Here is a 144,179-nt window from a genome sequence, read left to right as displayed (position 1 = left end):
AGAGGCTTAAAATTAATCAGTCAGATTTACATATCAATACATTCTCAATACACAAGATGCCCACACAATAAATTTGGGGCCAAGTGATAATGGTACAAGCTGCCCACCTAGATTAGACATGTTACCCCAATTATTCTATCCCTATATGATGTTATAGCTACCTGTGGCTATTTAAAACCACATGGAATCTGAATCATCCTGTTCGTTCTCCGTGTTTGCTTCCTTCCTCTCTTCTCCTGTGTCCTGTGTCCATCTCTGCAACTCTTTGTTCTGCCACCTTTTCCCTGTCCAATCACAGGCTTCTTGTTTTATCAATATTTAAAGTGATTGGACAGGGAAAATTCTGCTACGTTTAGTATGTCAGATTCCTACAGGATGTGTTAGTGTTTCTATTGCTGCGATTAAACACTGTAATCAAAAAACAAGTTGGGGAGAAAAGTGTTTATTATACTTATACTTCCATATCACAGTTTACCTTCCAAGGAAGTCAGGGCAGGAAGCTGGAGGCAGCAGCCAAGGCAGAGGCCATGGACGAACGCCACTTACTGGCTTTCTCTAAATGGCTTGCCAACCTTGCTTATAGAACCCAGGACCACCAGCTCAGGGATGGCTCTACCAACAATGGGCTGGGTCCTCTTTCACCAACGACAAATTCAGAGAATAGCCTACAGGCTGTGTACAGCTCATCTTAGAGAGGCATTTTCTTAATTGAGGTTCCCTCCCCTGAGATGACTTTCGCTCATGTCAAATTGACATGAAACTATCCAGAACAGGGTGCCTCCTCTCTCCCGTTTTAAGGATGAGTTATCAGCTATGAGCTGTGAGACAGACCAAGTGCTTCCAAGTGCACAGCCAGTCTGTTCATTTCAGAGGATAAACATCACATCTTCCTTTTTGGTTGAAGAAGGCAAGTGCCTGACTGCACACAGCCCAAAGAAGTTAACATTGTCAATTCGACAAGTTCTAAATCACCTAAGAGACTCTGAGTATGTGTGTTGGGGGCAGGGTGCTAGATTAGGTTAATTGACACAGCAAGGCTCTCTCCAAGAACCTTGGGGCTGGGGTCTGAGGCTGAATAAAGAGAGGAGAGTGAGCTGAGCTCCATCGTTCACCTCCCTGCTTCCTGGTGGTGCACGAGATGAGATCCGCTGCAATGGACTGGACCTTCAAGCTGTGGGCCACAACAAATCTCTTCTTCCTTTATTTGTCTTGTTGGTCCCTTTGTCCCAGCCAGTGCATCTAGTTCACAAGACTCTGAGCAAATCCTTGGTTTACAGCCTGGCACTCCACTCTGGGTTTTTAAAGTGTTGTGCTCCCAAACTCAGAACTTCTCTTGGGTTCTGTGACATCAATGAAGTGATGTGGGAGAGGGTCCACCATGCCATTCTTAGGAGCCTAGACAGATCGTAGTTTGTGCCCTTTCTGACTGTTAGGTTGGGTAAGTGACTGCATTGTGGCCAGTGGGAGAGAGTAGAGGGCTACACATTGTGTTCGGGTCTGCCCCCGCCCTCCCCCTCCCCTGGCAGTCTCCATCCCTCTCCAGACCCTATGTCCGGGAAAGGGACTAGATTCACATCAGCTCTAAACTTTTTACATTATCCCAGAACTAGTGGTTAAAGAGTGAGGCGCCAAAACCCTGAGGTTTGTTCTCATTTCTTTGGCTACATTTTGAAGTCATTGAAAAAATATTACAGCTAGGTGTGGTGGCACACACCTGTAATCCCAGCACTTGGGAGGCAAGAGGCAGGAGGATTTCTGATTTCAAGGCCAGCCTGGTCTACAGAGTGAGTTCCAGGACAGCCAGGCTATACAGAGAAACCCTGTCTCAAAAAACAAAAAAACAAAAAACAAAAAACAAAAAAAAAAAATCACATTTTTATTTAATTATTGTGTAGATGTATGTCCCATGGTGCCCAAGTGGAGGCCAAAGAATCACTTCTCTACTTCTACCATGGAGATCAAACTCAGGTCATCAGGCTGGTTGGAAAGTGCTTCTACCTGTGGCCCAACCTGACAGCCCATACAGGTTTTTTGGGGTTTTTGTTTTTGTTTTGTTTTTTGTAGAAGAGTTTTTTTTCTATTATTTTAGTTCACTTTGTAGATAAGATACAATCAATCTCAGATAGTCAATGATGCCAGGATGGGGTTCATAGCAACTTGAGAATAGTAAAGAGCAAATAGAAGAAAAAGAATCCATTTCGTTAGTATGTAGATGTATTCCAGAAGGCAGAGACAGCAGTGTGGTTGTGAATCTGAGGCCAGCTTGGATATATGGTGAAAACATGTCTCAAAACATAAGATTTAAAAAAAAAAAAAAAAAAAAGCAACAAAAACAAAAAAACATTCCCAACACAATTTTGCCTTCTAGGGGAGATACGGAACATGACAGACAGAGATCTGAGTTCTACTTAAATTGTCTGGATCTTATTTCTGGCAGCATAGATTTGACATGGACAAGGGGACAATTTTAAGTCTGTATCTAGCATATAGGCCAGACCACTAGCGTATTTACTATTTCTCATTTCTAGGGCATAACATGCATATGTGGAGACCCTGCAGAGTCACATGTTTAGGAAGTATTTTTCTGCTTAGGTACATTTTCCTTTGGGAAACCATGCTGGTTAGTTTTTGTCAACTTGACACAAGCCCAAATTACTTAAGAAGAGGAAACCTCAATTGAGGAACTGCCTCCATTAGGTTGGCTGTCCACGTGTCTATGGGGAATTTTCTTGATTAATAATTGGTAGGGTCCAGTCAACTGTGGGTATTGCCACTGTGAGCAGGTGGTCTTAGCTTGTGTAAGAAAACAAACTGAGCAAGTCAGTAAAAAGCACTCCTCCCAGATCTGAGCTTCAGTTCCTAGGTCTCTCAAAGGTGGACTTTAATCTGCAAGTCAAAAAAACCCTTCCTTCCCAAAGTTACCTTTCGCCGTGGTGTTTCCCACAGCAACAGGAAAAACAACTAAGACTGTCATAAACATTAACTTAATTAGTAGCAAATATTAAAAAAATAACAGAATGGGAGCCCTTCATGTAGCAAAACTCCCTCTCAATAGGTTATGCTGAGAGATCTTTGCTAAGAAACCTCTGCCGTGATATGGTACCAGGCGAAGAGTACACATGACCCCTGTAACCCGCTCACCCGGATTTCCCCACCAGTCCACCTTCTGAGCGAAGTCCTCCCACAGTCAAACAAACTGAAGATTTTGTTCTTGATAGGAAGTCTCATTATGTAGCCCAGAGCTGCCTCTGACTTGACAGTCTTCTGGCCTCCACTTCCCACATGCTGTGTGTGCTGAGACTTCAGGCATGTGCCTCTCTAACTAGCTGATTTACATCTGAAAGCTTACCATTAGACAGTGTATAATTATATGTACCATTGACTTCAATGCAACATTTATAGTCACTGAAAAAGAAGAGTTTAGATTGGGCCCATAGGCAAGTAGTGTACCTATTACTGTTTATTGTTAGTGTGAGAAAACAACCTAGCAGGCTCAGTGTGCCTCCTCCAGATGCAGATTCTGCTGTGACCATGAGAAGTATCTGTCCTGTCCTTGTCATGTAGCGATGACCTCATTGACTGTCTATAATATAATGTCATGGTACTAGTACCAAGTTACTTTCCTAGTACACTAAAGCCAGGCTCTGTAGGAGCAAGAGTCGGTAACTGAGTCAACTCTGAGTAAATGTGTAAAGATGAGAAGAAGTCTTGAGAAAGTGTCTCAGACCCATACAAGTGGCAAAACCTTCCTTTGCATGAGGTTCAGAGAGATAGCAAAGCCTCCGTTTGGTCCCAGTGTAAACGCTGGCAGGGTGTGCGAATCCTAGTGTGGACCAAGAATTGACCAGTTTGTAGAAAAACTGGCAACTGCAGCCATCCTTCTCCAGAATTATTACAAACTGAAACTGCTCCCCTCAGAGACCTCCTACGAGCCAACTCCTGCTCCTTCCACTGAACTCCATAAACACACTGAAGGTCAGGGTTGCTGTGTGGCCGGTGCCCTCCATTAGAGCCAGCACAGCCCAGGGGAAAGGCCATGCCTCCCTCTGGCTGAGGCTGAGAGCCAGCTCCCCTCTCAAGTGCCAATCTGGCTAACATGTTTTATAGCTCAGTGGTACTCAACCTTCCTAATGATTCAATCCTTTAATACCCTCATGTTGTGGTGACTCCCAAGCATAAAATTATTTTTGTTGCTACTTCATAACTATAATTTTGCTACTGTTGTGAATCAATCTGTTTTTCTGATAGTCTCAGGCAACCTCTGTGAAAGGGTTGTTCAATTACTTTTAATTTTATCAACATTGAAAACTTATATTCATTAAAAATTAGAATATATCTAAAGCTCATTAACTCTTTCAACGATTAGTTCAATGATTAGTTTGTGTGGTTATGCCACAGTGTCTGTGCCACTACATACGAATGACGCTCAGACGGCAGCTTTGTGGAGCTGCCTTTCCTTCTCCACCCCATCACAGGTTCTAGAGATTAAACTCAGGGCTGGCCTGCCCAGAGAGTACTTTAACCCACTGGCCCTTAAAGACATTCTTGAGCTCACAAGAAACAAGATACATCAAAGGAGAAAATATTTGCAAAACTTATGTCTGATAATCTAAAATATATTCCCTCAAAGCTCAAACAAACCAAGGAAAAAATTAATTGAAAGGTTTAAACAGGCGCTGGAGAGATGGCTCAGTGGTTAAAAGCATGAACTGCTCTTCTGGAGGACCTGAGTTTGATTCACAGCACCTATTTCGGGGAGCTCACAGCGACCTGCAACTCTAGCTCCAGGGGATCAAACTTCTCTGACCTCTATGGGCACCTGCAAACTCATGTGCACATACCTATACACTGACGTACAAACATAATTTCAAAAGCAAAAATGTTTAAAAGATTTAAACTATTTAGTATATGGTTGGCAAGTAAACATGCCAAAATTGCTCACCCATTTAAACAATTTATAATAATAATAATAATAATAATAATAATAAATGATAACATTATATGTTATATATAATATGATATCATATTTATAATATGATAGTTATGTAAAATATAATTTATATGTTATTATGTAAGTTATATAACATGTTATTTATATATTATTGTACATAATTATAATTGAATTTCTTTTTATATAATTATGTGTAACAATATATAAATAATATATAATTTATAAATATAATAACATATAGATTATATAAATTTATATGTAAAATATATAATATATGGTAATATAAACATATAATATAAATGATAATAAATATATAAACAAATGTATAAAATATTTAATTATATAAAATATATTAAATATATTATATTACATATATAATTATGAAATATGTTACATATATAATTCTAAAAATAGAATAATTATATAATATGTTACATGTTATATGTTATATAATTATAACAAGTTAATATCTAATATGCTTAAATTATTTAATATATAGTTGACAAGTAAATATACCAAAACTGCTCACAACCTTTAACTCACGATGAGAGGACACGACGTATCTACTAGAGCGAATGAAACTGGAAAGATTGGCTGCACCAAATGTTGGTGAGAATATGGAGGAAGCAGGATTCCTGTTCTTAGTTCGGGATCCTATTACTACAACAAAACACCATGCCCGAAAACCAAGCTGGGGAGGAAAGGATTGATTTGGCTTACACATCCAGACCACTGCCCATCACTGGAGGATGTCAGCACAGGAACTCAGGCAGAGCTGGAACCAGGACGCAGGAGCTGATATAGAACCCACAGAGGGGTGCTGCTTACAGGCTTGCTCCCTGTGACCTGTTCAGCCTGTTTTCTTATAGAACTCAGGACCACTAGCCCAGGGTTGGTGTCACCCACAATGGGCTGGGCCTCCCCCATTGATCTCTAAATGCCTTACAGCTGGTTCTCACGGGGGAATTTTCTCAGCTGAAGCTCCTTCCTCTCTCATGACTCCTAACTTGTGTCAAGTTGACACACAAAACTAGCCAGTACACCTGTGACAACATAAATGATCCAACCAACCTGGGAAATAACTTGGTGGTTTAAATGCACAATGCAAAAGAAACACCAATCTACTTCTAGGTGTTCACTCACAATAATTTATGACTGCACGAAGACATATAAATATTCTCCCAAACTTTAACTATAATAGCTGGAAAGTAGAAACAATCTCATTACCCATTAACAGGTGAATGAATGAATTATAGCATATCCATAAATATAACATTTTGTAATAAAGAAGACTGATATGTATACTGATATATATATATATATATATAATACCAAGTGATAGATATATATTTAATTATTTAATTTATTTAATATACATTTCTTTATCCATTCACCCATTAATGGAGACCTGGGCTGTTTCCATAACTTGGCTATTATAAATTTGTAGCAGATATATAGTTATCTATACTGTGGGTGTGCTTTGATTTCTTTCTGTAGGTCTCAAGGATGGTACAGCTGGATCTAAGTTCAGGGATTTTGTTTCTTTCTTTGTTTTTCTTGTTTTTAAATGAATGTCTATAATGTTTTCCATAGCAGTCGTACTAGCTGACATTCCCACCAACAATATATAAGGGTTTCTTCCTGCCAGGTTACATCCTTACCAGCATTTTCCCTTTGTTTCATTTTGAAACATGGTCTCTCCACATAGCCTACCTGGCCTTGAACCCTGGTTCTCCTGCTTCCAGCCTCCTGAGTGGTGGAGCTACAGACATGTATCAACATGCCCACTCTCCTACTAGCTTACTCTGAGAAGAGCCAGCAGCTCGTGTAACAAAGGGTTGAGCTCCGACCAGCAGCCACAGGGGTGAGTGTAAAATCTCATCCTCCTTTTTCCCCTCTGACTCCTTACATTGACAACAAGCTTAGCTGAAACCTGAAATTCAGGGTTCTGAGAGACTCTAAGTGAAGGCACCCACATCAATTATGCCTGACCACAGCCCCAGAAATGGTAGGTGTGCAGGTTGATTTTTATTTATCCATTCCACCTAGTCTAGACTCTCCTAGGAAGATAACTTTAAGAGGAATGTCTATACCAGTAGTTCTCAACTTTTCTAAGGCTATACAATCCTTTGATACAGTTCCTCATGTGTGGCGCTCCCCAACCATAAAATGATCACACTGCTATTTCATAACTATAATTTTGCTACTGTAATGATTTAGTGTAAATATATGATATGCAGGATATCTGTATGTGACCCCCATGAAAGGGTGTTTGACTCCCAAAAGGGTTGAGACCCACAGTTGAGAACCACTGGTCTACACCTTGTTGGTCTGTGGACATGTCCTTGAGGAATCATTTTAGTTGGTGATTGACGAGAGAAGACCTAGTCCATTGTGGGTGGCATCATTCCCTAGGCAGGGTTTCCTGAATCATGAAGGAGAGGAGAAAGCTAGATGAAGAAAGTAAAACTGAGTTTACCCTCTCTTTGCTCTTGCTCTTGACTGTGGTTGTGATGTGACTGGCTGCCTGCGTTCCTGCCTTGATTTCTCCACAGAGCTGACAATAACCTGGAATTGTAAGCCAAATAACCCTTCCCAGATTCTCTTTTTGTCAGGGTATTTATTATAGCAACAGAAATGCTACTAGAACAGGGGGCATCATGCCTGTTCTTACTGTTTTAACATTGCACTCTGCCGGATGATTTGTTATGCATCAGCAGATAACTGATACACACAGCAACAACTTTCATCTTTCACACTTAGCTCTGTTGCCTCCTCTAGATGCCCTGCCCCCTCTCTGGCTTAAGGTGTTTTTTTGTTTGTTTGTTTGTTTTTGTTTTTTTTCCTTGTGCTGCCAGTTTCCAGGCCACTCTCTAATACAGTGTCCCAACTTATTTATTCTACAGAACCTATCAACTGTAATTAAAATTCACTTACTGTGTGTGAATTACCTGATAGCTGTCACCTGCCTGCCCCACTGATCTACACCTAGAATAACACAGGGCTCCAAGGCTTAATGACAAAAGCAAAGGACTGAAGGTTCTGAATTATTCACCCAGAAATATCCTGGCACTTGGTGAAACCACTCCCTCAAACCAAGAATAAGCTGTGCTGTGATAGGCACCGGGACAACCAACATGTCCTGGGGCTGTTTGTAAGCTTGAGAACAAAGCCTACTCTCACGCAGTGGGTCAGGCAAGTCGCCTGTCAGAGACCCAGAGCTGTAAGTGGCAGAAAGAAGCAGGATTCAGAGAAGGTCTGTCTGTGTTCAACGAACTCACGTTGTCAGGAACAATAAAAATTTTAAAACCACATATTAGGCAAGAGACTTTCATCAAGGAGCTTGGGGAGGAGGAGGAAACCGGTGATCTGGCCTGGGGAAGGGAAGAGGAAGGCGCTCTGGGGCCTTGGGCTGCTTAAAGAGGATGGCAGTGGGGGCAGTCAGCCAGTGAGGTGGTTATGGCAGGGAGGTCTCGCTCCATCGGGAGGAATGTGCTGCTGATGTCTTGTTCAGTGGACGGGATCACACTGCCTTCTAAACATCACCCCCAGACTAGCACTGAGTGTGGGGAAAGCAGCTGGGCGGGCCAAGCTTCGTGTTGAGTAGGTAATTAATAAAAAGACTCCTAAGTAGCCAAAGTGGTGTGATCGCACAGTCGGGTTGCTCAGCCCACACATCTATATCACACACACACACACACACACACACACACAGAGAGAGAGAGAGAGAGAGAGAGAGAGAGAGTCACAAAAGGGTCAGCAAACATGGAGAAAGAGAGTGAAAAGATTATAAACGCTGAAGGAGGAAAAAAAAATAGCCGGGTGATGGTGGTGGTGCACGCCTTTAATCTCAGCACTTAGGAGGCAGAGGCAGGTGGATCTCTGTGGGTTCAAGACCAGCCTAGGTTACAGAGCACGTTCCAGAACAGTTGGGGCTCTGCAGGAGAAGGTGGAGAATGGAGAGAAGCGCTGGGAAAGGCAGTCTCCGGGGCATGGCCATTGCCATCAGGGACCCACAGCACAGCTTGACAACCTGAACAGAACCAGCGCACACAAAGAAGACAGGCCAGCTGATGGCTCAGCAGGTGAGGATGCTTGTCATGAAGGCCTGGCAACCAGAGCATGAGCTCTGGGGTCAATGTAAAGGTCAAACAACTCTAAGAAACTGTCCTCTGGTCTCCACGTGCAAAGTATATCAATGCTTCCTCCGACTCCCATAAACCACCCACACATAATAATAATAAATATTTTTTTTAAAAAATCATGAATCATGAAGGCAGGGGGGATGGTTGGAACAGGAGAGGGTGAGAGCAAAGGAGAGAGAGAGAGAGAGTCAGAGAGAGACAGACAAAGAGAGAGAGAGAGACCAAGGGGAACTAAGAGGACAAAAAGGATGTGTGGCCAAAATGACCGGTTTTTATGGGCGTCAGAGGCTGGGGGAAGGGAAGCGACACCCCCCTCCCAACCCCCCACACACTCTCCCCCCCACTCCCCCCACCCCCCCTACTCCCCCCCACCCCACCCCCCACCCCCCTGGGCTGGAGAGGTTTAGGATAGGATGCAGGTGAGAAGGGCTGAGGGGAGCCATCTGTACTGTGTGTCTGGAGGCCAGTGGCCACTACGGTACATTCATAGACATTTGTCCTGAGTTTCTTTGGGACCTGGCAGTAAGGGAAGTTAGTGGGAGTACACATAGACACTGTATACATGTACCAAACTGGCAAGATTAAAAGTATTAACAGAAGAACCTCCCAACTATGTTGATGCATCTACCAACCCCCTACCCCAAGTCGTTTCGTAGAGGCAAGCATCTGATCTCCCATCTGACTGTGCTTCTTCAGCAGATTTCTGGGAGTTTTGCAGATCTGTGACCCTGACTTAAGATGTAATATGTAATGACAGACATTTGTAGGTGGTGGGCAGGATTGTAAGTGAGTTAAGGGCCAATCTAAGCTATTGTGGTGAATGGTAGGGTACTTGCATTTGTACAAGACTCAGAAGGAAGAGGAGGAGGAAGAGACAATGCTTTGGAGGGGTTACAAAATGTAACACACTTGACACACTTGACAAAATGGTTAGTTATCTCACTACTGCTGCCCAACTTACTCCTCCTCCTTAATCTCTTTAGCAACTTTAAGAGTTATAGATACATAGAGTCAAAAGAGGCAGAAGAGATCTGCTGCCACTACCATGACCTCAGTAACCAGTCTGAGCTTGCTTCTCTGAGAACAGGAAAAGGTAGAGCCACTAGGTCACGCTTGGAGATGAGCTTTCTGCGGCTACCTACAGACACAGGGTTTCCAAGACCAGGCAGCACAAGCAGAGAAAGACAGACCAGAAGGAGGGGCCAGCAGGTTTGTGGCTTGGTGTCAGCAATCTTGTCGCCCTGCGTTGGTACAGGCCTTGCTGTGTCTACCAGCAGTGCTCCCAGGGCCAAGCCCCTTTGATCCAGGTTTGCTGTAAGACTCTCTTGTTAATTCCTCTGGCAGCCTCTCTACTCTTGAGTTGAGGAATTTACCCCTTTGTGATGGTTATCTTGTCAGTTTGAATGGATCTGGAATCAACTAACAGACAAGTCTTTCAGCCTACCAGTGAGGGAACTTATTGGTTGTTTTCATTGAAGTGGGAGGACCACCCCCCTCTTAATACACGAAGCAATCCTCCACCCCTCCTTGCACCCCCTGCTCACGAACAGCCCAGGTACAGAGGAAGTCAGAGAAAGAAAAGAGTTTTGCCTGCTTGCTTTTTTGTCATGCAGGGAAGTTCATCTACCTCAGCTGACATCAGTACTACTCTTCATGGACATCAGAACTTAGCTGCTTTGGGCTTCCAACGTAGACTGAAGATCAGTAGCTTTCCAGGAATCTCCAGGTCACCAACATCCCACTGTGACTGCTGAGGACTCTGGCCTTAAGGACTTAGCAACTATAGGATTCTCATCCTCCACAGTATGAGGCAACCATTGCTGGACTCCCTAAAGTGCATCCTGTATGCAATCTAATAACCCCCATACACACACACACACACACACACACACATTCTGTCAGTTCTGTTCCTCTAGAGTACCTAATAATCCCTTGTGTTCAGTATTTCTCCAGGACACACCTCAAGCTATTCAAAGCAGCTGTGTTAAAAACAAAAACAATACAAAACCAAAATATGAAAGCCTAAGAAGGCTATGCATTCCTGACAGGGGCTCCCACAAGCTTTCTGTTCATGTGCCAGCTCATGATGTCATCCTGAGCATCTCAAAACTCTCAGCACTGCCTCTCATTAGGGTGGTGACGTGGAGATCACTCCCATACTTCTACGTGAGATATTCTGGCAACATCTGTCCTACGTGCCCTTGCTTTGTACCTGGGACCTTTTTGCTTTGTGCTGTCACCCACAGCATGGAAGGATGGTACTTTAACATACTGTGCAGTGAGCTTTTACCTATGGGGTGTGGGCTGGGGTAGGTGATGGATAAATATGTCTTCTGTCCTCCTTGAATGGATTATGTTTGGAAGGTTGCATGGGATGAAACAGCCAGCCTTTTAGAGTGCTGTTCAACTCAATGCACAGCCTCCTGTTGGTATCGTTTCTTTCCCATTTGCTCCCTCTGTCTTTTCTCCACTCTTTCCCCTTGGGATTATTATTATTCAATTAAAAACCTTATTCAAGGGGGCTGGAGAGATGGCTCAGAGGTTAAGAGCACTGACTGCTCTTCTGAAGGTCCTGAGTTCAAATCCCAGCAACCACATGGTGGCTCACAACCATCTGTAATGAGATCTGATGCCCTCTTCTGGTGTGTCTGAAGACAGCTACAGTGTACTAACATATAATAAATAAATAAATCTTAAAAAAATTTTTTAAAAAACCTTATTCAAACCAGTAATTGTTATGTAAACCTCTAATCTTAACTCCAGGGAGACAGAGGCAGGGAAGGAAGTCTATGTGGGTTCAAGGCCACCCTGGGGTAGGCTAGTCAGGCTCTGTAGTGTGACACTTTGTAGATAGATATAGATAGATAGATAGATAGATAGATGGATAGATAGATAAAAATAAGTACTCTTCTCTGAAGTATTTTTCTTGGGCTTTGCTTTCAGGAATGCAGGATTTAAAAAATCTGGGTCTCTGGTCATCATCTATAAAGCAGGGGATATTTGTATCTAGGTCCAAGGTTAGTTTGAACATCAAATAGTGTGATGGTTAACTTAGCTGTCAACTTTGGATTGAGAGGCGCCTATACTAGTAAAAATTCACTTGCGAGCATGTCACTGGGCATTTCTAGAGACTGTTGGCATAGCAGCTGAAAGGGGTGTCTTCCCTGAACGTGGGCTGTGCCACTCAATAGGCTGAGAGCGCTGCTGAGATAATGGGTGACCAAGACGGTTCAGTCAGTCAACAGGTTCTCCAGCGCAGGAGTGAGGTTTAAAAAGAAAGAGACAATTAGACAAAACTGCAGCATGATCCCAGTCAATTCTGAGACGGAAGGGCAGGTTTAATAATTTCAAACCCACTTTTATACCAATGTAATTACATGCAGGCATTAAGATCAATAGCAGTACAATGAGTAACAAGTAAGGCAGTAAGGACAAAATTGTGAAGGCAATAAGCCAAGTTCTGTGACAGTTGTTTTCAAGGGTGGGTAAGAATGACCAAAATACCTAAACCTACTTCCTTGTCCAAGCCCCAAGTCTTACCTGAAGCCTGCTTCTTTCCTTCCACCCTAAGATTAAAATTCCTGCCGTAACCTACTTCCCTATTATGCCCTAATGTCAGATTCCTGCTTGAAGCCCTTGTCCTTGGCCAATGTCAAGTTCCTTCTAGGCAGCACTGTAAGAGACAATTGGGGCACTGTAAGAGCCCCAATAAGGCTTGCTACAAAGGGTCAGTCAGCTAGCCCAAGCTTCTCTTTTCCTTAATCAATTACCATCTACCATGGGGAACTAAACACCACAGGGGTCACAGCAAAAGCTTCCCTAGCAAAGGCAGACTTCAGAGTGTCAGAGATCTACCTGCCTTTGCCTCCTGAGTGCTGGGATTAAAGGCATGTGCCACTACTGTCCCACTAAGGAGAGGGCTTTTTTTTTAAAGAAAATATTTACTTCTATTTCTCTCTCTCTCTCTCTCTCTCTCTCTCTCTCTCTCTCTGTGTGTGTGTGTGTGTGTGTGTGTGTGTGTGTGTGTGTGCACATGCATGCATGTATCTGGTGTATGAAAATGTCCACAGAGCCGGACGGTGGTGGCGCATGCCTGTAATCCCAGCACTCTAGGAGGCAGAGGCAGGCAGATTTCTGAGTTCGAGGCCAGCCTGGTCTACAGAGTGAGTTCCAGGACAGCCAGGGCTATACAGAGAAACCCTGTCTCGAAAAAACCAAATCCAAAAAGCAAAACAACAACAACAAAAAAACAAAACAAAAAAACCCAACCAAAAAAAGATGTCCACGGAAGCTATGAGGGCACTGAAACCCCTGGAGCTGGACGTACAGGCAGTTGTAAACCACCTGATGTGGGTACAGGTACTGAGAACTGAGCAGGTCCTCCCTCTGGAACAGTAGTGAGTGCTCTGTAACTGCTGAGCCATCTCTCCAGCCTGCAGATCAGAAAGTTTTCAGAGACACTATTCCAGAGACGTTCAGAGGGTCTTTCTTGAGCACTTGGCCAGATATTGAGCAATGAGTGCATGAGAAAGAGTTTCCCAAACTAGATGAAGAGCCTCTAAAAGGAATAGATACACCAGTAACTGGAATTCATGCAGAACTGAGAATAACGCTTTCCCCACAGACTAGGGTGAAAAAGTTATTATTTATAAGACCTTGGCTAACAGACAAGACATTGCCTCATTGGGAGAGTAACTAGCTTTAAAGTCCACACTGGCCTGCTCTCACCTGACAGATCAAGAAGGCAAGGTCCAAAGTAGCAACGTTTCTAAGTAACAGTTACATACAAGGGCAGAGCTTGCTCGTATGTTTATCAGCCTTTTATCACTGCAACAAACATCTGAAATAATCTTACAAAGAGAAAAAAATTACTTGGCTCAAGGTTTTAGAGGATTTCACCAATGATGGTTGGCTTTGAACTTGTGATGAGGTAGTTTACCAGCAGTGACATGTGGCAGGAAAAAAAAGAGGAGGTCAGAGCTTAGTGTCCTCCTCTGCCCCTCTCTGCCTTATCATCAATTGTTGGAGTCATGATCTCTTTTGAGGGCATACCCTCAATGAGCTAAAGGCACCCCCCCACTGGACCTGGGTGTTAAAGCACCCACATATCCAAATAGCATCACCTAGGACCAAGCCTTTAACAGACAGACTCATCCAATCTTAACATCTAAAAATCAGTCATGAAACAAAGTTTGACAATAGTCAGAAAGGCACATTACATGCAGAGGCACATTTATAAGGGCAACTTCAGATTTATTGTAAAAAAAATAATTTAATGTGATAAACAAGGACTGGGGAGATGGCTTAGTGGGTAAAACACTTGGCACATAAACATGACGGCCTCAGTTTGAATCTCCAGAACTTATTAAAGGTCAGTACAGCAGCAAGTGTCTGTAATTCCTGTCCTCCTAGGACAAGATGGGAGGCAGGAATCGGAGAATCCCTAGAAGCCTGTGGTCCAGATAGTCTGGGATATACAGAAGCGAACAACAACAAAAGAGATCTGTCTTCAAGGGTGTAGAAGCGAGAACCAACACCCAAAGCTGTTGTCTAACCTCCATTCATGCACCATTATGTGGACATTCTGTGGCATGCATGCACCCAATTACACACATGAAAATGCACATAGACTTATACACACAGTATGGGACAATAGCACACGTACATACAGTTTTATAAATTGCTTTCTTCACTTAGAAATGTATTCTGCTCTTTCATTCCTGTAACACCATACATCCATGTATAGCTGTACCATAATCTATGCAACCAAACCTCTAATTTTTCAGAAGGATATTTTCAATATTTGGAGTTCATATTTCAATATTTCAATATTTGGAATATTGGCATTGTCAATCATCTTTGATTCTACTACATGGTCCCACAAGTTATCATAACTGATAATCGTCTTAGGAGAAATTCTCTAAAAGCTAATTTTAATCGAAGGGCAGGAATATTTAAAATATTTTTGATATATTCTATTACCCATCAAAGAAGTTCTACATCCCTCACCGTCAACGCACATACTTTTTTTCAAGGTATGCTCCATAAGTGGAGAGCAGGAAGAGCAAGTGAATTCTGTGACCCTTTTTATCTGTGAGTAGGCAAATGGAATGCAAATGAGGTTGGAAAAGATACACAGCTCAAGGTAACCACAGAGAAGCAAATAGATTTCCACAGAACTAGGGACAGAAGGCATTCACCTCTGTATAAAAATAGAAATAAAAGGCCTTCTTGAGGAAATAGGAGGCAATCAATAATATACCCATTTTTGTTAGTCTTATAAAAATTGTTTTTCTCAATAAGTTAAAAGGGTCATTCCAAAGCTGGAGAATGACAGTCCCAGGAGGAGGCTTGAAGGGTCAAAGTCGGTGGAAAAGAAGACCCTGTAAGGTGTGTGGAGTAAAATGTAAACGACTGTTCTGTGAGGTCCGGAGTATGATCTGTGATAGCTGTATATTTTTCAATGAGCAAGTTTATCTTAAGTCTATAGTGCACACTCATTAGAGAGAAGCGGCAGACAGACAACAAGACATCATCAGGTCAGAGGCTCAAAACGTCCAGCAGAGATGCCTGGAGCAGCCCGACTGAGAACACAGACAGAAGGTAACACTGTCCAATCAGAGCTCACAAGCATCCAGCAGAAAATGGACTGTGGGAGTTGAGGCAGTCCGCTGGCCGTCCTGCTGGAGAGAGGTTGGGGCAGAGAGTCCTTCCAGTCCTCTTCGTGGATAAGCTCCAAGCTGAACTTTTGGCATCATGCTCCCAAGCTGAACTTTTGGCTTCACGTTCCCACTGTAGGCATTGTAATATGAAAGGGAGAAAATAGTAACCTTGGTTAGGAACTGTCACTTTCTCGCTGTTCTTGACTTGATGGTTTTGGTACCTACGCTTGCTTGTTTTCCTTTCTCATTGCAGTGGAGTGCGTGGCCAGCTTGCCTCAAGGCAAGGAGTTTTGGAGATAAGGAAGGGCCTCCTCCCAGAGCTTGCTTCCAACCAATTAAAGAAACATAGGGAAATTTATCAATATAAAGTACATTACTGCAGCTCTTGACTATATAGTCCTTTACAATTTATCTGAATTTTTTTTTATAGTGTAAAAGAACATAATAGGGGTCTTGGGGAGAGTATATGGCCTTCTATACTATCATTATACTAACCAACGTTGGACTTACTTTGACTAAGAAGTCTCCAATTTTGTTTGTTTGTTTGTTTGCTTGTTTGTCAAGACAGGGTCTCACTTTGTAGCCCTGGCTGGCCTGGAACTTACTTTGTAGACCAGGCCATCCTTGATCTGCAGCTGTCTTACTGGAGTCTGGGGGTGGGGGTGGGGGAACTAACCCATTCCTTTGTCTCCTGCCATTTCCTCTATGGTATTTAAAAACCAAATTTCCCAATCTTCCTGGGCCCATATGTGGGTGCCACTTTGAGCTGTCTTTAGCTACTTTGTGGATTCTTCTTTCCTCCACCCCTTTCCACCCTTTCAACCCCTAACACTAGACAAGAGAGAAAAGGGATAGAAAATAAAGGTGCCTTGTTATCATTAGACTACTTCCTGCTGATTAGGGGCAAGTCTGATCTTCATTGTCAGGCTATCTAACTTCCTCTTGTTGTTTCTTCTTAGTGCTCAACTATTTGACAATCAACAACAACCCAAAGCAACCACCACCAGTCAACAACCCACCCTGCCTCTCAGAGCCCTAGCATGTATACCCTCAGAAAACACTCCAGAATTCCAAATGTCACATAATCACAGAAACTATCTCCTGCTAGCGAAATCACGCCCCTGCTAGAGCGTGAGGCAAATCATAGTCAGCTGCCCTGGACAGTCTGAAGCAGCCCCAAATGCCACACCTGGGGTTAATTTATGTGTTTCTTTTTTTTTTTGGTTTTTTTTTAAGAAACCAAAATGCCAAAATTGCACTACAGAGACCCAGCTTCTTGGACTCACTTTTTGTTTTGTGTTTTGCTTTGTTTTTGTTTTTGTGGATGGATAGGGGCTTGGTTTTTGGAGTTAGTGTTTCTCTATGTAACAGCCCTGGCTATTCTGGAATTTGCTTTATAGACCAGGCTGTCCTCGAAATCACAGAGATCTGCCTGCCTGTACCTCTGGAGTGCTTGGCTTAAAGGCTACCAGCACCCAGCTGCACACACCGCTTATAAGCAGTATAATGAGTTCTCTTTTACAGCCATCTAAGTATGAGCCTAATTTATACAGAGTCTGAAAGAGGTTGTTTGGTTGGTGGGTTTCTTCTCTGTGTAACAGAGCCCTAGTTGTCTTGGACTCACTTTGTAGACCAGTCTGTCCTCGAAGTCACAGAGATCTGCCTGCCTCTACATCCCAAGTGCTGGGATTAAAGGTGTGTGTCATTATGCCTGGCTCAAAAGAGTTTTAAGATTCCTGAGGGCATAGTTGAATTTTATGGAACTAGAGCAGATTAGTCCTCTCAGGGAAAGGCCAGAGTTTGAAAGCATGGACTCCGGCGGTGGTGGCGCATGCCTTTAATCCCAGCACTTGGGAGGCAGAGACAAGCAAATTTCTGAGTTCGAGGCCAGCCTGGTCTACAGAGTGAGTTCCAAGACAGCCAGGGCTACACAGAGAAACCCTGTCTTGAAAAACCAAAAAAAAAAAAAAAAAAAGCATGGGAATGTTGACATATGGAGTGATAAAGCAGTGGGCAGTGGGAGTCATCCCAGGAGAGCTAAATTTATGTGTTTCTTTTTGTTTTTGGTTTTTTTTTAAGAAACCAAAATGCCAAAATTGCACTACAGAGACCCAGCTTCTTGGACTCACTTTTTGTTTTGTGTTTTGCTTTGTTTTTGTTTTTGTTTTTGTGGATGGATAGGGGCTTGGTTTTTGGAGTTAGTGTTTCTCTATGTAACAGCCCTGGCTATTCTGGAATTTGCTTTATAGACCAGGCTGTCCTCGAAATCACAGAGATCTGCCTGCCTGTACCTCTAGAGTGCTTGGCTTAAAGGCTACCAGCACCCAGCTGCACACACCGCTTATAAGCAGTATAATGAGTTCTCTTTTACAGCCATCTAAGTATGAGCCTAATTTATACAGAGTCTGAAAGAGGTTGTTTGGTTGGTGGGTTTCTCTGTGTAACAGAGCCCTAGTTGTCTTGGACTCACTTTGTAGACCAGTCTGTCCTCGAAGTCACAGAGATCTGCCTGCCTCTACATCCCAAGTGCTGGGATTAAAGGTGTGTGTCATTATGCCTGGCTCAAAAGAGTTTTAAGATTCCTGAGGGCATAGTTGAATTTTATGGAACTAGAGCAGATTAGTCCTCTCAGGGAAAGGCCAGAGTTTGAAAGCATGGACTCCGGCGGTGGTGGCGCATGCCTTTAATCCCAGCACTTGGGAGGCAGAGACAAGCAAATTTCTGAGTTCGAGGCCAGCCTGGTCTACAGAGTGAGTTCCAAGACAGCCAGGGCTACACAGAGAAACCCTGTCTTGAAAAACCAAAAAAAAAAAAAAAAAAAGCATGGGAATGTTGACATATGGAGTGATAAAGCAGTGGGCAGTGGGAGTCATCCCAGGAGAGCTAAATAGCAAGGAAGAGAAAAGAACCGGGGCAAATCCAGGGACATGGGTAAGAAGGCTAGCAAAGAAGATGGAAAAGAAGAGAGAGAGAGAGAGAGAGAGAGAGAGAGAGAGAGAGAGAGAGAGAGAGAGAGAGAGAGAACCATTGCTCAGCTGATTTTTTAATATTTCTTTTCATGAGCTTGGGAGAAGGCTCATTGGGTAAAGTATTTTCTCTTCAAGCAAGGAGCCCTGAGTTGGGATCCCAATACTGTGGGTATAAAAGGGCAGGAACAGTGTGTCTGTATTCTAGGTGCTGAGAGGAGATCAGAAGGATCAGGGCCTCTCTCGTGAGCTGGGCTAGTCAACGAGTGAGCTCCAACTTCAGTGAGAAGACCCTCTCTCGAAAGGTGAGGTTTCTGGATATGGTAGAACATGACTTTAGTCTCAGCACCCAAGAAGCAGAGGCAGCTGGATCTTTGTGAGTCACAGCACAACGTGTGTCTGCATAGAGGATTTCAGGCCAGTCAAGGCTATATTTTAAGACCTTGCCTCAAAACTAAAATGTTTCAGATTAGTAGGACACGCAACATCAACCTTTAGTGTCTATATATATAGGTGTGTATGCATGTTTAAACACATACAATACAGATAAACATTTATTCTAATTGACATAATTAAGCATTTTGTGGAATACAATGTTATATTTGACTCATGTAATTAGTTAGTGTTTTTGTCTATTAGTATGCCTATGTTTCCACAGCTCCTTCTATTGATAACCTGGTTCTTTCTTAGAAGAGAAGCCATGACCTAGATTTAGTCAGTGATACTATTCCATCTCGTTGGTCACATGGACTAGACTGGGGGTGGATATATAATCCAGCCAAGACAATCAGACGTTATCTGACCATTACCTCGATGGACTGGTTTATTCTTCCCCATTGGCCACTGGATATTTTGACTGTGGGTTCTTAAGCTTTGAGGGCATGTTCCCTGATAGATGGAGAGTGGCTACTGCAGAAGGCCTTTAGCACAAGTGTTCATCACATGAATTGGTTATCGGTGATTGATTGCTTAGAAAATGTGATCTGCATGATACATCAATTGCTGTTGTGCTTACAGCACACCCTGAGCCAGGCAATACAGCATGAGACAGAGAGAAGAGCAGCCCCAGCTGCACCGAGTGACTTCAAGCTTTGTTTGCCAAAGCACTGACCAATGAGGCCGATAGGAATGTGTACAGGGTGCACTAGTGACAAAGGTGGTGGGTGAGGCCATCACCCGAGAGACACTTGTGAGACAGAGATGGAAGACAACGAGAAATCTAGGAAGACTGGGGCTTAGTCCTGGTCAGTATAAAATGATAGGAAATGGTAGAAAATACAAAATTCAGTTCAGTGAACTTTATGCTTCTGGTTAGAAGAGGAATCATCTAAATGAAGACTTTAGGTCAGGGAAAGGTCTTCATGCATTTCCATCTGTCCATGCAGGTGTGCTCTCTCTCCCTCCCTCCCTCTCTCTCTCTCTCTCTCTGCTTCCTGGATGATGTAAAGTGGGCTGCCTGCTGCTTCACTCCTTCCTGCTGCAAAGTCTTACTTGCCACTTTGGTGACATAGGCCAGAGACATAGGCCCAGCTGAAATTATAAGCCAAAGTAAATCTTTCTCTTATCTTTTTTCTTAGTCTATTATCTGTACAAACATACTCTGTGTGTGTGTGTGTGTGTGTGTGTGTGTGTGTTGTATGTATGGGTGGTGCATCCATGTAAGGGAGAGGGTATTATTTCACAAATGAAGAGGCCAGAGAAGGATGTCAAGTGTCTTTATCACCCCCCACCTTATTACCCTGGCACAGTCTGTGAAGAGACACCATGACCAAGGTAACTCTTACAATGAACAACACTTAATTGAGCTGGCTTACAGGTTCAGAGGTTCAGTCCATTATCATCAAAGTGGGAACAGGGCAGCATCCAGGAATGCATGGTGCTCAAGGAGCTGAGAGTTCTACATCTTGATTCTAAGGCAGACAGGAGAAAACTGGCATTCCCAGGCAGCTAGGAAGAAGCTCTCTCAAAGACCAACTCCACAGCGACACACTTCTTCCAACGCCTCTTAATAATGCTACTCCCTGGGACAACTATATTCAAACCACCACACGGTCTCTCGTTGAACTGGAAGCTTACCATTCCCACTAGGCTGGCTGAGCTTTGGGTTCTAGGAATCTGTCTCTGTCCCCAATGCTGGAGTTATTGGCATTTTCAGCCATGCCTTGATTGACCATGGGGACTTGAACTTGGGGCCTAATACTCATAACCAATTAATTATCTCTAAGCCTCCAAACATGTTACTTTGTTTTATATTGCTAACTTGTGTTGCTGTTACTAAATAACAGCTTTTTCCCCCCTTCTATCATGTTCTGTTGTCAGAGGAAAGTGAAACACTTTTTTAAAAGCCTTCAATAGCTAATTACAAGGCAGTCTTACACTAGGAAAAAATGCTTCAGTGAGAGATATTTGCAATGGGTGTAGAAGACTGGGAACTATTGTTGGAAGGAATTAGTGGTAAGGATGGAAAAGTGTTCCAAATCAAGGGTTCAAGGGCATTCAGAGGATGGAGAACACAGAACAGCAGAGACTGAATACAGGGGGTGGCTGTTCGCATTAGGAAGGGGAATGGACCGCCTGTCATGCATCTCCTGTGCTGGTTGGTTTGGTTGACTTGACACAAGCCTAGATATATCCTGGAGGAGGGAATCTCAACTGAGAAAATGTTTCCTTCAGATTGGCCTGTGGGGGCAATTGTCTTGATTAATGATTGATGGAGGAGGGCCTAGCACACTGTGGTTGGTGCCATCCCTGGGCAGGTGGCCAGGGTCTGTAGAAGAAAGCAGTCTGAGCAAGCCGAGAGAAGGAAGCCAGGAGCACTGCTCCTCCCTGGCCTCCGCTTCAGTTACTGCCTCGGGGTTCCTAGCTTTAGTTTAGTCCCTGCTCTGACTTCTTCAGGGACTGACTTCATAATGAACAAAAAACTACAAGCTGAAATAAGTCGCTTTTGGTTATGGCGTTCGTCAAAGCGATAGAAAGAAAAATAAGACACATAAACTTCAGAAAGTTCTAGATACTTAGAATAAATTAATATCCGTGCTTAGCTGTTTGGAGTGGTATGGGATTGTCCTGCTTACTTTCTGTTGCTGTGATAAAACATGATGACCAGAAACAATCTAAGGAGGAAAGGGTTTATCTCAGCTTCTAGTTTCATCACTGAGCGCAGTCAGGACAGGAATTCAAGGATTCAAGGGTTGGCAGAACTGGTGTGGCACTGGAACATGTGGGGCCTTAAGCTTAGTGCTCTGAAGCTTGCCCTTTGGCTTCTCAATGGCAGAAAGCCACAATGGAATGTAAACATCAGACTGATACACAAGACTCAGGAAAGGCAGAAGAATTTTCTCCACAGCACTGAAGTGCAAAAAAGAGTCAAATTTGTTTGAATTCCGAAATAAGCCACATGTACTCTAGTGTCTTTTTATCAGAACTGGCAAGACACTTAGTTTCTCTGGATGAGGTGTCAGCAGGGAGGCAAAAGAATGAGAAGCAAGGTGGCGAAGGAAGGAAAGGGACATGGACACTGCCGACAGCTGCTGCAAGCCGCTCTCGGTGGAGTGTGAGGTGACACTTAAGACTAGAAGTGTGTAACACAGTGCATGAGTGATATCCAGTCCAGTATTTCCCAGGACACATAGAGAATTACACAAGGATGTTGCTAAGATGAGGTACCTGTCTCCATAGCTCTTAACCGGCCCCCTGGCTGCAGCTGGGACCTTAACCTCAGCCTCTCCTGTCTTCCCAGGGCTTCCAAAAATGTTTACCAAGAGCCTTGCAGTGCTCAGAGTTCTGGATGTCATGGAACCCAGAGGGGACACAGAACTCTGTTTTCCCAGCAGCTAATCTGTCAGGTTTGTCTCACAAACAACGTACTTGGCAGCACGAGGCATGAAGAAAGGCCAGGGCAACGAGAACGCCTAACTTCAAACAAATTATCCACAAAAGCGAGTGTGGCCTCTTGAGGTGAGAAGGAAAGTGGATGGGAGGCAATTCAGCTGGCTGAGGAAACCAGCAAGATGCTATCAGGAAAGAGAGAGAAAAATTAAATGGACTCTAGATATTCATGCTAGTTTTGGTTTTGTACAGGTGCTCACTTTGTAGCTCAGGCTAGCCCTGAACTTAAAACCCTTTTTACCTCTGATTCTTGGATGATAGAATTACTGGCCTGTGACACCACATCTAGATGACTCCCTAATTTTGATACTGGTATGTCTGGAATTATGAGGGATTGGTAACTGGGGGGAGTCAGAGAGAGGCAGTTTGTGGGGGCCAGTGAATACAATTTTAGTCATGCTAAGTTTAAAGGACAGCCTTAGGTCTAGAAGGAGTCCTATGTGTCTATTTAGAGAAAAAGAACTCAAAACTAAACATCAAAAGAAGTTGATGGGAATCCAGTGGGTTCTAGGGTGGCGACATTGTCAGAAAGAATAAAAAGACAGATGTCTGTTAAGTGGGAGAAGCCCAGGATGATGGGTGTGGAAAGACCTGAAGTTCTAGATGAAATACAAAGTGTTTGCTCATAAGTAGATACAGGCATGTGCTTTCTGTAACAAATTGAGAAAATCAGAATATCTTTGGATCATAGATCTAGAAAAGTCAGTCTGTGTCTTGAGAGCTGTTCCCTGTTCTGCCTCAGCTTAGGAGCCCTGGGAGACTTTACTGCATCCACTGCCTCTGCCTTAGATGCTGAAACTGATGTAACGTGACATGCTCATTCAAGCTTCTATGCCATGATGGACTATACTGTGAGATAAGTAAGTCTTTTCTTCTTCAAAATAGCCACCTATTTTATACATATATACCATATACATATACACTACACTACACACACACACACACACACACATACATATATGTGCGTTTTGGTTTTTTGAGATAAGATTTCTTTGTGTAGCCCTGGTTGTCTTGGAGCACACTCTGTAGACCAGGCTGGCCTCAAGCTCAACTATCTGCCTGCCTCTGCTTCCCAAGTACTGGGATTAAACACCATTGCCGCCCAGCTCACTTATTATATTTTAGTTAAAATTCAAAAGCCTATCTTGTTCTTGTTATATCTACTCTGTAGTATAGGATCTAATGAAAGAGCCATTGTCTGGTATGTTTTCCAACCTCAATCAGCTCTTGGGCAAGCTGATGGTTCTTTGCTCCCAGTTGGTTACCATAACAACGCCGACAGTCATATGGATGCCTGATGAGGATAGTACATTACAGCCTAGAGAACTCCTGGACTTAAACAACCCTCCTGCCTCACTTTCCCAAGCTTCTTGAATCTCTATGTATGCACCACTGTGGTGGGCACAACCGGTATGTTTATGAATACTGCTTGTGAACAAAACAGCTTTCTGTATTTCCCTTTAATGTGGTCAAATAGTGTTTCTTGGTGTGTTCAGGTGTTTTACTTAAGTTTTGAACATGTCACTAATAATTTTATAGGAAAATTTATATATAAAAAACTTGCTACAGTTCTGTGGCTGTTTTTCCAATTTGTAGCAGTGTACAGATTTGTTTTACACGTTCATTTTGAGCCTGGGAGTCGACCACTGTGTGACCAGGGCCAACTCCCTCTTGGCAATGTGGCTTAGATGCGCCTTCCATCCAAAGGTGGAATCCATTGCCTCTTCTCTTGCCACTCTGTTGGCTTGTGACTGGCTTTGAGCAGCAGAAATTTCTGTATTTCTGATTTGCCTCGAGGCCACCAGCATTGTGTAAAGACATTTAGAGTTTGGCTGGGGTGTGGTTTGGTTGGCAGAGTGCTTCCCTAGCAATCATGAAGCCCTGGGGTCTGTCCCAGTATGGCATAAATGGGGTGCAGTGGAGCATGCGTATCATCTCCACACTCACCTCCAAAGGTCCTCTGCCATGGAGAGAAGGTGAGGTCAGCTTGGGAAGGAAGTGATATTGTTACAAAAAAGGAGGAAGAGAACAATTGTATCAGCAGCTTGGACTAGCCTTGATATATCTCCATGATATAGATTTGTTTAGAACCAGACCTCCAGACAATATCACACACAGATATTCAAGGAAAGCTTTCTCATGCTGCTCCGGGGCCATCTTCCATGCAATACTCACCGCTAGACAGGCAAGCAGAGCTTCCTTGTGCCATCTGATGAGAATCAATCACTGGCCACAAGATAGATGAGTGCTGTTTAGTGAGCAGCCTCAGGTCAGATCAATTAAAAACCAGCACTGAGCACCAGAACAGGTTGATGAGCCATGGAACCATGATTAAATTAAGCAGTGGTTTTTTCAGGTCACTGTTTTAAGTCAATTGTATGTAATATAGATTAACTGATACAATTTGATGCTTGCTATTTGCATTCTGAGTTTGGAATTAACCTCTCTTTTGACATCATATTTCAGCATTTGACACGCTGAAAGATGATTTTAAAGGACTATGTTATTTTACTATAGTTTGCTTAAACCTTTCCCAATAATGGTATGCTAGGTTTGCATATAGTTTTTAGCTTCATGAAAAATATCATTCTAAAAGTCTTCCTACAACTGGTTTACAAACTTTTTTCTTGGTTTTGTTTTTTAGGAAAATTATGGCTGGGTGGTGGTGGTGCACGCCTGTAATCCCACCACTCTGGGAGGCAGAGGCAAGCAGATTTCTGAGTTCGAGGCCAGCCTAGTCTACAGAGTGAGTTCCAGGACAGCCAGGGCTACACAGAGAAACCCTGTCTCGAAAAAAACAAACAAAACAAAAGAAAATTATGTATGGGGGGCTGGAGAAACAACCCAGCAGTTAAGAGCACTGATTACTCTTCCAGAGGACCCGGGTTCAACTCCCAGCGTCCACATGGCAGCCACAACCGTCTGTAACTCCAGTTCCAGGGAATATGACATTCTCTTACATGCATGCAGGCAAAACACAAATCTACATACAAGAAAAAGAAATCATTATAAAAATAAAAAATTAAAAGAAAATGATGTATGTATATATATTTATGAAGCATTTATTGCAGTGCTGGGGACTGAACCTGAAGCCTCACAGATACCTCCCCTGAGCTGTATCCACAGCCCCTTCCTCGAAACTTTTCTTATACTTCTTGACACTTTTCAAAAGGTCATTATCAATCTGTGCTTCAGTCAATGTATATAACCCCTATAAGTGCCAACCGCCAGCAACCTGTTTACATTGAGCAATTGCTAAATCAGGCATTCTGATATCAGAACCTTTGTGCCTTCCTATTTGTATGCTGAGAATCTTGACCCTTACAGTAATGGTATTAGGACAGTCAGTGGTTCTCAGCCTGTGGATAGAAACCCTTTAGGGGTTGAACACTCTTCACAAGGGTCATATATCAGATCCCTGCGTATCAGATATTTGCATTATGATTCAGAACAGTAGCAAAATTACAGTTATGAGGTAGCAATAAATCAACTTTATGGTTGGGGGGTCACCACAACGTGAAGAACTGTATTAAAGGGTCTCAGCATCAGGAAGGGTGGGAACCACAGTATTAGGGGATGAAGCCTTTGGAAAGTGATAAGCTTGAGCCCTGTGAATGGTAAAGTGGCTTACAGAGGAAAGACAGACAGACAGAGACTGACACAGAGACACAGACAGAGACAGTAACTGAGAACGACAGACACAGAGAAACAGAGATAAAGACAGACAGACAGGCAGAGACAAAAGCAGAGAGACTGAGGCAGAAAACAGCACGTTTCTTGCTCCACAGAAGCTCCTTTTTCCTCCTTTTCTAGGCAGCACCACTGCATCATATGTAGCCAATCACTGTTTACTATCAAATAGTTTTGTCTAATCTTGAATGACACCAAACTGGAAACGTTAGCCTGCCTTCTTTGGCTCATTGTTATATCTGTGAATTTCACCTATGTTGCTGTTGTATACTCTTTTCTTTTTTTTTAAATCACTGAAATTATTCCACTAAATGAGTATGCTATTGTTTACTTACCCATGGTTGGAATTTGGGTGCTTTGTGTTTTGATGTTATTAAACAATGTTTTAAAACTGGTTTTTATAGCTGAACAAATGTGCTGCTGGTACCTTAGAGATGTTTTAATACTTTCAAATACTGCTTAGAAAGAGGTAAGGGGATCAGGGAGTGATGGGCAGAGATCAGAGGGTGAAAGCTATTACAGCCATACTGAAGAACTTAGCGTTTATAGCCAGACAGAGGAGGGAGCTTCAGAGAGGTCTTGACCCAGAGGAGGAACTTATTCAATTAATGGAATAACAGGAGTGATGGGGAACAGAGTGGTTCTGTCATCAATTGGCCAAGGGTTCTATTGCTGTCCTAGTCATATAGATAAAGTAATGAATAGGCAAAGTGCAGCTTCCTCCTGTTAGCTGTCATGAGCTTTGAGTGCCAGAGGCTAACGGCTCTGGGCCTTTAGAAGTTTTCAAAATTATAGAGGAACATATTTTGAAAGCCTGGGGAACATGCTTCCTTTATATTTAAGGAAGGCAGTAAATAGTTGTGCTGCAAAATAAAATTAAAAAAAAACATGGCATGAAGTTTTTCATTTAAATTTATTAATTAAAAAAAAACCATTAGGTTGTGTATTGGTGCCTTGGGAAAGAGAAGGGGAACCTCAGAGTGGAGTGGGGGAGGGGGGAGACGGGGAAGGAAGAGTCAACTCAGTGTCAGATCTGAGAAGGTTGAGTCGGATCTGCTGAGCTGTAAATCTACAAATGTGTTCGAAAGAGAAAGAGAGAAAAATTGATAAGCTGCAGTCCCAAATGGTGTCTGTACTTGAAACCGCATTAGGCCACTGGCTTATCTGTCTCTGACAAGCTTTTGTTTTGTTTTGTTTTTTGTTTTTAAATCGGATAACGCATGGATTTACATGTTATCCTTAGAGAGAGGTTATGCTAATTACCTCTGCCTTGGTCTAACTTCATTGTTCTATAAAGATGTGTGTGTGTGTGTGTGTGTGTGTGTGTGTGTGTTGGGGGCAGGGATGTATTGCACACACAAGCAGGCCTGTGTGAGTCTAAATATACCATGTTTGTGCAACTGCCCAAACACACACTCATTACAGTGTTGAATTCCCTGGAACTGGAACTATGGGAGATTGTAAACTGCCTGAAGTAGATAGTGGGAACTGAACCTGGGTCAGATCAGTATGTTCTTAAAGGCTAAGCTGTCTCTAGCCATTTGGTCTAATTTTAATAGGAAGGCTCTTGAAGGGAGCACCATCGCTCTGAATTTTTAAGCCAGAGGCTTCAAAGGCCGTGGGTGCCTGCAGCCCATCCACTCCTCGAAGCTCTGTTGATGAACCTTGGTGGCTGCCCTGACTAGAGTGAAACCCATAGCTCTTCCAGCAGCCAGGGGTTCTGTAGCTCAGTTCATTTCAGCCCTTCCTGCCATGTCAGCTCTTTGCTCTCCACCCTTGGCTGCTCCTGTAACTCTTCAGCTGCCCTCTACCTACGAGTCCCTGGCGCCCCAGAAGGTGTTGGCTCTTCCATATCCTCCTCAGCTCAGTCTGCTCTACCCATGTGTCTTAGTCTCATTTCAGCTACTGTGATTAAATAGCCCAATGAAAAACATCTTAGGGAGAATGGTTCCTGAGGCTTACAATTCAACATTACAGTCCATCACTCTGGGGACATCACAGTTTCAGGAGCGTGGGACAACTGGTCACATCACACCCGTAGTCAAGAGCAGGGAGAAATGCGTGCATACATGGTCGCTTGCACTCAGCTTTATTTCTCCATGCTTCTGCAGTTCAGTGCTCTTACGTAGGGAATGGATCTGCCCACTGTGGAATAGCTTTTCACACATCAGTAAACATAATTAAGACAACCTTCAACAGACATGCCCACAGGCCAACACAACAGACAGTTCCTAACTGAGACTCTCTCTCTTCCCCAGTGATTCTAAGTCGTGTCAAGTAGACAATTAAAGCCAATCATCACATTATGGTAAAGACTGGAAATAGTCAGTGAATAAGAGGATAGCGTTTATTGAGGCCTTAACTGCAGCACGTATTGGGGCAATGCACAGGAAGAAGGTGTGAGGGGAGCAAGCACAGAGCTGCTTGTGTAATCCTGTCACACATGTAGACTAGCTCCCAGGGCCTTCAGAGGTGCTGATACCCATTCAGAGTAAGGACTGCAAAGACACATGGCTCTAGATGGGGGTCTGCTAAGAATGATCTAAAACTGTCATGGCCGAAGTGAAGCCTCCTGAGGCAAAGTCATTGGGGTGGCAGCCATGACAGGAAAGCATGTGCTTCAGTTGAATTCAGCAATGCCTGGTTGAAAGTCTCCTCCAGCATCTGTGACTACATCAGAATCTCCCTGAGCTGTGACAAGATGTGTAGAGCAGACATGCATGTAATGATGAGCACAAGTGGGATGGATGGGAGCGACCACTTCATCGGCATCTCCCCTTCCTCAAGCTGCCCTTGCTGCTGTCTGCTGAAGAATAGCAGTAATATTGCTCACAGTGCCACCAGGCATGGGAACTACGAAGATGACAGTGACAGCCCTGAATGAGTCTTCCTGAATACCTCCACAGCTCAGGGCAGCAGCCACTGCAGCAGAGCATGGGGGATGGGTTCGATAGCTGCAATCCAATTGGCCAAACTGCCACGCCTGACAGAAACAAAAAGGGGGCTAGAGAGAGGACTCAGCAGTTAAGAACTCTGGCTGCCAAAAAAAAGAAAAAGAAAGAAAGAAAGAAAGAAAGAAAGAAAGAAAGAAAGAAAGAAAGAAAGAAAGAAAGAAAGAAAGAAAGAAAGAAAGAAAGAAAGAAAAAAAAAAAAGAAAAGAAAACAAAAGAAAAGAAAAAGAAAAAGAAAAAAAAGAAAAGAAAGGAAAAGAAAAAGAGCCGGGTGGTGGTGGCGCACGCCTGTAATCCCAGGACTCTGGGAGGCAGAGGCAGGCGGATTTCTGAGTTCGAGGCCAGCCTGATCTACAGAGTGAGTTCCAGGACAGCCAGGGCTACACAGAGAAACCCTGTCTCGGAAAAAAAAAAAAATCCAAAAAAACACCCCCCCCCCCCAAAAGCACTGGCTGCATTGCAAGGACCTGGGTTTGGGTCCCAGAACCCAAATGGTGGCTTATGACCATTTGTAACTCCAGTTCCAAGAGACCTGGTGCCCTCTCCTGACTTCCATGGACACCATGCATGAACCAGGCAAACAAAACACTCACACACATAAAAATAAGTAAATCTCTTTTTAAAGGGGAGGGGGAAAACACTATTAATAGTATTTATAACCAAGACCTATCATAAAATTAATTTTAACAGGGCTCAACACCTCTCTAGATAAGAAGGCTTGGGCCCTTCCCTCTGACTCAGGTGATTTGAGGAGAAGGCAGATTTCTAGGTTAAACAAAACACCAAACAAACAAACAAACAAACAAACAAATAAACTGTGTTGATAGCACAGGTAAGAAATGAGCTGGGGACACACTGAGTCCTGGGGACTGTGGTTGAAACATGTTATTTGGGTAGCTAAGTTACTGACTACCTACCTACCTGACTGACTGACTAACACTGGGCATAGGAGCAGGGAGCAGGGAGCAGGGAGTAGGGGATGGCATCATAGGAAAGACAATAGAGTCTCTCTGGAGATTCTCAACTCCACAAACTGGGTGTTTGTGGCATGACCAGGTAGAGAGGACCATCCAACAGTTGGATACTTAGTTCTGAGTTCTGGAAAGTGGTGCTGACTGGGACAGAGGTTTGGGATATATTGGCATATAGACAGAAACACCCAGAAGTGGTTAAGGTTAGTTGGAGAACACTGACAAGAGGTAGAATGTTTATGAGGTGAGCCAAAGAAAAAAATGATAAAAGAGATCTTAGGGGTATACAGGGAAGATGTGGGTCTTCAAGGAGAGAAAATTTCAAAATGGGGAGGAAAGCCAGATTGCAGAGAGTTGAAGAAATGGAAGCAAGTTATTAGATTTTGCTTTTAAGACACATCAGTGAAAGGCTGGGGACCTAGCTCAGCAATTAGGAGCACAGACTGCTTTTGCAGAGAACCTGTGTTCAGTTCCAGGACTGATGACTCACATTGCTTATAACTCCCTCTCCAGGGTGTCTGAGGCCTCTGACCTCTGAGGATGTCCACTCACACACATACACATAGGCAGACAGATGGAGGACAGAAAGACAGATAAATAGACAGACAGGCACACATATGCATATAAATAAAAAAATCACTGAAGACAGAAAAATAATAACATTAAGATCAATGTTTTTGCTCCCTTATTCAAGTTACAGAGACATGAACCTGTGGAAACGAGAGATTGAACAGGTACAAGAGGGAGGGAGCAGGTGAAATTGATTTCTGTTGCTGATTTTAGCTTCATAAAGGTGTAAATAATATATTTTGTTTAAGAAGAGATTGAGGGTGCAGCAGTGCACACCTTTAAAACCAGCACTCTAGAGATTGAGGCAGGTGGATCTCTGTGAGTTCCAGGACACCTTGGTCCACATAGTGAGTTCCAGGACAGCCAGAGCTATGTAGAAAGATTCTATCCCAGAAAACAAAAAAGAAGTTGCCTTTATTTAGTTAAAAATAAAATTTGTGTTGAACTAGCAAAAGCACAGCTGCAGGCTTTAATTAAGAGCAAGATTTCTTCCCTTTCTCCTCTCTCTCTCTCTCTCTCTCTCTCTGTCTCTCTGTCTCTCTCTCTCTCTCTCTCTCTCTCTCTCTCTCTCTCACACACACACACACACACACACACACACACACACACACACACACACATACACACACACACACAAGTTGAGTTCCAAAATAACAGTCTTGGGGATAAAGAGTTGCCTCAGAAGTTAAGAGCACTTGTTTCTCTTACAGAGGTCCTAAGTTCAGTTCCCAGCACCCACCTGTAGTTCACAGCCACCTGGAACTCTAGTTCCAGGGGATCTGGTGTCCTTTTCTGACTTCTGTGGGCACTAGCCACACATGTGGTTCATATATATGTATATGTGTGTGTGTATGTATAGGCAAAACTCTCATTTATATCAAAATAAAATAATCTCAGAAGTAACCCACAAACCAACAGTTTTCATCCTTTTTTTAATCCACCATCTTATTTTGTTTATAGTTTTAATAGCTTTCCATCTAACAAAATTGCTGACAAATTCTCATATTGTAAATATCATTAATGAAAATCAATTGATAAGCTATAAAAATTAGCCTGTTTCTTCCACTTTCAGAAAAGTCCAATTTCATTTTGTCTTGAACAAGTAATTTAACAAAAATGTGTTTGCTTTTTTTTCTCCCAAGTTTTCACATTTGATGAAAAGGCACTAAGGACATTCATTTCAAGAAAGGTAAGCTAATTTTAACTAAATAGCAGATGGCTCGGAGACATTTGAATTTTAAATGAGGAAGAGTGCTACAGCTGCACACATGCACTGTGTATCAAGCTTGTCAGAACCTCATTGGTAGAGATTTGTGATGTTTGGATCTGTATGCACAAGGTTAAAAAAGTAAGCATGGAAGTGAGGAGGAGCTGTACAAAAACTTTAGCTAAGAAGTTAACCAAAATACAAGATCTTCTGAAGAATATACCATCACCTATTCAAAAGAAAATTGGCAATTATTATCAGGTTGTCACATCTTCAACTTAATGATTCCCAGTTAGAGTTTTCCCAACACATTGAAATTATTTCAGGGGTTCTCTAAAGAAAGACTATGCTTGTGAACCTCCTTGTGGGACTAAAGATTGCATGGTGTCACCCCACCTCAAGACCAAGTATTGTGTAAGATCTGTCACTGCAGGCCCTTGTTTGATTTTGGAGAAGGGTCTCAAGTACCTCACACTTACTGTGCTGCTAAGGATGGCCTAGGACTCCTGATCCTCCTGCCTCTAGTTTCCAAGTGCCGGCATCATAGGCAAGTACCACCATGCCCAGCTATGCTTCTAACAATGAAATCAACCATGTCTGTGAATCCCATAGTAATGTACTGTTGGAGAGACTGAGCATCACTAATCTGAAAATACCTGCCCAATGTTTCGAAGACAGAATGTTTCGGGCACTAATGTGGTACTGCAAGTGGAAGATTCCACATCCGCATGTGATGCACTATGTTTCCGACAGTTACACAGAACAGTTTCTTCAGCATGTTCTTCCTGCTCCCCAGGAGGGAACTCAGCTCCTGAAGGTGCAACACACAAACTTTGCTTCAAACACAAGATCATTAAGAACATGGAAAATTTTACATTCAGCCCATGTTTAGAAGGTATGTTTGAAACATAAATGAACCTTGTGTTCAGATTTGAGTTTCATCTCCAAGATGAACGAACAGGTAAATATTCCAAAATTTGAAAATTGGCTACAGTTTGGATCTGGAATTCATTCCAAGGCTTGGAAATGTGTCCTTGAAGGAATTATCGAGACTGTGACTACTTCCTGTCTTTCTCTTTCACTACACAGTTTTCTCAAGGACAATGATCTCTGCCACATGCTTGGCCATGATCTACACCACAGGTTCAAAGCCATGGGGTCACGTAAGTACCTGTAGACTGAAATCTTAGAAACCATGACCCAAAAACTTTTCTTCCTTTTCAACAAATTATCCTCAAGTATTTTGTCCCATGGATGCAAACTTGGTCAATATAATCCAAAGTTAAAACACTTCTAGGTCCAGCCATTTTGAAAGCCAACTCAAATGTTACAATGTATTAAAAAAACTAACAAAAAATGTTTATGGCATTGTCAGTCTGTAAACATTACTAAACTCAGTTTCTTATTTATCTTAAGGACATTTATATACATAAGTCATTTTAGTAAATTATTTTTGGTATATGTCCAATAAATATTTTGTATACCTTTAGGGTTATATATGTACCCACGCTGGAAGCTACACTACAGTTTTAGTCAGAGACTTCCACAGCTGACACTCTAGTCAATCAACCTCATATACTGGCATTTAAAGGTGTCTCCATCCTAAAGTATCAGACTGTACATTCTTTTCATGTTTCCATGGTAACAGTTATCAAAATATATTCTGTTTCATAAAAGCAAGTGTCAATAAAGGAAAATGAAATCAAATTATATAAAGTATGTCTTGTACCAATGCCTGATGAAAATTTTCTGGAAAGACCCCAGACACTCAGGAACAATGAGTCAAGAAGAAATCAAAGTGGAGATTGCAAATTACTTTTGAACTGAAGGAAAATGAAAGCACAATCATAAACATGTCTGGGACATGCTCCCGGCAGCACCTCGGGATAACTTAATAATGCAAACACCCAGGTTAGTGTAGAGCAAAAACTCTAGAGCCTGAAACATCAGTGTCTGTCTCAAAGCACTAGAGAAAGATTAAACTCAAAGCAAGGAAGGAAGCAATGAAAATCAAAACAAGATGCATTGATTAAAACAAAAATCATCTTTGACAAAAAAAATTAATAGATTAACCTACAACTAGGGTAAAGTGATGTTGTCTTAGAGAGTTAAATTGAGGTCAGTCATGAACACACACACGCACACGCGCGCGCGCACACACACACACACGCACACGCACACGCACACGCACACGCACACACACACGCACACACACACACACACACACCAGTGATATGCCAGGGAAAACTAGTGAAAGCGGTGATACATTAGTGCCATAGGTCTGTGTGACGGATGATGGTTTGGATGAGAATGACATTCATGGACTCCTGTTTGAATGCTTGGTTCCTAGTTAGTGGAAGTGTTCAGGAAGGATTAGGAGGAGTGACCTTGTTGGAGCTGGTGTCTCACTCAGGGGTGGGCTTTGAAAATTCAAAAGCCCACACCAGACCCAGTTACTTTCTCTCTCTGTCTGCAACCTGCAAACCAGAATGTACGCTCTCAGTGACAGCACGGTGCCTGCCTGCCTGCCTGCCTGCCTGCCTCTCACCATGCTCCCTACCTTGACAATCATGGACTACTAACCTTTTAAAACTGTAAGAAAGCCCTCAAATAATTTTTGTTTAAATAAATGTTTTTCAAATAAATGTTATCCCTTGGTCGTGGTGTTTCTTCACATCGAAGTAACCCTGAGATACTCAGCAAATGAAAATAGTCAAATTAGCTTCTACATAAATAGCCATGGAAAGTAAATTTAAGTTGAAGTTTCCTAAGTAGTTGAATGTAATCTATTTGGTGGAAAAATCTATGGGTTCTAGTTTTTGATTATAGTGATTTGGTTTTTTGTTTTGTTTTTTTTATTTTTTGGTGTTTTTTGTTTGTTTGTTTGATTGATTTTTGTTTGTTTGATTGTTTTTGGTTATTGGTTTTTGTTTTTTTGAGGCAGGGCTCCTCTGTGTAGCCCTGGCTGACCAGGCCTCACATTGTAGACCAGGCTGTCCTCAAATTCACAGACTACCTACTGCCTCTGCTTCCTGAGTGCTGGAATTAAAGGCATGCACCACCATATACCCAGCTGAAAGTTGTGTATTTTATATAAAGAAATGACTAAAGAGAAAAGTTGTGTCAGGAAATGTGTAGACAGTTAAGAGCGCTTAACACTTGTACAGAGGTCCTAAATTTAGTTACCAGCAGCCCTGTCTGTATCTCAAAGTCACCTGTAACTGTACCTTTAGGGCATGGGATCTCCTCCTCTGGCTTCCCTAGGCAACTGTGCTCATGTGCACAGTCCCTATGTGGACAGGCATGCATACACATAAAATAAATAGATGGTAGTAGGAAAGGTAGGTAACTTGAAAAACTGCCCACCAAACAACCTCGCTTAAGTAAAAATTTAAAACATTTTAAAAAGAATAAAATATTGGAAATAAAAGAAAGATGAAATAAGTCCATACATGTCGTAAAAAACATACACATCACATATATAATACTTGGGACATATAACATTCCTAGCAAGATGCTGCGAAACGTCAGTTGTAGGTGAGTGTTAAGTTGCATATAAGCCAAATACTTCCTGATTGTATTCTGGAATTTTAATTTTGCTCTAAGGCAGGCAGAAACCTCTGTTTAATGGAGTAAGGTCATTCCCCGCTCCCACACCCCAATCTCTAGGATGCACAACACCTCTTACCACCATGTGGTGACACTGCCAGTGCTAACTCCCACTGTGTAACCTGCTTCACCTCCAAAGGTGCCCTTTGCTCACAATCTCCTTGATCCTGCTGTTTCCCACTCTTTAAAACCTTTGGAATCCTGCTTTGACCTCAGAGATGCCCCATTTCACATGAACCCTCTGACCGATGGATCAGGCTGAACTTGAGAAACCAATATCCCAAGGTATTAGACACGGAAAGGTTGCAACTAAACTGGTGAGTAGGTTAAGAACCCAAACAGGCTGGGGAGATGGCTCAGGGTTAGGAGCACAGGGATTAGGCTGCTCTTGCAAAGAACCCTGGTCCTGTGCCCAGTACCCACATGGCAGCTCACAGCTGCCCATAACTCCAGTCCTGGGGTATCGGATGCCCTTATTGACCTCTGTGGGCACGTGCACACACAATGCACGGACATATGTGCAGCTAAGACACACAGACAACATACACACACACACACACACACACACTAAAAACATCTTTTTTTTAAAAGAAGAATTAGCAGCCATATATAAGAGCAATCCATTGATCAGAGGGTTCGCATGAAATGGGATATCTCTGAGGACTAATCAAGATTGAAGAGGGGACCAATCAAAGAGATAGGAAACAGAGCAGCAGCAAGAAGATTGTGAGTAAAGAATATAACGGGGTGGATTTAAATTAGAACAGAAAGCTGAGAAGCCTTTTCCAGAGCAATGGGTCAGTGATGAGAGGGACAGGAAGGCCATTGACTTTAATGAGTGGGCAGTGCATGGTGACCCCTAAAAGGCATGTTTTAGAAGATATCTATTTACTGTTTATAATATGCCTTTCGACTTTTTGTGAAAAAATAAAAAACAAACCAAAACCACTCAGTGAATAAGAGCACTCGCCACGCAAGCGTGAGGACCTGTGCCCAAGTCCCCAGCACCCACAGGAGAAGCCAAGCATGCACACTTGTAAACCCAGATCTGAGGGGCAAAGGCGGGATCCCAAGAGTTCACTGGCCATCCAGTCTATCTTAAAATGGGGAGCTTCCAGTTCGTTGAGAGACTCTGACTCAAGGCAATCAGATAGAGAATGAGAGAGGAAGACAGCCAAGGTCCTGTTGCCTCACACAGGAATGTACAAGAGTGTGCACACCTGCATACTCAAACACAAGCACAACTCATTACACGCACAACTCATTACATGCACACATATTTTTTAAAAACCGCACTTATCTCAAAGATGCATACTATATCCCCATTGAAGGATTTTCTTTTCTTGGTTTTCCCCAAAAGTAAAAATGACTATCTCTAATAAATGAGGCAACTTAGGAATCTCCACTTATGGACTAGAGAGATGGCTCAGCAGTTAAGAGCACTGACTGCTTGTCCAAAGATCCTGAGTTCAAATCCCAGCAAGCACATGGTAGCTCACAACCATCCGTAACAAGATTTGACGCCCTCTTTTGGAGTGTCTGAAGACAACTACACTGTACTTACATGTAATAAATAAATAAAGTTTTAACAGAGAAGAAACTCTCTGATCCTCTAGGAGGGGAACAGGAAAGATATATTTGGGTATTTATATGATCAAAATACAGTCAGTCCCCCATAAATGAGGGTTCCATTGAGGAATTCAATATGGAAAATGTTTGAGAAGAACATCTGTATTGAATAGGCACAGACACTTCTCCCTGTCACTATTCCATAAACAATTTAGTCTAACTACATAATATCAACATTGCATTTTCAATCTTGAGAGATGATATAAAGTATGCAAGAGGACTGTCATATGCAAATACTAAGGCATTTTATATAAAGGATCTGAGCATCACATGTGTTGGTAACCTTGGGTGTCCTGAGGTCAATGCCCATGGATGCTATGGGACCTGCTGATTTAGGTTTAGTTCTTCTGGTTTGTGCCAAGATACTCTACTTCTTAAGGAAACAGCTGTTGAAGGGTTTGTAGAGATGGCTTAACAATCTGTTAAGAGTATGCACAGCTCTTGCAGAGGACCAGGGTTCAGTTTCTGTATCAGGCTGCTCACAACCATCTGTAGCTCCAGCTCCAGGGTATCCAGTGCCCTCTTCTGGCTTCTGTAGACACCTGCACTCAAGGGCATGTAGAAGCATGCATGTGCTCATGTGTGCACACACACGCACTCCAAACTCATATATACACATGTAAAAAGGACATAAATCTTTTAAAAAGAGATATGGTTTTGGAGACTTTTGGCCGAGCTCAGTGGCACAGGAAGTGACCATGTGGTGTTTGTTATGTCTAAGAAAATGTGAGTCACAAAGAGGCAGCTTTAAAAAAATTTTATTTATATATGTAAGTACACTGTAGCTGTCTTCAGGCACACTGGAAGAGGGCATTGGATCTCATTATGGATGGTTGTGAGTCACCATGTGGTTACTGGGACTTGAACTCAGGACCTCTGGAAGAGTAGTCAGTGCTCTTACCTGCTGAGCCATCTCTCTAGCCCACAAAAAGGCAGCTTAGGGACAGAGAGGACTCAAGTTGTAGCAGTCCCTGCCACCTTTTTTTTCACTGCACACAACAATTAGACCAATGTTGTAGGTGGTTGGATGAGGAGACTTCTCTTTGCATGCAACAATGTGTGTGTATATGTGTTTGTTTTTTTTTTTAGTTTTTTTGTTTTTTTGTTTTTTTGGTTTTTTTTTGTTTTTATTTATTTATTTATTTATTTTTGTATCTCATTGGATAACTGCAGTCAGGAGTTGAGTTGTGACACAAAAATACAAATGACCCACATTACTTGGTGCCACCACCTCAGCTGTAAGCAGAATAACGTGGGTTAGCAGACTGATATTTAAGTTGCATGTTACTTTTTCATCTCCTGGTACTTGACATCCAAATCAAATATGAAAATGAAATTGAATGAGAATATGAAAAATCTGGTTATTAAATTCTCCAAAAAGTATCAGGCAACTCAAAATAAAAGTCAGAAAACAAAACCCCTTTGGTTATATTTTTATTTGTAGAATTTTATTCATATAGCTGGCTTTGTTGGTGTGAACTCCTATAGCTTCCTTTCATAGTGAGGACCATTGCCTGTTTCTTCTTCTTCGAATCAATAAGGAAAGGTGAGCACAGTCCCAGCTGTGAATAGGGTTCGGTTACTCGCCTACAATCGAGGAAGACTTTGGGGGACTTTGGAAGGCTGTATGTGACTGCAGTGTGACGCCTTGGGGTCAGAGCGTAGACTGCACTGAGGAAGGCGCGCAGCGACCTGCCTGACCTCATTCCTACTCTTGTCTGATTCTCTCACCTGCACTGTGGCCTGGACCTAGCACCGGCATCTAACAGCTGAGGTTCTAGCAGGTGAATCACTTCTGAGATGAGGTGGTAAAAACAGGCTGTCGTCTGTCTTGCTCACCCCTTCCTGTTTGCTCAACCCCAGGGAAGCCCGCTGCCATCTCAAGTGCCCTACCTTTGCTGTGCTGCAGAACAAAGGGTGGCCTCTGGAGGGACTGAGGGTAAGCTTAACCACGTGAGTGACCTCACCAACAGACTCTTCCCCAGCTGATTCATGGCCCAGGGAGCGATGATTAATTATACCCACCCGAGTGCTCCCAGATTCCTAACCCGCAGAAAATGAGAGGGTGTTGGTTAAGCCATCGGAGTGTGTGATAACTTTGGAATGACTTAATGCAACAAATAATTTACACCATCAGGCTGGTGAAATGACACTGTTGGGGACGTGGCCCAGCCTTGTTGGAGGAAGTACGTCATGGGTGGGGGGAGGTCAGTCATTTCTCTCTGCTTCATGCTTGCTGATAATGATGCAGTCTGTCAGCTTCCTGCTCCTGCTGCCATGCCTCCCTTCCATGATGGACGATGGATGGATTCTCATCCCTCTGGAACCAGGAGCCAAACTAAACTCTCTCCTCCTGAAGTCGCCTTTGGCTGTGGTGGTTTCTCACAGCAATTGAAAAGTAACTAGCACATTGCCCTCAGGACAAATGGCAAGATCTGTCACCAGCTGGAGGACAACAATCAAATCTTTGTACTTAAATACTCTTGCACCAAATATCCTGTTGATTATTTGATCGGAAAATGGGGGAAAGAAGATGAAGAAATTAACTGTAGCACACACTCAATCCCTAGAAAAATTAAACAAGACAACACTGAAAACACAGGTAAGAGGCTTTTGACACACAGTTAGGACATAAAGAGTGGTCATTCTTCTCTTCCTGATGCTTACTCTCAAGCCCGTTTTAAAAAAAAAACAGTTTGAGGACTGGAGAGATGTGTCTGAGGTTTAGAATGCATACTTCTCTTATAGAGGACCTGAGTTCAGTTTCCATTATCCATGTCAGGGGACTTAACAACCACTTGTCACTCCATCTCCAGGGGATCTGATTCCCTCTTCTGGTTTTGGGGGCACCTGCACTCATGTGCACATACCTACCTCCCTCACCCCCCCCATACTTAATGTAAAATAAAAATAAATCAAAAAACTGGTTTGAAATATTTGTATATTTTCATGGATTTGATTAAAAAATATTTTGAGGAATGTGTGAAAGTGGAGGGTATAGGACAACTTCAGGAGCCCAATTTACCTTATAGGTAAATTCTCCTTTTACCCATGGATTGAGGAACTGAACTTGCGTTGTCGTCAAGGTCAGAGGCAGACCCACTGAGCCATCTTCCCAGCCCTGTTTTCATGCATTTTAAAGAAATCATTCAAAGAGGTCCCTATTGTTAGTGTCAGTGCATGCACATGTGGGGCGCATGCATGTTTTACTGACATGTGTATAGAGGCTAGAAGCCAGTGTTGAGTGTCCTTCCTCAATTGCTCGCCATATTTGCTTATTTATTTATTTTAGATTTATTTATTTTTATTTTATATGTAAAAGTGTTTGGCCTGCATGAATGTCTGTGTGCCACATGCATGCCAGCTACCAGTGGGAGTCAGAAGAGGGAAACAGATCCTCTGGAAATGGAATAATGGATGATTGTGAGTTAAGATGTGGGTGCTGGGAATTGAACCCAGATTCTTATACGGGGCATCATGTGCTCTTAACCACTGAGTCATCTTTCCAGTTCCTCACCAGCTGCTCGTTTTCAGAGACACGATCTTTCAGTGAGCCTGAAGCTCACTGATTTGGCTCCAGGATGCCTGGCTCCATACCTTCCTGCAGGGCTGGAGTAACAGGAGTGTCCTGTCATCCCTAGCTTTGTACCTGGGTCCTGGGGATGACAGGACACACTTGGGTTGTGTGCCTAGGCGGCAGGCACTTCCCCCGGTACCATCTCCTTGCCCATGATTCTGACCTCTACATCCTTATGAGTTTTCTATATAGTTGGTCTATAAATAACTGACAGACTGAGAATTATAAATGTAATTGATCTTTCTTCCTAGTTCTATCGGTTTTTTTTTGTTTCATGATTTTTGTCTAGTACTTATCTATTTTAAATTCCTACGCTTCTCAGTTGATCGATCTTTTCCTAATAAAGAGCCTGCCTGTGTCTTTAATAATTTTCTTGGCACCAAAGTTTTTTCACGTAGTATCAACCAGGGCTTGTTGATTTCTTTTGATTAATGTTTGCATGATGTAGCCTTTTAAATGCTTTTACATTTAACATGCCTTATTGTATTTACTGTAGTCCCTCGTGTAGTTAGATTATAATTTTAAATTCACCTTGCCTGTTTAACCTTCTCATTCTTGTATATATAATGAACATTTATATTTAATGTAATTCTCGATGCATTCATTTTAAATATGCCATTTCATGTTTTGTTTTCTGTGCTCTATTTTTTGTCATTTAGTTTCTTTTTGTACCATCCTCGTGGGTTACTTATGCAACTGTAACTAGGATCTATTTCTAGAATCTTTATGTCAGCCAAATAGCAACTTTGTACCCATTAAAAATAACCCTATCCTTCCCCTTCAGCAGTAATTATTAAAGTATCTCTTTGTGTTCTGGTTATAGTTAATTGGGGTTCCTAGGTTCACATTATGTGACTCTATCATGGTCCACTGATGTCATCATTTTACTGGTTCAAGACAAATATAGAAACTTCACTGTCTGTACTAGTTGTTTTTCTTGTTTGTACAACCAAACACCTACCATGAAGCAAGTTAGAGGAGAAAGTATTTGTGGCTGGAAAAAATAGCTCAGTGGTTAAGAGCACTTACTGCTCATGCAGAGGACTGAAGTTCAGTTGCCAATATCCACATTGGATGGCCCACAATTGCCTGTAATTCTAGCTCCAGAAGAAGCTGACACCCCCTTTTGCCCTCTGGGGTCACCGACACACATGTGCAATCAAGTTGGCAGTCAAAATTATCTAATACACCTCCCTTTGGATCATGCTTCATTCTGTTTATAACATAACTGTTGTCATCACTTCTACCTAACCAAAAGTAGCATCAGTGTTAAAATAATTATTAATGTTTAGAAACATAAAAGACTCAGGAGCATGATGACGCATGCCTTTAATCCCAGCATTCAGGGAACAGAGGCAGGCGGATCTATGAGTTCCAAGCCAGCCTGGTCTACTAAGACAGCCAGGGCTACACAGAGATACCCTGTCTAGAGAAAAACAAACAGAACAGAACAGAACAAAACCAAACAAACCTGTGGCTGGGAGGCGGGGGCTGGTGGGGAGAGGGGGCTAGCCCCAGCAGGGTCTTCTTTCTTGTTGATTCTTCTTGAGGCATAGAAGGGGGAAGAGCATCAGTGGAGAGTTGCTGTATAATAATAAAAAGTTTACTTATCTACATCTAAGTTACTGTAGCTGACTTGCCTTTTGTGTTCCTTTGAGGCCAGAAACTGCAAGTCTCTGGCACTTAGCACCTCATCCTAAAACAGCAGGAGATTAAGTAAAGGATTAATCGCTAGAGCCTTTTCCTTTTTGTTCAGATATCTCTTATTTTCTGGCTAGGGAGAAGTTTGGAGCAATAAACTTCTATTGAACCAGCAGAAGAGTATAACTCTGGTAGAAAGAAAATCTTTTACATAAGCAAATATGTGTAAACTCACATAAATTCATATACAGATTCACGCATGCATATTTATTTATACATTTCCATTCAAACCAGTTGGGCCCAGCTTGCATGCATTCTCACAATTATTACTCTCTCACACACACATGCATACATTCTCACAATTACATACTTACACACACACATATCCATATATATATATGCACATGGAGCAAAAGACCAAGCACCAGTGCAGAAAGAACTCACTCATTATGGATGAAAAATGAACTACAATATTTATTGCATAGAGAAGGAAAAAGCTTCTACCCTTTTAATGCTAAATGAATTAAACCCAAGTTTGTAAGAAGAAAGCTTTGTTCCTGCCTAGTTATTAGGAAAAGACCTGTCCTGCCCCACGGTAAGGAGGCGCCTGCTCCTCTGCTCTCTGTCCTGCCCCACGGTAAGGAGGCGCCTGCTCCTCTGCTCTCTGTCCTGTCCCACGGTAAGGAGGCGCCTGCTCCTCTGCTCTCTGTCCTGTCCCACGGTAAGGAGACGCCTGCTCCTCTGCTCTCTGCAGCTTCTTCTTCTTCATTCCCTCTGCAGTCTGCACATTGCTCACTTAGTTTTTTATGTCACCTATAGTTTCTAAGTTATTCCACTCTGCATTCTCCTTCTAATCTTGCTGTCTTCTCCTGCTCTGATGTCATAATAATGCCCTTACTCTCAATACCTTTTCTCCCAATGCTATGCCTATATTTCTAAGTTCTTGAGTTCAGTTCTGTCTACAAAGTGTTCTGTCTAAACTTCTCCTTGGTTCAGTTCCCCTGACTGTTCTTTGTCCCCCACACTTCTACATCTTTTCAGGACACATGATCACATGGTAAAAAAATTCATCATAAGTTCACACATAAAATCAAATGTTAAATTGAAATAGAAGTTTACAACTGAGAATGTTTACATGAATATCCATTAGGAGTAATTATCTGGCTAAACATCCATCACCTGTCTCTGCTCCACAGGTTCATTGAAAGTTGAAAACCATAACTAAGTTATTAGTGAAGTTTTATATAGATAAATCTAGTCAATATTTTATCTTTTGTCTTAGCACCTATAATACATTGTTAGTTCCCTTTTTATGACTTTTGGTTAATTGTTTTACAACCTCTTGGAATGTGCTCTGAGTATTGAAAGTCTGGTTACTATCTAGAAGCAATCAACTGGCGTCATGTGGGAGTTCTGATTACAGTTTTGACTATCAGAAAAAGATCTAATAGCAGTCCCAATATAAAAGAGCTTAATAATCACAGATATAATTTTAGGAATTCTTTCAGGTTCATCATTAATAATTAAGAAATCATTCATTTGTCTATATAGCATCACTATAAGACAGTAAGTACATCTTAGATATGCAGAGAACTGCTCAAAAGGGTGGGCTAATACCTAGTGGTTGTTATATATGTTTAATAATAACAGGAAAAGCATATGAATAGCAGGAATCTTTCCTAAAATGAATTTCTCCTGGACCTTGCCATGGATTAATCCAAATGGATAATCCAAAGCAGACCACCCCAGGAAGATCACCTGCTAGTTATTAGCTTGTCTTCTGATGGCTCCAGATCAAAAACAAACAAAACTCAGAAAAATAAAACAGCTCAAAGTCTTTCTTTCTTTCTTTCTTTCTTTCTTTCTTTCTTTCTTTCTTTCTTTCTTTCTTTCTTTCTTTCTTTCTTTCTTTCTTTCTTTCTTTCTTTCTCTCCTTTCTTTTTTAAACATGGTCTCATGTATCCCAGACTGGCCTTGAAACCTTTATGAAGGCAAAGACAACCTTGAACTTCTGGTCCTTCTCTCGCCACTGTGCATCAGTACTCCAGGCTCATTCAGTGCTAGGGACTGAATCCAGGGCGTGGTGCACAGTAGGCAAGTGATCCACCAACCAGGCCACACCCCTAGTGCTTTGCGGGATGCGGGTTTTCTTAGCTGTGCTTTCCTTCCTACTGTTCCATCCTTTCTCATTTCCTTTCTGCCTCGGGCTGCTGTTTAGTCACTTTCTGGATAGGTTTTCTGAGGCTGACTTCTCTTAGCTGAGATGTTTTGATTTCCATTACATCACTGGAAAAAACTGGACATAGGACTCTAGTTTGGTGATTCTTTTTTTTTTTCTCTTAAAAATGTTTTGGGATCTGGGCATGGTAAAGCACATCTGTGTTCCCAATGGTCTGGAGGCTGAGGTAGGAGGACTGCCACACGTTTGAGGCTATGTTGGGTTAGTATGAGACCTTTTCTGGGGGAAAAATGTATACCACTTCCTCAATCCCCAAAGTTTCAGAGAGAAAACAAATCTGCTGTCACTCCCAGTGGCATTTCCTATTAGTAACACCTACTTCTGCTTTCTTTCAATGATGTTTCTTCAGCTTACCTTTCAGCAATGAATGTGTCGTGGTGCAGATTTCCCTGATTCAACTTAGCTTCTTGAATTTGTAGGTTCATGTCTTTTGCCAAACGAGAAGACATTTGAGGTTGCTTTTCTGAATACTTCAAGTGTCTCATGCACCTCCAGGACTCTGCTGCCCTCTGTTCAGATGGAGTGTGCCCCACGGGTCTGTCACTGACCTAGCCTCTGGCCTTGCTGATGAGTCTATACGGCACATTTCTATTTGTTCCTCCTCTGCCTTTTAATTTATTATCTTCAGTTAGTTCATTTGGCAATTTCTGGTTCAGGCTCTTGGGCTTAGTGGCAAGCGTCATTACCCAGTAAGCAATCCATCAGCCATCTGATGAATTTTAAACTTTTGATTAAGAAGGATTTTCAAATTATTGCTGAAGCCTTTTATGATATATATTTTAGCATCCCATTTAGGTAATTTAACATCCACTTTGTCTTACAACTTAACATATGTCGATTCATCTTTTTTATTTTTATTTATTTATTTTGGTTTTTTGGATTTGGTTTTTTCGAGAAAGGGTTTCTCTGTATAGTCCTGGCTGTCCTGGAACTCACTCTGTAGACCAGGCTGGCCTCGAACTTAGAAATCGGCCTGCCTCTGCCTCCCAGAGTGCTGGGATTACAGGCGTGCGCCACCACTGCCCGGCTCGATTCATCTTTTTATACATTTTTTTCCTGCTTCTTGGATGGTTCTTTGCACATCCTGAACATTGTGGCTACCTGATTGTGACTCTGTCTCCTCCTATCTGCTCTGCTCTCTTTTTCTCTCCCCCTTTCCACCCCTCCACCCTCCACCCTCCACCCCTCCAGCCCTCCACCCTTCCACCCGCTATGCCTTGCTCATCTTGAGTTTTAACCGGCAGTGCCCCCTGGGACATGCTAACCCAACTTAGACAAAACTGGAGGGTGCAGACGCCATGTAAGTACTGTGAAGTTCAGCCTTGCCCTTGCTGTACTGAGAAACCCCAGCTGAGCATAGCACCAGCTCCTACTACCTCATTGCCTGTGAGTGTGGGTCAGTTTCAACAGCTGACTTAATCTGTGAGAATTCCTGAGTACTTCCTGTTTCTTCTAGGCCTGGAAAGAGAGATCAGCTCCAAAGGCAGCACCACCTAAGTCACCCACAAGGGTGTTGGAGTGCTGCCTCCCACTGCCACAAGTGAAAGGGTCAGGAGGCATGGAACGGCCATTGTGCCACCAGTGTCCGATTAACCCAGCGCAGATAGTGGTGGCCTGATTTTCTGCTATTGGGCCACATTTCTCCATTTTTGATGAGGGAACACAGGCCATCCTTGGACCTTTGTTTTGTCAAAGTTGCTTGTAGTGCTGGGATAACCTGTTAGGGTGTGGGAGGGCTAAAGAAACTCAGGGAGTCTGCTGCCACACCTTTCTTTAAGTCCTGAGATGCCTGGGAATCCAACTTTGCCTCACCTTTAATTCTTTTTTGTTTTATTTTTATGTGTATGGGTGTTTTTCCTGCATGCATGTCTGTGTAATATATATATATATATATATATATATATATATATATATATATATATATACACCTGGTACTCCCAGACACCAGAAGAGATTGGGGGTTTCCTCTAGACCTGGAATTACAAATGATTTTGAACAGTCTTGTGGGTGCTGAAATTCTTACCTGGGTCCTCTGGAAGAACAGCCAGTGCTTTTAACCAACCATCTCTGCAGCTCCTTTGTCTCAGTTTTTAAAATCTTGGTACTCTTATTCTATGATGTGTGTTTGCGTGTGTGCATGAACACACACAGGCATACCTAAAAAAGCATTTATTTGTTTGGCGGCCTGGAACTTTCTGTGTGTCTCAGGCTTGCTTTTGTGTGACTCTTGGCCTCTGCCTCTCGAGGGTCAGTCAGGATTACAGTCCTGTAGCACCATGAATAGCTCCAAAAGCCATTGTAAAACTCTTGTTTGGGTTAGCAATTGGAGTCCTCTATAGGATGTCAGTATCCATGGAAACTCACTCTGGTTCAGCAGCTCACATCCTAGGCCTCACTCCACCCAGATTGAGAGACAATGGCCGGTACAGAAAATCACCCAGTACTGGAGAAGAAATCAACAAACTCAAACTTCTGAGGGGGCCTAGGCATGGTGGCTCCTGCTATAGTCTCAACACTTCTTGAGGTGGAAAGCAGAAGAATCAGGAATTCCAGACCAACATGGGATACATGAGACCCTGTCTCAAACTGAACAAACTAGCAAAGGCAAAACAAAATTCCATCTTTGAGGGAAATGGTTTTTGATAGGAAAACCATGAGGTACCATTGAGGGATTGCTGAGACTGTGTGGACATATCTGAGAGTTAAGAACTCCAGGAGAGACCCAATCATGGGAACCCAGTCACCGTTGTGAATTTTATTTCCAGGAGTGTTACCAGGTTCTCATGGTGCCTATACCAGAAAAAAAAAATCCCTTGGGACTTCTAGAAGGAAGTGAGGCAAAGCAGCCATATTGAACTATGTTACATCATCCAAAAGTAATGAAAAAGAAATCTTGAAAGAAGGGTACAGAGGAAAGCATCTCATGCAAAGAAGCACAAAGAAAAGGGTAGCAACCAACTCAGAAGCTAAGGAGGCAGGAAGAAAGTGAGACAAGTCCTTAAAGTGTGGAGAGAAAAAATCATGAACATAGAATTCTGTGCTCTGTGAAATTATCCTTCTAAAGTGATGGGGGTAGGCTGGGCAGGTCACCTGATGGATAGAGCACTAGCCTAGCATGCATGAAGCTCTAATCCCCAGGGCCACAAAAACTGGGTGTGGAGCCACATGCTCATAGTCCCAGCACTTAGGAGGTAGAAGCAGACAGACTGCAAGTTAAAGGTCATCGTCAACTACATAGTGAGTTTGAGGGCCAACCTGGGACACATGAAACCCTGTCTGTAAACAGGGTTTAAAACAAAATAAAACAAAACAATAACAAAGCAAAACTGAGAGTGAAGGGAGTTGAGGCAGGAGATTCAAGAGTTCAAGGTCAGCCTTAGTTACAAGAGGTTGTAGGCTAGCCTGGGATACTTGTGACCTTGTTTAAAGAAAAAAAGTAGAGAAATAAAGACTTTCTTTAAAACAAATAAATGAAAAAACCACCAATAGTCATGCCTAGTAAATGTTATTAAAAAGTTCTCCAGGAAGCAAGGGTGATATGGGTCAGAAATTCAGAGGAAAGTAAAGAAATGGATGAGATACACTCTTACTTTTCTTACTTTTAAAAAAGTTATTTTATTTATTTACATATGTAAGTGAATCACAGGTGTATGTGGGTGCAGAGGTTGGAAGAGAGTGTCCCACCATCCCAAGGAGCTGGAGTTGCAGGCAGTTGTAAGCTGCCTGACCTGGAAATGCTACAAGTATTCTTAACTACAGAGTCTTTCTGGCCAGCCCTTATAGTTCCTAACCGACCCAATAGTTTTACAATTGTAACACCAATAGTAGTCTGTGTTTTAAACATAAATGTCAGCAATCAGAGGGAAGAATTAGGACTGGTGTGCTATTCTCAAGTACTCATCCTACTGCTAAAGAGCTTTAGATGTTTGAAAGGGAACTTGGGTTGGTGACAAAGGTATATTAAAAACACCAGAGCAACAGGTGTTGAGGAAGGAGAGCGTGTGGAGTCATGAGGAGAAACAGCATCTTGTTCAGTGGGTGTGATGCTATGCAAAGCGTTTATACAGGGAGGGCAAGGAAAGGAGAGACAGAAAGAGGGAGACAGAGATTATGAACTAGCTAGAATAGGGTTTTAGGAGTATGATGTCTATCCTAACTAAGGCTTGGTTTGTTTACTGTTCTTACCTAAGGTTCAAAAGTTAGAGTTGTAATTGTGGTGAATGTCAGTTCTGTGTTCTTATCACAAGACCATACAATTAAAGATAAATTATCTACTATTTACTGGGGAGTACATCTTCACAAATAAGTAAGCAAACATTTGCTTTCTAGAGATAGCCACTAATCTGAAAGATTTGAACTCAAATTCCAGCTTTACTGTTTATCAGCTCTCTCTCTCTCTCTCTCTCTCTCTCTCTCTCTCTCTCTCTCCTTCCCTCTCTCCCTCTTCCTCCCTCCTCTGTGTGTGTGTGTGAGAGTGTTCATGTCTGAATATGCATATGTGCAGATTCACATGCATTTGCATGTATATATAAAGGGAAAAGCTGAGAGTAGATATTCCTCAATTCTCTATTTTTAAAAACAGGATTTCTCACAAAGTCTGGAGATCCCCAGTTTGGTTAGACTGGCTGGACAATGAGCCCCAGGAATCTGTCTGCATCTATCCAGTGCTTGGGTTATAGATACACTTGATTAACCCATATTTTTTTTGAAAATTTTTTCATTCAAAATCTTTTGACCATGTTTTTCTCTTCCTCAATTACTCCAAGAGTCTCCCATGATCTCTACCGTCTCAAATTTATGTTCTTTTTCTTCTCTTTCAAAAAAGAAATAAAGGAACAAAACAACAAAAAAGAAAAAACACCCCCACACAAAAGCACAAAAACAAGAATTATAACAAGGAAAAGACTAATAAGGTATTTTGAAAAATAGACAAAGCAAAATGAATCAAAGCATCTGCAAAAATACCACTGAGTACCTTTTGTGTTGGCCAACTACCCCAGGGCATGGGACCTGCCCTGAAGTGTGGTTAAATATCAAAGAGACTCCATTGGGAAAAAGCTCCTTTTTCTTTGCCAATGGGTATCAGTTGCTGGTAGCTTCTCAGTTAGAGGTGGGACTCTGGGTCCTCATCTGAGTGCAGGGACACAGTTGCGTTGAATCTGTGCAAGTCTCACACATGCTTCTACAGCCTCCATGAGGTAATCAAGGCAGCCATCTTGTTGTGTCTGAAAGGCACTGTTTCTTTGGAGTCATCTGCTCTCTCTGGCTCTCACACTCTTCCCACCTCCCCTTCCTCATTGATTCCTGAGCCATGAGGGACGAGGTTTGATTAAAACATCCCATTTAAGACTGAGCGCTCTATCTTACTACCTACGAGGTATCCAGTTGTGGATTTCTATGTTAAGTGCCATGCACTGCAAGAACTTCTTTTATGTCGGCTGAGTGAGGCTTTGCTCTATGGGGATAGTACTATGTCATTAGGAGTCATTTTAATGTTATGTTCCTTTAGCAGAATAAGAGTAGACCAATGGCCTAGTTACTCTCTGGTTCTTGTCTATTTAGCAGTGTCAAGTATGGGGTTCATTTCATGAACTGGGCCTTAAATCGAAGCAGAAAGCGGTTGGTGGCTCCTATAACATTTCTGCCACCACTGCAGCAGTATATTTTAGTCTATTTAGTTGCAGGGTCTGGAGCTGGGTGACATTGATGATTACATTTCTCCTCAGATAACATGCAGAGTGCCTTCTAGTACCATGACTGCTGGTCAGTGGGATGAAGCTTCTAGGAGGCCACCAGCCTAACCTTTTTATGTGGAAGGACATAAGTTTGTCTTCAGCAATAGGGCCTTACTGTTAGGTTATAGAAAATAGCCAATAGCTTTGACAATAGCCTATGATGTTTGAACATTTCCATAGGGTCCCTTTGACCAATGACAATGATCAACAAGATATAACTCATTCCTAGCACTGCAGTCTTTACTTGGTGGTTTAAGATATCTAGTTGGGGCATTGTCTCCACTATTGTTTGGTGGCTCTATTTGGACTTCTTTCATATATGTGTATATATTTAGGAAGCTTCTATAATAATAGGATTATAAATGGTTTTTCAAATGGCCTTTAGGGTTAGTTGTTTCTACACATCTCTCTTTTACCCTTTTCTCCCCCCCCCTTTTAATGTTATTATTCTAGTTTCCCCTTCATCTGTCCAAAATACTATATTCTATTACCTTTCTCCATTGTAGATCCTCTCTGGCCCCTTAGTAAGTACCTAACTTTTGTGGTTCTTTGGATTGCAATGTGTGTATGTGTGCATGTGTGTGTGTGGTGTCTTCATCAGTTTATATGTACCACAGATGAAGGTGCCTGAGGAAGCCAGAGAACATCAGTTTCCTGAAACTGGAGTTACAGGCAGTTGTGAGCCACCTGGTATTGGTGCCAGGAATCAAACCCTCTCCAAGAACAATAACTGCTCTTAACTACTGAGCCATCTCTTTAGTCTGAGATATTTGCATATTTACAGTAGAGCACATTTCATATTTTAAGCACTCTGTAAATGGTAGCTGTTATTAGAAACAAACGCCCTTGCCCCATAATGAGGAAGTCATGATTCGAACTCAAAGCTTTCAGAAGCAGGGAGAATGCAACTTCCCACACTAATTCCATTGTGCAGCCTCTCATGTTACATAAGCAGCACTGACATCTTTGTCGTTCAGAGTCAGTGGGAACGAATATACAACTCATCTCTTCTAAGTTACCCATTTTATAGATAGGGAAATAGAGGCTGGGAGGCATTGAAGAAATTCCTTCAAGGTTACAGTGTCAGCATCCTTTCTGCTCTACCTGGTAAAGCACACAAATAAGAGGTTAGGAAACTAAGACATCAGATTACGGAAAGAATATGAATCCGACCAATATAACCCAAAGGGGTATGTTCACAAGGCATTAATAAATATCCCTGGAGAGCTGAGAAAGGAGAGAAGGCCTGCGGCCATAATCGCTGCTTGCCGGGACAGAAAAGGGTCACTAGGTACTGTATCACCCTGAGCTTTAGATCTCTGGTGGTGCAAACTGCCAGGGGTCTGCCTGCACTCAGGAACTGAGCACATAAGCGGTTTGTCTGCCAGCCTGCCGGACGCGGGGCCATGTCCTGCCCAGGGACCTGTGGAAGGAGAGAAGCCCCACGGCCATATTTGCTGCCTGCCGGGACAGAAAAGAATCACTAGGTACTGGATCATTCTGAGCTTTAGATCTCTGGTGGTGCAAACTGCCAGGGGTCTGCCTGCACTTAGGAACTGAGCACATAGGCAGTTCATCTGCAAGCCAGTCCATCGCAGGGCATGTGTCCTATGTGAGAATCAACAGAGGGAGTGACCCCCACCACAACATCTTTGCTCCATAATAGAGCAGACAGAGAACACCTGGTTGACCTTGACAACCTAAGTATAACATTGCTTGAGGCAAGACTGAGAAGGGCTCCAAAGGCACAAAAGAGGAAGGCAGCATATCAGTAATCTGTGCCAGAGGAAACCCAGTCATCCAGTGTTGCAGAGATAACCTTAAAGATCCACAGTAGGTTGAAGCACCAGCCAGTGACAATAAGACCATCTAACACCAGGGAAAACTAGATGGCTAAAGGCAAACGTAGGAACGTTACTAACAGAAACCAAGGCATTATGGCAGCATCTGAACCCAGTTCTCCAACAATAGCAAGTCCTGGATACCCCAACACACCAGAAAAACAAGATTTTGATTTAAAATCACTGGTCATGATGCTGGTACAGGAACACATGAAGGACATACTTAAAGAAATTCAGGAGAAAATGGATCAAAAATTAGAAGCCCTTACAAGGGAAACACAAAAATCATTGAAAGAAATTCAGGAGAATACAAAAGCCAATAAGGAGGAAATGCAAAAATCACTTAAAGAAATACAGGAGAACTTTGATCAACAGGCAGAAGTCATGAAAGAGGAAACACAAAAATCTCTTAAGGAATTAGAGGAAAACACAAACAAGCAAATGACAGAACTGAGCAAAAACTTCCAGGATCTAAAAACAGAAGTAGAAACAACTAAGAAAGCACAAAGGGAGACAACTTTGGAGATAGAAAACCTTGGGAAGAAATCAGGGACCATAGATGCAAATATCAACAAAGGAATACAAGAGATAGAAGAAAGAATCTCAGATGCTGAAGATACCATAGAAACCATGGACTCAACAGTTAAAGAAAATGCAAAATGCAAAAAGCTTGTAACCCAAAACATCCAGGAAATCCAGGACACAATGAGAAAGCCAAATCTAAGGATTATAGGCATTGATGAGAGTGAAGATTTACAACTTAAAGGGCCAGCAAATATCTTCAACAAAATTATGGAAGAAAACTTCCCTAACCTAAAGAGAGAGATGCCCATGAATATACAAGAAGCCTACAGAACTCCAAACAGACTGGACCAGAACAGAAATACCTCCCGTCACATAATAATCAAAACCCCAAATGTACTAAACAAAGAAAGAATACTTAGGGCAGTAAGAGAAAAAGGGCAAGTAACATATAAAGGAAGACCTATCAGAATTACACCAGATTTCTCACCAGAGACCATGAAAGCTAGAAGATCCTGGGCGGAGCTCATGCAGACTCTAAGAGAACACAAATGCCAGCCGAGACTACTATACCCAGCAAAACTCTCAATTACTATAGATGGAGAAACCAAGATATTCCATGACAAAACCAAATTTACACATTATCTTTCTACAAACCCAGCTCTACAAAGGATAATAGGGGGAAAACACCATTACAACGAGGGAAACTATACCCTGGAAAAAGCAGGATATTAAGCTTCTTTCATCAAACCCAAAGAAGATAACCACACAAGTATAAAATTAAAATCAAAAATGATAGGAAGCAATAACCACTACTCCTTGATATCTCTTAACATCAATGGACTCAATTCCCCAATAAAAAGACATAGACTAACAGACTGGTTACGTAAACAGGATCCTACATTTTGCTGCATACAGGAAACACACCTCAGTGTCAAAGACAAAAACTACCTTAGAGTAAAAGGCTGGAAGACAATTCTACAAGCAAATGGTCCCAGGAAACAAGCCGGTGTTGCCATTCTAATTTCAGATAAAATTGACTTTCAACCTAATGTCATCAAAAGAGACATGGAAGGTCACTACTTGCTGGTCAAAGGAAAAATCCAACAAGAACTCTCAATCCTGAACATCTATGCCCCAAATACAAGGGCGCCCTCATTCATAAAAGAAACTTTACTAAAGCTCAAAGTACACATTGCACCTAACACAATAATTGTGGATGACTTCAACACTCCACTCTCACCAATGGACCGATCAGGAAAACAGAAACTAAACAGGGAGACAGTAAAACTAATTGAAGCTTTGGACCAATTGGAGTTTATATATATAAATATATATATATAAAACTTTTCATCCCAAAGCAAAGAATATACCTTTTTCTCAGCACCTCATGGTACCTTCTCCAAAATAGATCATATAGCTGGTCACAAGACAGACCTCAACAAATATAAGAAGATTGAAATAATCCCATGCCTCCTATCAGATCACTATGGAGTAAAAGTGGTCTTTAATAACAGTAAAAACAACAGAAAGCCCACATACACATGGAAACTGAACAATACTCTACTCAATGATACTTGGTCAAGGAAGAAATAAAGAAAGAAATCAAAGATTTCTTAGAATTTAATGAAAATGAAGGCACAACATACACAAATCTATGGGACACAATGAAAGCAGTGCTAAGAGGAAAACTCATAGCTTTGAGTGCCTCCAAAAAGAAATTTGAGAGAGCATACACTAGAAGATTAACGGAACAACTGAAAGCCCTGGAACAAGAAGAAGCTAATTCACCCAGGAGAAGAAGACAGGAAATCATCAAACTCAGGGCTGAAATCAATCAAGTAGAAACCAAGAGAACCATACAAAGAATCAACAAAACCAAAAGCTGGTTCTTTGAAAAAATCAACAAGATAGATAAACCCTTAGCCAGACTAACCAAAGGGCATAGAGAAAGTATCCAAATTAACAAAATTAGAAATGAAAACGGAGATATTACAACAGAAACGGAGGAAATTCAAAAAATCATCAGATCCTACTACAAAAACCTGTACTCAACACAACAGGAGAATCTGGAGGAAATGGACATTTTCTTAGACAGATACCCATTACCAAAATTAAACCAGGATCAAATAGACCATCTAAACAGACCCATAACCCCTAAAGAAATAGAAGGGGTCATAGATAGGCTTCCGACCAACAAAAGCACAGGACCAGACGGTTTCAGTGCAGAATTCTATCAGACCTTCAAAGAAGACTTAACACCAATACTCTTCAAACTTTTCCACCAAATAGAAACAGAAGGAACACTACCCAACTCCTTCTAAGCCACTATTACGCTGATACCAAAACCACACAAAGATCCAACTAAGAAAGAGAATTTCAGGCCAATTTCCCTTATGAATATCGATGCAAAAATACTAAATAAAATTCTTGCCCACTGAATCCAAGAACACATAAAAAACGATCATCCACCATGATCAAGTAGGCTTCATCCCAGGGATGCAGGGATGGTTCAATATAAGGAAATCCATAAATGCTATCCACTATATAAACAAACTCAAAGAAAAAAAACACATGATCATTTCATTAGATGCTGAAAAAGCATTTGACAAAATTCAGCATCCTTTCATGCTAAAAGTCTTGGAAAGGACAGGAATTCAAGGCCCATATCTAAACATAGTAAAAGCAATATACAGCAAACCGGTAGCCAACATCAAACTAAATGGAGAGAAACTTGAATCAATCCCACTAAAATCAGGGACAAGGCTGCCCCCTCTCTCCATATCTTTTCAATATAGTTCTTGAAGTCCTAGCTAGAGCAATTAGACAACATAAGGAGGTCAAAGGGATACAAATTGGAAAGGAAGAAGTCAAACTATCACTATTTACAGATTATATGATAGTATACTTAAGTGACCCAAAAAACTCTACTAGAGAACTCCTACAGCTGATAAACAACTTCAGCAAAGTGGCTGGCTACAAAATCAACAAGCAAATCAGTAGCCTTTATATATTCAAAGGATAAGCAGACTGAGAAAGAAATTAGGGAAATGACTCCCTTCACAATAGCTACAAACAGCATAAAGTATCTTGGGGGTGACTCTAACCAAACAAGTGAAAGATCTATATGACAAGAACTTCAGATCTCTGAAGAAGGAAATCGAAGAAGATCTCAGAAAATGGAAAAATCTTCCATGCTCATGGATTGGCAGGATTAATATAGTTAAAATGGCAATCTTGCCAAAGGCAATCTACAGATTCAATGCTATCCCCATAAAAATCCCAACCCAGTTCTTCATAGAGCTAGAAAGAGAAATTCTCATATTCATCTGGAATAAGAAAAAACCCCAGGATAGCTAAAACTATTCTCAACAGTAAGAGAACTTCAGGGGGATTCAGTATCCCAGACTTCAAACTTTATTACAGAGCAATAGTGATAAAAACTGCATGGTATTGGTACAATATCAGGCAAGCAGATCAATGGAATAGGATTGAAGACCCAGACATGAACCAACACACCTATGGTCACTTGATCTTCGACAAAGGAGCTAAAAGCATCCAGTGGAAAAAAGATAGTCTTTTCAATAAATGGTGCTGGTTCAATTGGAGGTCAGCATGCAGAAGAATGCGAATTGATCCATTACCTCCTTGTACTAAGCTCAACTCCAAATGGATCAAGGACCTCCACATAAAACCTGACACACTGAAACCAATCGAAAAGAAACTGGGGAAGACCCTGGAGGACATGGGCACAGGGGAAAAGTTCCTGAATAGAACACCAATAGCTTATGCTCTAAGATCAAGAATTGACAAATGGGACCTCATAAAACTACAAAGTTTCTGTAAGGCAAAGGACACTGTCAAAAGGACAAAACATCAACCAACAGATTGGGAAAGGATCTTCACCAACTCTAAATGCGACAGAGGGCTAATATCTAATATATACAGAGAACTCAAGAAAGTAGAACCCAGAGAACCAAATAACCCCATTAAAAAGTGGGGTACCGAGCTAAACAAAGAATTTTCACATGAAGAACTTTGGAGGGCTGAGAAACACCTTAAGAAATGTTCAACATCATTAATCATTAGGGAAATGCAAATCAAAACAACCCTGAGATTTCACCTCACACCAGTCAGAATGACTAAGGTCAAAAACTCAGGAGACAGCAGGTGTTGGCGAGGATGTGGAGAAAGAGGAACACTCCTCCACTGCTGGTGAGATTGCAAGATGGTACAACCACTTTGGAAATCAGTCTGGCGGTTCCTCAGAAAACTGGGCATGACACTTCATGAGGACCCCGTTATACCACTCCTGGGCATATATCCAGAGGATTCTTCAGCATGCAATAAGGACACATGCTCCACTATGTTCATAGCAGCCCTATTTGTAGTAGCCAGAAGCTGGAAAGAACCTAGGTGTCTTTCAACGGAGGAATGGATACAAAAAATGTGGTATATTTACACAATGGAGTACTTACTATTCAGCCATTAGAAACAATGAATTCATGAAATTCTTAGACAAATGGATGGAGCTGGAGAACATCATACTAAGTGAGGTAACCCAGTCTCAAAAGATCAATCATGGTATGCGCTCACTGATAAGTGGATATTAGCCTAGAAACTTTGAATACCCAAGACATAATCCACAAATTAAATGATGTCCAAAAAGAATGGAGGAGTGGCCCCTGGTTCTGGAAAGACTCAGTGCAAGAGTATAGGGGAATTCCAGAACAGGGAAGTGGGAAGGGGTAGATGGAGGAACAGGGGGAGGGAAGAGGGCTTATGGGACTTGTGGGGAGTGGGGACCCAGAAAAGGGGAAATCATTTGAAATGTAAATAAAAAATATATCAATAAAAAAAAAGAAAAACATATCCCTGGGGCTGAGTACCAGACACACGGACCATCCTCACCAGAACTCTAGTAGGAAGTAGCGTATTTGCTTGGAAGCCAGATTAGAACCATGGTAGCCTGAAAAGTAGTGAAGGCGGTGCTGTGTGAGCTTGGCTGCTGTGCACAGCTAACCTAGGTTAACATTCATGGGACAGAAAAGGGGGCAGGTTGGCATTAAAGAAGCAGGTCATTTTCTGCACTGCCCACTGATCCTAGAGAGTAGGTCAAGAGGCAAACAAAGACCATTCATCCAGCTGACCAATGTCAGTATCTCCCAGACCACAGCATGGATACAAAGAGCAGAAGCGTTCACACTGTGGATCCGCACCATCGGACCTCATGCTTTCATTCCTTCTGAAGCTGTCTTAGTGGTGATCTCCAGAATGGATAAGGTGAAAATTGATTTTGTGAAATATTGAAGAGGGGCAATTTTTTTTTCATGATTCAGTATTTCATAATAGTGCATTTTGTCCGTTTGCCCCACTAGCTGCGAACTGTAACAAAGCCAGGCTCTGGTGGCCAGTCTGTGAAAACTTTGCTGATTCATTTTTGAAACTACAATAAGGGCCTCTCTTATCCTTATCTCTAAATATATTTTGCATGAAATTTTTTAAAGGAAGTAAATTTCTTTCTTTTTTGGAAGTAAATTTCTAAAAAATATTTTCCAAATTTGAGAAATGAAATCTAGGAATTCTCTCTCTCTCTCTCTCTCTCTGTCTGTCTTGCTTCTGCTTTTCAGATTCTAAGAATTAATCAGTCTGCTCTTTGATGTCCTAGTTTGCTTTTTATGGCTGTGCTGAAAGGTCATGACTGGAAGCAACTTGAGAAGGAAGGGTCTATTTCCTCTTAAAAGTCCCCATCACAGTCCACTGCTGTGGGATGTCATGGCAAGAACTCAGGGCAGGAACCTGAGGCAGGAACTGGAGCCTTGGAGGAAGGCTGCTTGCTGGCTTGCTCTCCGTGGCTTGCTCAGGCTATTTTCTTAGACATTACAGAATCCCATGACCAGAGGTGGTGTCACCCTCAGTGAGCTGGGCACTACCGCATCAATCATTAACCAAGAAAATACCCTGTATAAATTTGCAGGTTCCTCTTCCCAGCTAATAATACTAACTTATGTCTAATTGACAGAAAACCAGGACATTTTATTTCTGTTTTAAAATGTTGTGTATGTTGTGTGTTCACCTGTGTGAGTGAGGGTAGGCATATGTCAGGACACATGTAGATTCAGGGCACAACCTTGGGCGTCAGTCCTTACCTTCTAACTTGTTTGAGGCAGTAGGTCTTGTGGTTAGCCACTGACTGTACCAGGCTAGCTGTCCCACGAGCTTCTAGTCTTCTCTTTCTGCCTCCCGACTCTCTGTAGAAGTGCCAAGATTACAGACACAACCTCTGCATCCAGCTACATGTGGTGGTGAGCACCTAAACTCCAGTGCTCAGTCTTGTGTAACACATGCTTTACTCCCTGAAACTTCTCCCCAGGGCAAAGGAGATTTTTCTTAAAAAGAATAATGTATTTTTTCTTTTTGTTGTTACTGAACAACAAAATCAGTTTATAAAATAGTGGAGTTGGGGATGTAGCTCTGTTGGTAGAATGCATAAAATCCTGGGTCTGTTGTGGTAGCATATATCTGGAATACCAGCAGTGCCAGCAGTGCCAGCAGTGATGTAGATATGGGAAGATCAGGGGTTCAAGTTCATCTTCAGCTACATAATGGGTTTGAATCCAGCCTGGGATAGTCGAGATCCTTTTTCAACAATAAAATAAAGTAGTAAATACAATGCTATCTCTCTTTGGTAAAAATGCACATGGAGGTGTCTACATAGGAAAAACTAGGGAAATTCATCCCAAGGATGTTCCTCTAATTCCCCCATCCCAGGTTTTGGAATTTCCAAGGATTTTTTTTTGTTTTGTTTTGTTTTCTAGTTTTCTTAAAACTAATATGTATTTTGAATCAAAAGATAAAATGCTCCGTCCTCCCTATTAATTAATTGCCTTGTTGCTGCAACCAAGAATTGACCAAAGCAATGCAAGGAATGAGGTATTTTGGCTCAGAAGTGAGAGGAACAGCCATATGGTAGGAATAAAGTCACGGCAGCTGGAGTGTGAAGCAGCGGCACACTGCAGCCACCGTCCAGAGGCAGAGAGGCAGAGAGGCAGAGAGGCAGAGAGGCAGAGAGGCAGAGAGGCAGAGAGGCAGAGAGGCAGAGAGGCAGAGAGGCAGAGAGGCAGAGAGGCAGAGAGACAGAGACAGAGAGAGAGAGGCAGAGAGGCAGAGAGGCAGAGAGGCAGAGAGACAGAGAGGCAGAGAGGCAGAGATGCAGAGATACAGAGAGGCAGAGAGGCAGAGAGGCAGAGAGGCAGAGAGGCAGAGAGACAGAGAGGCAGAGAGACGGTGCTGCTCCTGCTCCTGCTCAGCCCTTTCCTTTTTATTCAGTCTGGGGCACAGCTCATGGTATGGTGCCCACTTACATTGGGGGTGGCGCGTGTCTTCCCATATCAAATAACCTAATCTAGAGACTCCCTTACAGGCATGCTGAGCGGCTCCTAGTGAGTCTAAATCTTGCCAAATTGACAGTCAATCTTAACCACCACATGCCATTCCTTTTATTTAGCCTGGTTCGGGATAAAATGTAGGGTCTTAGGCATGCACCTGCTCTCCTAGATCTTCTTTACTTTTAAGTTAATGTTTATTTATGTACCACGGTGTCAAATTTAGAGTAGAGAGGAGGACCAGAGCAAATTCCAGAATAACTGCTGTACGGAACACAATCCCAGGAGTTCATTCAACACTGCAAAGGACTTTCCTTACATGTATATATTTCTTGTTATGGTTTTAAAAAATGCAAAAATCATAGGGATATTATTTGTGGCTGTTCTGGAGACTGAGTGACCCTCCCATATCGATTACTTTGTTAGTCACAAACTGCTTGCCAAAAACAACTTAAAAGGGGGAAAGACTTACTCCGCTGATGGTTTCAGAGGGGTCCATCCAGATCTGCTCTGCCTCTGTACTTAGGAAGAGCACAGCTGTGGCAGAAGCCTGGAACAGAGAAGGATCTTCACTTCACAGTGGGTGAGAATCTGAGATTAAGGGAGGGATTGGGAACCAGCTGTAACTTTAAAGGTTCACCTTCAGGACCTACTTCCAATGAAGCTACATATCCTACAGTTTCCAGAAAATTTAACTTTAAGTAGCTACATGTGATTGGTGCTTTGTAGTATCTGTGCAGGCTCAGGTGTTACCAATAAATACAATTTGTCCTGTACTGGAAGAGAAAAATATGAATTCCCAACTGCTGAGACCAGGTAGGGATCAAGTGATCATACGTGAGCCCACAGGGAACATTTCACATCCAAACCTATAATCCAATTTCTAAAGTTTCATTTTATTTCTTTTTTAAGTGTTTACACTTAACCATGTAAGTTCAGTGCTTGGAGAGGGAATCAGATGCCCTGGAACTGAAGGTACAGATTACTGGCTTTGAGCTGAAACCAAGTCCCCCTGTGTGAAGAGTAGCACGCATTCTTACCCACCAGACCACCTCTCCAGTCTCTACAATACTTCTTGCTTCTAAAGCTCCTTCTTTGAGAATTCAGAATTTGGGATTAGCACAGTGATGAACTGGATGAGAAGACCCATCCAAAAGGGGAGCGGAAGAGTCTGATTTTCCAAGCACGATTGGACCTCTGAAGTTTCCTGTCACCTAACTGCCTGCTTTCCCTCAACAAACACTTGAGAGCACTTCTTCTGTTTAAGTCAAAGAGAAGAAAAAGAAGTCAGCTCTGTAGTTAAGTGAATGTCTCAGTGAGGGATTTCATGGTTGTGATAAAGCACCACACACAAAAGCAATGTGAGAGAAAAGGGTTTATTTCCGATTATAACACTCCATCGTAAGGGAAGTCAGGACAGGAACTCAAGGCAGGAACGCGAGGCAGGAGCTCGAGCAGACGCCATGGAGGAGTGTTGCTTACTGGCTTGCTCGGCTTACTTTCTTAGACACCCTAGATCACCTGCCCAGAGGTGACACCATTCTCTGGGAGCTGGTCTTTCCAGAGAATGGTTATTAGGCTTGCTTACCTAGGGGATATGATGGACACATTTTTCTCAGTTAAGGTTCCTTTTTGTAAATAACTATCCTTGCTAAAGTTGACAGTAAATTAGCCAGGCCAATACACAAGTTGTAATCAACTAGAAACTGAACTAGAAATATGGATGTGCATGTCGGATGAATTCCTAGTAGTTTTACTGTAGTCATGGTCTCAATCCGCACAATTAGAGCTTTCATACGGAGGAAAATATACCGATTGGCAGAGTAGTCATTAGTCACTGTAGCTTACGGAGAACCTGAAATGTGATTAGTACAGTGAAGGAACTGAAATTTTGATTTCACATTTTAATTTAAATAGCTACCTGGGATTGGTACTTTGTGTATTTGTGCAGGCTCAGGTGTTATCAATAAAGAGAATTTGTCCTGTTGCTGGAAGAGAAAAATCTGAAAGCTTATGATAAGTAAACAGCATGGGGGTTGGCATGAATGAGCCGTGCTGCGTGGTAGGACGGGGCTGCGACAGGTTACACTGGGCATCGTGCAGCTCACCGGATCTGAAACTGCAGTTAATGAAGAGTCACTAGTTCTGCTTGGTGGCTAAGAATAGCTCTTACATGTATGTGCCAGGCATTATGTCGAAGGCCTTATAGGCCTTACATGGATTATCTCATTTAGTTATTCTAACAACCTCTAGAAAAAAAGGAGAGGGGAGGGGAGGGGAGGGGAGGGGAGGGGAGGGGAGGGGAGGGGAGGGGAGAGAGAGGTGTGTGAAACTATTAAGGAGAACCTTGGACCAAAAGGAGGAGCAAGATTTGTCTGTGCAGTGTGGCAGCTAAAGAGGGCAGCGGCTTCAGAGGGGTCAAGTGAAGGTTGCTAATCAGGTCCATTCCATCCCCAAACAGGAGGAACTAAAGTACACCCCGGCAAGGATGCTCCAGACAGCAGTAAGATGATGCCAGGCCCCCTCGGGCTTGTTTTACAAAGGAAGAGAGCCTTTTGTTCTTTTGGATGCAGAGCACTTTCACAAAATGGATGGTAGCTAGAAAACCTTCTGAGGAGAATGGCAAGATTGCTGGAGCTAATGGTTTTTATTTTCGAGAAGTAGGAATCAGGGTCATCTGCCAAGAAAGAGGACTAAAGCAAAGGGCGTGATGAGGAGTAGAAAGGTGCCCTGAAATACCGTCAGCGGAACTCCCAAATATCCAGTACCCTTTGTCATTAAAGGCCATCGTGTATACACTTGCTGCCTAATTATAAAAATGAAAATTGAACTTCAAAAAGGTTACCGCCTCAATGAAAGGAAAACAAAGATTGTTCACCAGGGTGCTGGCTGTGTTCTAGAAACAAACAGGCCACAACAAAGGGGTTACCCTTCACAGGTTTACTTAAGTGATGCAAGCAAAACTCCAATTATTATTTTAGACTTTGACAAGTGATGTGAGAGAAAAAAATATGGTGCTGTATGAGATACGATGGATTGATGGAGAAAATTCGGGGAGGCAGAGGTGATACAACCATGGTGGAGGTAGGAATGCTATGAGCAGGCAAGCAAGCTGGGAATTTCAAGTCCAAGAAGGTGGACTCTCCCAGGCCCAGGCTGTGAGGCAGGGATCTGGCGAAAAGCGAATAGGGCAGGCAGAAGCCTGGTGAGCCAGAAGGCACAGGCCAAGGCCAGAACCCGAGGTAAACCCGGGCAAAAGCCCAGCGCCAAGGTAAGGGCAAGGAGCAAGGGCCAGGTTGCTCAGCTCGCCCACGCGTGTTCGTGACCGCCACCAAGACGCCCAGCACGTGGACAAGGTGACAGGGAAGGCCACTCGCAAGCCGAAGGGCGTCAGGGAAGCAGAACTAGCCATCGCTGGGCGCGGGCCATCCCTCTAAGAGCCACCACCTTCCACCGGGTGAGCGACCCCGCCCGGGCCCTCCGCCACCGCCACCGGGCGGCCAGACTGACAGCCTTTGGTCCCCCTCTGCCGGCCTCTCAGCCGAAACGTTGGTTAAAATGCCATGCGGAGATAACGCAAATTGCAATCAGGGCGAAGTCCTGGAGAAAACCGCCCGGTTGATTTGTGTCGTGTTTCCCCTCGCGGCTTCCCAGTAGAAGCTCTTAGCTCTTCTCTCCAAGCCACCCCCCTCCAACAGCGAGAGCATTGGTTTGGCTCCTCAGTCAGGATTGGCTGCCGTTTTACGCCTCGGCCAGGGATTGGATGATTTTTGTCTCGTTCCTAGCCCCCGCGTCGATTGGTCAGTCTTCTGCTTCTGGGCGGAGCATCCGGGGGACGGTTTCCACCCTCTTGTTTACCGGCCGCGTAGTTGACGCTATCGCTAAAGTTCCCTGTTCAGCTGCGCGGGCCAATTGCGCCGCTCGCTCCGCCCTCGCCCGGCTCCCTCACGGCCTCCCGCGTGGTACCGCCCACACCTTCAGAACGCCGGAGCTCCCTCCGCCCGCGCTTGCCCGCTGCTTCTCTCGGCCCCTCGCCGAGTCCGCGCTTGGTACGGCCCGCGCCGCCTCCTCCGCTCGTGAGGGAGGCTCGACCCCCTCCCGGGCCGCGGCTCTTGGTGCCGCCCGGGAGAACCAGGTCATCGGCCGGTTCCCGTGAAAACAAAAACAATCGGCGGCGCCGCCGAAGGGCGGCCGAACGCGGCGAGCCAGGGGGCCCGGGGCGAGACGCGACGCCGGGTAGGGCGGGCGAGGGAGTGAGCGAGCGAGCGCGAGCGGCGGGGCCGGGGCGCCATGGGGCGGGCGGGCACAGGCTGCGCGGGGCTCCCCCGGCACCGCGGCTAGAGCGCCCGCCTTGCCTTCGCCTCCCGCGCCGCCTGCCCGCCGCCTTGGGGGAGGAGGAGCAGGACGCGGCCTCGGTGGGGCCCGGGCCGAACCACTGCGGACCCCCGGACGCCGGGGAGCCGAGCGCCGCGGTCTCCGGCATGGATCAGTGCGTGACGGTGGAGCGCGAGCTGGAGAAGGTGCTGCACAAGTTCTCGGGCTACGGGCAGCTGTGCGAACGGGGCCTGGAGGAGCTCATCGACTACACCGGCGGCCTCAAGCACGAGATCCTGCAGAGCCACGGTGAGGGCGGTCGCGCGGGGGTCGGGGCCCTGTGCTGCGTCTGCTGGTCCCCAGGCCGCGGCCACTTTTCCTCCTCGCGCGGACCCACCCGGAAACGCGGTGGCCTTGGGAGAGCGGTCCGCTGCACACGGCTCGGGGCTGGGGGTCTTGCGTGGTCCTGCGGGCCGCAGGTGTGCGAGGGTCTGCGCAGGACTTTGTCTAATTCTCGGCCTCGCAGACTTTTCCCCTGGTGGTTCTTAGTTGAATGTTCTTAACTGTGGGTTTCCACACCAGCCGCTGCTGCAACTTCAGAGTTGGACTAATGTGGGCAAGCAGCTCTTCTAAGCTCTTCCCAGGAAGCCGGCCGATTTGAACCATTCAGCGCCCCTGCCTCTGTAGAGACCGACGGAGCTGTTGTCAAGTTGTTAGTTACTTGACTTAGCTGGTCCAGTTTGTACTTGATAATAATCCTTTCAGAAAACAGGTTTTCCATAGAAAGTGTATTGTCTAGGTTATTTCATCACTTGTCCTACGCCTTGTACCACAGATGCCAGGGCTAATTTTGAGAAAGGGTTTTGTGTTTTAAGAATAACATTAAAGCCACAAAAAGTAACATTGGAGCCACAAGGCTGGCTCTTTCTGAATGAGCAGTAAAGGACTTGTGTAATATTATGGATTCATTCAAGAGGTCGGGCCCTTGTCAGTTTGTTGTCTGAACAGAAATTAAAGGGATATTTGCTAGTCGGGGAGAAATGCGGATGGAGCAGGTGAGATTAAGGCAGTGTTAGCCCTGCCTCTCTCCTTTCCTCTACACCATTATTTCCCAAAGATTTCAGTTGTGGGTGACTACTACTCCTTGGTAAAGGAGTCTGACAACTTCTGACACAGCTGTCATTTGGAACGCTGTATAAATGTATGGAAAACATGTTGATGGCTGCATGTGAAAAGATTGAATTGATGGTGGTGATATACTTGATAAAAACAATAAGGTGGACTGTGAGGAAATCTGGTGCGTTTTGACTCATGATATGAAGTTTAAGGGTTTGATAGATATAGATGGACATAGAATAGAGTCTTGGGATAGATGTGAGACTAAAATTGGGTGTTTTCTTTTGCTTTTGGTGTTTTGAGGTAGAGTCTCACTGTGTGAGAATTGAATTTATTCAATTCTTTGAATTTATAATCTTGTCTTCATCTTTCTAGTGCTGGGATTCGCGGTGTGCCCCTCTGTGTTTTCAGATATTTCTAGGACGATGGAGATCATAGGATGTGAGATGAAAGATCTTAGGCTCTAAAGACAACCAAAGTAGAGCGGGAATGAAAAGGGCAGAAAAGGATCCAGAGCGGGGCTGTTTAGCTGGTACTTGACATTTTGTGGACAAACCAGATTATTTCAGGCTAAGAAAAAAAACCAGTAGTGCAGTCAATCAAAGGTGGTTCTCGTTCAAACACCGGACACATCCTTTCCCCAGAGGACATCTTTCCCAAAAAGAAGAAAGCCAGTAGGGAAAGAGAGTGAACGTAGGGCCTACACCTGGAGAGGTAGAAGGAATGTTCCCTTTTTGGGGACCAGGTCAGAGATTGAGGGGTTATTTGAGAGGAAAGATTAAAAAACAGAGTCCTTTCCAGAAGAGTGAGTATAGAAGAGGAGAGAGGTGGTTGTGAGGTTTGTTTAAGGGAAGTTGCAGTCAGTTCCAGATGGTTAAAATGAGTATAAAAATTGCCAGGTCAGGATTTTAGGCCTCTGTGCTGGCTCTGTGGGAACTTTTCACAAAACCTGTGGTGTTGTGGAGGAGTAGGCACTGTATACCACGCTGTTATAACACATAGTTGTGCTTGTTCTCTTGATTGGCAGCCTCTTTTTTTTTTTTTTTTAAACATTTGTGTGCCAGTCCTCTATGGCATCTTTTATTTTCCTCTAATCAGTTGAATAGGATTAACTAATGAAAGGTAGTTTAAAAAACCATGAAAGAAATACGTTCAGATACTAGGTCTGGTTTTTAAGGTAGTCTTTGTTTCTTTTGAGGGAAGATGCACATGCTTTGGTATTTGATTGCGGGCTTCTTGAAGCAATCTAATTCTAATTAATTTCTAAGTTAAAGTTTCAAGCAGGTGAAGGGCAGTGGATATTACATTGAATCTTATATATGCCCCTTTCAAAGGTGTGCCTATTGAAAGCAGAGTTTACCTATTTTAAGGCTTGGGATGTGCCTCCTGGGCAGGTGATCAGGTAGGCTGCTGCGATCTGAAGGAGGAGCTCCTATTGGGCTTCTGTCAGGGTTCTAGGATCTTATGCTCCAAGCTTGTGAGTGGTCAGTAATATTCTTGGGAAAAGAGAATGAGTAAAGTAGAACCTTGGAAATTATAAACTACATGCCAGATAGGATAGAGGGCAGTCATTGTGCCATACTGGTAGGTGGCTTCCTGTTGCAGAAGCATCTTTTACCAGAAGTGGGAAACTAGTCCAATTTTTAAAAGTTATAATTTCTTAGGTTTACTCGAGCCTATAGTGGGATGTCTGAGGTAAAAGGGACCATAGACAACTACATTAAATGAACATAGCTAGAGAATCTGTTGGAAACTGGTTGTAAGTTCATCCACCTTGTCAAATCCTTCCTCCAGGTTATAAACACCGCCCTAGGGGCTGACCTGGAACTGTCTAGCCAGCTCGAAATGACCTCTCTGTAACCTGAAATTGTTCCATGTGAAATTTCTCTATTAGCTATGGCTTTTTAAAATGTAGCTTTCTTAGTGCATATACTTCAGGAGAGCAAGGGTGATAAGGACAGTCACTCACCTTTGGTGAATTAGTTTGTGTTGTCATTTTATCCATCCCTAGTTCTTCAGCTTGGAAAGGGGTGGGAAGGTTTTGTTTGTTTGTTTGTTTTTGTTTTTTTTAAATGAAGCTCCAGCCTCTGCTAGAGTAATAATATTGATGTATAAGAAGGAAATGAAGGCTTTGAGTGTGGGTGGTTCTAGGGCAGCTAAGGTGGTAATAGGAGTATAAAGGGCAATCGAGGCTAGGGAGAGCTTAGAGAAATCTGGCTGAACTGAGCCATTCCTTTTTGTGGATCCGGACACCAGAGGCTTCTCTTTGTGGTCTTGGATAGGGCACAGAGGCAGGAGGATGGGCCTCAGTGGGGTGCCGAAGGTGGAAGGGATAGACCGAGCTATTCATGGCCAGTGGAGAACAGGAACCAGGACGTTGGTCTGAGATAGTAAGACCACTTTTTAACCTACTGTCAGATGTTCAAGAATTCGGCTTAGCCTGAATTTTGAAGTCCACTTTCATTAACTCCCCAGCCGAAAGGAGAGGAGCGCACTCCCTACAGAGTTGAGCCCACCATTCAATGGTAGTTTTCCCAGAAGAGAGAAATTGGCTCTAGATCACTCTGGTTGCTGTTGCCTGGGGATCTTTCCCAGGATGCTCTTGGTCTAATGTGGGTGATGGCTTCCTCATCTGTGTACGTACACTCAGTTTTCAGTGTGCTTGAGGGTGAGCTTAAGTAGACTTAAGCTCAGTTCCAGACACTGGTACTTGTGAGGTCATAGGCTGGATATTAGGTATAAACCAAGGCACACTTTGGTTTTAGAGATCTGGCTTGTGATGAGTCTGCTCCTCCTTCCCCCTTTAATATTTTCCTATTGGAAAATACAATAAAAATTTTTGTTAATGTTTTGTGGTGGAAGAAGAACAAAAAGGAGACTGAAACAATTTTGGTAACAGTTTCACAATATGCTTAAAGTGTAGTGGAGGAAATTATAGAGTTACGGATGTGCCGTATTATTTTTTTGGTTATTTTTATACTATAACTAAAAGGAATTTGGCTGTACTGGTAATCAAACCCAGGGCCTTATGAACACTCTGCAAGCTGTTGACCACTGAGCTATTTATATCCCCAGCCCTCGAAAGAAGTTCTATGGCTTTTTTAAATTTAAATTTTATTTATTTTGAGTAGGTAATAAATGCACATAGTTTGAATTTTAAAAAAAAAGCTTGCTGGGAACAAGCTTCTCCACTGTTCTAGAACCTCCTCATTGCCTGACAGGTGGAGATGCTAGTTTCCATTTAAAAGGAAAAGAATTTGTAGTCATGGGGCTCACTTGTAGATTCCTTGCCTGGCACCTCAAAAATGGAAGCAGTATGATTCTGTGTCACCTGTAAAAGTGGTATTGGCTGTGCATTTACACGTAACTATCATTGTGTTTATTGAATTGGCTAAAGGCAGCATTGTATGTGGAGTTATGAACACATAAAAGCATCTTAAAGAATTTTTTTCATGTATTCATTTATTGTGTGTGCAAGTGTGCACATGTAAAGCTAATTAGGCAAGTGAGTATAAAAATATGGAGGTGACATTTTAAACTCATATTTAGATCACCAATGTCTAACTGCATACTATTTAGGTCTAATATACTATTGTGTTAATAGAGAGAAAGCAAGGGTTGAAGATTGAATGTGCATAGCTTCTAGTCTAGAAACAGTTGTATATATTACAAATACACGTTGAAAAATATGCATATGTGCATATAGAGAAGTGTTGTGTGCTAAGTGTGACCTGCCTATGCCAAGGATAAATTACAAGTAGAAGGATTCAGTTCGGGCCTGGTTGACTCATTAAAGCCAAGTAACTTAGCTAACTCAGGTTAGATCACATAACCAGACCCCATTTGTTGAAATTGTGCTAAATGTTAGTAGATATCCTTGAGAGAAGAATGGCTTTTGAGCTTTGAATTGAGTATAGTGTGGTCTACAATAATCACCTAGTGTGGAAAATAGCTTGTGAGTGGATCATAAATAAAAGTTTGGGTGGATGGCTATACAATAGTATTCAAGCACAGTAAAAGCTGAATAGATGGGTTGCCAAGCTACTCAGGCTATTTTAAGTAGGAAAATAAAAGGTCAGTGTGTTTCCAGTTGGACTTAAAAGTGGATTTAACTTTCGTTAGCCCGTTCCTGCCTAGACTCCTGGAGGAGACAATTCTTTGTTATATGAAACATTGTTCATTTAGATTTGTGTGTTATCCAATATTCTTTGGGTTTCAAGTGGCATGGCAATCTTAATTAAAAGTGGAATTTTTAAACATATGACTAAATAGGCTCCAGTTAGCAAGCCTGACTCCTGAGACAGAGAAGGTGACATCAGGAAGTCTTGTCTTCCATCGTTAATGCTTTCCATGATTACGAGCATTTTCAGAGATTTCCCCCATTTAGAGGTGAAGATGACTGACCTAGGTCAAAAGACAGGAACATGGCTAGCAAAATTTCCCAACATTACTTTCTTGTTTTGTACTCCTTGTCACCTTGAGCTCTGCTCATCCTGCCTGTATCGGCAGAAGAAGAGCTTGAAGAGCGTGGGAAAGGCACATTATCCATAGCATATGTTGATGAAAATGGAAGAACTCTAAGTTAAATCAACCATTATGTTCCCTGAGAAGCATTGGTGAATAGCCTTTTACTGCCCAGCTTTAGCCTTGTATCCTGTGTTCCTAGGTACAGAAAGGGAGATGGTGAGAAAGAGTGGGATAGAAGCATTAAAATTGGAAACATTCTATAAATCATGGACACCAGAGAAAGAGAAACAGGAAGACAGTGACATTGAGTCTTGAGGTAACATTTTAGTAAGGATGGGGCAGGGCCATGATTAGAGGCATTTTGCCCACAGTGCTCAAGTTGAAGTTTGGGCCTGTTTTTGAGTAGTAGCGGTGGAGATGTGGTGTCCTAAGGGGTCTTTGAGAGTGACTGGAACCTGTGTAAGGATGGAGTTGGGCAGAGTTGGGTAAAGGTTGGAAAAATCAAAGGTTAATCCAAGCTTTTAAGCAGAAGTAAAAGATAATTATGGAACCAAGAAAAAACAAGCTTGGAAAAGTGGGAGGGAAAACATGAGTTTGATTTTTTTTTTTAATTTGAAATCAGATTTAAAAGTTACATTGGACTCAATCATTCAGTTTTGAGATACTTAGAGATTAAGTGTCTGTATTTTGAATATGGGATCTTTAAAAATAAAGACTATCTAGAAGACCTTTAAAATCTTGTACCTGCATATCTTTCTTTCCTCTGTAGTTCTTGTCATAAGTACTTTAAAGTCCTCCACCCCACCAGTGACTTATTGGTTAGTTTTCTGCTCCAAGAACAGTTGTCTATACCATGCTGTTGAGCCTTTAAATACAAACTTGATAGTTTCAGTTTTCCTGCTTGATACTGTAGGCTTGTGATGTAGTGGTCTTTAATAAGACTACCCATCTGTGAGTGAGTCACTGCTCTGTCATAAATGGTCAGGCAGGGCTTGAACACTAAAATGCTTTCTTTACAGATTCGCTTATCTTGAGTAAATTCTGAATGTGTCCCCTTCCTCTGGGGTAGGTCTAAAAACTTACCTATTGATCAGCTGTACATAGATAGGCCTTAAGGTTGCGCTCAGGGAGGCCACAGCTCTCCTTGGCCACATTTAGGTTGTTAATGCTACGAAATAGTCCTTTGTTATTTCTAGCATCAGGCTTAGCTTTACAAGTTTCTTTTTGTTTGTTTGTTTGTTTATTTTTGTTTTCTATATTCTTTGTTTATATTCTAAAAGCCTTCCCCTTTCCCAGCCCCCCTCCCCCAATATGTTCCATAAGTCCTCTTCTCTCCATCCATTCTCCTGTCTTTCCCCCTCCCTTTTCTCTGTCCTGGTACTCCCCTACAATGCTGGATTCTGTTTTAATACTTTTCAAGGAGATCCATGATCACTCTGACAGATGACTTTTTAAGAGTCAGTTTTAAGTCCTGATGTCTTTTTTTCTAGGAGCTAGTAACATGAGGGAACACTGCTGGTCAAGGCTTTGACACTCAAATGTTAATTGAATCTAAATGTCATCATTTCTCCCTGCTTTTGACATTCTGAGGGTTTTGTCTTGGTTTCATTTTATCTTTAACTATTAAGATTCTAAACTGGAAATAGTAGTACACACAACTTTAATCCCAGCATTTGGATGGTTTCAAGGCCACCCTCATCTACATAGTGAGTTCCAAGATAGCCAGAGCTGCGTAGTGAGACCTGTTTTGAAAAAACAAAAATAAATTAACAAAAATAAAAGGTTTCAAAGGGGTAAAAAAAAGACTCTAATAAAAGAGTGGGATATAAAAATATCCCCCTCTAGTCTTATTAATGATACCTAATATTTTTTTGACTTGTTTGAATTCAAGCTCTAAGAATGAATCACTCTGTCTTATCGATCTGTCAGTCTCTCATTAGATATCTCATATTTTAGGCTGTGCTGGAACTTGCTGTAGGGAGCCTAGGATAACCGTTAACATACAGCCATCCTTCATCCCCACCCATACTCCAGTGCTGGGATCACAAGTGGATGCTTCCCCGTACTCATGCTTGGGATGGAACCTAACGTTTTACGTGTGTTAGGCAAGTACCCTTACATTCCAGTCCTGTGTGTGCACTGGTTGGTTTATTTTGTTCTAATCTTTAGGAACTTATTTTCATTGAATTCTGGAATGCAAATTTACAAGATTTGAGTTTTTATTTAGGTAAAGCTAGGATTATGTTTTCTAATGGACTTTTATTTCTTTGCATTATAACTTGTTTCCTAATTTGTTTTCTCTGTTGAGATCTCTGTCCATTTTGTGAAAGTGCATAACTCAGGAGAGCTCAAATGCAGTATATGTAATATTTATAAACTAATATTTTTTGCCTCTAGCATAGTCATAAAAATATCTAAATAGGGCCTGTGGTTTCTAGGAAATCCGACAGTTCATTTTTACCAAAATATTTTTATTTTAGGTGGTAGATTTTAGACTTTGAAAATCTGAATCATATTTTTCTTGTGTATTAGCAGTACTTTTTTGTGTGTTTTGTTTTGTTTTTGCCCCACTGGTTTTATAATGGTCTCCGCTGTAGAGGGCCCTGTCTCATGACTCCTGAGGAGCCTGTGCATGATGGTGTGTCGGCTCCTTTAGAGACCTAGTTAGAACTGTGATTGTCAGCTGATGGACAGATGTTCAATCTTCTGCATTTGGATGCTGCTCACTGCCAGCTGTGGTTTTAACAATGGTATATTTTGTCAGCAGTGTATGCTTGTGCAATTGTTTAGCCTCACCCTACACCCCATATGAAAATAAGCACCAGGCAAATTTGAACGTTCTGACACTGGGAATTTAGTTGTCAGTTTTTCTATCTTTGATTCCATTGAATTTAGATGGGTCAAAATGTAAGTGAATATTACCACAGTTGACTGCATGGGTTTCTTAGCTCTGTGATGAGTAAGGAGAAATACAGAACAAATAAAGGGTAGAAAGTACTAAAAATGCATTGGTGGTTTATCAAAACCAGGATATAACTAGAAATTTTATAGTTTTAGCTTTGTGAGATATTTCTTTTAAGATATTTACTCTGCTATGTTCAGATATCAGGATGTACTTTTTGAAAAATTATTTCTTTGTGTGTGTGTGTGTGTGTGTGTGTGTGTGTGTGTGTGTGTGTGTGTATATTGAGGTCAGAGGACAACTTTATGGAATCAGGCCCCCCACCCCCCTGAGTTCTGGCAGCAAGCACCTTTTACAAACTCTCACCATGCTGGGATGCACTTTGTTACACAGCCACTGAGATGGGTGTCTCTCTATCTTTAACTCAACTTAGGATATTTTTATTTACAAATGAAGATGCTAACTCAAAAGTGACTTATGTCAGAATACAAACCTGTGTATTTCTGCTGTGTGGTCATAGCAGGTGTTTGAAAGAGAGAAGAAACTTATGGCAGAAGGCAAGGGAAGCGGGAGGACTTACTGTGCCACATTTGAAATAAGAGTGTGTGTACACATAGGCTAGTATAGTCTAGGGGAAATAAATAGTGGGAGGAAAGAGAATGCATGTATATGTACATGCATATGAAGATTCTGTGGGACTGGGGAAGGGGGTGCTATACTATTATTTCTGGGCTTATGTATAAATCCTGAAATGACCAGGCACAGAAGCTGGCAGGTAGACCTGGACTCCTAGCCAGGTGTCCCAAAAACCGTGTCAACTCAGTTAGGGGCTAGTTTAGTTTGGTGAATGTCTGGTTTTGGAGGAGTCACTGACTTAAATTTCTGAAAATAGTGTACTTAAAATCTGTTTCTGAAACAGAAGGTGCTAGCCAGGTGTGATAGCTCATTCCTGATAGCAGCATGGGGAATCTGAGGTAGGAGGCACACTGAGTTCATGGGTGGCCAGTTTGGTCTGCAGAGTGAGAACTTTTCTAAAACCTACTACTGCAACAACAGTGACAACATAATAATAATATTTATTTTTAAACGTGCTATTCCGTTAACATTTACGTGTCTCCCTCCCTGAAGTGGGGATCCTGTATGCTAGGCAAGTGCCCTATCACTGTTAGCCCTACAGTTATAGAAATGATTTTTAACTCACCCATTGTGTCTGATGGTTGTGTACTTGGCTTTAACATTCTAATTAATGCTTATGGTCATCTAATCAAGTCATGTTAGATGGGACCTTATAATGTACTTGTCACTGCTGATGCTGGCAGTGTCTCCTCAGGTGTTGTGCATTCGTATGGGGTCCAGGGAATCTATCACATTGAAAGACACAGTGAACACACGACTTTATTCTGGGTGCAGTGTCCAGCCTGAGCTCTGATTTAGTTACAGTAAAGATTAAAGATGGTTGTCTTATTATTTCCATTTTATATCTAGGAAGTAAGTTAATTAAATTTATTTCACAGGAAGGTTCTAGAAGCAGGTTATATTTTCATAGAACGTTCAGAAAAACATTAAGACTTCCCCATTAGGACTTAGAAGTTTGATCTTGTCTCAGTCAGTCTGGTCATTTTAGTGATTTTCAAGCCTGTATCTCCGGCTGCTTTCCACTGAGTACATTTGAAAATGCATTAGTGGATCCTCTCTGAACATGACTTTTCTTCAGGTGATTTCATAATAAATAGTTTCTTGAGCTTCCAGATAGGAACGTGTTATGAGAAATGCCATTAAGGAGTTTTCTTGTTGTGTGAAGATTGTCATGTATTTACACACCTAGATGGCACAACCTCTTGTGTATCATCATATAGGTAGCCCATTGTTAGTGAACCATTCCACCATCCCACAGAGACATGGTTTCTCTGTGTAGTCCTGGCTGTCCTGGAACTCACTCCGTAGAACAGGCTGGCCTTGAACTCAGAAATCTGCTTGCCTCTGCCTCCAAAATGCTGGGATTAAAGGCGTGTGCCACCACGCCCGGCTTTAGTGAACCATTTTTATGGAGCTGGCTGTCTGAAGTCTCTGAACCTGGAGCTCACTGATTCAGTAACACTGTCTAGCCACCAGACACCAGGGTCTCTTCAGCCTCTGTCTCCCCAGCGGTGGGGTATGTGCTGCATCCAGCGTTTTATATCGGAGATGGAGGTCCTCATGTTTGTGTAGTAAGCACTTTACTGACTAAGTCAGCTCCCTTCTGCCCTCACCTCCCCCCTCCCCATGTTTTTAAATTGAATTGTCATGCTGTTGTTGAATTGGAAGAGTGTGTTTTATTATTGTTTTTGCTGTATTGAGGGTTGTACCTATAACCTTACACAAACTCGGCAAATGTCCCACCACTGAGTTATATCTCTATCCTGATAACATTGTGTGTGTGTGTGTGTGTGTGTGTGTGAGAGAGAGAGAGAGAGAGAATGAATGTGTGTTTCCTTGTAAGTTTAACTTTGTTTTTGATATATTAAGAGTATGATTTTCAGATATTCATACTGTTCATACAATATGTTCTGTAACATACAGAAATTGTTCAGTTTTATAAACGAGTGCCAGAGGAGTGGGATGGCGGGGAACAGGAGCTAGCAGGGTTCCGAGGAGTAAGTCGATGGGCCAGTGAGTCTGTAGACATGGAAGGCCATGTGTAGAGGAAGACCCCTGAAGTTAGGCAGCAGCAGTACAGGCTGCAGTGCCCCACATTGGGGTGCCAAAAGCTGCTGCTACAAAGGAGCAAAATTAGACAAATTGTGTGTGAAGTTGGACTCATCTGGCTTAGACTTTGTGTGATGGTGTTTGGAGATGAGGGTATTTCCGTTTGGGCTGTCCTGTGCAGACTGCAGACTGTGCAGACACCTCGTAAGCACTGCCTCCTGTTTGTGTCGCACATTGCCTCACTTACTGTATTCCTTTTCCACAATTCCTGCAACCTTGTTGGGTATCTTTTCCTGAAACTTTAGAGAAATTATTCTTGTGGTTATGACATCTGTGCTGTAAATCCAGTGGCCAGTGTTCAGTTTACAACTTAGTGTTTTTAGCATAGCACTCTTGATAGATTTTCCCAGCACCATACTTTATTCCTTCCCGATCACTAGACTTCAGTTCTCTGTTAGTTTGCTTTTCAGTTCTATTTCATGTCTGCCTTTCACCACTTCTCTGACTCTGTGCTGTGCTTTCACTTAGTTTCGTAGTTTAAGACTAATTGGTGTGCCATTGCTGCACCAGCTTGCCTCTCTAGTCTGCCACGGATCTTGACCTCCAGGCCTGCATATGCAGCTGTCTCCCATGTGAGCACTGGTCAGCATCTCCACTTTAGTAAGTACCAGTTTACCTCTCTCTTTCCTGGCTCTCAGATGCGCATCTTTCTCTGTTTCATCTTACTTGTAGGCAACACTATCATTGTACTTGGCTCAATGTAAAACTTGGTGAGACAACTGTGAGGCTTTCTCTTCCTCCAAGCCAGTAAGAAAGTACTAGGCTGTTATCTGTCAGTTGTGTTGTTGCCACAGGTGCCCACCTTGCTATCCTGAGTCAGTTCTTGTCCTCCTCTTGTCCATCAGAGCGGCATATTAAAATATCACTAGGTACTTGCTCTGTTTCAGTGTAGTGGCTCATTCCTTCTGTCACTCTTAGTAAAAATCAGTCTTTACAACACAAAAAAGAACCTACAAAACCCAGGAGCCCGTCTTTTGGACCTGTTCCTACTATTTCCCCAGCTAGAAGTTGCCTCATAGAAAGACACACTAGCCTCTTCACTATGCTGACAATATTCTAGGTGTGTGTATTCTGTATAAGATTGCCCAGGTTGGCCTCAAAGTCATGGTCTCTTGCCTTAGCCTACGTTATAGGCATTAGCTACCACGTAACTGCAGTAGGACGGACTTGGGTTGTTTCCTGTTGGAATGTGTCCGCTCCTCTCCGGTAGCTAGTTAGGTCATTTACTCGGATCTACCGTGTCCATTCCTCATGGGTTTTGTTTTTGCAGTTGATTGATCCCATACACCCCTGTCTACTCCCACTTCCCTTACAGCAGTGATCTTTCCCACACCGTCTCATTTGCCTTACTGTGGTGTTTGTCTTGCATCAGAAGGTAAGTCTTGGGGAAAGGGTTGTTGATTGCTGTTTCACTGTTGTACCTGTCCCATTGGATTCCTGAGACATGGATATGATAACTGCATGATTATATAGTTCACAGTTGGTGGTAAGGACATTGTGGAAATAGTGTGTTTCATAGTAAATTTTTAGTTTGCGATTTCTAAAGATAAATAAATTCAGTTATTTCTTGGTGTACACTTGAGAAATAACATCTGCAGCTGAGACCATGTGCTTCAGGAAAGATACTGGTTTTCCTTTCTTTTTTCCTATAATTGGTGGAGTTTGCTTTAGTGAGTCACCAGTAATTTTTTCTTTGTCTCTCTTTTTTTAAATAGGTCAAGATGCTGAATTATCAGGGACACTTTCACTTGTTCTGACACAGTGCTGCAAAAGAATAAAGGACACTGTCCAGAAGTTGGCCTCTGACCACAAAGACATTCATAGCAGTGTTTCTCGAGTTGGAAAAGCCATTGATAAGGTATGGAATTGAAGAAATTGCTTTTTGTTTGTAATTTCCTTTTAGTTACTTGCTATATACTTGCGTGTATGTGTGAGCATGAAGATGGAGACCAGAAGACAGCTTGAAAGTCAGTTTTCCTTTCCTACCATGTTGGTCCCTGGGATCGAACTCAAGTCATCAAGAGCCACTCACCCGCCACAGAAGAACCTTTGTGTTTCTGACGTTCTTCCTTTACCAGCATTCTGATACCATTTTCTTCCTCAGAGTACTTTATGCCATTCCTTTCTTTCTTTGCTTCAGATAACTTTTGCAGGTCTTGTTTACTGTTCCTTATTCCTGTTTGAGAAACAGAAATAAAAATAAATCAATAAAATTCTTGCCTTTTATAGCTTTTCTGTTCCATCGCTTTTATGGGTAGAGTCCTGATGAATAAAGTTGCAGAGAAGTTGTAAGCCACTATGTGGGAGTTTGTTTATAGGAATAAGTTGCTGCTTCCTAAGTGAGTCCCTGGCTATGTCCAGGGACTGTTGTGGGATGGTTAGACTGACACCCTCATGTGTTCCTCTCACCTCACCCTACCTCTTATCTTCTGTAGGCAGGCTATTGCTTTTCTTTAGTGTTGTCTTCTATTCAGGTTAGTGATTTGGTTGTTAGGGAGCCAGGCAAGCCATTTTTGTTGAGTGATTTTTTTTTTCTAGTGATAGTTTTTAATAAGCCATCCTTGACTTAGTGATTGACTCATAAGCACTTTTTATTTTTAGCACTGAAGCTGTTTTTCCCAGGTGGTTCACAGTCCGGATGCAGTTTTCAAGAGGAGCGGCCAAGTTTTCTGTCTGATGTCTCTGACTCCTCCATTTATTAGGGAGCATGACTGGCCGTGGCCATCTCTGTTTATATGTTGTAAACTTTTGAAAGAAGAGGCAGACTTTTAGTGGAGAGCTCTTTGTAGCATACATACTTCCTGAACCTATCTGAGCCACTTCCCCTGTGTGTGTAGTGATGGTAGCATAACATAGACAGTAGAAGCTGCTGTAATCTGGAGTGTCCAAGAAATGCAAGAGTATCCCACTGTTAGAGATTACCCTGTGGTGTAAAAGTATTGAAAGGCTAGGCTCAGTGGTGCCTAAGTCAGGACAGTTCCTAGAGAGATTCGTTTGCTGGTAAGTGTGGTACTACAGGACTGCAAGTGGCAGGGGCTTTGGGGACTGTATGACTAAGGGAAGTTTTAGTGGCCCATAAGAGTGATGGTCTTGGGTTAATGATGGCAGTCACCAGCAAAGGCTGGGAATGCAGTGAGTATTCTCTGAAATACCTTTGAAGTTTGAAACCTGTTTGGTAACTTGATGTGGGTGAACTTGGCTGTGGAAGTAAGCTTAGCAATCACACCATCGGGGTGGTGGTATGGGAAGTTATCAGTTGGTACCTGAAGTGGTTGTTTTGATACGTGTGGAATGGATATTTGAGAGACAGTCTCAAATCATCTGTGGGTGAGCAGCCATTGCATTTGCTTAAGAAGCTGCAGATCTTTGTGGCCAAAACATCCTGGTGGTTCTGATGGTGCAGAGACCCCTAAGAGGTTCCTGGGTGACCTGCAAGATCACTGGGCCCGCTGCTTTCTGCATTTACTAAGGGAGCCATCATCTGGGAAGCAGACTGAGTGTTGTTACAGTGAGAAGAGTTAATGTCCGAGGCAGCGGGTGTTCCTGGGACCAGAGCCCTTGCTTGGATTAAATGGGGATGGTAAACCTCAGCTGTCGGTTCAGGTTTGTGTGTGCCGCCTTCTGCCATAATCATTCTAAGAACTCTCTTTTACTCTTAGGCCCTTCCTGCAGTTGACACATGCTGTGCTTGGCTTCCCAGATACAGCAGGTTTTACAGACATCGCTTTGGGTTGTCAAATATCTTGACTAGTTTTTGAGCAAAGTAGTAAGATGTTCTTGGCATTAAAATCGAGTACCTCTTTGAGAATGGGTCTCTAGGGAACACATTTATAGTTAATAATGTACATTCTGATTTGGGTTGGAAGAGGATATTTGAAGCATGTTTCTTATTAGGTATTTAATGTAGTCTTAGTTTTGAGATATCTTTTCATGTACTTGGAAGTTATAAGGGCTTCAAATAACTACAGTTTTGAGAGAAACAGAATAGTTTCTTTCAGAAATGTGTTTACAGTTTTAGGAAAGTAGCTTAGGCTTTAGTTACAAAGATTCTTTTCATCCAGCATAGGAAATCACAGCAGTTTGTGAGTATGTAATGACTTGGTGGTAGGGCTCATTTGCAGGCATCTGTCCATACTCCATGTAATTTTGGCACCTGCTATGTTGCCCAAAGAGGAAGCTGGTTTCCAACTGATGTTCTAGATGTTGTGGAAAGGCTTCATATATACATGAGGAGTCTGTGTAGGCTGTTATTATTTAAGACTCCACTGGCTTGTTAAATCCGACACACTTAACTTGAACTTGGCAAATGTATGCAAGCTTTGGGAAACTTACTGTAAAGGTGGAGTGCATTCAGGTATTTGGTGAGTAAGCAGGATAAAGCCAAAACTATTGTCCAGGGCTCGTGGGCACCAAGGCAAGCCAACTTGCAGTGGACTGGGTGCTGTCTAGTTGCCTGTGAGAGCCATTTTAGGGACACTTTCTCCTCCCAGAGAAACAGTTGCCTCCTTAGGAGCAGGCTGTATTTGTTATTTTAAAAGGCATATTAACAACATTTCGAAGTAAGAAATAGACCTTTAAGCCCTATGAACAGGAATGAGTATGTAATTTTTACAGATTCAAAACATAGGATTTTGAAACAGCATAGAAGATAAATTATGACCTTTCTTTAAGGGAAAAGGAACTTTAAAAAAATTTATTTGCTTTTATTTTATGTGCATTAATGTTTTGCCTTCATATATGTCTGAAGGTGCTTCTGAAATTGGAGCTACAGACAGTTATGAGTTGGATGTGGGTGCTGGGAATTGAACCAGGTCCTCTGAAAGAACAGCCAGTGGTCTTAACTGCTGAGTCACCTCTCCAGCCCATAAAAGGCACATTCAAAGGACCAACCAGGCAGGCACCATCTATTAGGTGTGTATGTGTATTTGTACAAACAAGACCCAGGTTTGCAGTGGAGACTTCAGGTTAATCGATGCTTCCTTTCTTGGAAGACTGGAGGGAATGGAAGCTTTAAGTCACAGCTGAGGTTAAAATGCTTTCTTCCATTTTAGTACCTGTGTTACTTCTAGTGTGTATTTTATATGCTGTGATGTACTGTTTGACAGGTGAGTATGAACGAAAAACTTTTAGTGTATCTTTAAAGCCCTAAGTAGTAATTTTTTCCTTTAGTGTGTTAAGGTTTTCTTTCTTTTTCTTTTTAGTATTATTTTTTTCCCCTGAAAATGTAAGCAGAGAAGTTTGGATTTTTGAAGGAATTGTCTAGCTTTTTATTATTGTGAATATAAAACATTGAGGTTTTTACTTCAATGTGTTGCCTATTAAAGTATTTTAGCCCTTTGATTTTGTCAGCATCTTTATTTAATCCACTTATTTTTTACAAAAGGAAATAGTGTGTTGGGCTGTTTTTAATTTTCTACTTCCTACTTGTTAGAAATTGTATTTAGAGGAGATGGGGGAAGAGTGGCCAATATGAATAGTGAATAATGCTGAGATTCTAAGCTTTTAAAATGCATGTTATGGTTAAGAGCTAAAAGTAATACATGTTATTTATATGCTAGAAATCTTAACTAGTCTTGTGAAAAGTGCTAGGTTTTCTTACATAAAACAATGGGAAAAGTTCTGAGGCAAATAAACTTTAAGTGTTCATGAAACTATAAAGAAATTATTGTTGTACTTTTAGCTAATCTAAGGTTTGTAGAGTTAGTATCTTAAATATGACTTGGAAGAATGTGTAAGATTCAGAAGAAGAAAGCTATGAAGTGAGATTTTCTGTTAAGATAGAAAACAAAAGAACAACACTTGTTAAAGACAGAAGGACTGGCTTGGTTAGGGAAAGTTCTCTTCCTGAAACTAGGAAAGATCAGGTTGGTACAGATGTAGGGATAATGAATTCCATCCTGAATTTTATCCAGTAGGTGACCAAAAGGAACAAAGAATGTAGAGAAAGCAAGGGAGGGTTAGCTTGGCATAGGATGAAAGTAAGTGGTGGTCAGGGTGGGGAGCAGTCGCTGAGTGCTTTACGTGCTTGTGCCCCGTGCTGCTAGCGTGCCATGTACCCGTGAGGGGCGGAGGTGAAGAGGTGTTAGCCACCACGCCTCAGGATACAGCCTGCAGCGCACACCAAGGTGTGGAAAGTGGTTTCAAAATTTGTTCTTAAACTTTACTTGAAAATAAGTGAGGTATGGCAAGGGTGATTGATGTTGGGGTGAAATGGTGGTTAAAAAGTGTTAACTGCGTTGCCCAGACTGGTTTTCTGCCACTAGGTGGAGCAGCTAGCATCGGGGAAGCAAAATGCTGATGTTAAACAATGATAGTATTGAAAGTTAAGTAGCTAATATTTTTAAATAATTAAGGTAATTGTTTGAATTTTATGTCAGTATGACTGGTTTCAAGAATAGATAAAAGATAATGCAGCAATTAGATCTTGTGCTTAGCTTCCAGCTCTGGTTGAGATAAGTTGGGGGAAGCTCTATATAGACTGACTTTAAAGTCAGTATGTAGTGAATGCATCCTTCTGTGGTAAAGACGTTATTAAAAAGAGAGAAAGGGACATTAAGAAGAGTAGATGATTGTCTAATTAAGACAAAGCTAAACTGAGTTCTGAAGTACAAATGTAATTTTACATGTATACTAGAAAGTACTTGTTGAGTTAGTGAAAGGGAATTGGTAGCTGCCAGATATAAAGAGAAACTGGTGATTAAACAGCAAGGAAGGCATTCCCTAAGAATGAAATAAAACATACCAGATTACTCTCCACCCCAAATAACTAATAAAAACTACAGTAAGAAAAAAATGCAGTCTGACACCGGCGAACTTTATTTAGGGATGGTAAAGTAGCTTACCTTTGTGGTCAAGATGAAAGTTCTTTCTTTTGAACTGCATGGTTTCAGTAGGAGCTGCTGTAGTCTGTTTCTTGTCTACTTGGGTCATAGTGCTTGTTCTGTTGATGGACCTTTTCCAGCCAGACGTGTGCACTGTGCCTGCCCCAGAAATTTTCCCCAGGTGTGTAAGGGGGTGGGGTAGTTTTCATTAGAGCCTTAGGGAAGGGAGTGTACTGGCTGGTTTATGTCAGCTTGACACTAGCTGTAGTCATCCTAGAGGAGGGAGCCTCAATTTAGAAAATGCCTCCATAAGATCAAGCAGCAGGCAAGCCTGCTGGGCATTTTCTTAATGATTAATGGAGGAGGGACCAGCTGTGCCGGTTGAGCAAGCCATGCAGAGCGAGCCTCTGCATCAGCTCCTGCCTTCCAGTTCCTGGTTTTGAGTTCCTGTCCTGACTGCCTTTGATGGTAAACTGTGCTGTGAAGATGTATGCCAAATAAACCCCTTCCTCCCCTAAGTTGTTTTGGTCACGGTGTTCCCTAACAACAGTATTAACCCTAATTAGGACAGGGAGTCTGTGAGGTTGGGAGGTGTCCTAGAAGTACAGTAGTGGTCCTGGAGGGAATCTGGTCTGAGGTAGGAGACAAACCCAGGTGCCAAGACAGGAGGGAGCGTCTCTGAAGCGTTATCCCCCTGCCCACCACTCCCCTTCAAACCAGCTTGCTTGAGTAAAAAGAACTTCTCTCTCTAAGAACCCAGCATCCTAACAGCTAGATGATTTGTGGTTCCTTGCTTACTGAACATAAGCACTGGTGTGGTTACACTGCCTCTGCCCCTTGTAGCCTGAAAACCATCCAGAGAAACTGAGTGGAGCTTGGCTTTCTCTGTCATTTGTTATATATCTGCTCTAGTTATAAGCCTTATGTATGTTGTTTTTGTTTTAAAAATAAAATCCTGTTTTGAACGGAATGAAGCTACATTATTTAGATGATAACCATTTATTAAATTATAGTAAAGATCATAAAAGGAAGCCTGGTAGTCAGGTCTCATAGGATTAGGGCCAGAAGATTCCTCCGGACTGGCATATTCCCACTTTACCTGATCAAGAAGATAGAAGATAAAATATTGGGCTTGGTCTAGCACCTGTGGCACATTAGACCAAAAGGCACAAAAAGACCTATACAGTAAATTGTGCAAAAAATCTGGGCTGTGACTAGATTAGTGGTGTGTGTGTGTGTGTGTGTACAGATTTATTACCACACCCAGTTTAAGTGATTTTGAATGAAGGAATTTGTTGTGTTGTTTTGTGTTTTTTGAGACACGTTTTCTCTCTATAGCCATAGCTATCTGGCCTCAAACTCAGAGCTACCTGCCTCTGACTTCCTAGTGCTGAGATTAAAGGTAGGTACCACACTACCACCTTGTGAATTTGTTGTTTTTTATGTGTTTGTTTTGTTTGTATTTTCTAATGGCTCAGCAGAAAAAAAGTGCAAAATGAACAAGACTAGTGACCTGAATTTGATCCCTAGAACTCTGGTGAAGGAGAGAGCAGATTCCTCTCACAAGCTGCCCTTTGCCCTCCATATACAGGTCGTGTCACTCAGCTCTCCACCCGTTTTCACAGTCACATCATATACACACAACACCACTAATAAAACTTTAATAAAAGTTTGTGTTTTCTAGTGGAGATTATTTTACAAGTGGCATCAGAATTGGTGGCAAGGACTGCCTCAGACTCACTTTCTGCAGGTTAAATATTTGCTTTGGATGAATATTGGTAGAACATTTTGTGCATTATTTACATCTTCTTGAATAATGGTTTAATTTAACTTGAATCCCAGCAACTGCAATCCTAGGCATGATGTAAAAACTGAGGTTTATGTGAGAGCCAGAGAGCAAATGGGGAAACTGATATTAAAGCTTAGAGTTGAGATTTTAAGGAATCTTCTCAATTAGAATTCATTGGGAGGGGCACCTGTGGTATGCACAGGAGTCTTTCTCCTTTCCTTGTAAAATGGAAAAATATGTTTGCCATATTTGGGAGAGTAAGTCACTGACATTTCTCTGTTCTAAGAGACAGTGGGGCAGCAGATGGGGATGTGCGATCCTTGAGGGATAGGGGAGTGACAGACAGAAGTTGTGGAGCATGTTTATCTTTGTAAGTGTGGGCGCACCCTGAGGTGCGGCTCAGTATGTCTTTATGCTTATAAAGTAAAAGTTTAGTAGTATGAACCTTTGAATACAAAGCAGAGCTGTGAGTATTGTACAGAGGAGGTAATAGGTTGTCAAAAAAGATAGTGTTGGCATCTAGAGTTCCACCTATGCCGCCAGTTGTGCTACACTACCAAGCTCCTTTCGCAGCCGTAGCTTGTGAAGGACTGCAGTCTAGCATATGAGTACAGGCTGTTTCCTCATAGATCTTGAACCTTAGCATCAGCTTTACAGGGTGTTGCCAGATTTTTCCCTTAGGGCTTATGCCAATTTACAATCCTGTTCAGCATGTGTGACAGTGCTGTTCCCTCATTTCTCATCACATTTTCAATGACCAGATATTAAAATCTTTGAAGATTAACCAGGTGGGTATGAAATAGTATCTGGTCATACTCACTTTGCCTTTCCTGCCTTTTGTCTTTTCACATGTGACCATTAGGATGACTTCTTGTGAATTTCATATTATTTTGCCCATGGTTTCCTCTTACATTGGCTGTCTTTCTTTTCAGTTGGAGGTTTGCTTCCATATTCTTTATGAGTTGAATATGAAGTAGTGATCTCTTCCAGTCCAGGTCTCCTTACTCTGTTGAGAGTCCTTTGGAGTTTGCTCTGTCTTACTAACCCAGATTAAGTAGATGTTGAGAAAGAATGGGTTCCTTGTGGGTGCGACAGTAACCTATTGTTGGGTTCATATGCCAATTTTTCTTCAAAGTAGATAGGAAGCTTAAAAATAACACCAAGAGTTGGCACTGAGGAATTAAAGCAAATACTGTTTTACCCCAGACTGCACAGTATCTATGATTCACAAATGCATTTAGGTGAGCAATAAAACCACTCTTTAAACCTACCTGATTGTATCCATGAGGTGGTTAAAGAGATAGTATATATAGACTGTTCAGTTCTCATGGCTTCTCCACCCTCGCTCTCCAGATTCGGTGTGTTGTGGTGTTCTTTTTCCAAGCTTTATTGCGTCCTGCATAAATGGGCAACTTTGCTTTTCCTTTTATGGTTTTTGTTTGAATCCTTCCTTCCTGTGTAAGATCATCGTGCCAGGCTTCTCTTTGCTTTATTATTTGTTTTTCAAGACAGGGTTTCTCTGGGTAGACCTGGCTATCCTAGAACTCATTCTATAGACCAGCATGGCCTCAAACTCAGAGATCCGCCAGCCTGAGCCTCCCAAGTGTTGGAATTAAAGGTATGTGCCACCATGCCTGGCATATTGTTTGCTTTTAGTTTGCAGTGTAACCCAGGCTGACGCTGAACTCAAGATCGTCTGGCCTCTGCTTCCTAAATGCTGTGTAAATCTCATTGTTTTACAAATATGAAAGGGAAAAGTAAAGCAGATGCTGCTAATAATAGATGTTTCTTTACATTATTGCCTCTGCTTGTTTACAGTGTTGTTGATTTCCTGGGCAGCCATGTAAATGTGTTTGGTTACCTAGAAACAGAAGCTGGAAGGAATACTAGCTCTGATGCAATACTGAATAAGAACCTGCAGTTATAATGAAGGGAGTTAACTAGTATTGCATCTCCTCAACATCGAGTTTATATTTTGGCTTTAATTTTTATTACGTGCAACCAGAACATAAACTGTGAAAGGGTTTCTCCTCTTCCTTAATTGTTTAAAGTGAAAGAGTAGGTGGTTGAAGGGAATTTAGAAACATGTATCCTTCTGTCAAAGACAGCAACTATGTTAGAAAGTTTCAGTGTGATTAAAGATAATCCTACTGGAAAGGCTGTCACATCTTTCTTACCTATGCAGTAGCAACCATAGAAGGCTTTAAGAAAGTGAGGACGTGAAGGGCGTCCTTGTAAAACTCCATAGCACTGTTTAAATGCTAGACTCTTAAAAGGTTTCTCGATAAGCATTTATTTTTTGTTATATATCTCAAGGAAATTAATTATCAAAAGAATTGTATTATTTGAGCAGATAGTGATAATGATAACTGTTAGATTATTTTAAAAGCAGCTGTAGAGAAAGAAGGCAGAAGGAAAGAAAGGCTTGGTCTGACCTTAGGCAGTGTGATGGTTTTTGTATGCTTGGCCCAGAAAGTGGCTCTATCAGAAGGTGTGGCCTTTGTTTCCTGTTGGAGTAGGTATGACTTTGTTGGAGAAAGTGTGTCACTGTGGCTGTGGGCTTTATGACCCTCATCCTAGCTGCCTGGAAGCCAGTATTCTGCTAGCAGCCTTCAGGTGAAGATGTAGAACTCTCAGCTCCTCCTGCACCATGCCTGCCTAGATACAGCCATGTTCCCTCCTTGATGATAATGGACTGAACTTCTGAATCTATAAGCCAACCCCAATTAAATGTTGTTCTTATAAGAGTTGCCTTGGCCATGGTGTCTGTTCACAGCAGTAAAACCCTAACTAAGGCAGAACCATGTTTATTCACTGCAAGGGGCATCTTCATTATCCACGTTTGGATGGCTAGAATGCCTGCAGAAGAAGATGGGATATGGAAGTGACTTCCATAGTCCTCAGGAGAAGTGGAGGAGGGCGTTACAGTCCTTCAGAAGGAAACTACCCGTAACTATTAAAATTCTGATAGTATGTTAGGCATCGTGTCTATATACTCAGTCTCTCTGCACTTGTGAGGAAGGCAGGATGTCAAGAGTTCAAGATCGCCTTTTATTATATAGTGTGTTTGAGGCCAGCTTGGGCTACATAAAACCCTGTTTCCAAAAACAAGAAAACCGATAATATATATTAACAAGTGAAAATGTCCTTGAAAGCATTTTTTTTTTTTTTGTGGTTGTTTTCTTTCTTTGTTTCCTGGTGAACTAAATAGCTGCTGACAAATTTATAGGCTGTTGATAAGCTTGAGAAGTAATTGTTAAACAAGTCATTGCTACCTAGGGTTATGTTTGTTCACAAACCAGTGAGGGGGTAACTCCATTAGGTGGCTGTTGCTTATTACATACGCTTAAGAATGTGGGGAATTATGGACAGATTCTGAGTTTGCAGTGAATTACATCATTAGATACCCGTTATTTATTTATTTGAATAGACTCAGGTATAAAATAGCCCCAGAGTACTGTGGGTTTCTAGTTGAGTCCAGAAGAAAAGGAAAATATCACCAGTCCAGTTTTCTGGTTGTTACAGACAGCACACAAAATGTAAACTGTTTTTTTTTAAAGTATCACTGACCTGCCATGAATCAACTTTCTTTTCTTTCTTTTTTTCCCTTTTCTTCTTATTCTTTTTTTTTTTTTAGATTTATTTATTTATTTTCTATGAATATGAGTACACCATTCCTCTCTTCAGACACACCAGAAGAGGGCATCAGATCCCATTACAGATGATTGTGAGCCACCATGTGGTTGCTGGGAATTGAACTCAGGACCTTTGGAAGAGCAGCCGGTGCTCTTAACCGCTGAGCCCTCTCTCCAGCCCCCATGAATCAACTTTCAAATGTAGGGTCTCTGATAAGTAGAAGTCAAACTCAAAACCTTATAGGTGATTGTGCTTCATTAGTGCTGTGGACCAGTCAGTTCATGTGTGCATCATTTTAGCATTGCTTTGTGGGGTTTTTTTTTTTTTTCTACTGGTTAGATTCTAGTTCAAGAGGTTAGATAAGAATGGTGCTCCCCAACTCCTGGTGGAGGAGCTTTTTTGACAGTGATAGCTGCTGGAGAAGGGGAGTGAGTACTTTCCCTTCACTGTTGAATTACCCATGCTACCATACAGTAAATAACACTCTGGTGTGTTCATGTAAGTAACCCCAGTTAAACCCTGAGTCAGTAGTAAGATAAAGGACATTAAAGTAGGTATTTCTTACTAGGAAGAAGTGATCTAGAAGCAACAGTAAGGCAGTAAAGGGGGAATGAATATGATACAACTATATTATATACCCATATAGAATTGTCAAAGAGTAAATGAAAATGAAAAAGTCTCATAATAAATTTAAATTAAGATATAATAATATTGGAGTTTTGGCTTTCATTTTGCCTGAGTGAATTCAGATTTTGATGTATTTACCTTAGCTCCTGCATGGACACCTAAAACCAGGAAAGATAACTATGGAAAAATATGCTCAATTTTGGAAAAGAGCACCTTTTTGGTTTGCTACTGTCAGTTACTTATAGGCTATTCTTTTATAGTCTATAAACTAGTATCCTGTTGGTTAGACTAGTTAAGCAAAGGTTGCCAGGAATTGTAATTTCAGGTAGATCAGATAATCTTGTTTCATTGATTTGTATAGTTTTTAAAAATAGAGACTTATGAACGGCAAAGAAAGCAAAAAACGAACTAGACAAAAAACTTGGAGACAGTGATACAGATTTGTTCTTTCTTCACTAATTTTTTGTTTTGTTTTTGAAACGGTTTCTTTGTGTTTCCCTGGCTATCCTGGAACTAGCTCTGTAGACCAGGCTGGCCTCGAATTCACAGCGACCTGCCTGCCTCAGTGCTGGGATTAATGCTGTGCGCCACCTTCACCCTACTTCTTCTTTAGTGTTGATGTAAATCTGCCAAAACAAAATCCTCTTTGTCCGAGAATGCTTACTTCATCTTCCTTTCTGAAGGATATTTTTACTGGATATATAATTCTGGAATATGGATTTTCTTTCTTGGGGGGGGAGGTACTATAATATCCTTTTAACGCCGTAGTTTCTGTTGCGAAATCTGTAATCATTGAAATCATAGTTCCTCTCTTCCCTCTGTAAGTAACCATTTTCTTTTAAATCTACACACACGTGCACTCATGCACGCTTGCCCATGGCAACCTCAGGTGTTCTTGTTCCTGCTTTGTATGTGTGTGTCAAGCTGGCTGGCCTGTGAACTACTGCAGGTCCTCCTGTCTCCACCTCCCATCTTGCTTGCACAGGAGCTCTGGGCTTGCAAATGTGTGCTGCTGTATTCAGCTTGACGTGGGCGCTTGGGGTCTGAACTGGTCTTAGCTCACCTGAACCGTCATCTCTTCAGTCTGACAGGCCAGTTTTCCTCAGCTGGTTGCCTTGGGCTTTGGTTCATTTTGTTTTGTTTAAATGTTAACATTTCAATGCTCTCAAGTGGGATTTCTGTCCTTTTTGGAAGTTTCCTGTTTCTTGTATCTAAGTGTATTTCTCTGGCAATTCTTTTTCCTATTCTTTGGTTCTTTGGTGGCACATAGTATACTGGTTATTTTCCCACTTGTTCATTTGTGTTTTGTTTTGCTTTCCATCTTGTTTTTCTGGTTTCTAACTGGATAATGTGTATAGTAATGTATGTTGGCTTCCTGCACTGCCACTCTTGTTCCTGCCTTTCTGTGTCTCTAGTGAGTTTAGGTTGGTTACTGTGTCTTCTAATTCTTTACTGTTTCCAGTAAACACCAACACTGTCCTTGGTGTTTCAAGAGTGTTTGCCTTCTGGGGTTGGAGATTAGGTTCAACCAATTTGACAATTTGAGTTCTGTCCCTAGAACTCATGTGGTAGAAAGAGAGAACAACAATACTTTTCTAAAAAGAGTGTTTGCCTTTTTGGGGAACATTTTTGTAACGATAGCTTGGAAGTTGTGGGTTTCAGCATTTGTCAGTTTGACCTTGGTGCTTCTCACTTCCTCTTCTATGCCATGTGAACTCTGCTTGGTTCCTTGTATGCCAAACAAAGCTGAGCTGCCCTCTGATGGGCAGACAGTCGTCTTCTGTGGGTTACAAGTTTGGTTTGGTTTGGTTCACAGTTGTCTTGATTGTACTTCTGAGTAGCCAGTCTACCTTCAGTTTTCAAAGTCTAAAGTGTGCTCTGTGCGGTCAGAACTAGCATCCAAAGCTCAAATTAGGCCTGGTAATAGAAACCACCCTTTTTACCACCTGTCTCATCAGTCCCAGCCTCAGAACTGCAGTTAGTGGGCTGTATCATGTAGCAGTCCTATGTTCATTGAGGTAAGGGTGTGTGTGTGTGTGTGTGTGTGTGTGTGTGTGTCTGTCTGTCTGTCTGTATGTCTGTCCTTCACATTCCAGACAGTGCTGCATTGAGCATGCTTTTAGCAGATTATCTAGCATACTTCCAACAAATATTGTTATGGTATAATACCTGGAAATTGGCTTATTGATTTTGGTTTCACAGAAGTCAGTGTCAAATCTATATTTTCCTAAAGTGTTTCCCAACTTTTTTTAAAAAAAATATTCATGTTTATTCCATCAGTAATGCCCAAAAGTGAAAAGATATAAAAGAAGCAATAGGAAAATCCTTGCCTGTGATTGTGTAGATGAATTGAATTGGGTACTTTCTGATAACACCAAAGTAAGATGTAAACCTTTCTGTAAGATGCTTCTTTCTGTTAGGTGAGATGAAAAAAGGAAGTCATCTATACATGATTCTTTTCTTTTTCCCCCAGAATTTTGATTCTGACATTAGCAGTGTGGGAATAGACGGCTGCTGGCAGGCAGACAGCCAACGGCTTCTCAATGAGGTCATGGTGGAACACTTCTTCCGACAAGGAATGCTGGATGTAGCTGAGGAGCTCTGCCAGGTAAGCACATGCCAGTGAGGCAGGGGAGAACAAAGCAGTGCTGTGCAGTTTCAGTGTCTGCAGATGGGACTTGGGTGTGCCTCGAACTGTAGGTAGATTTGGAATATTTTAATTATCATGGATAAATAATTTTTCTAGGAAATGTTTTAAGTTCTGAGAAATCATAGTGCTATAATGTAGTATCTGAATTGCCCTTTCCTTAAGAAATTACACTGAGAGTTTAATATCAAAATTGTTGTTTCTTTATTCTGAGTCTGGTAGGTTGATTCCTGGACACAAGTCAGAGTATCAGAAGTACTATTACTTTTCCTATGTGACCCAGGCTCCTCCTGTGCCAGCCTCCACAGTGCTGTACTTACGGCGTGTACCATTTACCCGGCCCCTTCTCTTCCTGTGATGAGGGAATTAATATAGCAGGAAAGAGAAAAGAAACAGAAACATCAATGTTTGCTTTTTGATATAGCAGAACTATATTAAATGACATTTTAGGCTAAAATTTACGTCAGGTGGGCATTGCCTGTTAGGACACCATGTATTCATGCGAGTAGCAGCTGCTGTGTGTGTATTCTGTGTTTCCTCCGGGCCACACCCTGCTTTTCCTTTCTGCTACATTGTGAGATAGGAGTTATTGTCGCTGTTCCACACACAAGAAGTGTGAGGTTTGAAGAACCAAGGAATATACCCAGGGCCATTCAGGGAGACTGTGTGATTCAGCCCCTTATTCATTACTCCAGACTCTATTCTGTTGCATTTGTTGTTGTTGTTTAAAAAAATAAAGATCTCAAAAGATAAAATAATTTAAAGTACATCATAAACCAGTCTATAATCTAAGCCTTTTGAGTTTGAAACAATTTAAATCAATGGTATGTGGGTCTTGCTTTGTACCTTTTGAGGTATGTGTGTCCATACAGATCTTACAGTAAATTGTGTCATTGAAGATCAGTTTGTCTTCAAGTAACAGACTCAAGATAGCAGCTTAAACAAAGCTTGTTTTTCTCATATAGAAAGAAAGGCAGTAAGAGAGCTTAGCTTCATAGCATCTGTCCCGTGAAGTTCTTAGACACTCTTTGTAGCTCTGCAGTTTCCAGTGAGGCCTTCTCTTCTTGTGGCCAGACCTCCAGGTGCATCTTATATCTCAGGGAAGAGTATGGGTTTACACTGTTTTGGCCTGTGTATTCAGAACCACACCTACTGGGAGTCCATGGTCGGTGCTCAGCTCAGATTTGACAGAAGCATAGAGGTAGGACAGTCTCTGTTTCTGCCCTAGAAGTATATGCCAAAAGAAAGTTATCTTTGACAGCCCCGGATTTTATAATCTAGATCAGCTTTTTCCACTGTGAATGAATATATTAACAAGTTTGTTCGTTTGTTTGTTTGTTTGTTTGTTTGTTTGTTTTTCCCTTCCAGGAATCTGGTCTGTCTGTGGACCCAAGTCAGAAAGAACCATTTGTGGAGTTAAATCGAATATTAGAAGCATTAAAAGTCAGAGTTCTAAGGCCTGCTCTTGAGTAAGTTACTCTTTCTTTTAGGTACTTTGAGGGGAACTCTATAAGAAAATTTATTTGTAGAATACAGGAGAGATATTTAGGTAGGTCTGTCTTACCTAGGGTAGACTAAAAAGGATTTGAGAAAGGAGATTTAGATGTCTTTAAACCAAGTGAAATATGGCTATATAATATGAGAACATGGGCAGCCTTCTTAAACGTAACAGTTGATCATGTTTCCAGAAGAGAAACAGGTTTGCTTATCTATGCTGAACACCTCTTTGGGTAGACCAGTATTAAAAAGGAAGCATTATTGTTTTGGTAATCTTTACATGTTTTTTGAGCTTCTTTAATGTGTTGAGAATTGTGCTGTCATTCTGAAAGTTGCTTATGGGAACTAAGTGATATTCATGAGCAGAGCAAAAATTTTGTATGAAAAATTGTGTGTGGGGGGGTGCAGAGAGGGGAGAGAGGGAGGAGAGAGAGGGAGGTGTGGAGACTGTGTGTCAGGAGTCAAAGATAAGAGAATTCAGGTTTATGGGTGTCACACTGTAATGTGGAGATCAGAGGACAACTTTGGGAGTCAGTTTCCTCTTTCACTGTGGGTTCTAGGGATTGAACTCAAGTCATCAGGTTTCTGCTGCAAGCCAGCAAGCACTTTACCTAACTGAGCCATGCTGCTGGCCCAGAACACCATGGTGTACATGGCACTATGGATTGAGCCCAGGGCAATGCACAAGTGAGTAACTGGATTTTGATGATTTTCTGTGATCGTGCCATTTACGTGAGTTACCCAAAATATACCTGAGTAATTGTTAGAACAGAGTTGATGTGTGGTTTAAATAAGAATGGCCCCTACAGGCTTATATATTTGAAGAGTAGGGTGTGTTGTTGGGGGAGTTGTGGGCCTTTTTGGAGGAGGTATGTCACTGGAAGTGGTTTTTAAGGCTTCAAACGCCTTCACCATTTCCAGTTGTGGATCAGAAAAGACCCTCTCAGCTTCTGCTCCAGCCATGCCAGCCATGCCAGCCTGCCCCTGCCCCCTGCCCCCTGCCCCCTGCCATGATTGTCTTGAATTTACCTCCTGAAACTGTAAGCAAGCTTCCAATTAAACTCTTTATTTTACAAATTGCCTTGGTCATGATGTCTCTTCGTAACAGCAGAAAAAAAAATCACTAAATAAGACAGGCCAAATAATTATTTTAGGTTTTACAGGTTAATGAGATTTTTGTTATTATTTTCATTTTTCTTTTTCTTTTTTTAATTTAAATGTAATTTAAATGGGGGATTTGTGGGCCCTTTTAGAGGAGGTATGTCACTGGAAGTGGTCTTAAAGTTTCAAAAGCTTACACCGTTCCCAATTGTGGATCAGATAAAAACTGTCAGCTTCTGCTCCAGCCATGCCTGGCGGTATGTGTCACACAAAATACAGACCAGGTTACTTGTTTATCTCATGCCAGAGTCTCTAAATTCATTCTAAAACTTTTAGTGTGACAATTACCAGGATATTTATAGTAAATAACATAAAGTGAAGGTAAAGAACAAGATAACCAAAAGTAGTGTGCTGGTGTTTTTGTTTTTGTTTTAAATTTGGTTTTTTTGAGACAGGGTTTCTCTGTATAGCCCTGGCTGTCCTGGAGCTCACTCTGTAGACCAGGCTGGCCTCAAACTCAGAAATCCACCTGCCTTTGCCTTCCAGGGTGCTGGGATTACAGGCATGCGCCACCACCGCCCAGCTTCGTGCTGGTGTTTTAAAACTTGGAATATTGAAATTAGTGTTAATGATTGGGAATAGTCCATGTGGGGTTTGAATTTTGTGTTCAGAGTAGAGGTTTCTATTTTTGATCAGTTTTTTAAAAATTGTATATTTCTAGAACTAGCCAAGATGAACAGAGGGTTCTTATGTTAATGTATGTGTGTTGTATGATTTTTGTATAAACTAAAAATATAAATGATCTGTTTAGAGCTGAATCACTTTAACTGTGTGTCTTTGTAAAAGGTGTGTGTTTCCTTTGTACAGATGGTTGGACTGTTCTACATTGTGAGTGTGGGTGTAGGTGCAGGAGCGTGCACTTGCACACCTGAGCAAGTGCATTTAATTTGGAAATTTTTGAGCTGCTTGCTTATACTAGGATAGACAGAACTTTTATTCTAAGGTGGCTGCTTGTATTTTATTTGACGCTGTACCTGGATTGTATTTAACCTTGTGGCTCTGGGGGTGTCTTAGGCTCACTATGGATGGTATATGTATCTGACCATCTGAGAACATAAGATGGCTTCCTGGGACCTGCAAGAGCAATCCCTTCTTGCCTCTGTTAGTGCAAAACCCTCCACTGCACAGCTTGAGGAACCAAAAATAACTAAATGGTATAAGAAGGAAAAGAGAAAAGTAAAGGTTGTAGAGTTTTTCACCTAAGAGACAGAAATGTTACCTTGATTTATACTGCAGAAGGGTTTTAATGGGACAGGCTATCAACACTACCAGGCAGACTCCTGAGTTTCCCCAGGCTAGAAATCAGGTTGGAGTGCAAAGAAAAGTCAGAAAGATGGTGTAAGACTGCCCTTATGCTTTCATAGAATAATGTTTGGTTAATGATCTTATGGCTAAGAAAATCCTCGTCAAATATGAGACTATAGTATGCATGATTAGAACAAAGCATCTGACGGTCAGAAATTTGAATTACAAACCGAGGATGTGGTGATTAAATTGTTTCTGGATGAGGCTGGAAAGATGGTTTAGAGGGCTCACTGGTTGCTTTATCAGAGGACCCGGGGTTCAGTTCTTGACATGACCATGGCAACTCTTATAAAGGACAACATTGTGGCTTACTTACAGGTTAAGAGGTTCAGTCCATTATTATTATGGTAGGAAGCATGGCAGCTTTTAGGCAGACATGGCACTGGAGGAGGGAGCTGAGAGTTCTACCTCTTGTTCCAAAGGCAGCTAGGACAGCTAGAATGAGGGTCTTAAAGCCCACGCCCGCAGTGACGTACCTCCTCTAACAAGACCATACTTCCTAATAGTGCCACTCCCTGGGCCTAGCATATTCAAACCACCACAGTGACCCACAACCATCTGTAACTCTTGTCCAGGGGATTTGATACCCTCTTCTGGCCTCTTTGGGACTCATACACACATGGTTACATACAGGCAAAACATCTAAACACTTTTTTTTAAAAAAATAGTTTCTGATTTTTGTTTCGTGTCCTTCAGTGCACAGCTCCCAGGTGTGCAGCCCTTCATTTCAGGCCGCTCTCAGTAGCCATAGTAGAAGGAACAGCTCTCCCGAGGAGACACAAAGAAGGGCATCCAAGATCCAACAAGTTGGGTTTTCCCCCTAGAGTTTGATTTACCCAATTAATTGGCCTTAATTCTGAGAAGACAAAAAAAAAAAAAGAAAGAAAGAAAAAGAAAGGTGATCCATTTAAAACTAATTCTCTGTATACCTAAGTGATGGAGAAAGAACACTTCAATTAAAGAGAAACTAATTAAAAAGAGTGTGGGGTATGGCGCACACACCTAAAATCCTAGCACTTGGAAGATGGAGGCAAAAAGATCAGGAATTCAAGGTCATCCTCTGGTACCTAGGATGTTAAGACCAATCTGGCCTTCCTGTCTCAGAAAAGAGTATGAGGTACCTGGTGTCAAGGTGTCAGGGTTACAGGAAAGGATTCGATAGAGAGACTGGAAGAAAAAAAAGACATTTGAGGTGATAACTTTTTCTGTTTAAAATTTACTGCTGGTGAAAGAAAGACTATAGAAAGATCCAAGCCTGTTCCTCAGGAAAAGAATATACAGTGTCTAACTATGCTACTGAGGGTTCAGAAGCTTTGGAACAAAGTTGGCCTATATATCTGAGAACCTCAAGTAAAGTTGAATGTGTGTGTTTTATGTTTTGTTTTACTATTTTCTGTTCTTAGGAGATAAGGTCTTAGGTAGCTTAGGTTAGCCTTGACTTTGTGATTATCCCACCTCTACTTCCCAAGTGCTGGAATCAGTGACCAGCTTGTCTGTTCTATTACAGTGCAGTTCTACAGTCCTCCCTGCTTGCCTCTTCTTCCCCCAGTACTCTTTTTTGAAACAAAATTTCACTAATGCTATGTAGCACATACTGATTTTAGCCCTTAGTGCTGGGATTATAGGCACGTACTACCATATATAACTAGGACTTAAGAAAAAAATTAGTTAATGCTTTATTTTGTATGTGTATGTATCTCTAACTTGCAGAAATTTGTTCTTTTCCCCATGTGTACCTTGGAAGTTTATTTCAGATTATTAGTTCTGGTGGCAACTGTCTTTGCCCATTGATTAATCTTACCCCTCTGTATGGTTTGTTAAACATCTAACAAAAAGGACAGACTGGAGAGAAGGCTTAATAGTTAAGAGCACTCACTGCTCTTTGAAAGGTACCAAGTTCAATTCCCAGCGCACACATAGAGTGGCTCACAAGCATCTGTAACTTCAGTTCTGGGGATCTGACACTCTTTGAAATTCTGTACAGATGTACATACACAGGTATAATTTAAAAAATAATAAAAATGTCTTTTTAAAAAATCAAAGGCACATCATCTCTGAGATGAAGAAACCATTAGTATTTCTAGTGATAGAATTAGCTAATTACCAAGACTTCACTATTTGGAAATACCAGTCCTCAATTTGTGAAAAAACAATTGTATACTATATTTTAATCATATTTTCTCTCTCCCAATTTCTACAAGATCTTCACAGCCTCCCTACCTATATATTGTGTTCTTTTTTTCTCTCTTCAAAAACAAACAAACAAAAAAAAAACAAACAAAAAAAACCCCAAGTACACAGAAAACATAAACCACAAGAAGGAAAATCTAAATAAATAAGCAAATGACCAACAAGACAAAAAAACCATCCCCAAACAAAGTGAAAAAAAAAAAAAGTCTACAAAAATACCATGGGGTTCATTTTGTGTCAGCTAACTTTATACACCTGGATGTGGGGCTTCTACCTCACTGTCTGCACTTTGTCCAGTTGTATGTCTTTGCTACTGAAAGCTACTGAAAAGAATCTAACTAGATTCCCAGCTACCAAAAGAATTTCTCTGATGTGGGTTCAGTTGAGGCAGTGATCTAGGAATAGAGCACTATGTTATTAGGAGTCATTTTAATGCTTTGTTTTGTAGCTGAGTAAGACTCTGATTCTTGACCATTTTAGCAGTATCAAATATAGGCTCCATCTCATGGAGTGGGCCTTATATATAATCAGAAAGTGGTGGTTGCACCCATACATAACACTTATGTTATTATTGCACCCAGTATACCTTACAGATCACTGTTGTAGGACTTGGGGTTTGTAATGACTGATATTAATGACCTTTTTTTCTCAAGTAACGTGCAGAGTACCTTCTACTGCCGTGATTGCTAGTTAGCAGGGGTGAAGCTTCTAGTAGGGCACAAGTTAACTTCTCTGTGTTGGAGAACATGAGTAAATACCTACAATAGAGCCTTAGCATCAGGTTGTGAAGAATAAACAATAACTTTGGCAATAGTCTGTGATGTTTGGGAGTTTTAGTAGAGCCCCTTTGACCAACAACACAGTAAGAAGTAACCCATATCTGGAACTGTAGGAATATCTAGTTGGGGCATTGTCTCCCCTATTTATTATTTGATGACTCCATTTGGATTCCTTTCATTTATGTTAGGAAGTTTCTACAATAGTACGTTTACATAGGACTTTTCAAGTGGTCTTTAGTGTTAGTTGTCCCTACCTACCCAAATTCTCTCTTTTATCCTTTCTCCCTTTCCCTCTCCTATTTAATGTTCCTAGTCTAGTTTCCCCTTCATCTGCCCATAATGCTGTATTCTATTATTCCTCTCCATTGGAGATCCTCTCTGGCCCCTTAGTAGGTACCTAACTTTTGCGATTATTTCCAGATTAAAAGTCCAAATTTTTTCTTGTTCAACTGCAAACACAAACAGTAAATTTAGCTGGGCGTGATCTTGTCCAGAGATCACCACTCCCTTAATCTCTGTATCTCCTAAACAAAGGATTCAGGTCCATTTCACTTCTTGGTGCCTCTTTATCATTACTTGAACTATACACTTCGTATTTTTAAGCTTGTATATTTTAAACTTGCAATGCTTGGTCAGAATGCGTGAGACTAAAACAGAGAGCTGGGCTTTTTTGATACTTCCTCTGTGAATGCAATTAATATAAATCTCTTTACCTTAGCCTCAGCTAGACTCTTCAGACAAGAGAAAAAAGCAGCCACATTGTTCACCAAAATACCACAAAAACAGTCTTTAGGCCACACACTGAAATTCTTCTCCACTGAAACCTCTTGGGCCAGGTTTGCACAGTTCAGAGCACGCTCAGCAACACAGTCTTCCATATTCCTATGAGGATGGCCCATAAAGTCCCACTTAAAGCATTCCACTGCTTTCCAAATCCAAAATCCATATTCCTCCAAACAAAAGCATTGTCAGGCTCATCACAGCAACTCCCCATTTCTGGTGTCAACTTTCTGTCTTAGGGTTTTGAAGTGAAAACTTAAGGGTTCTTTGGAAAGTCGGTTGGATAGTATTTTGCTGGGGCAAACACATGAAGGAACATTTAGTTAAAGTGGACACAGGAGATGTGAAAGGCTAAGGCCGACTCAAGAAGGAACATTTTGCTGAAGCAGATGCAGGAAAGGGTGTTGGGCTAAAGCAAGCAGATGATGGATTCTTTGCTAACAACACGCATGTATTGGTCTGCCTTACATTGCATAGTTCAGCTGCATTTGTTGGGATTCCTTAGAAACACAAAAAACAAAAAACAAAACCTGGTGATATGCTACAGTTTCTTGCTGCTTCTGTGCACTCTGAGCTGATTGACGGAGTCATGTCAGGTGAGATAGACACAACCTGTGCTGAGGCATGACAAGTGGAGGACATGTGATGTTTGGAGTGTATAAATAGGACTCAGTGGACAGGAGCTGAGCTTGGTGGCACAGCTGCTATAGGTAGCTGTACAACACTTGTGGCTCCTGCATCTTTGCTGAGAGAGGGACAGCCAAGAACTTCTCCTGGCATCCCTTTAGGTCACTTCTGCTGATTTAAGCCAAGGATGAGGCCTGGCTGTTTCTGTCAGGTAGTGGCACCACTGCTGAAGTGTTCTGAGTGGATCAAGTATTTAAGAACCATCATTAAAAATATGATTTGAAGCCGGGCGGTGGTGGTACACACCTGTAATCCCAGCACTCTGGGAGGCAGAGGCAAGCGGATTTCTGAGTTCGAGGCCAGCCTGGTCTACAGGGTGAGTTCCAGGACAGCCAGAACTATACAGAGAAACCCTGTCTCAAAAAAGCCAACCTCCCCCCCCCCCAAAAAAAACCCCAAAAACCAAAAAACAATTTGAAAAAAAGTTGCAGGGATTTACTGCTGTGAGGAGATACCATGACCAAGGCAACTCTTATAAAAGACATTATTTAATAGGGGCTGGCTTACAGTTTAAGAGGTTTAGTCCATTATAAAAAAGTGAGCATGGATGTGTCCAGGCAGGCATAATGCAGAAGATCCTGAGAGTTCACCATCTTGTTCTAAAGTCAAGGAGAAGAAGACTAGCATCCTTAGACAGCTAGGAGGAGGGTCTCAAAACCAACCCCCACAGTGACACACTCTGCAACAAGGCCACATGCATTCTATCAGGTCCCACCTCCAAGTAGTATCACTCCCTGGCCAACCATATTCAAATCACCACAATCTCCTTGAGTTGTCTTATTGCTGTAGCTGAGACAAAGTATTATATTGACCAGGTATGGAGGGAAAGGACACCCTTGTCTTACTCCTGATATTAGTGGAAATAGTTTAAATTTCTTCCCATTTTAGGTTATTGTTATTTGTGAGACTGCTGGAAGTCACTTGTGTTGTGGTATTTCCCTGTACTTGTAGTCTTCCAGAACTTTTATCCTGAAGGAATGCTGAATTTTGTCAAAGACCTTTTTTTGTCTTTCAGTCTGTTTATATGGTGGATTATGTTTATTGATTTATGTGTGTTGACCCATCCTGGCATCTTTGTGATGATTTCAACTTCATCATGATGGATAACCATTTTTATGTGTTTGTGGATTTAGTTTGTAAGAAATTTGACAATTTTTGCATTTATGTTCATAAGGGATATTGAGCTATAATTTTCTTTTTCACTTGGTCTTTGGGTGGTTTTGGTATAAGGGTGAGAGTGGCTTTATAAAAAGAATTAGTACATGTTCCATTTCCATTTTGTGTAAGAGTTTGAGGAGTACTGACATTGATTCTTTGAAGGTTTTGGTAGTATTCTGAGCTGAATACCTCTAGCCCTGGGCTCTTGGTGAGACTTAATTACTGCTCCTGTTTCACTAGGGGTTACAGATCTGATTAAATTGTTTATTTGATCTTGATTTAAGTTCCATTTCAAGAACTGTCTTTATAGTGTCCCATAAGTTTAGGTATGTTGTGATTTCCTTTTTGCTTTGTTTTTGTTTCTTTGAGACAAGGTTTTTCTGTGTAGCCTAGCTGTCCTGTAGACTAGGCTGATCTCACAGTCAGAGATCTGCCTGCCTCTGCCTTCCCAGTGCTGATATTAAAGGCATGCACCACCACTGCCTGGTGTCTTTTCCTTTTTATTCAGATTCAAACATGTTTAAGTTTTCATCATGATTTTGTTCTTGACCCATTTTTCATTCAGTCGTGAGATTTATTGAGATTTTCGTTTTATTGTGGAATGTGTTTCTTTCTCTGTCAGTTATGAGTGATGGCTATACTAGGTATAAAAGTTTGGCATCTGTGGTCCTTCAATTTATAGAACACCCATCCAGACCCTTTCAGTTTTCAGAGTTTCTATTAAGAAGTCAGGCATATTCTAATGGGCCTGTCTGTATATGTGATTGGGTCGTTATCCATTGTAGCTTTAAACATCCTTCCCTTCCCCGATCTTTCAACCCCCTGTGTGTTTAGTGTTATATGTTGTGGGGAATTTATTTTCTAGTCCTGTCTATTTGGTGTTTTGTGTGTTTATACTTTAATGGGCAACTCCTTCTTTAGATAAGGAAATTTCTATGATTTTGTTGAAAATTGTATTATTTGCCTTTGACTTGAGTTTTTCTCCTTCTTCTATTTCTATTATTTGTAGATTTGGTGTTTTTATAGTGTCTCAGATTTCCTGGATTGTTTTTGGATTTAACATTTTCTTTGACTGAGTTATCCATTGCTTCTGCTTTCTCTTCTAGACCTGAAATTCTCTCTTCCATGTCTTATAATCTGTTGGTGAGGCTTACCTCTGAGGCTTTTATTTGACCTTCTAAATTTTTCATTTTCAATTTTATCTAAGTTTTGGCTTTCTGTTTCTGCTTTCATGTCTTGCAATGTTTTCATTGTTTAATTGCACTGTTTATGTTTTTATGGTCTTTATTGAGGCATTTACTCATACTTCTTTTAACAGACTTATACTTGGTATTTTGAAGCCCCTATCTTGTGTGTCAGTTAAATTGCATTTCTCAGGCCTATTGCAACAGTGAGGTGTTTCTTAGTATAACTATCTGGTCTTATCTTTTTTTGGTGGATATTCCTTGCTTTGGTTGGTGTTGCCCTGTCTGGATCCTAGTTAATCGTGCTGGTATATGGTCCCTGGTTGAGAGTGCTTTTGTGGGTTGGGTCAGCAGGACACAAAGATGGGATAGGAAGAAAGGCCGGGAGGTACTCACTGGGGGTACAGTGAGACCCTGAGTTCACACCAAGAGAGCTGATAATGCCTTTGAATGAACTATTAGTTGTCTTTGTCTCCACAGTGATGTTAGGGACTTGCTAGCTCTTTCGCTGAATTTGATTTTGTGGTGTTTGCCATTCTTTGAATTTTAAAGACATTCGGATTGTACTATTAATAGCTAGCTTCCCATTAAGTTTGTACTTGTAGGGCTGAGTATTATTAGTCATTCCCAAGAGGAAAAAAAATAGGAAGAGTGGTGGAAGTCTTCCCCAGGAATAGTACTAGAAGGGAAGGGTATCTGTAGTCTTTAACATGCTGGAAACAGGTATAGTGGTGCAGGTTGTGAGCCTTGGCCAGATGCATTTTTTCTTTCGTTCTTACCAACAATAGTCACCCATCCAAGTGGCAAATTTAAGAGAGGGGAGGAGAGGGGAGAGCTAACCATGTGAGTGAAATCATGTTATTATTTGGGGGTAATGGAAATGATATGTACAGAGCCTTAAATATCCCAAGCCTCTTCACAGGCTAAGCAAGGTAGAATGCTGTGTGTCAGTGTGGGCTGCTACTGGCTAGGTCACTATGGACCATTCGTTTCCTGGGGCTGGGGTTCTGTTTATGAGAGTCCCAAAGGGTTTCTTAGAGACTGCAATGACTAAAGGGTTGTGATGTTTACATGCTCTTTGGCAACAACAAAGTAATTCTAATCTGTGCCCTCAGCCTATGGGAAGCTGTGGTGTAAAGTAAAAACCAAGGTAGAGTAGCTTCTGTCTCTTTTAGTTTGAATTGAACTGTGAGCAAAAAGATGACCAGCCCTTGGCTATGTGTGTCCCAAGAGAACTATGAGTGCTCCAACACAAAACCTGAACTTCCTTAAAGCCTGTTTTAATACTGCCTTAATACTCTTGGGTGTATACACAAAGAACCCTGTGTTGCAGGGTTATCTGTAGCTAGGAAATGAAATCAACTTAGTCCAACAAATAGATGGATCATGAAAGTATGTTACAGATATAATGTGGAATATTATCAGCTTTAAAGAAAAGTGGAATTACGAAATTTGAAGGAAAATACATGGACTTAGAATATATAATATTAAGTATGATTAGCCAGACTCAGAAAAACAAAACATACACATTTCCCTCCTTGCTTGGTTGTTTAGCATGCACTGTAAATATGACAGTATCATGTCACAAAGTCAAAAGGGTAAGTGTACTTGGTTGACACATTTACTCTGCTTTGGATAAAAGCCTTTACTTTTATAAAAAATTGAATTTCCTTAGTGTGCAACCTAAACGTTAAAGTTGGTTGAATCATTGGGAGAAGAATGTAATCTCAGGTCAGGGATCTGGAAAAGCATTGTTGGGTTTTTTGTTTATTTGTTTTGTTTTATTTGTTGTTTTTGTTTCATCCACTCAAATTGTCTTTCACTTACATATAATAAATAAATCTTTAAAAAAAGGGGGGGGCCTAGAGAGATGGCTCAGTGGTTAAGAGCACTGACTGCTCTTCAGAAGGTCCTGAGTTCAAATCCCAGCAACCACATGGTGGCTCACAACCATCTGTAGTGAGATCTGATGCCCTCTTCTGGTGTGTCTAAAGATAGCTACAGTGTACTTACATATAATAAATAAATAAATATTTTTTAAAAATGTCTTTCAGTTATTAGTGTTAGGCAACTTGAGAAAGCTAGTGGTGGGGACAAGAGTACTTTCGGGAAATCATTAGGTAAGGAAGGTGCTATTGGGTACAGTGGAGGAAGAGTTCCTGGGGTTTTCTGCACCTTTATTTTGTCCTCCCTCCCCCATATGCTAGCGATCAAACCAGCCGCCTTGTGCATGCTGGGCAATCGCTCTACCATGAAATAATCCCCAGCTTCGATGACTCACATTCTGTATTCATACCTGGCTCGTGTTCCAGTGGTCCTTGGTGAATTGGCTTAGCTGAAAAAATGTCCAAGTAAAGGTCAATTAAAGAATAGGTTTTATAGTTGAATATTTATTAAAATGAACCTTCCTTATCACATTTGTAAAATTTGACTTTAACAGCTGATCCTGTGGTGCACGTCTATTTTTATGACATGGTAGTCCCAGTTAAAGTCCCTCCTTGTGCTGCTGTTGCCTGATCACGCATGGCTTCAGAGTTTGAGAACATAGCATTATTTCCCTCAGTGACATGATACATATACAAATCTTTTAGTCATGTATAGCATGTGTGTATGTGTGCTTTCTTTTCTTCTGAAAGTACAAGGGACAAGTGGTGAGCATATGTTGCTCTTCCTGAAGACCTGGCCTTCGTTCCCAGCACTCACATGATGATCAATGCTGTAACTACAGTTCTAGGGCTCCAGTGCCCTCCGTTGGCCTTTGAGGGTGCCTGACATGCAAATGTGCACAACACACAGACACACGTAAAAGTCAATCTTAAAAAGACTGCAAGAACCTTGAGAAATATCTATGGTTTCTGGTTTTGTTTCTTTTGTGTTTTTTTGTTGTTGCAATGCTGGTGGTTGAACCCAGGACCCTTTTATTTGTGTAAACAAACACTCCATCACTGAGTTGTAACCACAGCCTCTGTGTTTGCTGGTTCTTAATGCTAAACTGAGTAGCATAAAACCCGAGCAGGGTTTAGAAATAAGAAATTCCCGGCCTGTGGTGAAGTAGTGCAGCAGGTAAAGGTGCTTGCACCAAGCCTCACCTGGGTTCAGTGCCCCTCTAGCCCACGGTGGAAGGAAAGAAATTACTTCATGGGCTGTCCTCTGACTTCCCCATGAAGGGTGTGATGTGAGTAAAGAATGAAAGTATAATAAATGGGAGAGTGTAATTTAAAAAGTAAGAGGTTCCCCTTCAGAATTTTGGCTAATTTACAAATATGCTTATCCTTAATAGGAATAGGGGTGGCTCTAAGTGATTTAGGTGTGAATCTCAAGGCTTACACTCCAAAGTGCGGCCCTCTTCAAATCCAAGCGTATTAAGTGATATCTGGAACCATTGTACCGTAATACTTTAGTGAAGAAGTATTATCATCTTAACATCATGATTTCCTTTGTAGTTGCATCTCCTAATGGTCGACGTTACCACAGCCTCCCACAAGAGGGCAAACTAGACCATCTTTTCTCATGATAGATGTCAACCAGTTTTTAAAGCATTGTACTCATGCCCTTGATTACCCTTGAAACCTTTTTCTGTTGCCTTAGGTGGGCAGTATCAAACCGTGAAATGCTCATAGCCCAAAACAGCTCCTTGGAATTTAAGCTACACCGACTGTATTTTATTAGCTTGTTAATGGGTGGAACCACAAATCAGCGAGAAGCCTTACAATATGCGAAAAATTTCCAGCCATTTGCCCTAAATCATCAAAAAGGTGAGTCTGGAATCAGATTGCTTTTTTCCTTTGTACTTTGGGGAGGGAGCATGGGCAAGGTGGGGAGAGTACAAGGAGTTGAGATAGTCTCTGGGTATAGCTCAGGCTGCTCTCAAACTTGTGACCCTCTTAGGTCAGCCTCCAGAATGCTAGGAGTACAGATGTGCATCACGAGCACTGCTTGTTTGTGGGGAGCCAGTAGCCACTACTTGTGACTCTCATACATATTTGCTAATGACTAAATAAAACTGGTTAAGGATTCTTTAAGGACACCAAGATCAAGGTGTGGCTTGCTCCCCTCTCACCATGTCCTGCTGCCACACATGTGTCAGGGTGGCCATGTATTCATCAGACACTTGTAGCAGTGTAAGACTAGAAAGTCTAAGTCCACTATTTTCACTGCTTTCTTTTTCTCATCTCTATGCTGTATCCTTAATTAAAGAGGAAGACTTGCAATCATGCTTAGGGGCCAGAAAGTTTACATTATTTTAGGATGTGTCATATGGGATGGAAATAGTCTTAGCCTTTTCAACCTATTCACAAGTAAATGCTGTTTCAGACATGTATGCAGACCCTCATTTTGCTGGTGCCTTTTCTTTTAGACATTCAGGTATTGATGGGAAGTCTCGTGTACCTGAGACAAGGGATTGAAAACTCACCATATGTTCACCTACTTGATGCAAACCAGTGGGCTGACATCTGTGACATCTTTACACGGGATGCTTGTGCCCTTCTGGGGCTCTCGGTGGAGTCTCCTCTCAGTGTCAGGTGTAGTAATGGGCCCTGGTTGCTCTGAAATGGGCATTATACTGGGCAACTTTTCCTGTTGCTGTTATGATTAAAACAGTAGATTGTGTTATCTTTCTGAAAATGTGTAATAGTTGGTACTTCAAGTGCTGGCAACAGATTGCAGTAACACAGTTTAGATCAGCAGCTCTCTAAATGTGACCTGGGAACCAGGGAGTCCAAAAACCCTTTTCCATTGCTGACATTTGCACAGATGATGCAGAAACAGAAGCAAGTTAAATGTCAGGGTCTGTGTTGTGAGGACATTGATGCCAGCCCCAGCAGGTATTTGCAGCAGCTCCTCACTGCCATACTGGCTGCCTAGGAGATGCTTGCTGAGCTCTGCAGTGCTTTGGGTAGGCAGTAGATACTTGTTTTAAGTTGATATTTGGGCCTGCATCATTTTAACATTCTCTGTGACATGATAGGGCATTTGCATAAAGCATTTAGTTTCTCAACACAGTATGATGCTTGTCTTGACAAAGCACCTATGTTATGAACTGTCTTGTTGCAGAATACAGTTTTTACTTGAACTAATTTGCAATAGACACTCCAATTTATTGTGATTATTGTGATTTTAAATGAATCAATCAGTACACTCTATTTTCTAACATTAATCGATCTAATCTATGAAAACCAAACCCCAGTTTATTCACATTCTGGGTTTTGACAGTTATTTTTCCAAGTGAATGAAGTAAGCTTGTCACATTAAAGGAAGCATGTGTGGATATCTTTCCATACAATGATAAAGGTCAAGAGTTTAGACTAAAGTTAAAAGTTTTGGTTCTGAGCTTGTAAAGCGTTTTCTGATGAGACTGGTCAAGGCCTTGTAGTTAAAAAAAAATACTGTAAACTGGAGGGAAAACTTTGGAATGTTTAATTCATATAACCTTGCATAATCATACTCGAAGAGAAGACAGGCTCAGAAGAATCTCTTCCCCTTAAATGTTAAAGCACAAACCACTGTGTCTTGGAGGCACACTGGCATTTAGGCCTTGCACTTTTCCTCATCCCTCGTTGAACTAATGAGATTTGTACTTAAAATGATGGCTCTTCCCTTTCAGCACAGAATGCCAGAGCTACCTCTCTTCTGAGAGGCAAACCAATTATTTTTTTAATTACTGAGGAATTAAGTGGAAATTAAATGTCCCATCAAAAATGAATCTTTTTAAAGCTTGCCCTTTTTCTTCATTTCTCCCACACGGGCTATGGTTATGGGATAGCACTGTAATTCTATGTTTTATTTGTAAAAGGGATTACATTTTAGTAATTATAGGAGATACAGCTGAGGACTGGAGTGGGAGGATGGGGAGGAAAGTGAGTTTAGGTTTCTTTTAGAGGAACAGCTGCTCTGTACCATGTACACTCGCCAGGCTCTGTGCTGTAGGGTTAGCATCCTGGAGTTGGCACTGATGCTGCTTCTTTTGCCCTCAGTTTCTCAGCAGGTTGTGTGGCGCTGCCTGCGCTAATTAACATCAAAGCTGTGATTGAGCAGAGGCAGTGTACTGGAGTTTGGAACCAGAAAGATGAATTACCTGTGAGTTCAACTAACAATTTATTTACCTTTCCTGTCTTAGAAGAGGAATGTTTTAAAAGTATTCATTGTGCCATTTTACCAGAAAACACTATTGCAACTATTCAACATGGTTTGTTTGTTTCTGTTTTTGTTTTAATGCACATAACATGAGTGAAAAATAAGGTAGGAGTATATCTCCGTGGAAGACCATTTGCCTAGCAGGCTTGAAGCTTTGGGTCTATTCTTCAGCACCACTCTAAAAAGGAAACAAGTCAGTTAACTATTTAAAATGAAAACAGGTATGAGGGAGGTGATGGTACACAGTAATTCCAGCCCTCAGAAGGGAGCAGCAAGAAAATGTTTATGAGTTTGAGACCAGCCTGGCCTACATAGTGAGTTCCAGGGCAACAAGGGCCTCTTAGTTAGGCACTGTCTTAATAACAAAAAAATGAAAAAAGAAAATAGATTTGAGGGACTTTAACCTGCATTTATCATTTCTGACACAATTATGTCACAGATGCCAGAGGGTTAATAAAGCCTTTGACATTATCTTCTTTTTGACCAGACCTGCACATAGACTTGTCTATAGTTAGCTTGTTCTTTCAGCTGTAAGCCTGTGAGTTGCCACCAACTATAGCAGCTTGTCGAGGATGGTTTGTGATTAAAGGCACAGGTGCCTTCCTAGTGCTACATGTGCTCAGGAGATAAGCAACACTGTACTTTGTTGCTGCTGCTTGAGCAAATGAAAGAACTCTTATTTCTTGAGGAGATCCCCAGCTTCTGGCAGTTTTATGATCTTGCTATGAGCATCTTTGAAATTTGCACACTGAAGTAGAGTAATCTGTAGGATCCCAGCTGACAGCATGCACTTGACTGGGAAAGCAGCAAGAGGTAGTGGTTGATAATCTTTCCTCAGGAAAGATTTGTTGTACCTTTAGCCTTTGTCCCCCCTCACCCCCCCCTTTTTTTTTCTTTTTGGAGGGGGTGGGGTCAGGGAATACTTTTGTTATGTATTCTTGCTTAGGTTTCCTCTGATCCTCCTGGGCACTGGGTTTATAGATTCGCTCCACCATTTTTGCAGTACTGTAGTTTGGACTCAGATCCTTGTGCATACTGAATTCCTTTCCCTTCGTCAGTTTTCTTTAAAGAACCTTATTAATTGACTTAAGTCTGTGTGTCCCTGGCTGGCATGGAACTCTTTTTGTCTAGATTGTATCGATCAGACTAGCCTCAAACTCAAAATCTCCTTTCTTTGCTGGGATTAAAGGTATGTGCCACCACACCCGGCAGTTAAGGACTTTTAGAATAAGAGCTATTCTAGATTGGGAAGGAAGGAAGGAAGATGATGTATTTGTGGACGCTCTGGTATGCAGCAGCTGGTCTGCTAGATGATTTCAAACTTTTATATGGTTTGATTTATTTGTGACAAAAACACAGTGTTCATATCATGCCGTGAGCTTTTTGTTTTGTTTTTTGAATTTGGTTTTGGGTTTGTTTTTTTTTTTTTTTTTTTTTTTTTTCCGAGACAGGGTTTCTCTGTAGCCCTGGCTGTCCTGCAGCTCACTCTGTAGACCAGGCTGGCCTCGAACTCAGAAATCCGCCTGCCTCTGCCTCCCAGAGTGCTGGGATTACAGGTGTGCGCCACAGCCCGGCTGCCATGAGCCAAAAAAAAAAACCTGTTGAGATTTAGCTTAAGCGGTATTGGTGTCACAAGCCTATAATTCCAGTACTCGGGAGGCTGAGGCAAGAGAATTGTAAATTCAAGTTCTGCCTAGGCAACTCATGGAGATCCTATCTCAAAAAGCAAAAAAAAAAGGGGGGGGGGACATGCACAAGGGGTGGTAGTTGGAGGGAGGATGGGGTACTGGACTAAAGTTTGCCTAGCCACATGCAAACCCTTATATTGGACTCTAGCACTGGGGAAAAACAAAAATCCTTTGCCTACCTCCCTGCTTCAGGTGTTCTCTGGACCATTTCATATAGATTACATAGGAAACTCAGATTTGAAGTCATCCAGAGAAGGTCACTGTATTTAGACTGCCCTTGGAGGAGTTGTTAAACTGAATTTATCACCTAACTAAGCACTTCTACAGAACTGTCAGACTGTCTGCTTCTGCTCTTGATGCATGTGCTGATGAAATTACAAGGCATTTAGGCAGGGGATGTAGCTTAGTGGTGGGTCAGGCTGCCTGGTACCACCAAAAGAAGATACAACTTGTGAAGCATCATGTTTGATTTTCTCAGACCTCGGGTTTTGGCTTGAAAAGCAGTGTTGTAGTTTTGCAGATTGGAGGTTTAACTGGCCTATATGCATTTATCTTTTTTGAATAGATTGAAGTGGACCTTGGTAAAAAGTGCTGGTATCACTCCATATTTGCCTGTCCCATTCTTCGTCAGCAAACAACAGATAACAATCCACCCATGAAATTGGTTTGTGGTCATATTATATCAAGAGATGCCCTGAATAAAATGTTTAATGGTAGCAAGTAAGTGTCTGACTTCTTAAACATTAAATTACTTACATGAAGTAATAAGCATAAATGAATGCATGCAAAATCTTTTATGTATTTGTTTGTTTATTTTTTTGTTTTGTTTTCCGAGACAGGGTTTCTTTCTAAAGCCATGACTGATCTATAGACTAGGCCAGCCTCAATGTCGGACATTTGTCTCAATACTGTGATTGTGTCTAACACTGTGCTCAGCCAGTGTTAGAAATTAATTTTCTTAACTAGTCATAGAAAGTGGATTGCATCTAATCTCTTTGGTTAGTTTCACCTGCTCAAGGAATTGGTAATTAGACTTAGAAATATACTCTAGTCCTTGAGTGGCCCTCCCTCCAAGGCTTGAAGAGTAGCCTCTGTGCCTATCCTCCCTTTTGTGTTTCACTTCTGTCACTTAGGGCTTTATTGTGGAGCTGCAAAAGATCCCTTTGTGATTATTGTTAAAGTTACAGTGGAGCACGGTGTGATTGCATGCTTCTAATCTCAGCACTTGAGTGATGGAATTCAAGATCATCCCAACTATACAGCAAGTTAGAGGGGTCATCTTGAGCAACGCGAGAATGTCTCAACCTACTTTTGCTGCCCTCCCCACTGATGTAGACTACTCGCAGTGTGGAAATATGATTATTTAGCATTTTCCTCTTGGTGAATACAGTGCTAGAGTGTATTGTCCATGTTATAATTGCTACCAGTGTAATCATGGTTCATAGTGCATAGACATTTATAAATTTTACAGTCAATGAGCCCAATTTAAAACAAAACAGATCTCAAAGGTATTCTAGTTTAGGCATTTAGGGTAGTCTTCACTGATGTTGGTTCTGGCCATTGTGGGAAGACCCTTTCCTGGGAGGTCTGTTGCTTGAAAGAGTTTATACCCTTCCCAGACCACACAGAAACCCTGGCAGTAGAGATCACTGGTGACTGTGGTCACAAGGAACCAGTGTTCTTTGTCACTGAAAGGCATGTGGGCTGTTCTTCATGCAGCCACCTCACAACAGATTTGCTGTCCTTGAATAGATTATACAGCCACACATTTGAATTTATTTAGGGACAGGTGCAATGTAAACCTCAGTGGGCAGAGACTAGATTACTTCTGAAACTCAGGAATCGGTTTCAAAAAATTGTCTTTATTTTACCTGCAAAACCGTTTTCACCAATTACTAAAATTATCAAAGAGGCTTTCCAGTTAAGATCTGACTTAGGTGTTTTTTTTCTGTGACCCTTCAAAGCCTGGCTGATAGTCATATTTAGAGCATAGTTAATCCTCCAGGCAAAATAAACACATAAGCTTTGCTTTCCGCACATGTTGTAGGTGTACATGCAGGTGTTAAAATGTACTTTATACCTGTGCTCAGTGCTGGTATTTTCCTTTGTCTCAATCTTTCCTATCTTATATTTATTTAGATTAAAATGTCCATATTGCCCAATGGAACAGAGTCCAGGAGATGCCAAACAGATATTTTTCTGAAGAATGAGTTTGTTTGCAATTTGTAAGTGAAACTGAATTATGGGTACATTCAAGACAAGAGTGTTCCATTGACTGCAGCTAACCAAGGACTGTTCATAAGCTATGCTCCAGAAGCTGCCGACTCGCTCGTGTGCACAGAGGGAGTGCTCCAGATGGGTATTACACAGGGCTTTATTCACTCTTGGTCTTCGTTTCTGATCAAGTAAACACACCAGCAGTTGTCATTCAGAGCAGGTTTTTGTACTTACTATATGGTGATTTTTTTACTTAAAAGCAGAAACAGAAGTTGACCTTCCTGATATGTGTTTAATATTTCTCCTGCTTTTACAAATTCTGACATTTTCTTGATAATTGTAAGCTTGAGAGTGTTTGTGGAAGAACTTTCTTATGTATACATAATTAAATGAAAAGTCTTCATAGGAATTTGACAAATTGAATTGTGGTTATAAAACGAATTTGCTTTTTTGTTGTTTTGTTTTTCTTTGTTGGCCTAAGGAAGAAAGCTGTGATAAATTCCAAATTTGCATAGCTTTTTGATGTTTTGCTCAAACTGCTCCAGCTCTTGCTTCAGAGTTAATTAGCACACCTGCATTTGAGTTCTGAGTTCTGTCTGTAGCCAGCAGGCTGCCTGTTTAAAATCCCATCATGAATTTAGCAGGCTGATGTGAGAATGAAATAGAAATTACTGGGTTTTTGTTGTTGCTGTTTGTTTGTTTTGCTTTTATTACCAAGAGGTGCTTTTTAATAAATGGAATTCCGAAGTTAGGGTGTTACTAATTTGATATATGGTTTCACAGTCCTAGCACACTGTCCTTTGAGATCTGCCTTTTAAGACTTGGCTGAGTATCACAGCAGTTTTATCATCACAGATACGCAGTGTTCTGCATGTGTATGTAAGTATGTGTACCAGCATCCAACATTGCGTGTGTGGAAGGGAAGACGCATGCTCCATCCTAAGTGCAGTTGCCCGTCTCATCACTTCAGGTCCTTAAGGAGAGACGCTAGCAACTTCCTGGTGTGGGCCTCATTGTCTGCTGTTTTGTGTTTAATTAGAATATTGTTCATGCCTCTCTTCTGCAGTGTCTCATCTCATTGACTGTGAACCTGTATATTAATCAGATGGTTACAGATAATGATCTTTTCTTTTGTGAGGTCTCTTCATTTAATGCACTGCCCAGAAAGAGCTATGTGTAAGAGTTATTCTCTGTATGAGGAACTAACTACATGGAAAAGATTTCTGTGGACATAATTCTGACTTAAACCCATGAAATACTTCATCTTGAGAAGAGTGCTGTGTGGAAATCACCAAATATCTTACAACTTTATTTCATCTGATGTAGATCTGAACATCAACATAGGAAAACTGTCATGAGAAAATGAAAAAGCGTTAACACAGAAGCAACTCGAAATGTGACTCTTCTTATTTTAAACCACAGATGGACTCGGGTTAAGGGAATGGGGATAACAGTTTTGGTGCTAAGTTAATCAGAAATTGCCAGCATTCACAGTGGTATGCTAGCCTGGATAGTCTCTCCTGAAATACTTACCTAGGAGAGCTGGTATTTGCTTGTGAAGGGAAAGAATGATATTGCAGAAAAACCCAAGAAATGACCATGTGCTCAGTTTCATGGTGATGGCTACTGTGTACTGTGTAGGTTACCTGGGTCACGATTGGCCCAGCTCAGAGTGCATGCTTTGTTCGTACTCAAGCCTGGCTCACGGTGACTTGTGCACTGTCAGGATGCTCTGTAAAGTCCCTCATGCCCCATGACGCAGGGGAGGAGCAGTGGTGCCTCTGGCTGCAGGAGAAAGGCTAGTGCCAGGCAGTATCCTGTGGAGGGAGGAAGGGAGGGTGTAAACTCGTTTACTATGGAAAATTTTTCCTTTGAATTAAATTTTAGAGTGTCAGGCTTTTTTTTTTTTAACTTTGTTATTCTTAAGCCAAATTTGTTTTTTCTTTTTTTCCCCATAACTTATTCTTACCTTCTCACCTCAAGCATATACATAACATTTAGACTTCACATAAAGTTTATGTGATACAGACATGCTCTTGAGGTTGGTGGAAAATATTTTTGGAAGCAAGACCCTTCACACAGTTGGCTCAGGCCATTTTAAGGACGAAGGCTCTGCCTGGTCCTCCTGGCGCTGGGCATCTCTGACAGTCTCTTGGGAAGCTCATGAAACCTTAAAAAGAACGAGCTTTAACAAGTGTTTGGCCTTACAGCTTCCTCTGTGAGGACTTTTAGTCCCAGTGGGCAGGTAGGACAAGGGCCCAGAACTGAAACTTGATCTTAAAATTTACCATGGAAATGAGGTCTTACGATCTTCTTTAAAAGTGTGTACTTTATCTGTGAGAGACTTGACTGTAGCAGAAGTGGATCTTAAGACAGACCTTGACCAAAGATGCTGAAATACATTATCGGGATCCTTGTACTCTGGAACCATGATGTCATGCTCATGCTAGCATGCAGGAGGATGCCGTCTGTCTCTCTGAGCCTTATTAGAGAAGGTAATGCTAGAGGAAGACTGTCAGTCACACAGATAACAGGCATTGGAAACAGCCGTACTATGGCTTCTTTGAGAGCTGTTTCCTTTTCTGGTTGTGGACAAGGCTGCCTTAGGACTCTGCTAAACCAATTTAAAAAAACCTTTCGATTCTGGTGTAGCCAGAGCCTCTCCACAGTGGCTGAGGTTGTTGATCTTTTTCTTCTTTGTGTGATCATCACAGATGCCATTTCTGTTTTATTGATGATTATATGAGACTTTTAATACATAAATGAACGGGTATTGGTGCCTCTTTATTTTTAAAAATTTGAAGAAAAAGAGCCACCTCATATTCATAGAGTGTGTATTTTGTGAGTGTGTGAGCATTTGATTGAAAATAAGAAAGTTATTAAGTAAATTTTTCGTTTTACTTTTTCCACAGCAGCTAATGTGTAGGGAGACATTAAACCCACACCAAATCATGAGGGGATTAGGATCCTCCCAATCTTCTTCTCTAGGTCGCCAATCCCACAGGCTGTGCAGCTCAGATTCCTATGTTTATGCTGTGTTGTTTCCACCTCAGTGCTGACGGCCTTTGGGACAATGGCTCTCAAAAGCCAAGAGCTCTTGGTTTATCTTCACAGTACAAGCTGCTGGTAGACTGCACTAGCCCTCTGGTTTCTCAGCTCGACCTCTCATACAGTGGACTGACAGCCTGCGTTGTCTGTTTAGTCAGCCGACTCGGGTTATCTTCAGGGAAGGTATGGAGGCGTGGTTTGTTTTGGTTCATCTCCAGGATGTATACGGTGAAGGCAAACCAAATACTTTTCACCATTGAACTATCTGTACATTATCTTTGGTAACACTAGAATACTGTAGTCTTGGGGAACACACAGAGGAAAGATGTAGCAAGAATCACATACAAGGCTTGCTGTGTCATAAACCTGCTAGCTGACAGTCGTGTGTGGTACTGTAGTGTTTACCATAAACAGGTACAGGTTTCATGAATTTTTCATACTGAATTACAATTGAGTAGATACCAAAAACAGAGTGGCAAATGTATTTTAGTAGCAGTTGAGACAATTAGTTTTAGGGTGAATTTGTCACTGTAGATTTTACTTTAAGATATAGCAAGAGAAAGTTTTGTTTTTAAGGCATTTTAAAGCTATAGCAGGCATATGCTTCATTTACTTCCAAAGAGGCAGAATCAGCTAGACCCGCTTACAACAGCACAAGCTTTGCTCCATGGTATGGGAGGCCACCTACACTCTTGCAGTAGCAGTCTTCTTAAACTACTCACAGCCAGGCAGGGGTGGGTTCTGTAGGATTTAGTGCCTGAACATGTCTTTTGGGAAGGGGCTGGAGTGAATGCACTGCGTATGGGAGGGAAGCAGGAGACAGGACTGTGAGTGAGTGCATGTGTGGAAATTCATCATAACCCTCGAAGCTAGCAAGCAAGCGCTGTTGGCCGTGCTTCATTCATGGCTGCAGCGTGCATGCATCTCTTCGCCGTGTTTGCTAACCCTCACTAAGGACTCATCAGCTCACCGTGCGCAGACGGCTCAGGATGGAATTCCTTTGGCTTACCCCGTGCTCCTGGTTCTATGGTGTTTCTATAATTATGAATAGTGTTGCACTGTAATCTATCATATAGAGCTATATGTATGGAAATTTTTGATCAGTTTTTTAAGAGATGTATCCTGTTTGCAAAGGCACAATAAAATTGCATCTTCTAGATTATAGGCAATAAAGATAACAATAAACCTTATTTAACAAATCAGACTGATACTCTCTGCTTATTTGATTTGGTGGGGGAGGGAGGATGTCTAACATATCCAGTAGTTTCAGGGATTTCATTTTAACTTAAAAAACTCTTGATATATTTAATTTATAAATTTCGGGCTAATAAAACAGAGTTTTGGAAAACTATAAGAAATGCTTTGTTAATGTATGTATTCCTATGTAAAACACATGGCTTCTTCTGTGTATATTTTTTAAAATTAAAGACTTGCACATTTAAAAAGTGTTTTTGTGGATCCAGTTTGTGAAGTTATCAGGTAACAGGAGAGTGAGAGGAGGAGAAAGCCCTGTCTGCATCCACTGTGTCTGCATGCACTGGGGGAACGGAAGGGAGTGATTGCTCTGTCAACATCGTAACACCAGCAATGTGAGAAGAGGTGGCTGGGCACCTTCTAGAATTTGAGGTGTTTCCTAGTGGTCCCTTTGTTTTGCCCACTCTGTGCTCTTTCCAGAATAGAATAGGTTGCTGGGGGGTGGGGGTGGGCACCTCAGTACTACAGTAAGAACAGAGGCTGGATTTTCTAGCCTCAATGAGAAACTAATGCCATCAATACAGAATAAGAGTGTATTTATGTTCATTTTGTCTAGTTTTTAAAGAGACAGATTATTACCAAGGAAAAACCTTGTGTCATGAAATAGCCTGAAAAGGCCCTAGAGGCCTCCTGGCTGTCGGGGAGTCTCCCGGTGCGGCCTTGGTGCTCTGTGATCTTGGTTTCTCTTGCTGTTTGTGCTAGTTTGTTTTCTTATTTGTTTTGTTTTTAGTAGAGCTTAAGATCTTGGCTCTTACCGTGGTACAAACCCCAAATAAAAGCAATTTTTAGACATTGGAGTTCATTGTAGTAAGGCCGTACTTCAGTGTCCCCCATATCACCAAAGGACTTTACCTCCATCGTAGCTAAGCTGCGAGTTGGCAGTTCTGCTGCTCCCACTGAAGGCTAATGATACCCAGCAGCCACCATGGTATCAACCACCATGACCACCACAGGTCATGACGGGTGGGGGTAGGGAGTGACGGCCTGGAGAGACAGTGTGGTGAGTAAGAGCGCTTACAGAAGAACAAGCACCATTACTCTAGTTCCAGAGGATCTGATGCCTTCTGACCTCTGTAGGCACCAGGCATGCAGGCAGAGCACTCATAGACGTATCTTTTTAAAAAGTAACACTTGAGTTCCTAAAATATCTGCATGCTGAAAAGACGTGAATGGCCATCCTTTTGGTTAGCCTTAGCTGTGACTCCCATACATCCCAGGAGTGGGGAAGCCAAGTTATGTACAAAGCTGCCTCTTCTTCATTCTGTGGCCGCTGAATAAATCCTTTGTGCCCAACACTCCCCTCTCACTCAGGCTTTGGTGCCTGAGTGTGATAGCAGTATCTGGGAAACCGGGTCCCTCCCAGGCACATTAGGAACTAATCTTCCAGGTGGTGTAGGTAAGACTAGGCATCTCAATTCTCCTTAGGCCAAGGTCTTATGGCGTGTGTGTGTGTGGGGGGGGGGGGGGGAGTTGGGGTTGGGCTTAGGCTTAGTTACCTGGGGCGCAGATTTCTAGGAATAACTGTTTACAAGGAGGGGTTACTGTTTACCTTGGGAAGTAATTAAGGTGGGGAGACCTTGGGCACTGGAGAGATGGCTCCGTAGTTAAGAGCACTTGATGCTCTTCCAGGGGACCTGAGTTCAGTTTACAGCTCCCACATTAGGGGTTACTGTGTTATTTGTGGGGAGGAAGGTGTGTGTGTGTGTGTGTGTGTGTGTGTGTGTGTGTGTGTGTAGGTCAGAGGACACCCTTGGGTGTCATTCCTCTTTGGTGCTGCTTTGATTTGTATGGATTTGTTTTAGTTTGGTTTGCTTTGGTTTATAGGGTCTCGCTAAGACTTAAAGGTCACCTTTAGACCAGGCTGTCTGGCCAGGGAGTCTCAGGTATCCTTCCTTGTCTTTTGTCTCCCCATCACTGGGATTTCAAGGATGCTAGTAATCAAGCACAGGTCCTCTTATTAAGCTAGCTGTCTTTCTAGCCTCCAAGATATATCTTTATATACTTGTTAGTAGTCTGTATTGAGGCTGGATTCTAATACAGCCTGAAACTTCCTGCCCCTTGGGTTTAAAAAAGGTATTACAGCCATTGTCCCCAGGGGCTTGTAGAAACATCACTTCAGATTGGCAGTGGGGGGCCTGAGGTTAGCAGGTTATAGTAGGCGGTGGGGTACTCCTTGGGCATGTATGGAACAAACAGATTGGATGGCTCTGGTCATCTTTTAACTCCAAGCCTAAGTTTAAAGCCTGCCCTTAGCATAGAGTAGGCCATCAATTTAACTTCTTATTGTCTTCCTAGTCAGATGACTAACTCTGGCGAATGGTCCCTATTTTTAATTCCAAAGTGCTTTTTATCATTTTACTTATAAGTTGCTTAAATCTCTTGTGACAAAATACCCAAGAGAACAATTTAAGGGAGAAAGGTTTGCTTTTAGTTTATACACACACACACACACACAGAGAGAGAGACAGAGAGAGAGAGAGAGAGAGAAGTGTTTTCTCACATATGTACCTGTGCAATGTGTGTATGTACAGTGCCTGAGGAGACCAGAATAGGCATCAGATCCCCTGAAACTGGAGTTACGGTTTTGAACCACTGTGTGGGTACTAGAATCAATCCCAGGTCCTCTGGAGGAACAGCCAGTGCTCTTAACCACTGAGCATCTCCCCAGCCCAGGGAGAACAGTCCACAGACTTCAGTTTATGTTTACTTGACTGTTCTGGGCTCCTGAAACATGGCTGCAAACGCCTGTGAGGACAGCTGTTTGCTGTATGGTAGGATGTAGGACAGAGCATCGTACACCATGGACAGGAAGGAGAGAGCATCTAAAGAGTATGATGCAGACCTCAAGATACGTTCCCAATGACCACTTCCCCTCACAAGGCAGGGTGTTCATCACCTCAGTAATCTACTCAGATTTTGAATCCATCAGTAGATGAGAGCCTCCGTGATCTGAGCATCTCTGGTAAAGCCCTCACAGACATTTAGAGGATGCCCTTGACTGGTGTAGCTATGCCTGATTCAAACCAACACAAGTGAGCCTGTTGATTCACACTTGATATTGTAGCACTGGGGGCAAGAAAAGGGGAACATGTGAGTTCAAGGTCAGACCTTGCTTTAAGATGTTAATCCCTACTGCCCCCCCCCCACGCAAAAGTGGATAATCCTTTTTGTGAGTGCATTACCAAAAAACAAGTACAGAAACCAAAAACAAATTTCCTTTCAGAGTCTTTCAAGTTTAACCCCTCTCTGCTGTTGAACTTTTCTGTCTTAGGGTTTCTGTTGCTGTGAAGAGACACCATGCACACAGCAACTCTTAGAGTTCAGAAGTTTAGTCCATTATCATTGTGGTGAGAGGCATGTTGGCATGCAGGCAGATGTGGTGCTGGAGAAGTCGCTGAGAGTTCTCCATCTGGATCTGCAGGCAGCAGGAAGAGAGTGAGACATGCCGGGCCTGGCTTTAGCCTCTGAGAACTCAAAGGCCACCCCAGTGATACACTTCCTCCAACACCACTACACTCACTTCAACAAGGCCATACCTCCTAAGAGTACCACTTGTAAACCTATGGGTTTACATTATTACCTATATTTTTATTCAGACTACCACAGCATCCAAGCTGAAAGTTGAAGAGAAAATGTACAGGGGGAGAAAAATTGTGTTTGTATGCATATGGATATACATATGTATATATTATGTATATTTGAACTTCATTTATTACAAAAGGAAAAAAGACGTTTCTTAAAAATCCTTTGAGCATATAAAATCCTGCATAGAGCCTCTGGGACAGTCAGGTGTGAATGTGGAGGAACCTCACACACAGTGTGCATTGTCTTTCTCTAAGCACTTCTCTTTCTGCTAACTCATATACACCTGTGTTAAAATCTCTTAAACCCCAACCGTGCTTCATACCAGCCTGTCTTGAAGGTTTTTTCAGCAGTGAAGTCAAGAATGCCAACTTCAGAACTAGTAAGATGGTTCAGTAAGTAAAGGCACTTGCTGCCACACCTAACAGCTGGAGTTCAAGCCATGGGGGACATATGGTGGAAGGAAAGGTCGGAAGTTCCACAAATCCCGAAACAGGTGTCTGCTTCTTTGTTTTTCCAGACAGGACCTCTATGTAGCTCTGGCTGTCCTAAAATACACTGTATAGACCTGCTGGCCTTGAACTCTGCCTGCCTCTGCCTCCTGAGTGCTGAGACTGAAGGGGCCCAGTAGTGGAAGATCCGGTGGTGGTGGTTGCTGCTGACCTGTTTTGAGTCCTGAGTATGTGGGTGTTCTTACTCCGTGATGAACACTTGGGACTTGTATGCCCCCTACCCCAGTATGCATATTTGTCTCAACAAAAAAGTGAAGATTTTGTGATTGCTAGTGGGAGAATTGTCATCTGTCACCAAGAGAAAAGGAAGGCAACAGAGGAGTTGATCAATCCATTTAACCAATGTGGTAATGCTCCAGGGCAAAGGAGAGAGGCCTGATAATTTTATTTTCAGATACATACCCTAAGGAAAGACGTGTCAGGGGTGGGCAGTGTAGCTCAGCTGGTAGAATGCCTGTATAGCTTATACCCGCAGTGTCGTGAATTTGGTTTAATGCTTGTATTGTGTTATTTGGGTTTCCAAAATTGCATGAGAATCACACATGTAAGACACTAAGGATCCCTGCCCCTAGTTGGTTTTGATTGTTAAAGTTGCCAGTGGCCAATGGTTGAACAGAGAGAGAGAGAGAGACAGAGGCGGGACTTTAGGATTCAAGGGACCAGGGTGAAAAGAAAATCACCATGCCAGCCATGCCAGGAAGGGAACAAGATCTAGGCTTGAGGACTGCAGAACAGAGAACATGCCAATCACGGAAGAGCCGGAAAGCGCCTCCCCCACACTGGGTCTAGGGTGGCAAAGATGGAATATAGATTTTAGTAAGTACTAACTCAGGAGTATTGGAGGGGAGGTGTTAGCAACATGAAGTTTGGGAGTGGTCCAACCATTGAGCTGAGTGTGTGTGTGTGTGTGTGTGTGTGCATGTGCACGCATACATCTTTCATTTGTGAATTCAGAACATTGAGGCAGGAACTTGAGCTGCCACTGCAGGGAATATTTGAGAGGTCAATTGCCTACAGCAACACGCAGCACTACATAAATAGGGCATAGTGGCACACGCCTGAATTCCCGCACTCTGAGGTGGTGGCAGAGAGGTCAGATATCCAAGGTCATCTTCCACTATACATGGAACTCTAGTCTGTACAAGAGACCCTTCCCTGAACAACAAAAACAAATGAAACAAACAAAAAATCCAGAGATCTGTTCAAAGTTTAGTAGTGTAAAAGTAGGGGGAAGTTTGTAACAATTTAATACTAAATAGTTACAACCAAACTATGAAATGCTATTTAACCATTAAGTGATATTATAAATGTTTATTTACTAAATCTGCTTACAAAAACTGTTGCGTTTTAAAACCCAGGGTATATATCTTTTTTTACATATATATGCATGGGAAATAATCAGGTATAAAATAATAGTAACAATAGATTGATGATCATGGGTGACTCTTAGCTCCTTCATGTTTTTATTGCATAGTATTTGTTGTTTATATGGTACTGTGAAAGGAACTCCTCTCTGGGGCAGCAGTTTTGACAGCCTCTTTGCCCACAACAATTCTGCCTTATCACATCTGCCTTCCGGGAGGATGCTAAGGAATGCTCTCCAAGGATTCGATGTTTATAAAGTATAAAAGATGCTGGTGATCCCAGGAGCACATCCAAGTCTAATGTTTAGAAATGGGAGAGGGCCTGCCTACAGCTTCAGGTACAGAATCTTATCTGTCACACAACACCTCTGCTGTACAAGAACCAAAGGAATCAGATCTACAGGAATTTCACAGTGGTGGTTTGAATAGCTTTACCTGGTTCTACTACAGTCTTCAGTGACAGAGGGGATTGCTTTCCAGATTTACCATACCCCTTCACTAGACTGCCAGCAATTTCCCAGCTCCTTACAGGGAGCTCTGATGTCCAGGGGTGCTGCTAAAGGCAGCTCTCCTGTCTTCAGTTCTCCTGTCTTCAATTTGTTACATGTGATGCTCACAGCCAGAGCTGAGCAGATCACAGGTTCATGCCACTTGCCTCCTTGTGGCTTGAGACTCGAGCGTGCCACAGAAGACACATGCCTAAGCAGAGAGCTCAGGGCATGGGGCGAGATCCCTGCACCAGCTGGTGAGGGTTCCTCCAGCCTGGGTTCTCTCCAGGTCTCTGATCTTCAGCTTCTTCTATATGATGGGCAGACAGGAGAGTGATATCATCAAGCAGGTGCCAAGGCCACCAGTTACACGGACCCTGAAACTGGAACTAGCTCTGGTGTTATGGCCTGCTCTTAACCCCACTGTGCGCATACAAGTATGTTTTGTGTCAAAGAGAATTCATAAAGAAAAAGAAACTGTCCCCATCCCACCCCCACTAAAACAATACAGAGGACAATATATAACACAGCAGGAAACTCTGAAGGAGGAGGGCCTGGTCTCTTGAAAGAAGACGTCTCTGAAGTCATGTAGTAGTTGTGGCTTCCTGGCGGCGCCATTTTACACGAATTTCTCTGAGGGTCTGGGCTTGTCTCCCTGTCTGACTAGGGGCCTGAAAGAGACATAGGAGACCATCATTGTGGGAAGAACCTCTTTAAAGTAGTATCAACACACACACACACACACACACACACACTCAGTTCTTGCTGGCTCTGAGAACTTGCTCCTAGGCATCAATAAATGAATGAATTACCTCAGCCACCCTTTCCTTTAGTCCTCAAGGTACCCAAAGATGGGTCTGAACTGCTCTGGAGAGGCTAAACACCCTGCCTCAGGCCACACAACTCTCAGGCAGATGAAGCATCATCTGAGTCTTTAGGCTTCCTGGAACCTTCTAGAGTTCCAGGAGGGTGAGATCGGAAGGTGATTGTTTTAAGTCAGCAGGTGGCCTGACTCTTATGCCGGTAGCCCAAAATTGAGAATCCAGAAGGGTATGAGGTGCACCCGCAGCCAAGCACAGGGCTGAGAGTGATGCCACACTAAAAGTGGATACTATTTCAGGACTTGGTAAGAAACCTGAGTGGCTCCCAAAGAAACCCCCTGCCTTTCGGCTGTGACTGCTTAGGGAGCTAATTTGCATAGCTCAGGGTTTTAGGGCAAGAAGTGGCTTTCCTATTTTACATTTCAAAATGAGAGTATTCAGAAAAAGTAAACATCAGTGATTGTCTTGCAGAAGCAACCAAGTTCACCCCAGATGGTGAAAATACTGACCACCCTTCCCAGGCGTTCTTTCTGCTCTCAGCACATCCCTGCAACTCAGTCCGCCCTGCTGCTCTCCCGCGGAGCCCTTCTGTGGTCCTTCCTTTTCTCAGGAATGAATTCCAATATCTCATCAGCTTTCTGCTTCTCCTTGTTCAGGGACTGGCTGACTCCTGGTCTCCTGACACCAGGACTTCACTGGCATGACCTCTCTCTGGGAAAGATTCCAAACCACCTGCCATGCCACCCGCACCACGGCTGCCCAGGGTGAGCAGACCTACAGTTCAGAGACTTTACTCACCTGGGACATTTGCAAACCCGCCTTCGGTTCCCTAGACAAGGAAGAAGGGAGAATGAATATCTTCTCGCAGTCTCCAGATACCGGTTCAATAGCTTCCTTTACTCCAGACCTTTGAGGCTCAGAACTTTTCAGACTTGGAGTGAACACTACATTGCCTACTCTTTCCTCAAGTTTCAATTAAAAATAAAACATTTTAGCTGGGCTATGGTTACCCACAACTTTAATCCCATCACTTGGGAGGCAGAGGCCAGTGGATCTTTGTGAGTTCGAAGGCAACCTAGCCTGCACCATGAGCTCCAGGACAACCAGGGCTAAACAGAGAAACCTTGTCTTGAAAGGGGGGGGGGGGGGAGAGGGAGAGGGAGAGAGGGGGGGAGGGAGGGGAGAGAGAGAGGGAGAAAGACAGACATAAATAATAAAACATTTTAAATTTGGTTTGGTGGCCCATGCCTGTAGCTCCAGCACTCTCAAACGGAGGTAGGCAAAGGATCAGATAAGTTGGAGGTTATCCTAGGCTACCTAACTAGTTTTAGGATAGCCTAGACAACACGAAATGAAACCCTTTCATGGGGAGGAAGAGGCGTTATAAGTGCAGATGTGAGTGGATCTGGGAATCTGTAGGCCTGGCTGGTGTAATCACCTGTATAGACTCAGAAGAACGAACGGTTTGTGAGGTGGGATCAAGGGCAAATCTCAAGCCAGCCGTGGGTTTGCCTCAGCCTTCTTGGACAGGTTTTCAGGGCTACATAGGGCCCCTCCCTAGTGTGCTTAAATTATCCTTTCTGTGCTAGATGCTGATTTTTTAGCTGCTCTTGGGGGATCTGGAATAGGGTTCTGTTCCGAAAAGTTCCCATGGGGGGGGCAGGGGGAGAACAGCGGGGTGGTCTGTCTCCCGCCTTGAAGAAAGAACCCGCTGCACTGGTCCTACAGGTCAGCTAGAGCGATCCCCCCCCACCCGCTACCCCCGTCCAACCTAAACTTAAGCTCCCAGAAGGGCTGTCTGGAACGGGCAGAGTACAGAGTCCTCCCGGAGCACAAAGCAGTCTCCTCCAGGCGGGACTCCCCAGGACTTACTGTGGTAGCAGATGAGAGTGGTGACCAGGGACAGCAGAAGGACCCCGCAGATTCCGGCCAAGGGTGCCCAGATGTAAATATCACAAGCGAAGTCTAATCCTGTCCCCTCCACTGACAGGGTCCGAATGAGTGGAATTTAGAAACTCGCTGCGACAGCCCCCAACCCCGCCCCCAGCACTTCTCCCGGTCCAGGTCTCCCTCCAAGATAAGAATTTTTTCTTGGCAAGTAACCCCCTCCCTCACCCCCACCCCGCCCTACCCCCACTACCGACCCTCCCCCATCCCCAGGCTATCTTCCTACCCCAATCTCAGACCGTGAGGCCACCTAACCTGAGCCACCCGCCCCGGGCCGGCAAGCTTCTGGTCTCAGGGGCCGAAATGTCCCGGCAGGGGGCACTGGTGTGGCAGCTCGCGGCACTGGCTTGGTAGTAGTAGAGTTCACTGCAAAAGGGGTGCCTGCGGGTCAGATTGGAGTTGTGGTTGGTGCACGAGCCCCTTTCTGTTTAGCCTTTACCCAAAAAGGAGACTTTTCCTGGCTTTTAACTTGAAGAAGAAAGGATCCCTGGATACGTGCTGGGCCACTCTGCTGCTCACACAAGTGTGATTTGGAGTCAATGTGCCTAGACCAGATCCAGCAACTCAGCGGCTGCGGCCCTCCACCAACCCAAAGCTGGAATCAAAACCAAGACACTCTCTCTCTCTCTCTCTCTCTCTCTCTCTCTCTCACACACACACACACACACACACACACACACACACACACACACACACAGGTGTGCGCGCCATCCTAGATCCAGAGCGTTTAAGACACTTCCAATTCCACCCAGCACCGCCGCCTCAGTTTTCTGGTCTATAAAATGGGGAGTAGTGTAGAGGCCCCAAGAGACTTAAGAAGAGGGAATCTGTGTGTGAAACATGTTCAGATGTGACCCCTAAAGCCCAGGACAAGGGAACCTCCGCTTCCAAACCTTTCTGAAAGACCGGCACGAGAGGACTGAAGGACATCATCGAGTTGCTGAAGGTTGTGCAGAAATAGTAGCCTTGGTTTTTCGTGCTGAACTTGAGGGTGAGGATGTACTTGTTACGATCCCTCTTGGCAGAAAATAGTTGCAGATCCAGACCATCGTTCAGCTTTACCGTGGATTGGGTTGAAGATAAATAGGCGATGAAGATGGGCTGGGGTAATTTGGAGCTGGAGTTCTGGAAGAGCCAATTGCATCCCAGCGAAGTGGTGCTCCCCATTTCGCATACCAGATTCACCTTCTGGCCAACTGTGGCGTCCACTTTCTTTGGCGCTATTAAGATCTGTCCAGAACTCTGGAGCTTAGTGACATCTGCAGGTGCCAGGTTAGGAGGTTGAGTCGGGAGTCCCAGAACCCTTGATGTGCTCCAGCCCCTGCCCTCCCCGATATAATCAACTCACCTAGCAGTAGCAGGTTCAGCGACAGAAAGCAGATCAACCGTGAGGCCATGGTGTGCTCTCCAACAGCACTTTGGTCAAGTTAGGGTTCTAGGGGAGGGGCCCAGGAACAGGGGGGGGGGGAGGGGGGAGGGAGGCGTGGAGGGTGAGGAAACTGCTCCCTTAGCCTACTGCAGACAGAGCTGATTTCCTATTCGAGGATATGATGTCACCCAAAGTCCCCACCGAGTGTTCCGAGTGTTCGTGTTCGGCTCCTTTTCACCAGTATCACCTTCTAGGGGCCTGGGGACCCAGAGAGAGAGAATACAGCCTTGCAGAGCAGATGGGGGGAGTTGAGAACTGAGATTTGGGCGAAGAGAAAACGCTTGGAAAGGGGCATTTGGGAATTGTTCCTCCGCAAGAATAGCAGAAAGAAGGAGAAAGATTAAATCTTAATAAAATAATACAAGAGTGACAGGACACGAAAAGAGGCGTGTCCACTCCCCTTTTTCTTTTTTCTTTTTTCTTTTTCTTTTTCCTTCTTTTTTTTCTTTTTCTTTTTCCTTCTTTTTATTCCTTTTCTTTTCTTTTTCTTTTCCTTTTCCTTTTCCTTTTTCTTTTTCTCGTAGACAGGGACTTGGGTAGCCCAAGCCTGCCTCAGACTCACTTCTCTGTCCCTGGCACACATATACTTCATTCCTTCTTGCCCACTACAGTCCTGAAAGCCGCCAGTTTCAGGGATGCGCTTTCCTCTTGCTGGTCCATGGCTTGCACTTAGTGGGGTTTTCCACTTAGACTCCCATACAGGGTGCACCTTGCACATTACTGCTTGATTCTAGTTGGAGGCAGGTTGCCTGGCACTCTCTACCCGACATCTGAGTTCTGCCTAGTGGCTGTTTGCCATTAGCCTCCACAGTGCTGGATGTAGCCACCCTGTCCCGTTTACATAAACTAGTGTTGGATAGCATGTGTCGTTGATGTTCCATCCTAACCTGTGTTTACTCAACTGCACCCCTCTGAAGAGGCTTGCCTTTTGTTGTTGTTTATGTTTAATGACAAGATCTCAACTCTGCAGCCTAGGCTGGCCTGGAACTTATGATGCATTCGAGCATGCCCTGGGTTGGTGGTGATCCCTTTGCATTAGTCTCCAGAGTGCTAGGATTACAAGCCTGAGCCACCAAGCTCCAGATGGCTGATATGTACAAACAAGTACTGGGTGGGCTCCTAGAAACTGCTTGGCCTTGATGCTGAAGGGAGTTGGGACTTTTCAGAATCCATAGTTGAGGCAGCAAGCAGACTAGAGCCGGGGCACGCTGGACAAGCTTGAAACAAGGTTGTGGTTGAGCCATTCCACAAACAGACCGGCCATAAAAGATAAGGGGCATGCCGGGGAAAACTCCTATGGGTCAGACACTATCTGGACTGGAGTCTCCTGTCTCCTGTCCTTGGATGCAGTTTAAAGTGACCTTCCTGCTAACAAAAATAAACCGCCCTCCTACATTGCTGACGGCCCCATCTGCACGTATGCCAAAAAAAACCCACCCTGCGCGCCAGAATCCCCCGCCAATGTTTGAATCAGCAAATCATGTGTAACCGCGCCAAACCCCCTGACAACCCCCCTGACTTTTCCTATATAAACCCCTAACTTTTGAGCCTCAGGGTCGACTCCACTGTCTCCTGTGTGAGATACGTGTCGATCCAGAGCTCTGATAATAAACTACCTCATGCATTTGCATCAAGTCGGTCTCTCGTGTTTCCTTGGGTGTAGCTATCCTGAGAATGGAGTGAGGGTCTCCCCAAAAGGAGGTCCTACAATGCTTCCTGCTCTAAGAATGCCTACGCAAATGCTGACTCTAATGTTTTATGTTTAGAGTTATTTAAAGTATAATTTAATGCAGTTAATTATTATTTTTGTTTGAATGTGTGTGATGTGTGTGTCTGGGAGAGAGCACACATGCCACAATGTGAGTGTGGAAATCTGAGAACAGCTCTGTGGAGTCAGAGTTCTTCTCCAGCCTCTACATGACTTCTGGGGATGGAAATTAGGTCAGCAGCCTTTCGTGGCCAGCACAGTACCTACCGTGGCTTCGAAAGTGGCTTCTTAAACTACAAGAGGAATATATTCCTGAAAAAAAAATGTTGCATAAGAGACCGGAAAGATGGCCCAGTGGGTAAAGCATTTGCTCTGCAAGCATGAAGTCCTGAGCTCAGGTCCCTGGCACCATTGCCAGGAGGAAGAGAAGGGATGCCTGAAGCTAGTTGACTAGCTAGACTGGCAGAATTCTCAAGCTATGGGTTCAGCTGAGAGAACCTGCCTCAGTATATAACGAAGAAAATAATGAAAGCCATCTACTTTGGGCCTCCACACTCTTGAGTATGTGCACCTGCAAACCCCACACTTGTGCACCCCCACACAGACACACATGCATACATATAAACAACTATAAATTTTAAAATGCCAGACAGTACAAGGTTAAGTACAGAGAAAGCCCTCTGTCTCATCTCTCCTCATTGCCCTCAGTTCTTCAGGTAAAACCATGGTAACAGCTGACTATCTCTTAGATGTTATCTGGGTGCAGATGTTTATCATTTCAAATCATTTGTTACAGGGGTAGTGTTACAAAATCTATTTTCAATTTTCTTACTTGATAATAGAAGAGAAAACTCTTCACACTAGCAGCTGGAGGCCCACTCCATTCCTTTACAGGGTGCCTTTCACATAGCTGTTTAGTTTATTTCGTTCTATTAGTTGGCCTTGAAGCGGGTTCCCATTTTAAATAATTACTGTACCACCAAGGCTGCGGTATGAAAAGATACATTATTCCTGATACATTGTATCTCTGTATTAATAAAGTGCAATAACACTTTCAATTTTCAAAAGATTATTTATTTATTTATCATGTGTGTTCGCTAATGTGCCTCAGCACTATAGGTCAGAGGGCAAGTTATGGGGATCAGTTTCCAACTTCTACTTTGTGGGTCCCAGGAATTGAACTCAAGTTGTCAGCAGGTGACTTTACCCCTGTAACTGTCTTGCTCATGCCTCACAAAATGCTTTCAAGTGGAAGATGAGTGAGTTAAAGAAGGGGAAACCTTTGTAATGACCAGCAAGTGTATGCGCATGCCTGTGTCTGTAAGTGTATGTATAGTTTGTGTGTATGCTATAGTGTGTATGAATGCATTGATGTATATGCACATACACTGTATATGTAAGTGTAGTATATGTATATATTTGTGTGCATATAGTGTGTGTGTGTGTGTGTGTGTATGTGTAGTGTATGTGGCTGGTTGGCTGGAAAGACACAGTGCTTCTCTTAACTTACATGAATGAGGACAGCAAGGAAGCAGGTGGGTTTAGGCCATCCACACAGCAAATCTTGTTTTACATGACAATTTCCCATTTTACCTGGCCACTGCTCCTCCTACAGAAGGATGTTCACAGGACCCTGCTGGCCAAAGTGTATAGTCAAGAACATGAAAGAGGATGGAAAGACACAAAAATATCCTTTTTCAGATGAGGGCCACAGTCAACCTTCAGTTACGTGGATCTATAGAGCCAGGTTCCCAAGTGTGATGATGGGTGGATTTGGGGTGAAAATAGCCATTCCGTTTCAATCTCCATGCAGTGGGCATAGCTAGCATAGGGGTCTTCAAGTCTTGCAGCTAAGAAAGCTCAGCCACGGGGCTGCCATTCTCCTTTGTACAGAGCATCATGGGAGGTGAGGGGAATGCCAAAGCAACATGTCAAACCCCCCAAAGAGGTTCTGTGACCCCAATACTATTTTTCGCAGAAGCTGGTGGGTTCTCAATGTTAACCACAACGACATCCGCCCTGAAGCAGGCAGCAGAGCTGATGTGACTGCACATGTTCTGAGATGCTTGCTTTCTGTAGACCAGGTGTGCAAGCTGGGGTTGTGCCTATCCATCCCAGCAACTGATCTCCCGCAACCTGTTCTGTGATACTCACATGGGGTAATTCGAAGAAACGGCTGGCACAAAGAGCAATGACTGTGCTCTGTCACGCAAGTGTCTCCTCCCGGTTTTAAAGGGCAAATTCTCACTGTGTATCCCTGGCTTGCCTGGAACTCCCTCACTGTGTAAACAAGGCTAGTCTCACATTCTCCGAGACCTGCTTCTGCCTCACCAGTGTTGAGATTAATGATATACACCACCATAGCTGGCCCTTTCGTTCTTAAGATGTGATAGAATAGATAGCAGTAGCCCCTTGAGCTGGTCTGGATGAGAATGATCCCATGGGCTCCTTTGTTTGACTCCTCGGTCACCTGTTGGTGGAACTGTTTGAGAAGGATTAGGAGGTGTGGTTTTCTTTTGGAGAAGGTGTGTCATCATGGGAAGGCTTTGAAGTTACAAAAGATTTCCCGGTGCATCCATTTACTATTCTTCCTTGTAGATCAGGATGTGAGCTCTCAGTTACTGCCCCAGTGTCATCATGCCTGCCTGCCCATCACTACACTTCCCATCATGATGGCGATGAACTCCAGTCCCCCTGGAACCTTAATGCTTCCATTTCTAAGTAGCCTTGGTCATGGTGTTTTATCACAGCAATAGAAAAATAATAAGGCACCCTGGAGTGAGCTTTATCTTTGTTTTTAAAACATGGGAGTGAAATAATTTTAACTTATGCAAGTCGGAATTATAGTAGAGGGAAAGACACTTGTCATCAGGGCTCTGTGCCACAGATAGCACAGACAGCCTGGAATCATGACTCTGAAGTTGCCCGCTGCTTCTCTCAAGGATGGTACCGGTAACTCTGTAGATATCAGGACCTCACTTGATCTCACTCACAAAGACCAGTCAAGAGGTTCTGTTACATCTAGAAGATACAGTTTCAGCAACCTCTGGCTCTTAGGATTTTCCCTCCCCCTCTTCCACTACATCCCTAGATGCTTGCAGGGATAGGGTGCGATGTATTGGTCCCGTTCATGGCTGGGCACTCCACAGTACTCTCAGCATTCTCTATACTTTGTGAGCCTTGTACCAACCACCTTCCGCTGTGTTAGCATCTTTGGTTATGGTAGAGAGCTGCATTAATCTGCACATTTGGTTTTCTTTCCAGATGAATAAAATTCCATTGTGTATAGATACCACATTTTCATCATCATCCATTCATCAGTCGATGGGCATCTAGGCTGTTGCCAAGTCTTAGCTATTATGAGTAGAGAGCACTGAACATGGATACGCAAATGTCTCTACAGTAGAATATATCATCTTTTGGGTAAGTTCCCAGGAGAGTATAGCTGACTGTGATGGCTAATTTGGTTGTCAATTCGATTACATCTAGAATTAACTAAATCCTAGTAGCTGGGCACACCTGTGAGAGATTTTCTTGGTTGGATTATTTAAAGTGGAAGATCCATCCTAATCTGGGCCACACCTTCTGGTATAGCCTCCATAAAAGAACATGGAGGAAGGAAGCTTTTGCTCTTTGCCTGCTTGCCCTCGCTCTCACTGGCAACTTCCTCTATTCTGTATCTTCACTAGTATTAAAACCTACTTATTCAGGATTCCCACATGGCCTGAAAACTCACCTCTCTCTAGGTCCTCCCTGAGACTCCAGTACCAGATTGGGACTGCTGAGACTCTAGTTTCATAGACGGAAACACTGCCAGACCCTTGACATTTCTGTCAGGAGACAGTCATTGTTGGACTGCTCAGACCATGGGTTATAAGCCACGCTAACATAACCTGTATGTGTGTATTTTTTTTTTTTTTTTTGGATTTGGTGTTTTGGAGACAGGGTTTCTCTGTATAGCTCTGGCTGTCCTGGAACTCACTCTGTAGACCAGGCTGGCCTCAAACTCAGAAATCCGCCTGCCTCTGCCTCCCAGAGTGCTGGGATTACAGGCGTGCGCCACTACCACCCGGCATTGAGAGATCTTCTAACTGAATTTTACAGTAGCTACATTGGTTAGGAACCAACAGCACATGAAGGTTCCCCTCTCCCCACATCCTTGGTAGCATTTGTTGTCATTCTAACTGGGGTGAGAGAAAAATCTCAAGGTAATTTTAAATTATATTCCCCTGATGACTAAAAATATCTTTTGGCCATCTATATTTGTCCTTTTGAGAACTCTGTTCAGTTGTGTGAACTCACAGCAGCTGTGGTTGCCGGCCCAAGACCTAAAGAAGATCAAGCCAGTCAACAGTTGAGCATAATGGGGGAGGGGCACTTGCTTGAGGCCCTACAACTAGTGTAGGTGCTGTTGGCAATTGATGGCTGCCAGGAGAGGGAGAGTCAGTTTTCTTTAGGGGTGTGGTCCCTGGTAGGTTGACCATGCTCCAGTGGATGATGGTCCCACACCCATCTGCATTTATTAGACTCGGTGGGTTATTAAAAAAGGAGAATGCATTACATGAAGTTGAGAAAGGGGGATGGGAGATCTGAGAAGAGTTGGAGGGCGAGAGTGGTGGTGACAATATCAAAATAACATTGTAAACATGTATGGATTCCTCAAAGAATAAACATACTGATCAAGTACTCAGGAGGTAACTCAGTGGTAGGTTACACATGTAAGACCCTGAGTTCAATTCTCATACTACACCCAAATATATCATGCATGCAAACATACATATGCACATATATACACACATGCATACACATACACACGTATACATGCATGTGTGTATGTGCATGCATACATATATATGTACATGCATCCATATATACATACATATAAATATATACATAATAAAAAGAACAATCTTGTTTCCTTCATTTTTATTTTCCCCCACCTGGAATCCCAAGTTCAACTAGATTGCCTTTGGATCCAGCCTGGGCCTTTGTAATGGTTTCTGAAATGATCAACTTACCTTTATTTTTATCTCTTGCAGTGAAAATTTCATCCTGCTAGCTCAGTACATCGGACCAAAAGGCTTTCCCATGGAAGCCTATGAGAATGTTGGCTAGTCCTACATGCCGCCTGTGAGGCCCTGCAGTACTCCTCCCAAGGCCCCATCTCAGCTCTTTCCTCTTTGACCACTTCACTTCTCCTAGGGTTGGTATCTATTCCTCAAAGGATACTGTGCCCACTTCTGCCTCCCCGCCACCAAGAGTACTATTCTCTGCTTGCAAACTCTTCAAGACTCAGCTCAACCAGTATATTGTGGTGCACATTTATAATTCTAGCACATTAAAAATAGAGGCAGGAAAATCAGGAATTCAAAGTCATCTTCAGCTACTAGCAAATTCAATGCTAGCCTGGATTATTTAAAAGTCCATCTCAACAAAGCAAGACAAAATAAAACCAGATCAGTGAGGCAGTTTTCCTGATGGAATTGTGCTTTTCCAGCATTCCCAATTCCAAACTATAAAGACCATGCCTCTCTCTCTCTCTCTCTCTCTCTCTCTCTCTCTCTCTCTCTCTCTCTCTCTCTCTCTGTGATACCTGGACCTTGAGGATATCTGGACTTCCCTTCCAGATCCATAGCTCCTTGAAGAAGAGACGTGATTGTGTTCATGTTTATACCGGACACCATACCTGGTCTCCAAGAAGGAGTTATTCAGAGGCTGAAGGCTAAATGACCAATCCTGTAAGATGCTTGCCACACAGCCTGCTGACCTGAGTTTGCGCCCTTGGACTCACACACCATCCTCTGACAACATGCCATTTACATACATGTCATGTGTAGAAGCACCTCCTTGGAAAGCCTGGTGACCTGAGTTTGATCTGGAGCCCAACACTGAAGGAGAGAAACAGTTGCTAGAAGTTGTCCTGTTGACCTCCACGTGTGCAGCACGGCAAATGTGTGCACATGTGCATACACAATGCAATAAATAAGTAAACAAGACTAAGTGAAATGTGAAGATAGTCTACTATTGTGCCTGCTATTTTTTAAGTGTTGCAAAAAAATGGTAAAAGTCAAAAGACTAGTGACTTGTAATAAAGCAATTGTTTATGTGTCAGACTAAGACTTTCAGTGCTTACACCACATGACAAGCAACAAAAGAGGAAAATCATAGATGCTAAACTCTGTCTCATTGTAGAAATACAGATTTCTACATATGTAATATTCTACATATTTCTACACAAATATGTAGAAATAGACCTATTGGGGCCTACCCATTTCATCAAGAGTTGAACACTTCCCCATTTACTTTTGAGACAGAGGTTTTTCCTGTGAGATGATTATGTGTTGACATTGATATAAGGAGCAACACAAGAGAGACCTGTGTGCCTCATCCACTCTCCCCTAACACCATCATCCCAAGAAACTCTAATGTGATTGTCTTAGTCAGGGTTTCTATTCCTGCACAAACATCATGACCAAGAAGCAAGTTGGGGAGGAAAGGGTTTATTGAGCTTACACTTCCACGTTGCAGTTCATCACTAAAGGAAGTCAGGACTAGAACTCAAGCAGGTCAGGAAGCAGGAGCTGATGCAGAGGCCATGGAGGGATGTTTCTTACTGGCTTGCTTGAGTTCCAATCCTGACTTCCTTTAGAGATGAACTGCAACGTTGAAGTGTAAGCTCAATAAACCCTTTCCTCCCCAACTTGCTTCTTGGTCATGATGTTTGTGCAGGAATAGAAACCCTGACTAAGACAAATTGATACCAGGAGTGGTTCTAGAGGAGCAGAAGTATAAGGATGAATGTTTCAAAATTTTGGAGTTGGTTGGTTGATCCACTAGCACCTTCAACTACTGAAACCTCTCCAGATTCTCTCCCTCCTGGGAGCTCGGAGAATATTGAAGACCCATGGATGAAACTATATCTCAAGCTTAAAGAAGCTAATGCCTTTGATTATCTTGATGAATTAGGTGATTCAGTGGTATACAATACTTTCTCCAAGTTGGGGGAAAATCGGAAAATGATTTTGCTGGCTGGTTGCTCTTAGCATCTCGGGGGGCGGGTAACAATGAAGGAAAGGAAGGAGTTGTGTGATAAAATTGAAGAGCTCCAGACTCAAGTAAATAATATAAAAGTTGCTAAGTGTGTCCTTGAAGAGAATCTACTCTCTAGCAGCCATAGAGCTCAAATAGCAGAAAATCAAACTGAAGCCCTCATTATAAGGTTGGCTGAATTACAGTGAAAATTTAAGTCTCAACCTCAGAGGGTGTCAGCAGTTAAAATAAGGGCATTAATTGGCAAAGAATGGGATCCTATAACTTGGGATGGGGATGTGTGGGAAGACCCTGTTGAAATTGAGAATTTTGAATCTTCAGATTTTCAAGGATTTGCTCTACCTGAAGAAGTAGTACCCTCAGCCCCACCCCTTGAAATAATGCCTTCTCCACTTGAGGAAATTAATCCCTCAGAGCCTGATAAACCAGCAGTGACTTTTGCTGACAATGCTGATGTTTCTCAGGGCCCACCAATAGTTTCTTCTAGACCTATAACCAGGCTCAAGGCAAAGCAGGCCCCTAGAAGGGAGGTAGAAAGTGTAGTCCATGAGGAAATACACTCTACTAATAAGGAGCTTAATGAGTTTGCTAATTCATTCAACCAGAAGTCTGGGGAATATGCATGGGAATGGATTTTAAGAGCATGGGATAATGGTGGAAGGAACATAAAACTAGAGCTGGCTGAGTTTATTGGCATGGGCCCTCTGAGTAGAGATTCTAGGTTTAATATGAAAGCTCACACAGTTAAAAAAAAAAGGTGTCAAAATTTGTTTGATTGGTTGGCTGAAGTATTTATCAAAAGATGGCCTACTGAAAAGGAGTTGGAGATGCCTGATATCCCTTGGCTTAGTGTTGATGAAGGGATTTTAAGGCTTAGGGAAACTGCAATGCTAGAGTGGATCCGTTGTGTAAAACCTAATCCTGTACAGTGGGAAGGTCCAGAAGATATGCCCTTCACCAGTCCTATAAGACGCAAACTGGTGAGAGGGGCACCAGCACATTTAAAAGAGTTTTGTTCTTGCCCTTTTCCTTGTGCCAGACCTTGGGGAAGCTGCTGCTCAATTAGATGAATTAAATTTAATGGGTTTAATTGGGCCCCGAGTTAACAAGGGCCAGGTGGCAGCACTGAATCGCCAGAGACAAGGTGATCGTAGTTAATATAATGGACCGCGTAGACAAAACAATGTTTATAATGACATACCCCGTAATGGGCAGAGAGGTGGAATTTATAATGGTATGACTCGTTTGGTCCTTTGGTGCTGGCTAATCGATCATGGTGTTTCCAGGGATGAAATACATAGGAAACCTACTGCATATCTGTTTGATCTGTATAAGCAGAAAAATCCTCAAATGATAGAAAGGCTGCATTGGATCGTGGCAAAAGGCAATCTCGGCCAGTGAATCAATTTCCAGACTTGAGCCAGTTTACAGATCCAGAACCCCTTGAATGAAGGGGTGGTCGGGTTCCTCTGAGGAAGGATCTTGATAAGACACCCAAAAGTTTTGCTGTTAGTCTTCCTCCACTTCGTCCCCAGAGGGACCTACGGCCTTTTACAAGGGTAACTGTACACTGGGGGAAAGGAAATAATCAGACTTTCCGGGGCCTATTGGATGCTGGTTCTGAATTGACACTGATCCCAGGAGATCCCAAGAAACATTGTGGCCCTCCAGTTAGAGTAGGGGCTTATGGAGGACAGATGATTAATGGAGTTTTGACTTATGTGCGACTCACTCTTCCTTTCCTGCTTGCCTCATGGGACTGAGCAACTGCTAGATCCTTGGATTTCCATCCACAGCTGGTGCTGACCATTGTTGGGGAGTTGGACTATAGGCTGTAAGTCATCGACAAATTCCCTAACTATATAAAGACTACCCATAAGTTCTGTGACTCTAGAGAACCCAGACTAATACAGTGATATTATAGGTTACTTTGCTTTAAAATTTTGTTGGCTGGGTGTGGTGGGCCACATCTTTTTTTTTTATTATTCAATATATTCTTTATTTACATTTCAAATTATTTCCCCTTTCCTGGATTCCCCCTTCCCGAAAGTCCCATAAGCCCTCTTCCCTCCCCCTGCTCCCCCATCCACCCCTTTCCACTTCCCTGTTCTGGTATTTCCCTATACTGCTCCATTGAGCCTTTCCAGGACCAGGGGCCACTCCTCCGTTCTTCTTGGACATCATTTGATATGTGGATTATGTCTTGGTTATTCCAAGCTTCTAGGCTAATATCTTCTTATCAGTGAGTGCATACCATGAGTGTTCTTTTGAGACTGGGTTACCTCACTTAGGATGAGGTTCTCCAGTTCCAGGCATTTGTCTAAGAATTTCATGAATTCATTGTTTTTAATGGCTGAATAGTACTCCATTGTGTATATATACCACATTTTCTGTATCCATTCCTCCGTAGAGGGACATCTGGGTTCTTTCTAGCTTCTGGCTATTATAAATAGGGCTGCTATGAACATAGTGGAGCATGTGTCCTTATTACATGCTGGGGAATCCTCTGGGTATATTCCCAGGAGTGGTATAGCAGGGTCCTCCAGTAGTTTCATTCCCAGTTTTCTGAGGAACCGCCAGACTGATTTCCAGAGTGGTTGTACCAGCTTGCAACCCTACCAGCAGTGGAGGAGTGTTCCTCTTTCTCTACATCCTCGCCAGTACCTGTTTTCTCCTGAGTTTTTGCTCTTAGCCATTCTGACTGGTATGAGGTGAAATCTCAGGGTTGTTTTGATTTGCATTTCCCTGATGACTAAGGATGTTAAACATTTCTTTAGGTGCTTCGCCATTTGATATTCCTCAGGTGAAAATTCTTTGTTTAGCTCTGTACTCCATTTTTTTTTTTGTTTTTGTTTTTTTTGAGACAGGGTTTCTCTGTACAGCCCTGGCTGTCCTGGAACTCACTCTGTAGACCAGGCTGGCCTCGAACTCAGAAATCCACCTGCCTCTGCCTCCCAGAGTGCTGGGATTACAGGTGTGCGCCACCACTGCCTGGCTACTCTGTACTCCATTTTTAATGGGGTTATTTGGCTCTCTGAAGCCTACCTTCTTGAGTTCTTTGTATATCTTGGATATAAGCCCTCTGTTGGATGTAGTGTTGGTAAAGATCTTTTCCCAATTTGTTGGTTGCCATTTTGTCCTTTTGACAATGTCCTTTGCCTTACAGAAACTTCGTAATTTTATGAGGTTCCATTAGTCAATTCCTTTTTTTTTTTTTTTTTTATCCAAGACAGGGTTTCTCTGTGTAGCCCTGGCTGTCCTGGAACTCACTTTGTAGACCAGGCTGGCCTTGAACTCAGAAATCCGCCTGCCTCTGCCTCCCGAGTGCTGGGATTAAAGGCCCGTTTGTCAATTCTTGATCTTAGAGCATAAACTATTGGTGTTCTGTTCAGAACATTTTCCCCTGCGGGTGGGCCACATCTTTAATCTCAGCACTGGGGAGGCAGAGGCAGGTGGATCTTGGTGAATTTGAAGCTAGTCAGAGCTACACAGTGAGATCCTGTCTCAGAAAATAGGAGGCAGGGAGAAGGCTCAGGAGTTAAAAGCACTTGTTCTCCCAGAAGGCCAAGTTTGCCTCCCAGCGCTCGCTCTGTAGGGGAGACTCACAGTGCTTGTCCTCCAGGATATTCATCTCTCTCTTCTGGACTCCTTGGGGATGACCACGGGTGATGAAGGTTCACATGGGCACACATGTACACATAAAATAAGTCTTAACAAGTAAAATGTATTGATTCTAAGTTAGCATGCAGCGCCATGGATTTACTCCAGCGTTTTCATAGTTCTATGTCATCATTCTTTGTTCTATGCCTCCCTCACCACACTCTCCCATCTGTCCTGCTGCCCTCTCGCTGGTCCCTTTCTCTTTTCAAACTGTGCCCTTTCTGCTCCCAGTCACATCCATTCTGTTGCTCTCTCCAGTGTGCTCTCAAGGAAGAGAACCAATGGGATAACACAGATAAAACACTTACAAGGGACAACAAAATCACTCCTGCGAGCTGAGAGCCCAGAGCCTACTTAGACCTGAGGCTAGGTACTTTAGCAATGTGAGTAATCCCACAAAGGCTGTCCCTCCCTGGGGTCAGGGGAGACAACCCATAGTCCACAAGGCTGGATGCCTCAGTAGTCCCGATCTAGTGCCAGGAGCTGGGAAACTCCGGAGAGCTGCTGGATCCTAGTCCAGGACAAGATCTTGGAACTAGCAGCCACCACGGCAGCAGAGCCAGTCAGCTAGGCTGGGAGAAGGGCGAGATGCCCTTCCACTGACAGCCCCTTCCGGCTGGGCTGGGCTGGTACCAGAAGGTTCCAACAATTGGGGGCGGGTCCTCCCACATCAATCAGACTTAAAGACCCTTTTTCAAGACAACCTTAAAACATTTAAGCAAACACTAAAACCAGCTACAATAATCCACTCCTGTATTCAATCAACTTGACACACAAATGCATCACTTAAAAAAACAAAACAAAACAAAACAAAACAAAACAAGACATAATTCTGGTTGGAGAGATGGTTCAGAGGTTAAGAGCATACATTGTTCTTACAGAGGACCTGAGTTCAATTCCCAGTACCCACATCAGGCAGTTCACATCCCCTTATAATTCCAGCTCCAGGAGATGCCTCTAAACTCAGGCACATGCACATATGCACATAAATAATAAAACAGTATTTAAATCCCCATAGCCTTATCCCCAGCCTCTAAGGTAGCTTCCCTTTTCTCGGCACCTTCTACATCCATGCACCACACGTGCACAGCTAGCTACCTGGTGTGACTTGTCTCCGTCTGACTTACTTCACTGACATAATTATTGCAGAAGGTTATTTTTTAAAGTCACCATGAACCACGTGTAATTTTTAACAGCCAAATTAAAGACTTGTAGAGGGCTGGAGAGATGGCTCAGCGGTTAAGAATACTGACTGCTTTTCCAGAGGTCCTGAGTTCAATTCCCAGCAGCTACATGGTGGCTCACAACCTTCTGTAATGGAGTATGATGCCCTCTTCTGGTGTGTTTGAAGAGAGCAATTGTGTACTCATGTACATTAAATCAATCTTAAAAAAAAAGACTTGTAGAAATGAAGTGAAATGGTTGATTTTTAATGATATAGTTTATTTAACTGACAAAATAGAGGAAACTGATGAAACTTGGACCCATCCCTCTACATCCTCACATTCTTTTAACACCAGCGATATGCGATACTTCCACATATCGGGCAGGTGTATTCGTCGTACCAGCCAGTTTCCGTGGCGCTCTGTGGCTTGAGTATGAAATGTTCCCCCACAAGCTCACACTTGCTCCCTGGCCAGCGGAGCTTCCTCTGTGAAGGTTGTAGAGCCCTTAGGAGTGGAGCCTTACGGGACCAAGTGGGGCACTTTGGAAGGCCTTGGGGTTTAATAGCCGTCTCTACCTCTTGATCACATGCTGCCTCCTGACTGTGGATACAATGTGATCATCCAGCTTCCTGCTCATACTGCTATGGTACTCTAGCAAATTCAGGGATTTATTCCCTGAAGCTATAAACCAGAGTAAATCCTTTCGAAAGAAAGAAAGAAAGAAAGAAAGAAAGAAAGAAAGAAAGAAAGAAAGAAAGAAAGAAAGGAAGGAAGGAAGGAAGGAAGGAAGGAAGGAAGGAAGGAAGGAAGGGAAGGGAAGGGAAGGGAAGGGAAGGGAAGGGAAGGAAGGGAAGGAAGGAAGCAAAGAAAGAAAGGAAAAAAAAAAACCTGATTACAGGCAATTAAAATTTTAGTTGTGTGCTTTACTTGGCCAAGAAGTGTGGCATAGATATTTTTTATCATAAGCCCATATTACATGAAAGCAGACTTCTATAGAGGAGGTGAGGTGAAATTCCTATATTCACAACTGGATATGATGGTGCACACCTGTCATCCCAACACTCATGAGGCTGAGGCAGGAGGATCAGTTCAAGGCCATTCTCAGCTATATTACATAGTTGAGCTTGAATTTAACATGGGGTGCATGAGACTGTGGCCCCCCAAAAAAACATTTTAAAAATCTTATATTCAAGGAGATAAAAAGAGTAATGAAAAAATCCCCAAAGTTAAAGGACATATTCTTCTGTCTTCCAAGAGTATGGTGGTTGAAGTTAGGGTGCCATGCTGCTCGTGGGCTACAGGATTGCTCTTTTGGGTTTCCTTTTAAAAGAACAATGCTTATATTGGAAATAGATCCTTGTTGATGATGAAAAACCACTGATGTCAAGTTAAAAACAAGTCTGACAGCAACATTATTAACAAGAGCTAAACTGTGAAAGCAATGACCATGCGTGGGTAGACAGACAAGCAGAAGATAGCGTGTGCACACACAATGAAATACACGCCAGGGAGCTGGAGGATGGCTCTGCAGTTAAGCGCAGAGGTTTGGCTCCCAGCCCCCATGTGCTGGCTCACAGCCATCTGTTACTCCAGGTTCTAGGAATCTGACGTCCTCTTCTGGCCTTCAAGGGCACCAGGCATTCATATGGTGCACCTACATACATTCAGGCAAAACACTTATACACATAAAATACAAATGAACAGTACTGTTCAGCATTAAGAAGGGAGTGTTTTCAGAAGAGTGCTTCAGTACGGATGAGCCTCGAGGACATCTTGCTAGGTGATATGAACCGCAAGAGACGAGTGGGCTCCTTATAGCTCACGCGTGATCAATATCAGCCGGAAAATAGGATGGTAGTTGTGAGGCAGGGTGTGTGGTGGGGAGTTACTAGTCAACAGAGCAGTTTCACTTTTGCAGGATGAGAAAGAAGTGCTTCTGAGAAGGCTGTGAATTGTTTGCTACTTAAGTATCCAAGTTTAAAAGATTGAATACAATAACCTTATGGGTATCTTGCCACAATCTTTTTTTTTTTTAATGAATAAATGGTTGCATGGGTTTAGGCCAGGGGAGTCCAAAACAACAGGGTTCTGCAGCACCTGCTGCTGTCCATTCATCTCCTTCTGTTTTGACTTGTGCTGATCTTTTACTATTGCGATCAACATCGTAAGGAACATCTTTGCCTGTGTTACTTAGAGTTCAAATATAACATTTTCTCAGGCTGTGGATGAAGCTAAGTGAATAAGGTTGCTTGTTTGAGATCCACATGTGATCCTTAGCAGCTGTAATCCCATGACTGGAGAGATGGAAGTAGGAAGATCAGAAGTTTGAGGCTATCCTTGGCTACATAGAAAGCTCAAGATCAGCCTGGACTAAGTGAAATTTCATATTATCTGGGGTGTGGGGGGGGATGATATTTCTTGGAGTTAGAGAAATCATTCAGTCCTCTTCTAGAGCATCTGAGTTCAACTCCCAGCCCACATCACGTGGCTAACAACTGTGAATCAAGCTCCAAGGGGTCTGATACACCTGTTTTTCATGGGCATCTGGACACCCAGGAGTGCACATGTGCGTGTACACACACACACACACACACACACACACACACACACACCAAGAACACACAGGCACGCACATTCACACACATGCACATTCGTTTTTTAATGATTTTTTTTTTAATTTTTATTTTGTGCATTGGTGTTTTGCTCACATGTCTTGTATCTCTGTGTGAGGATGCCAGATCCTCTAGAACTGGAATTATAGGCAGCATGTGTGGGTTCTGGGAATTGAACAAGGGTCCTCTTTAACCGATGAGCCATCTCTCCAGCTCTGCACACCTTTTCCTCCCACCCCCCCCCCCAAGGTACTTCTCTGAGTGTTAGGTTGGAAAATGAGTAAATGACTTGAGTGTGTGTCAACCTGTAGAAGAACACCTTACCCGAAACTTCTCTTCCCCGCTGGTACCTAGGCTAGAGTCTCTCCAAAGCAGCGGCATTAGTTCACACTCACACAAGCTGTGGATGAATACTTACCCACACACTCCTCAATGCTCAGTCTTTCAGATCTGTGTTTGTTGACACCCTCACTGCTGTGATAAAACACTGTGACCAAAAGCATCTTGAAGAGGAAAGACTTTATTTGGCTTACACTTCCAGGTCACAGTGTCCCTGAGGTAAGTCGGGACAGGAACTTGAAGTCATAGAGGAATGCGGCTTGAAGGCTTGCTCCCACATCTGTGTTCTGGTCATTTTCTCACACAGCCTAGACAATCCTGCCCAGGGACAGCGCTGCCTACAGTGCGCTGGGTGCTGCCTACCACATCAGTCGTCAATCAAGATCATGCCCCATGGACATGCCGACAGGCCAGTCTGATGAGGCCATTCCTCAATTTCTGGTCCCTCTTTCTAAGTGGCTACGGGTTGTGGTGCCAGCTGCAGTTAGCTAGCCTGGTCTGAACTTGCACCTCTCCAGTTTGTTAAGGTATAAACTGAGTATACTACCACTTGTCTGTTGGCAACTCAACCTTCCTTTTCTACAGATCACCTCTTTGAATCCTTTGCCCACTGCTTGGTGGAGTTCCAGCAGGAGGACAGGATTTGAGGAACCTTCCTATACTGGATGTATATATGAATATGGATACACCTTCCATATTCAAATTTCTTAAAATAGAATTTTTTTCCTAAGCCTGTAGCCTAGGTTGTCCTGGAATTTGCATGGTGTTGAAATTATAAATTCAACCCACTATGCCCAGCTAAAAGAGGAATTTTATTGGTGTTTAGTGAATCTGACTTCTTTCCTAACAAGTGTACCACAACCAAATGAATCTTCAACTTTCCTTTGGTTTGATAGCTGTCCTGAGTTCTGCTAACAAAAGCTCTGGAAAAACAGTACCAGGAAAAGTGCAGTCCCCCATCTTTCCCCCACCCCCATCTTCCCCCCACCCCCTATGTCCCCCCAGCCCCCATCTTCCCCCAACCCTCCCTCCCCCTCCCACATGCACACACCCCTTGTGAGCAGCCTTTCTTATTTTTGTAGTGTGAGAGGTTAAGTCTTGAAATAGATTTCTCCAAATTGAAACTTTTAAAAGTCAATGGAAACTTTTAAAAGTCATCGGTTTCATTTGGGCAC

General features: G+C 42.5%; 2 protein-coding genes across 3 annotated transcripts; one reads left to right on the top strand and one right to left on the bottom strand.

Annotated features, from left to right (window-relative positions):
* Window positions 1–64,175: 64,175 nt before the first annotated feature.
* Window positions 64,176–116,276, top strand: Rmnd5a (required for meiotic nuclear division 5 homolog A). The gene is made up of 9 exons (XM_052173889.1): window positions 64,176–64,802; window positions 77,439–77,581; window positions 91,070–91,204; window positions 92,612–92,712; window positions 105,573–105,739; window positions 106,342–106,507; window positions 107,960–108,062; window positions 110,373–110,527; window positions 111,947–116,276. Exons 1-9 carry the CDS (start codon window positions 64,661–64,663, stop codon window positions 112,008–112,010), a joined length of 1,176 nt encoding a protein of 391 aa, XP_052029849.1. The 5' UTR covers window positions 64,176–64,660; the 3' UTR covers window positions 112,011–116,276.
* Window positions 116,277–121,609: 5,333 nt separating this feature from the next.
* Cd8a (CD8 subunit alpha) lies at window positions 121,610–126,498 on the bottom strand. 2 transcript variants are annotated; one of them, XM_052173887.1, is made up of 6 exons: window positions 126,389–126,498; window positions 125,934–126,299; window positions 125,296–125,421; window positions 124,966–125,076; window positions 123,892–123,922; window positions 121,610–122,943 (listed from the first exon to the last, which is right to left on the bottom strand). In XM_052173887.1, exons 1-6 carry the CDS (start codon window positions 126,435–126,437, stop codon window positions 122,892–122,894), a joined length of 735 nt encoding a protein of 244 aa, XP_052029847.1. In that variant the 5' UTR covers window positions 126,438–126,498; the 3' UTR covers window positions 121,610–122,891. The 2 variants fall into 2 exon arrangements, with proteins under 2 accessions (XP_052029847.1, XP_052029848.1); XM_052173888.1 differs by having other exon boundaries at window positions 125,296–125,406.
* Between the last annotated feature and the right edge of the window lie 17,681 nt (window positions 126,499–144,179).

The sequence above is a fragment of the Apodemus sylvaticus genome, chromosome 2, assembly GCF_947179515.1.
Source record: "Apodemus sylvaticus chromosome 2, mApoSyl1.1, whole genome shotgun sequence".
NCBI classification, from domain to species: Eukaryota; Metazoa; Chordata; class Mammalia; order Rodentia; family Muridae; genus Apodemus; species Apodemus sylvaticus.
The sequence above is the reverse complement of the archived record's forward strand: the minus strand, read 5'-3'. Positions and strand labels throughout refer to the sequence as shown.

Excerpts from the sequence above, each read along its gene's own strand:
- Rmnd5a (XM_052173889.1), top strand. The coding sequence starts at position 64,661 with ATGGATCAGTGCGTGACGGTGGAGCGCGAGCTGGAGAAGGTGCTGCAC. Across the intron at positions 92,713-105,572 it reads GTTCTAAGGCCTGCTCTTGA|GTGGGCAGTATCAAACCGTG; the intron begins GTAAGTTACTCT and ends CTGTTGCCTTAG. Across the intron at positions 106,508-107,959 it reads GAGTCTCCTCTCAGTGTCAG|TTTCTCAGCAGGTTGTGTGG; the intron begins GTGTAGTAATGG and ends TTTTGCCCTCAG.
- Cd8a (XM_052173887.1), bottom strand. The coding sequence starts at position 126,437 with ATGGCCTCACGGTTGATCTGCTTTCTGTCGCTGAACCTGCTACTGCTA. Across the intron at positions 123,923-124,965 it reads CACTCTCATCTGCTACCACA|GGAACCGAAGGCGGGTTTGC; the intron begins GTAAGTCCTGGG and ends TTCCTTGTCTAG. Across the intron at positions 122,944-123,891 it reads CGGGTTTGCAAATGTCCCAG|GCCCCTAGTCAGACAGGGAG; the intron begins GTGAGTAAAGTC and ends TGTCTCTTTCAG.